A 100,989-nucleotide genomic window follows, 5' to 3' on the forward strand; every position below is an offset into this window, starting at 1 on the left:
CTCTCTCTCTCCCTCCTTCTTTCCCCCCCTCCCCTCCTGACAGGTACTTCAAGGTTGTGAGTTTCTGCAGACATCAGCTGAGGTGTCGACGGCAACTGAAGTCGCCGTCATTCGCGGACTGAAACTTTGCAGTAACCAGTGCAACGCGCCGACACGAGGGTACGACAGTCGGCGCTCTGACCGGGGGCTCCCGGCTCAGACAATCTATCCTCAGCCGGTGGTGTCCACACTGCATGCAGCAGTCCGCTGCACCGCATCTGTGTTTTTGTCGCTCTGCAACTTTCGCAAGGTAAGACATATCTTTCATCTTCAATGATTTTGGTTTATGAACATTTGCTGGTGAAAGAAACGCAGCAGCGTTTCAAAACATTGGAGATGCAGCCTGCCTTGCACCTGGCAGGACGCACGTTTGTACGATGCACTTGACTTGCAACTTGAATATAATTTGGTGCAGTTCCAATCAGGCAAAGATTCAAAGAAGAAACAGCGAGGGAAACTAAATAAAAGCAGTTTTGCAAGAGTATTGGTCTGAGCGGGGGACCCCTTATACCACGTTAGACCTCCTCCATAGCTCCTTCAGATAAACAGATGCTGAGCTGTTTGTGCAGAAGCCAGGCAGTTAGTTCCCTGAAGGAATGCCCTTACCTCAGAGCTGAGTCATGCAAATTATACCTCCCATCTCTCAGCTGTTACCACCAGGCCACCATCATTTCATCTCCAACACAATTTACATTTCATAAAAAAGTGAGTTCTTTTCCAGCATAGATTCTTAAAATGCAACAGGAGTAGAGGAAATAACCAAACTCATTAAATATTTCATTAAACTTCCAAAGAAAGATGGATTTTCATCCCACTGGTAAGATTTTACCAATTTTTGAAGACGCATAAAGTAAAAGAGATTCCATACGAGTGATGACGAGTTGCAACTGTTTCTCTGCATATCCAACGTGTTATGTTTTATAGGCCAATAAACAGTGATGTAGAAACATGTTGGCTCACAGCCCCCAAGATATTTTGGAGATCCAAGCAGCGCGCTAAGCCACTTTTTAGGATTAAATACATCTTTTCTTTATTGATGCACAAACTCAATTATACTAATTAGTGTCTGACTAGTGATTTAAATAATATGAGGGTTTATTCCCTCAAGGACACAGTGCAGGAGAAGAATGTTGACTAGAACATTTATTTTATGGGGCCACTGCCAAAGTATTTCCCTGTTACCCTCGGGGCTTGTAAAAGAAATACAGAGACACTTGTATTTAAATACCCAATAAAGGAAGGAAAAGTAGCCTCTGAGAGAACATTTGAATCAGTTTTTGGATCAGAGAAAAACTTTAAATGAAATGCAAACCAGAGGCACAAACCCAAACCAAGTAAAAACTGCCGGTATCGTGGTGCAGTGTGATAATAGCCCCTCTGCTGTAGCACATGCACAGTGAAAGTCATCTAGCATTTCACACAAATAAGATGTTTGCTGCTGTGTTGCTACTTAGCTGCAAGCACAGCCGTGTGTGTGTGTGTGTGTGTGTGTGTGTGTGTGTGTGTGTGTGTGTGTGTGTGTGTGTGTGTGTGTGTGTGTGTGTGTGTGTGTGTGTGTGTGTGTGTGTGTGTGTGTGTGTGTGTGTGTGTGTGTGTGTGTGTGTGTGTGTGTGTGTGTGTGTGTGTGTGTGTGTGTGTGTGTGGGGCTCTTTATTAGACTCTCTGAGAAGACATTGCAGAGGAAATGGATAGACATACAAAGGGAAGATAGAAGTAAGGACAAAAAGAGACAAAGGATGCATGCAAGCGCAGAAATGAAGGAGAGAAGTAAGGAGGTGACAGCACATGGAGTAGTAAGGTGGTGAAAGGTCAGCAGAGGAGGAGAAGATTGAAACCATAAAAGAAAAGAGAGGAAAAAAAGTTTAGAAGAGAACATGCGAAGAAACAAAAAAGACAAGTTTTGAGGATTTGAGGAGAGAAAAGAAAAGGGGTGATGTTTTTAATCAGCGCTAAGATTACTGCCTCCTACTTATTCAGTGTCTCGCCTGATCCTGACATATGATTCTCTGTCATATTCCAGCTGCTTCTATTGCTGCTGAAACCTACAGGTAAACATATTCAGACAGCTTCAGACATGTTCTCAAGGCAAGAACACAACCACAGGAGAATTAAATGATATTCCACCTCTGTCGAATGTTTATATTCACACTTCAGAAGTAGTTCAGGGAAGGTCATGGAGCATCTCATAACCAGAACACAGAATAATACTGAACAACAACAATAGGTGTTGTTGGATTTTACACGTTAGTTTGGTGTGATAATATACCTTAATGCCGGGCTAAGCTGTTAAAAAGTACACACTGACGTCTGGGCAACGAGTCAATATTATAAAGTAATTTATCAACTTTTGGAGGTGTCTTGGTGATATGGTAACTTCTTTTTTTCTTATACAAAAGTTGTTATGAATTCATGCAACATGATTAAAAACTAAGGACTTGTCTTTTTGTTTGTTTTTTTCTGTTAAAGGTGCAGTGCATACTTTCTGACATAGTTCATGTTGTGAAATTCTAGTTTGATTGTTTTATGGGATTTTTGAACAGCCACATATCATATTCTGAAAAATGTGAACATAATGATATTGAGCTCAAAACTGTCCTGCTCTAATATTGTGCTATTGTGGTGGTGGAATCATTGGTGGTGGAATCATTGCGAGCTAGTAACAGGTTGTGCTTTGCTTCTTTAATTGTGTACGTATGGCAGGTATTGAACGAGAAATATGAACTGAACTTTGTTTGTTGCACTGACGTCGGTTGTATTGTCATGTGTCCTTTTTAGTCATTGGACAAATGGGAAGCCAACTTACTGTACCTGCAGCCTAGATTATTAGCACAGTGGCCTGGAACTGGAACTCAGTGACAAAGTCTCATCTTCTCTGCGTGGTGTCCTTCATTTGAAATAATCAAACATTGTGCTCCCCGACTCAATAACAGGAGCCTTGAATTGCCTTGGCGGTGATGCTGATGTTATTTTTGCAGCTTAATTCGATTGGTTGGATTGTGTCGGTCTAATGTGATTGGCAAAACGCATGCCCTTGGACTATAGAAGGCAGCCAATACGGACATTGGAGAGTGACTCTCCTCTAATGCTGTCATGGCTGCTCCGGACGTTGAGTTTGATATTTGCTATAGTTGCTTTGGTGTATGTTGAGTGTTTGTCAAATAGCCAGGCCTGTTTAGATCATTCAGTGAGTAGGATGCTGGGATAGGTCAATTTATTTATATTCTATAGTACAATGGGCACTGTGACCGTGCTCCAGAGAAATGTGGTCATGGGAAAAAGCTGAGGTCAAACTAACAGGCAGAGGATGTTGGATTGGACCGGAAGAAGAACCCCCGAGGGACGAGTGTACGGGTTCAGTTTTCTGTATGGGGGAACTTGTTCGCTGGATCAACTGGGAATACTTTTCCTCAGTGCTCACGTCTTTTCTACTCATCAGTAGAACGAACCTCTTCTCTTCTCCCTTGCCCTGTCAGCACTATTGGGAATGTGTACGAGCATGTCCTTCCATTGTAAACAAAAAAGAAAAAAATGGCAGAACTGTAAAAATGAGATCGGCATGAGTTACACATGATGAAACCTTCCGCTTTGGCCAGTTGGTGGCATCCCTACTGAGTAGCCTGTCTTATGAGGACAACCAGTGTTTGTTTTTAATCACAAAAAGGAACCCTGATCTCCCCAAAGGACATGCAAGAAATGTAAAGTTTTCCTTTTTTTTTTTTTTCAAGCAAGTCATTACTAACTCCTTTAAACTGCTTTCCCTCCACCAAGTCTTCAAATGTATTTGTTTGTCTGGAAAAGGTTCTGTGATCTTTCAACTGGAAGTTTTACAAGATAAACCGCTCACAAAATCAGGAGAAAGCCTCGACACTCTAAAATGACATGCAGCTGTTCAACAGACTGTAATAGCCTACTGAGTAGCTACATGGATCATCTGGCTGAAAGATGCCGTGGAAGGCCCTGATATCGGTGTGCAGTAGACTGGGCCAGAGCCGTAGACAGACGGGGTGTGGCCAACGCAGGTTTCATTGGCACCTCTTGCTGCACAAGCTTCTCAATGAACCCAGTTGTTCAGACTGTAAAACTTGATGGCACATTTATACGGTAATCATATGGAGAGCACCGTTTTTAGACCCTTTTCCCCTCTGTGATATCCCTTTTAATTAAGTAAAAGTGAAACTAAGCAATGTGGCAGCAGTTAGAGATGACTAAATGTACTTTATTTTAAACTACACACATGGCACACATTCACTGGTTTGTGAAGTTGAGGGGGTAAAAGAGGCAGAAAGGCCTGACGTCAATGTACTCGTGATTCCCCTGAATGAAGCTCAGGAGCTGCTATCTGTGTCGTAAAAATGTCATTACAGATATTCACAATAGGCATTATGACTCAGATATCTTTTATTCGTTGTAGAATTATGACTAGAAGCAACGCAATTGCAGATACATCTAAAAAGATAATAATATTACAAAATGGCTCACTTCAATAATGACTATAGTAAGAATGGATTGTCGATATCCGAAATGGGAGTTTCTCCTCTGACTTATATTGCAGATATCCAGAATGTTCATTCTAGAAAAGAGTCTGTAAAGAGGGCACTTCTACTAAGAAAAGTCACTATTTGTTCATTTAAATCTTGTCTTCTGACAGGGGCCACGCCAACATCAGATGAGCAATGCAACAGATGTATTGTTTATATGGTGTCTGTGGTTATCCACCTAGAGTAGCTTTTAGTTTTGTTACTCTGCATCAACTATAAAGGGTCTTGACTAATTTGACAGACAAATCATTTGTAAGTTTCTTTGATTACTAATTAAACTATTTATCATTGTAAGTATGGTGCAACATTAGTTTATAGCATTGTATGTTACAGTAGCAATCCATCAAAATGACCTCCAGTAGCTTTTAGGAGGAAGATTTCAGTTGATGAACTGGGCATTAAATGATGAAGAGGAGGTTTGCCAGTGTGCATATTTGCAACATCAGCTTAACGTGTATCTGACAGTATAATGAAAGAGCCAATAATGCCGATGACTCATGCATATGTATAAGTGTTTGCAGAAATGTGTGTATGAACTAGTGTGTTACTGTATACAGTAACATACTGTGTGTTACTGTACTGTACTGTATACAGTATGTTACTGTGAATAAGCTCATTGCTAATGGGACATAGAGGTCATTCATTCTCCTGAACGACCTCCATCTCTCCATTAGGTTAAACTGGAAATAGTGCTCGACACTGACAGGAGTGTATGAACGACTCCTCTTCTCTAATCTATATGATGACACACTCATAGATTAGATTGATATGATTGAAAGAGGGGGCGTGTGTGTGTGTGTCTGTCTGTCTGTCTGTCTGAAGATGGATCCTAGAGTCTAACAATCTTTGGTGGCAGTCAGTGAAATCACGTATATCTCTGTGACATCACTTAATCTGATTTGGGGGGGGGGGGGGGGGGGTTACTGCACGTGCTCAGTGAACGCCTCTTTGCCTGACAAGGTTTTTGTTGTTCTATCTTTACCAAGGCGTGTCATCACACACACGGATACAAACACACACATGCATAACACGTAATGACGGCACAATCCCCTTACATGCATGTGTGCTCTGCCACTCGCTTAACCCATAACACAAAGGACACAATGACAACACACACAAACAATGAAGCTAGCACACAAGTACTCAAATACAGCAGAGAAAGTCATTATGGTTTTCATCAATAGAAATCTGTTTTCTATTGATCCGGAACAATGTTATTAACATATATTTCACATCTTTTCCATTCTGGAGGGTTGCAGATTATGAAACTGTCGAGCGTTTCAGAAGAATATCAAAAATCCATAGTGCAAATTTTCTAAATCGGTAATCTTAGCTGCTCTTCACTTCTTTGTGTTGTAGCGACTATTTTTCTGTCTTTCAAAACAGAATTGCAAGGTGTTGTTTTACCGCGTTGTTATTGCATGTAAATGGCTTGTAACAGTTGGAAGAGTGGTGTGCATGAATTAAAAAGAGATTTGATGGATCGGCGATATGAAGACGTACCTTCAGATAATATGAATTTGTGTACTTTTTGCCGTTAAGTATTGTGGCAGTCTTCCCTTTAATACTTCTAGTTGTACGAGCCCATCGTGAGCAATGTTTAAAATCAATGAGCAGAAGTGATTTGTGGCAATATTGGATTTTATATGACTTCTGCTTCGGTGTGATGAAGCACGTTAATTTATCCGGTATTTAATTTGCTGAATTAGAGAACAACAGACACAAACATTGTTTTATTTAAATCCATTAAACGTTTCTGAATTAATTTATTAGAAAATTGATTATTTCCCATGTCCCCCCCAATGTCTTGATAAAAAAATTGCACATGCACTTTGCCTAGTTTAGGTCAGAGAGAAACCTACTATCGTCAGATTCCCAATATTGAAGGACTGGGGTCAGGAACGGGACAAAAAAATCTTGTTCAGGGCATTGTTTGTTCTGTTTGTTTCTGTCCTCTTCTCATCTCCGTCTCTACCTTAAAACATATCTTAATCTTGCCTGCCAATTTAAGACACTAATAGGATTTTTTTCTAAATGGAGCCAGTTTAAACTCAGCAGATTTTCATTCATTATTATTATCTCATCACTTTGTGTTCACGTATGTTGCTGTAGTTACAGCACAGTGCTTCTTGGTAAAAAATATTTGCGGTAGTAGTCAGCAGAGGTGTTGGGCTGATAGCAGCTCTTATTTCCAGAATCCAATTCCTGTGTTGTTGCTGTACATTCTGTTTAATGTTTTGTGGCTGCATCTTGATTGGCAGACAGTTTGATTCACAGCCTCAGTACCAGCCTTCTGTTGATACTGAGACATCATCACCCTTGGGTGTTGTCTGTAGCGTTTCTGCTAATCGGCCATTAGACTGATAAAGAACAAGACTTGGCTACAGAGCTGCCTCGCAGTGAAAAATAAATGTCACAGAAAACTATGGGTAGAAGTGGTACAAAAATGTTTGTTTTTACATAGGCACAAGTCTTTTCCCTGTAAAAATTCAGAGCAAAAGTGTGAAAAAATAGACCCCCAAACTCACATTTTAGAATTGAATCAACAAATACTTTATCTTTTACAGATATTTTCTGCAGTCTAGTACTGTAGGAGGGGAGTGCAGTTCGTGAACAGCCTTGAAAAGTATCAATTAATGTCTTTAACTGACTGTAATAGCTTGGATATCTTCAGCGAAACCTCCCACATCTTGTCTGCTCTTGCAGTTCCAAGTTCCTTCTCCTAGACCCCCCTAAAAGGTTGTGAATATGTATCATTCATGTCTTGTTGTAAAAGCCAACTAGAAGTAAACTGGCAGATTCCAGAGCCATGAAGAAGAAGATGAGTAATTGCATTTTATTTGGCTCTCATTGTTCTTACATGCACTAATTACACAAACCATTGAATCTACCATTGTGTGAGATTAAATAACGAATGTTTCACAATTTGTCGCTTTGGCATCAATTTCTAATTATGTTTACTTGTTTGGATTTGATGACAATCGGACATCTAAATTAAATTGCTCTTCTCTTCCTTCTGTGTTTCAGGTTCCATCTGAAAGTGTGTGAGTGGCAGACTGTGTGTGCGTCTCTGTACATGCCTGTGTGCGCGTACGTGTGTCACAATGAAGCACCAGTCTATCTCTCGATGGCTGAGCCAGCTGGGACTGCCACAATACTGCCCAGCGCTGGAGCAGGAATACGATGGTGTCGAGGTAATACATGAACACACGCCAACAAAACCCACAAAACCTAAAGAGACATTTACAGAGGTAGTTATTCATTATAACTATTTAGTAAATAATGGCTGAAAGCAGGCTGGCCTGTTTCTCTGGTTTTGAATTCAGAATCTGATTCATTTTTATTAGCCATGTATGTGTGCACATAGAATGAATTTGACTGGTTTCTGCATTGCTCTCAATGTTTTTGCACAAAAAAGACATAACGGCGAAGATCAAGGACAACATAGCTCGACAAATAGAGGTCTTAATACACTTCAATGCATCCAACCACCAGCCCAGACCTCATCCCTGAAAAGGTTTGCAATGGTGCACTTCCACCATTGCTTCTTAGACACATTGGCCATTTTTTGCATGGCCACAAGTGTTTTCTTGTCAGGAAAATGTCAGGATTGGTTGTTTTTAGGTGTTTTACCATAAACAAAAACAGTTCTGTCCTTTTTCTGACAGTCTCCAACTGTTTGTCACACAGCTACAGAATAACCAGTTGTTAATTATCTATCCTCACACATAACTACTTGAACAAGTCATTGTAGATCTAAAATCAAGCACAATTCAGAATTTGCCTGAAACATGTTTCATTATCTTTTTTTCGGAAACCGATTTTGCTGGGTGAACTATGATGTTTCCAGAACAGCTGCCGTGTTTTCCGATCAGGAAACCTTAAAAACCCAAACTCATCACAATGATTGTTCACGGTGCATTCATAGTGATTCAAGTAGGGGTCAAGGGAGCACCAGTAGAAACATACTTTTTTGCAAAATTGTTGTAGGATACCACTTGTGTAAAAGAGGCAAACGATTAGTCCCTACCGGAGTCACAGCTGTTTACAATGACAGTTAATTACGCAATTTTAAGAAACCACCGACTGATCTGGTAAAGAGCAGATCTACATTTTTACAAGCTGCCGCAGTAAGACTTGAGGCACAGCAGGAAGAATGAGGAAACCGTGAGATCCGGACATTGCCTAACGATACGTGTGCAGTGAGCATTAGCTTGCTCACACATTGCTAACATTTGTTTGCTAACAGCTAACTTGTTGATCATCATTTTAGTTATCAACTGCATCCCAGGGTCTTTCTATATCTGTCTCTATTTTGGCTGTTAATCAATTGTAATGCTAGTTTTCCTATCACCCTGTAGAAACTTGCAACACCATTTCATGCAGGATACATCATTCCAATAAAACATGTTTTTTCTCTCGGCTATGTGTGTGAGAAGGAAGCAGAGAGGGGTGATACATCTTTATTTACAAAACAATGTGGTTATTAGAATTGGAATTATTTTGGTTATCTTGTGTCGATTATTTATTTGTTGCCTCAAATTAATGATGTTACCTAAATGATTTGTGTTGTTTCAGGCTCCAAAAGTAGCGATATTATATGCATTTTGTTAGCATTTCAGCTCTTTGTTGCATATTGTGGCGCTGATAGTTTTCCCGGAGCTACTTTTTAACAAACAAATGGCTCTTATTTGAGATTCAGCACATAAAGCTGTCACTATCTGACTGTAACCATGTCTGTTTAAAGGGGGGGGGGGTTCAGTAAATGTTGTATAGGAATGCCAACTGTTGTTGTTAAGAGTGTTTCCCACAGCAGCTTAATAGAGCAGCCTAATACAACTTCATCACAGGCCTATTAGACTGGATGCACAGTGATGTGGGGGCTGTTTTAACATCCAACCATAAGCCAACTTCAATCTGAACATTACACAGCCATTGGCTAGGAGATTAGATTGATTTGTCAATAAGACATGAATTATTCCATTACCTCCTGCTAATGTATACCCAGAATGCATTGGTGTAATTAGTGAAGGCATAATGGGAAAAGCTTAGGAAGGTGAAAGGGGCAAGGAGGGAGATACAGAGAAAACAAGGGGAGACGAGGACAACAAAGTGTTGTTTTAGTCTTGTTGAACCATAATGGAGTTTAGATTGAAGCTTCTGTGTGAAATATTCTCTCAAAGTTAGATGACTTTCTGAGCTTAAATCTACTAATTCAATCAGTAAATGTCACTGTGCACCGAGAGAAATTAGTTTAGTTGAAAGGAAAGTCTCTATAACTCATCCAAGGGCATAGGTTTGCATATGGACGGTAGGAACATGTCCCTGCCAACATTTTGGGAGGACAGAATTGTCCCTGCCAATAGACTGACAGCCATCAACTTGACAGCTGTCTGGTGAGGTGAGGGGACCGGAGAAGGCAGAGAGTGTGGCGCACTGCGGCGTCTCCATTGCGCTCCGTGCCCCTGACAGCACATCCACGGTCACTGCAACGATTCTACACACAAAAACGACGTGAAAACTAAAATCGTACATTATGTGGCATTATTGATATTTTACCTGGCAGGATTTGCATCCTCCTGTTATTTCAGCTAAGATTAATGTTGCATGTAGAGGTTTACAAATGCATTTAATTTGTTATTGAGGTGAATAGGTGCCACGTTGCACATTTAAAAAGGTTAAAGAGACAAAAGAGGAGGGAAGAGTAAATCACGCCTTCATGTTTGTTGACTCAGGAGAGATGACATTAAATGAGAAAAGTTGATCTACAGGAGAATACATATTTGAAAGCGATACAGAAATGACTTAGAGCCTATTGCATTATGTTCCATTATATTTTGAATTGTCACCCGGCACCTGAATTCAGTGTTTTTCTTAACATAAATAAAGACTTATCCACCATAAATTGATGCGGAAAAATTCACCAGTTTATGTGAATGATGCCCCGTGAACCCGTCTACAATATATGCATCAAGCTGATGACTGGAGCTACTGGTGCTTCTCTAACTCTCAACCGTCTCTATGCAGAGTAATTGCAATTATAGGCAGCATAAGGACTAAGATTCATACTCTAACCCCCGCTTGACCATCGACCATGCATATTGAGCTCGGCTCAGCGTCGCTAACCGATCTCAAAATGATATAACAACAATATCCAGCTCAGTGCTTCCTAGACATCCAGGCTGATAGCTATCACAACAAACCGGTAAAACCAAACTCAATGTTTGGTCAATGACAGTGTGAACAAAGACGATCATATTAAATCAGTATTAAGAACAAGAACAATGACTTAAAAGAGCCTTTGAAAGCTCTGCAGAGCTGCAGAACCAAATGTACAGGCCGATTGATTTTAAGATCAGAAATGTTAATGTTGAGGTCTTTATTGGCCAGTGCTGTCTGAACGACACCGCTCTGCCATTTCGCTCACAAGCACCTTTATCGTTGCTACAACATTCACGAGGGCAAAGCCAACATACACAGCTGCTATACCAACTCTCTATGAGGACTGGTATGAGAGATCATGTTGTTGTTCTGGAGAAGAAAGAAAAAAGAAAACCTGTCAAGTTGCTGTTGCACACAGAGGGAGACGAGAACGACAGAGGGAGGGGGAGATGGATTCTGAGATAGATTAGGCTTGTGATATGCCAGCCATGTCTCACGCACACGTACTAACACACACACACACACACACACTGTCAGCATCATGGTGTGTGTGTTACTCGTGTTAAAATCAGCAGAACTAATGTAGTGTCTTCTTCTTTAGGCTACTAACATGTAATTCCTGAGCTGTCTCGGCACGTTGACCGCATTGACCGGCTGTGTGTGTGTGAGTGGGTGACTTTGAGCGTGTTTGTGGGCATGTGCGTGTGTGCTACTGGCTACCTTTGTATGCAGGTATGTGCCCATGGTCGTGGATGCGTGTAAAACCTCTAACTTACCATTTGTGACTAAGAGTGACTGTGCACTGTTTCTGTGAGAGCTTGCCGTGTGTGTGTGTTTATATTCATGGGTTTGCCCTGTGTAGTCTAAATAGAGCTATTGTTTGTGATGAACTCAGAGACTGGTCATATTGTTGAGAAACCAAAACAACAAGGGTTTGAGCTGGGAGAGTCCTGTCGTGTGTGTGTGTGTGTGTGTGTGTGTGTGTGTGTGTGTGTGTGTGTGTGTGTGTGTGTGTGTGTGTGTGTGTGTGTGTGTGTGTGTGTGTGTGTGTGTGTGTGTGTGTGTGTGTGTGTGTGTGTGTGTGTGTGTGTGTGTGTGTGTGTGTGTGGTTCCATTACCGTACAAGGTTGAGTTCTGGTTCAAAGACTTTGTGGCTATTTGAGGGGTCGTTTGCGTTAATACCATAGTGAGGGTTGAAGTGAGGCGGGGTGTGTGTGTGTGTTTATGACAATGCTATAATGACAGGAGCGGGATGAGGGGAGGAGATGACACACTTTTGGAAGACAGGAGGTCACCGGTGGTCTCAGCTATTTTTCTTTTGCTCCTCTGGAGCCACCAACCTGTCTAGACAAACTGTGTGTTACTTATCTTCTATCAAGCACAACAGTGGTATCTTCCCTGTATGGAACTCAAAGTCAGTTGTTAGTGTTTATGTTCTGAATGTTACCCCATCATTTCTACCTCATGAATCTATTTTCATATTCGCTGTGTGTTAAAGGTTTCAACATCACTGCTCGTTTGTGATTGGCTGGCTAGTGTCTTTTAAGTGGTGTATTGAGACACCTCACACATAGCCGTAGTAAACAGTTTAACCTCTAACACAGGCGTGTCAAACATGCGGCCGAGGGCCAGCCCACCAACGAGTCCAAGTTGGCCCACTGGAAGACTTTGCCAAGTAGGAAAATTGCAGAGAAGTCATTAATTCATTTATTTCAAATGCTATTCCTATTTGTCCACTGGGGGTTGTGCTGTCCTACTAAGAGTACCAGGCCCTATGCTGGATATACAGCTATTATAGATCCCACGTGCTTACATACAGGCCACGTGACACAACACTGTCAAGCCTAGGCTTGTTTTCATGCAGAAGCTGCCGGTAGGAAATGTCTTTGTCAAAAAGGGGAGAAGTGGATACAGTGTTGAGTTTTCCGAGTAAATATGGACCAGTTCCTATTGCTCCACAGAGGTAAACGGGAAGCCAGTATGCTTGTTGTGTTCACTGCACCTTTCAGTGCTCAAGGAGTATAATATTCAACGCCACTATAAGACTCACCATGACGAGAAATACAAGTGAGAACAGACATGAATGAATTGAAGGAAAAAGCAGTCTGTTTTTAGTCCTGCTAAGACCTGAGTATTGCGTTTTCTGTCAAAAATGAAACCTCTTCTTGACACGTGTCAATTTCCGTACGTAACAAGCGGAAATTGACACGTGTTGCTGGACATTCATACATACAGTCTTTTCAAAATAAACTTCAGTCTCTGATAAAAACAGCTGGGTCAGGCTAAGGCAACAAAACTACTTAGTCATCAGTAAAACAATTATTAGATTCAATGTTAGAAGTACACCGCAATTATCAGAACAAAACGAACATTTAGGCTCCCTCATGTGGCTCAAAGGTGTACTGCACATAAACATGTTAAATAAATTCAGCAAATTGATGTGGTGACCTAAATAAAACCTCCTGTGACCCTCCTGTGGGTCTCGACCCAGGCTTTGAGAATGACTCTAGAGTACCGTCACTTTATGTTAACTGTTAAGTTTCTGTTTTTGTGTTTTTTCAGGACCTGCTCCACCTCTCAGAGTACGACCTCTTGGAGCTCGGAGTCCACAACCACCTCCACCGCCTGCACCTTCTCACTTCTCTGCGCCTCCTCCAGGAGCGAGAGAGGAGGAGAGGTAGTCACACACACACACACATAGTTGACCAAACAGTATCTTTCCTTATCTGTTCCATCATGTTGTTGATTCTGGCTCCGTGTTTAAGTCTTCAGGGAGACTCAAAGTCTTTCTGTCCACACAGCCTTAGTACATAGGGCCCCTCTCTGCCAGGTGAGCTACAGGGATTTTCTCTTTGTATCGCCCATTTCTAAACTACACTGAAAGTTCTTTTCAACCAAACAAAATCCAGCAAAAAATGAATAAATCAATTAATGCAATAATATATATATATATATATATATTGATTGATTTATGTTATATATATATATATATATATATATATATATATATATATATATATGCTATACCAAACCATGATTTAGGGCAGCAGTTGGATTAGTAAACATTACATGTAATTTGCAACAACTGCTATTAGTTTTAACGGATTAAAATGCAGTGTGACCAGCTAGATGGAATGCAGCGAGGGTCACCCGTAGTGCGCGACGAAACGGATTGAGAGCAGCTTTGCCAGGGTCCGTTCTTGCACACTTGCCCAAATCCCTAGACAGGAAACTTTGGGGATCGACTGCGACTCAAGTCGTTCACCTTTTGAAGGGGTTAGAGAGGTCCGCAGCATTCCATCTAAGGGAGCCTGGTAGGTCCAGCTCATTAGATACTTTTTTTTCACTCCTATTTATAAACTTTATCATCTGAGCTGATGACATCATGATGCCACAGAAAAGACCGATCAAGAAACGGTGGCATCATCTGAGGGATCACAGAACATAAGGTGAGGGGAGGAGCTTAATTTAACATCTGAACTGTGACATCATAACTGAGAAGAAAAAAAGTTTCAAAAAGGACTTTGGACTTTGTTGCCTTTACTCAAGCACAGCCGGAGGTAGACAGGGAAAGGAGAGAGAGAGGGGACAACAGGCAGCAAAGGTCCTGTCTTTTGTCTTCTCTCTGGGTACACAGGGAGAGAGACGGAGACAGATAGCATTAGTGTCATGTAAAGACATGCTTATGCCTGGGGGGTCCGGTGGTGGGGAGGGGGATAGTCTGGTGGAGGCCAATGCTTTGTCGCACACACAGCCAAATGTGAACACTTCCAAAGCTGTCAGTAAATAAGGAGAAGAGTGCTGAGGCCTGCAGTCCCGCTGGGTTTAATCACTTCTACAAGTGTGTGTGTGTGTGGACGCATGGAGATGTGTGTCGGTCTGTGCGGGACTGCCTGCTTTGTTTGCCCAGTTTCCCATGCATTATACTGTGAAATCTAACTGTTGTCCTGGTGACTGTCTGAGTCCTGCACAAGTCCAGTTTATACCAAGCGGAGAAATTATTTTAGTGAATCTCCTGAAGCGAATATGTAGCATTTGACTTCTTGACTCCTGCAGCTGTTCTCGCATCATATTACAGGCATAAATATACCAGGAACAAAATCAAAAGAGGTGTGTTTGCAAGGGCAAAATATGCCGTTTGCGACCAAAACAATGCATCACGTTTGCCTCAATCCGCAGTGTGGAGTTTGCTAGCCCATCTGGAATGGAGTGTCTTCTAAAAAAAAAAAAAATAGTTGCTTGTCATTTCCTTCGTAGGACTATAAGAGTGTTAAGAGGCAATAAAAGTGCTGGAAGTCTCTGACATCAGAAACGAAGAGATGAAATGGTGGAAGAAACAGTTTGAAGAATGGCTTCTATAAACGTGCAACATGTAAGAGAGATGCAAAGCCTGTAGGCTGTGAAACAAACACTATGGCATGTTTTACTGTTGTGGTTGATTTACTAAAGAAACGGATCATGGCGACCTAAACCTAAAACCTATCTCATATATAAACCAGTTCCAGCATTCTGCCAGGCTCCAGAAGAACAGAAGCCAAAGGTGTTCTGATGCGATATACTTTCAAACAAGCCATAATTGTATATTTAATTAAACGGCCCGTATGAACTTATAATAAGAAATAATGTATGAATAGAATGGGCTTGAAGGGAAAGTGTCATGTTTTACTTTATATTAACATTGGCATTTCATCTACAAGTCTTTCTTCTTTTTAAAAAATGTTCTATTACTTTATATTTTTTTATTCTTGAAAGTGAGTTTGTGACCTTAGAGTCGAGGTTTAGCTCATCTGAGTACTGATGGCTCGCTTTCCTTGTGTGGTGTCTAGATGTCTGTGGACTTTAGATGTAAAAAAAAAAAAGACAATAAAATGAATACTTATATTTCAAAACGCATACTGTTTGTGGTGCTAGATGACTCAGGGGGATCACAAGTCATTAGGATATGTCCTCTGACAACCGTTAATGTATGTACTAAACTTCCAGACGGCCCATCTGATAGTTGTCAAGCTGTTGAAGTCTGTATATTTAACAAACATACCTTGCAATGGACTGACATTCAAAGAGTCACATAGTTTTGCAGCTAAGACGTTAAGACATAAAGAGAAGAAGGCGTGATGAATTACCTTGAGCATTGAAAGTTAAAAAAAAACAGAAAAGAAATGAGAAATCACATTGATCTGTGAGTGACAAGTACAGTAAGCCATGTCCACCAAAGACATAAAATACATGAGATGAGGACTTGTACAGAAAAGCGTACATGGTCACATTCCTGAGATCTCTGTTGGACCGCTAGTGTCGCCCCAACCTGCAGGTTGAGCTCCGTCGCTGAGGTGCAACAGCCTCTAGTTGAAATCACTCAGTCACCAAGTACTGTGGTATTATGTCTGCCTGGCAGCCTGCCACCCCTATCATTACCACAAAGGCCAGATTTGTTCAGCTAATGGTCTCCTTCACACACACACACGCATGCAGCATCCTCCAAAAATGCCAACTCAACATTTGACCCAGATAAGAGCATTCCAGTGAGAGCACCTTCAAAATAAAACACGTGCATACACAGCGTCCAGGCACATATTAGTTTCATCATATTTATGTTCGTTGGCTACAGTATGTGATTACGTGGCTAGAATACGAATCCGTGTGTGTGTGTGTGTGTTTGTGCCAGGTACTTTCCTCGTTGGCAGGACTTAAAATGCAGCAGAGAAGAAGAGATGCTCCAATTAGAACAATTAGATGGTAAAATGGGAGGCATCAGTAAAACACACACGTGCACTTTCATATTTCACATATTTGAGGCCTTTTAGTTTCAGGTTACAGTGTGTTTAGTTACAGTTGTTGCTGTCGGGCTGAAGCTGTTCTGTGGATACTAATTAACTCCATAGCTGTGTTCTTGTTTGTGATTCTATGTTGACAATAGGGCAAGAATTTCAGGTTATTACCACTTTTATTAGCATTGATGCTAAGCATTGAAGCATGATTAAAATGAAAAAAAGGAAATTCTTTAATCTCGCCAGCGGCGCACATAGACAGATGGAACCAATATTGTTTAATATCACTTGAGTATATTAATGGGTGATTCTTACCAGCACTGTCATTTACAACCGCTAGGTTTATTAGATTGCTGTCGTCATCTGGAAGCAGCAGTGATTTTAAAAGCCATGCAGAAACACACACACACACACACACACACACACACACACACACACACATGGATCTAGCATGGATGGTTTTATCTAATCAGGCGCCTGGTTCTGGAACAAATTAGTTTATCTTTTTCTGCACAACAAACAGATCAGATTATAGAAAAAGCATGGATTTCACTCAGTCTGATTGATGTGGTGACAACAAGTGTACCTTTTGTTCAGACTCCTCCCTCACAAGATTTCCTATAATAATAATATTTCCTATTATTTACTAAAATCACAAAAAGAGAGGTTATTAGTCTCTTTTTAGAGTATGTAATGAAGTTTATTTGCTGTTGTGCTGCTGTGTTTTTCACTGTTATTGTACTATTATTTGACTAAAATCGTGGTTGCAGTTTGACATTTAATAAAAGGAATTGTTATTTATTCCTAGATTTATTTAGTTACGTTATTTTTCCGACTGACTGTCAAACTAGATAATAAAAGAAAGTTCTATGGCGTTCATTCGCTGTATGTTTTACAAAGGGTTTAACCTGAGCCAGGCCATACAACAATGATAGCAAACACATCACATCCACACAGGATTAGTAGTATGCAGCTGTATATGAAATAATAATTTGATATAAATTAGTTTTTTTGCAAGTTCAGGTATCAGAATTGGTATGGGGAGGGAATGAAATGTTATCGGATCCTCTCTGCTTATGAATACTTCCATCTTTGCGTTCATTCGTGCCCTCGCTGAGCTATACCAGCTGTTTTGTCCAAGCGTCAGATCTGTTGTGTCCCTTCCTGAACTATATGAGCCGAGGAAGTGAGTACAGACGACACACTGCTGTGTGTGTGTGTGTGTGTGTGTGTGTGTGTGTGTGTGTGTGTGTGTGTGTGTGTGTGTGTGTGTGTGTGTGTGTGTGTGTGTGTGTGTGTGTGTGTGTGTGTGTGTGTGTGTGTGTGTGTGTGTGTGTGTGTGTGTGTGTGTGAGAGAGAGAGAAAGAGAGACAGCAGGTGTTCATGCAGACAGTTTGTTTGTTTGTTTGTTTGTTTCCCTGGTGGACGGTGTTGTTGCCATGGTGGCAGAATACTTGACATCAGTCAGTTCACACTTACACACATGCATAGCTGTCGGCTTACTTAGAGTTCAGTGGTTTTCTCACATCATAAGTTGCTCAACACACTTTCAGCCAGTTCAAATTACAGATTTGAACCTGTTCTTTTCTTTGACAAATGACCTGCAGCAGCTCTGTGCGAATGGATCACTATTCACATCACACTGACAATATCCATAAAAACACAACACACTTCAATAGAGAATGCAGAGATGTTTAAGTCCACAACCTTTGCATATTGGATAATGTATGTTACATCCTACCACGGAGCACAGGCTGCACCAGGATAACCTCTCTTGTGAAGGTGATAAAGTCATCAACATGACCTGGAGTTAATACTGAGTGTACTATAAACATGTTCCTCTGTCTGTCTGCGTGTGTCAGTAACACCAACGCTTATCTCTCGTATGTCAAAACAGGGAAGATCCAGTTCCCAGAACTAGGCTGGGAGGCATCCAAAAAACAGAAATACTTTAGGAAAAGTAAAGCTGGGGCATTGGTTGCTAGTTTCTTTCTTACAAAGTCTTTATACATTTGGCTAAAATGTGGTTAATAGCAACAGACTCATCAAATCCTCTAATCTCTGCATTTGACTGTGTTTTTGCTCTGTATCTGTCCCTGGTATGTCATGTTTATGAAATAATAAACAGAATTGGTTTGTGCAGTGAGAGGTGTCTTGATATTATTACACTCAGTTGGCAGTTTATCAGCTACACCTAGCTTAAACCAATGCTGTGCAATACAACGGTCCTGCAACTAGTCTTAACTTCGTGAAGGTTTTAATGTTCGGTTGTTGTTGAAACTGTTTTAGAGAGGTGTTGATTCAACTGTATGATCGTTTTAGAGGGTCGTCATGTGGTGCTGTTTATGTGTATCGAGTTATACAGTGAGGTGTTTCTGTTATTTAGTCCACCTTCACTAAAGAAATGGGGTTAGACTGCATCAGGTTTAGCTGCATCTAATAAACTGGCCACTTTGATATGCAGGCAATCAAAAAAAAAAAAAGATTCAGTAACTTCCAGTCAGTCGTGCAGGCCTGTTATGTTCCTTCCTTGTTCTTATTTTAGAAAATGTTGCAATGAGACAGAAACAGTCAGTAAAGTAATGTTCAACACAATGTTTCTGCTCCTCCAAAAAAAGCAATCGTTCAAACTAAATGACAAAACAGATTGTTAGTCAGTGCGATCAAGAAGGACCCACTGCCCTCCAAAATGCACATGACTGTTACAGAAGTTATTCATTTCTGATATGCTGTAGACTGTTGGTATCAAACAAGATGTGAACAGCGGTCACCATGCCAATGTCCCACGTTTTGTACGTCCAACCACCTCCCCAACAGGTTTAGTATTGCTAGAGCAGCATAACATTACCTCTGCCATTGCTTCTGTCTCTTCTTACAGGTTTTCTTGGATATGTTGTTTCAGTTGAACAAATGGCCGATGCCGTCCTTTCTCTGGTGAGGACAGTCTCACACAAGGGAAAAAACTTGCTCAGTTATTTTGGTACAATACATCATAAATGCATAAATCGAGGCCGCTGCATGTTGCAACCTTTACAGATTCATACTACGTAGAAGTTGCTATGACTCATGAGTGTTGCTCCTTGTGTCAAGTCCCATTGATCAACTGTCGACTCTGGGTTTCTGTAGAAACCATGAGTCAGAAAAATTTGCAAAGATTTCATTCCACCTGAACAGATCCGGGCCAATCACTTTTTATCGTAAGCCCCTGAGGCTGCAACCACAGGAATGAGGAGTGGCCGAAACATTTAACAGTTTACACTTTTCTGATCAGAAACACTCGCATGGAAACAGGAGCATGTGTGTGTATACAGATCTATAAAGGAAAAAGGGAGTGAAGGGGGGGGGGGGATGGAATGAGGGGGACAGAATAGGGAGAAAGGAGGATGAAATCGGGAGGAGAATGTCCGTTCCACAGTTCATATCTTCATACAGGAATACTACAAATCTATACACGGAAAGGAACCAGAATGAAAGAAAAACCAAGAGGTTGCTAATACCACAAGTTCTAATAAACCGTTTTACTCTAATCCAATTATGTGCAGGTGAGAAAGCCAAACCCATCTATTTAATGGTTTGGGAAACACTGATGCCCTGAGGTGGAGTGGTGGTCAGTGTTTGGAAATGAGTGACTCAGCGAGGCGTTGTGCCAACACGATGTGCTGCCTGAGTGCCAATGTGCACGAAGCAGGGCTCGGCCTGAGGACTCACATTAGCAGGAAGTGCAGGAAATGGCTTTAATGATTCCCCAAACTCCTTTTTTTTTTTTTCTTTAAATAGTAAAATAAACAATTTCATCTGTCGACTTTTCTGAAGTTGGAGATCGAGCCTCGATATTGTACGCTTCCTGTGCAGTACAATTAATTTGTACACAGCATAAAACATCTAAAAATACTGTGTTAAGTGGAGGAAATGACAGTGTTCGTCACAATGGCACTTCCTGCTCTGCCCTTTCATGTATAATCACATATGTCTAATGGCTATAGCATGATCCCACAGCAAAATAACCCGGACCAAACAAACATCAGATTATGAGCACAACCAGAACAATGTGCCTCGTCCAAAGAGCATTACAGTCTATGGTGTGAAGCTACTTGAATCAGATTATTTTAAAGTGAGGATGAGCCTGCTTTCATAAAAGGTTTGTTATTCGGCAAACAACTTGATAAGATCTTTCATCACAAGGACACATATCAAGGATGTCAAGGATTATCGTTCCGCTCAGCCGCCCCCATCATTACCGCCCCTCATGCCCCCATTTTTAGGGACGTTTAGGTGATTCAGGAGATGATTACAGATTACCCCTCCTTGGCTCACTGTACACCTTCCTGGAAATGCCACCCTCACACACATAAAGATGCTAAGAATTTTCACAAGCCTGTGTGAAATAGTACTGAGATTTACTCAGGGGGGGGGGGGGGGGGGAAATGAAATTCAACAGTCCCTCTATCTGTACCGGAGTCCAGGAGCAACTTCTGAGCTTGGCTTTGACATTCAGGCTGTGCTCCAGTGTAATTTCCCTCTCAAAATGTCATTGCTGTATTACACAAAAAAAACTGATAAAAGGATATCAAAATAATACACATTATTTCGGTGGCATGATTTTGTTTTTATTATTTGCAACCCTTGAGATTCTTTCATGACCCCTTGGTGTCCTGGCATCCTATCATGGGAACCACTGGCATAAGCAATTTGGTGAAAATGATTAGCTTTAACACCACGTGTACGACTTTTGATCATTTTTGTGGCTTATGACATTCATGACTTGGCAAGTTATCTGCTGCGATCGGTGACAGTGAGGCAGGAAGAAGGAGTGGCCTGACAACTACACAGATGGTGAACCGTATTACTAAAACGCATTCATTTAGAAGATAAACCAAAAGTAGGCCCACCTGAAATGACAACTTAATGGGCACTCACAACTGCAGCAAGTCAAAAACCAAAATCTTCCTTTATCACCATGAGGACAGTTTGGGCCCTCATGCACTTCACCAGCTTGCTCAATCTCTACTAATGTAGTGTGAATAGCTCCAAGATCAAAAGACCTACATGTTTGTGGCAGCATGTGTGTGTGTGTGTGTGTGTGTGTGTGCGTGTGTGTGTGTGTGTGTGTGTGTGCGTGCGTGTGCGTGTGCGCGTGTCTGTCCGATGCAGGCCATCTGATCATCTCGGCTTTCATAGCGGCAGGATGGGCTCCTTGTATTGTCAGAAAGGAAACACAAAAACGTGCACACACATGCACGTGTCTGGGTGTTATCAACTCTAGACAATACAGAGGAACAGGAGGACAAAGACAGGAGAGAGTGTTGTCTTGAAGTCCAGTCAACACACACTCAACATGACCTCATACCTGATGTAGAGCTCTTTTATGTTTCATCTACTTTACCAGATGAAATGTGATCTGCCAGCGTCCCCTCCATATTTGAAAGTCATAAGATCACTCAAAGTAGATTTTAAACTGCAATGCTCTTCTGATTTATGTTTCACTCAACTCTGAGTCAAGCAGTTAAACTCCACGAGTCTCGAGTGCACCTCAAGTTGCTTAAACATGTCACAACCATGCAAAAGATACGTTTTCTTTTGTTTTTTCTTTTCACCCCCTCTCTGCATTTAGCTGCATTCGGTCACATCTAAATCTTCTCAAAGCACCAGAGCAGTTGGTGGTGTTGGTGGAAGAGGTCCCAAACAAAAAGACTTGTAGCATGAAATATGAGGCTGTGCAGGGTACACAGAGGAGAGGGAGGAGGAGGTCTGAGGGGGGAGAGGAGGGCAGCGAGAGTTTTGTTCAGGAGTTGGGGGGGTAGTTGGGGGGGGGGGGGGGGCAAGAGACAACTCAGCTAAAACAGAAAGAAAGAAAACTCCTCCCAAACACTGTGGGGAAAGAGGAGGGGCTGGGTGCTCGCAAATCACGAGAGAGAGAGAGAGAGAGAGAGAGAGAGAGAGAGAGAGAGAGAGAGAGAGAGAGAGAGAGAGAGAGAGAGAGAGAGAGAGAGAGAGAGAGAGAGAGAGAGAGAGAGAGAGAGAGAGAGAGAGAGAGAGAGAGAGGGGGGGCAGGGCTTCTGGTTGTGCAGCGCTACTTGTTGTTGCCTGTCTGAAGGAGCGCGAGTGTGTCGTCTTCCAGTCGGTCAGCTAGTCAGCAACTCAAGTCATTCAAACAAACTATGACATGGAATCATTCTGATAGAAGTATATAAATCTAAAAGACAAAGAAGAGCGAAGATCGGGAACAGGAGGTCACACTGACAGGTAAGGAATACAAATCTGTGTTTATGTGAGTGTGCATCAATATGCAGAAGATGTGTGTAGGAATGTGTGGAGACAGTTATCTTGATGGACATCTTTTCCCTCTGGAAGCATTTTCATTCGCCTCAGTTCTTCTGACTTCTCATCATCTCAACTACAAGTTAAAAATAGAAAATGCTACTTTCTTTCTGCGGCGGATGCATGTTTCACCACACTGCCTCCTCTTCGTCTCTCAGCGGTCCTTCTCTCCATCCCCTTTGGTTGAATTGTTTACAGCTTGCAAGTGAGTTATATTTGCTCGGGGACTTTTTTGAGCAATGCGTTGCTTTCCCAAGACACTGGGTGTGACTGTGGTTGCTGGGATTGGTGGTGCTAACTGTGGAAACCCCAGCAGGAAATAATTACATGAAATATGACGGATAAGATCAAGGTTTTTTTCTTGTTTATTTGTTTTCGAGTAAGTTTGGGATTGAGCCTTTAAGGTTTAGGTTAAGGTCACAGCTTAAACATTTCAGAGAAGTTTATTCCTCTCAGTCAAACATTGATATGATAAATTATAGGTTTTGATACCACTGCAAAGTCATCAATATGTATTGTAGTATAGGACCTAAAACAGTCTTTGCTTAAGAAACACTTTGACAGGTTGAATGACTGCTGCTCAGATTGAAACTGTGACCTTTCAGTGATGAGAACACATCTTTAAACAGCAAGCCACCCACGGGATGATGACAGAGGCAGACGTGTGTGTGTGTGTGTGAAGTGTTGATGTCTTGTGCAGATAAACACACACATGCGGCAGGTTGTTGCAGACATTAGTCAGTGTTGGGTCTGAATCCCATAGTGTCAAGAATCAAGCCAATGAGATTCAACCTTTAATTAACACTGAAACGTGTCTGTGTCAGATTCACAGATGGTTAACTTTGAGATGGTTGCGTACTTTCAGTGTGTGTGTGTAGGTGTGTGTGTGTGTGTGTGTGGTGTTGTGTTACTTGCCTCAGTGGGATGAGGTGGTTGGTCCAGCCAGCTAATCAACACTATGTGACTTGTAGTCTTCACAAAGTCTGACCGACTGCAGAGGTTGAAAGTAAAAAAACTAATATATTTATCAAGACGATTACTTGAGTATCATTTTGCTGTATTAACTTTAGCAGTACAACTATGTGCTTCAAACTTTACTGCATTTCAGAGGAGAATGTTGTACTTGTAGGCAAATATTCAACATATACAAAGTATATGATAAGCACGTAGAATAAGAACCAGATAAAACCATCCAGCAGTATACCGAATGAATAACATCAGTAATGGTGTTATAAGAAAGCTGAAAGGGGTATTTGTACATTTGGTACCAGAAACTGAAATCTGGAACTTGTTTTTTGTTCAAGGAAATGTGCTCATGTGCTTTGTTGTCAATGCAGATAGATACAAGAGCCAGGAGACGGTGTCGTAGCTTAGAATAAAGACTGGAAACACGTGGAAACTGATTTACCAGCACCTCTAAAGACCATATATCACGTCTAATCCATAAACCAAAATGTCAACATGACAAGTTCTGGTTTCACAGGGAGTTAAGTGCTGGAACTATTTCTTGGCCAGGCCATTGACTTCCTGGAGTCCTGTCATCACCTGCTGGTCCGAGCTTCATATTTAGCATACAGGCAAAAGACTGGTGTTGATCTTCTCATCTAACCGTCTAAAAGAAAGCAAATGCGCATCTAGAAGTCATCGATTAAAGACATTTAGGAAATTAGGTGTGAAATGTCTTGACTTCTAACGGATGACTTCTACATGGTACTATTGTTGTTTTAACTTAATTATGGAACTCAATACTTCTTCCACCACTGACTGACTCAGCCGACTGCTTCTTCTTCTGTGTGACTGACTTGTCTCACAGTGTGATGAGCAGTGACTGTACAAAGACACAGTCACTCTGTCACTGTAGACAAATGAAATAAACACACACTGAGGGTAGGTGGCGTGTGTTTGTATGTGTGAGAGAGAGATTCAGAAGGAACCAATGGCAGCTACTGCTGTGGGATTTAATAAAAGCCTCATTAATATGTTGCACACATACTTCACACACACACACACACTGGTGGGCCCACGCACAGAAGAGCGCAGTAGGACACCTCTCTCTCTTTCTAACAAAGGCCGGCTCTAAACAGCGGTCATGTGACAGTTGTTCCCATTGTTCACTTCTGGCCAGGGGTGGTTTTGCTAATGCACTGGTGTGTGTGTGCATGTGCCATAGCAGGAAGACACTTTAAGTCCGCTAGAGGAAACCACTTATTCCCAAACATGTTGGTGTTGTCCTCCCTATACTGTGTGTAATGCAACATGTGACACTTGCTGTTTTAACTCCATTTCATTTATAAATCATATTATTGTTTAGAGTGTGTTTTGTAATATGTAAACCAGAGGACTTTTAAAATTCCTTCAGTCAAACCTAAATCCTCAACATGCACAGTAGTCCATGGGGCCAGTTTTTAAAACCGCTACTTCAGTGGATTAACCACAAAGCCTACTTACTGCTGACTCATGTGTATAGCTAGCTAGAGAGAAAGGGAGAGAGTTTACCTTCAAAACATTAAATTACATTAAACTGAATTTGTTAGGAAAGTGTGTGTCCTCCAACATTGTGAGACATAATTCTAGGTATAATTAGGTTCATAGTGAAAAGGAGGAAGGGAAGCAAGAGAGATATTTGTTTTATTGGCAGTAATCCTTTATAATGAGCTGGCTGCTGTCTAAATGTTTATACTGCCACTTCCTCTTCCTGTTAATCTGCGCTTGTTTCCCACCCAAGGCCTTGTGTATCTTTGTGTGAGTGTGTGCTGGTGTTCCCAACCCAAGGTCTTCACCGCTGTGGGTGACACAGCAAACCTCTCTTCACAATATTTTGTCTTCCGTACCATGGTCAAGGAAAATACGTCCGATTGGTTGCCAGGTGTCTATATCAGCGGGGAAGCCGCTGGTTCTTGGGAGTATTTTGCCAATGTAAATTCCCCCAATTTTCTTTTAATGCTTTTCTCAATGAAGCCTGGTTGAAGACCTCTGAGTTGCTGACCACTAGAGCCTGATAAACCAAATATTAGCTCATTAGAGATCTATCGTATTGCAGTATATGTAATGCTTATGTCAGTAAATGACAAGAAGTTGAAAATCCTGTACCCGTCGGGCTATAGTCCACATCTTTTCATGTGCTACAGATTGAAACATGGCTACAAAAATGACATCAAAGCAGCTACAAAGGGTTTTTGTAGGTTGATTTACAAATATAACTCAAAAATTGTCAAGTTTGTGTGATCATTATGACAAACGTTAAGTTAACCGTTCCTTGCAGCCGCTACTTCTGTGCTTCCGATTTGACTGAAGATGACATTGGCGCAGCGTCAGTCACTACTCACGAGTTGGGGCAAGAAACAATCCGGCCCAACAGAAACCAACTGAAACACAATGTCCGCCTGATTATCAGGTCATCCTCCGTCTCCCCCAGCATAGAATCAAGGTAGTCTGTGGAATAATGCAAGAATATCTTTTAATTATCTGCCGTTTGTTTCTGAAGATTTCGTGTCTGTAGCAAATTTAAAATGCTTCGTCATTGTAAGTGTTAACAAAACCAACTGTATTCGCTGAATTCATCGAACATTGACACAGAGAATTGGAAAGTAAAAGACTGCTGACTGTGTTATTAGTTCAGCTCACCATTAATGAGGCCAGCAACAGATTTGGAAACACTTTGATTGGTTGTGTCTTAACTACATTTGTTTTACTTTTCTCCTGTTTTACCACACAGGCTTGTACCTTTGACTTTTTAAGAGAGTTCCATGCCGATCCAAATCTTGAAAGTGCTTCAAATAACACGTCTCACATGGTCTAAGGAGGCAGCGGGAGTTTTGCTTCCCTAATCCTGGATGCCAAAATAACTCTGCAACGCTATATCAGTACTTTTCAAACATAGTTCCAGACAACACTGCTATCCTAAATCCTTACGGAAGGTTGTTTACATTAAACTGTATGTAACCATAGCAAAAATAGTCACGCTTCACGCCAGATTACCAGTTAACCCACTGTAGGAACTAACCCAAACAAACTAACTTACAAATGAAAATAGCTTTTTATTCCTTTGTTTATAGACTTGGTGAATGCCAGAGCTCCTTCTTTCTCTTGTGTGTGTGTGTGTGTGTGTGTGTGTGTGTGTGTGTGTGTGTGTGTGTGTGTGTGTGTGTGTGTGTGTGTGTGTGTGTGTGTGTGATGGAGGGCGCTGTAGCCACTGAACAGGCTGAACAGCTGTAGGGAGGAGAGGATGATGCAGGGACAGAGAAAGAGGAGAATAAAAAGAGCAAAGTCTATTATTACGAGAGGTGGAAGGACAAAGGATAGAATGAAGGTGACAAAGTGAGGAGGCAAAAGAAGAGCTGACATCATGATGGACAGAGGGAGGGAGGGATGTATGTGGAGGGGGGGGTGTAAAGATTGAGAAAGAAAGGGAAAGATGGATAAAAGGGAAATAGTGTGGAGGGAGTAGATGGGTAAGATGGAGAGAGGCGAGGTTAAAGGAGAACAGTGAGTAAGATTTTCACACCTTCCCTCGAAGTGGAAATGACTTCCTCTAGCTCTTAGCATGAATAATTTATTCATAAGATTAATTGACAAAGTATTCATGTGCATAAGTGCTGTCTGTCTGTGTTTTCACTCAGTGAGGGACAGTCCTTTCTCCTCGGTAGATGAGGGTGTGTGTCTGGCAGATGGTCAGGGCCACACACACACACACATACACATCAACACACACAGACACACACACACACACAGACAGAGCTGACCATCCCTGAGGGTCTTATAATAGGTCCTCCTCCTCCTAGAGTCGTTCTGCCCCTCAGAGGAATCCACACTCTGACCCAACATGCCTTAGCAGGACTTTTACAGTGTGTGTGTGTGTGTGTGTGTGTGTGTGTGTGTGTGTGTGTGTGTGTGTGTGTGTGTGTGTGTGTGTGTGTGTGTGTGTGTGTGTGTGTGTGTGTGTGTGTGTGTGTGTGTGTGTATTACCTTTACTCATCACGCTGAAGAGTCTTGAGCTGGACAGCTGTTCCTTTCCCTAAACCTCTATTTGCATTTTAATTGACATTCATCATCACAAGCTGGTGACTCTGTGACCTCCTGCTGAAGTTGGGTTTAGTTCCACTTTATATTCCAGGTTTTCTGTATTCACTAAGCTCCAAAGCTTATGGATCTTTTGTTAAATATTTGATTTCTCCTTGATGTTTTTTATTTGACAAACAGAGCCTTGTATGAAGCATTGAGGTAGCAGAGCTCTGCATTTAATCTGCTGCTTTGGCCAGTTGAAATGACTACCATTACCAGCAGCTGTCGCTAATCAATATACAGATTGTAAGTAACATGCCAAAGTAAAACTTGAGTGGTTAATGTGCTGTCCGTGTCTCGGAAAAAGGTCGCTTGTAAGAGAAAGAAACGCACTCTCAAATCACAAATGGACAGACCAGAGTTATGGTGCTTTTATTGTGAAACAATATCTATCAATAGACTTTTATAAAACGATTTAGTTAACTGGTTTGATGAAATGCTATCAAACCCCAACCACATCACAGAGGATATCAACATGCATCTTATCATGATTATGTTCTGATTATCATATGATATATGTTTATGATTTTCTATTATCCACTTATACAGTACAGGTACCGAGTCCCCTTTGTACAGCAGCAGAAGTGTCTACAAGTTATTCAGAAAAGCAGTTCACTCTCACTCCACAACATGTCCCTGTAGGAAATACTCCCAACATATCAGGGAATGTTTTCTTTCTAACAGGGAGTTAGATGAAAAGATCAATATCATCCCTGTGCATGTAGTGCAGAGCTACCTTCATGACATATTTACTTTAGTTTAGCACAATGGAAGCAGGGGAAACAACAAGCCTGGCTTCATGAAAAGGTGACGTCTTAATGCTAAGTGGTCCTAGTTACACATCGCATGTTTGTAATGGACAGGCCAAAACAGGGAACAAAAAGACTTTGATCAACTAGCTTGCTAACGAACTACAATATACATGTAAACAGGACCACTTCAGAACCATTGAATGGCGTATTTTTCCTCTTTTGGTAAAAGCTAGCCGTGTCCCTGAGATCCCAGTCTTTGTGCTAAGCTAGACTCAACAGGTCCTGGACAACCTGCTATCTATTTAGATGAAGTCGATCTTCTCATCTGACTTTAAGCAAGAAGGCGGACAAGCGTAGTAAAACCAACATGTCATGAGTATTCCTTTCAACCCGGAAACTCAAGTTCACCCGTGGTTTCTTATATAAGTGGAAGTCATGTTTCTCTCCGTCCTCACGTAAACATCTGGTTACAGTCCTATACCACTACGCTGAGCCCATTTACAGAATGGCTTGTCCCACTTCTTTGGCCTTACTTAAACCCGCTTTATCATATTGCTACAGGACTCATCACTGCACATTGTTCAATCTGGTCGGATGGTCCTTATTTGCTGTGCCCAGGATGCAGCATTGGTATATTTTAATGTACAAGACCATTCTAGTCAGGTTACCCATGTACATATACGCTAGGTTTGTACTTGTACAAAATACCTACAACCGTAGGTCCAATAATTGTCTAGGCCAGTCTGGAAAAAGGAGTGTATTTTATTATGGCCCTTGGTCTTGAATGATCTGAAGGTTAGACTAGTCTAGAGTCCCTCATCTCGCTAGTCAGTTTTAAACAAAGGTTATCAACCACGAACTGTTCTTACAACGTGTAACTGTCAACTGTATGTATCACACACACTTTCTTGGCCTGATTGCCAACACAAAAGCAGTTTTATCTCAATGGATTTTATCTGGTTAAATGCCACTAATGACGTTTAACTTCATCAAATAAGGAAATAATTGATTTACATTCAATGAACCTGGTGAAACTAATTCACAGCTTTGACAACAGCTCATCTGCCTTTGAAACGATTTTTCACCAGGAGCCGTGTCGATCGCCTCGGTTCAAAAATTGCCTCTTCTTCGGGGCGGACAGCATCCGACTACTACACAGCCAAGCCCCCACCGCTTCCTCTGCTGCCTACTTTCTCTGATCGTAATCAGGTTGTCCAAATAGAGACACAATAACAAACACCGGCGTGGTTGTTCATGTCAGATTCTTAGCTAAGATTAGAAACAGGGAGGGTTTGTGGAATCTCGTACCATCCAGTCTACTGACGTGCCTGTCAGCTGATGGTATTTTAGTTTGTACAGTATGACTAACTGCTGCATGGTGAGGGATTCAGAGCAGAAGATAGCGTGCTGTCCAGTCATCATCACAGGGGAATATATCAAGAACCTGTCCACTGTTTTCATCACTGCCAGTGCCAACCTATCTGTCCGGTTCATCACTATGCACAGTCATTATATCCGTCTGTCTGTCTGACAAGATCAAGCCCATGAGCAAAGACAGAAGAAGCTGGTTTTCAGTGCCATGCTGGTATATAAAGAACGTTCAGCATTCCCTGATGGTGTGACATTCAGAGTCTGTTGAAACTGATGCGGAAGGTCACATCGTCTGGTGAAATTCTTATTGGCTTTGAGCCCAGCATCATGTAAAAACCTGTTGTACTGGATCATGTATTATAATAATACTGAGTACGTCAGTGTGTGCTTGTGTGTTTCAGATCATATGTCTTCACAGAAATGCATTACATAACGGTTGAATAACTGCGTTCCTCCAGGTTAATATTGTACTGTATGTGAGGTTATGTCACACTCTGTGAGGATAATTCTCTTACTTTTCTTTATCTATTTATCACCTTAATAAAGTCCTTTTTCAGTGGAAGGACTGAGATCAACTCTTCAAATCCAAAGCTTTGAGGTGCTGGTTGATAGGACTCAAGTCCAATAAGTCTGACTTTGCATTTCTATATGCGTTTCTTTCCAGAGTTGAGGATGATGGCAGAGGGGCGTTTTGCCAGTCTGCCCAGGTCCCTCCATGCACACCACTCCCTGGGAGGAGGCACTGCACGCCCTGGAGTCCCCTCCAACTCGCTCGGTGTCCCCAGCAGCAACACCTGCTCCTCCAGGGGGCTCCAGGCCTCCCTCGCCTCCTCCATGGACCTCCTCAGCTCCAGACCTGGGTGAGTTGGCTGACCGACACACAATCAAAACGGGTCTTCAAAGACTCTGAGCAGAATTCACGGTCTGACTGAGTTAAACAAGCGTATAGTCTCTTCTGTTGGGCAATTCAGGTTTTAGGATATTTGAGATAGTGGTTTAATCAAATACAAATATGTCAGGCTGAATTAGAGGAAAATATTTATAAGAGAATACACAAGACATCCAATACTTCCATTTGATGTTAAGGAGACGTGAACATAGCTTAACATGTTAGTCTGTGTACAGTAAGCAGCATCAAAAGGCTTCAATGAAGTGTTTGACAGCATCACATTTATACCCTGTGTCGACTTGTTTAAAGCTTTAAAAAGGATAAAATCACATCTGGAAGTTTTTTTTTCTCAAAGTATAGTCTTCAGGGTGTTTTACTGTATTTACTTCTATGCTTTAGACTTATTCTTCTCTTTCCCCCCGTGTCGTTTTCCCTTCCCCAGTTTCCCTCCAGGGCAGGGCAGCGGCCTATCAGAGCAGTCCACTTCTTCCTACCAGCCAGTCTCCATTCACGGAACTCTGCCTCGTCGCAAGAGAGGTGGGGCCAACCTCACCCACGGGAACTACACGTGGGACCCCAGAGCCAATCACACGCAACAGATACCTTGGGGGAAGGCGTCACTGGTCCCTGGACCCGCCCATCAACCCATGACCTCTCCGCTGGTCCAAAATATCATCGATGACTCTCATGGTTATAGGTAAACACATGTATAAACACACATAAACATGCTAATGCTGTTGTCTCTATTGATGAACAGAACAGAAAGGAAATTCTTAGTCGACTAACAGATGAGTTCTCCACAAAGAATCACTTCAAAGCTTGTTTTTACCAAAAATGTGCTCATAAGATTCTGGTACATAAGTCATTCAGTATGAAATCCTAGTCGACTAAGACCAAAACGACCCATTAGACTGAAAAGATGTGACAGCTTGCTTCTTCAGACAGACGGAGAGTTTGGAGTCGCATGGAGAAAGGCGAGTCCGTAAAGAGCCCTGAGGGGGTGTAGCAGTTAGCTCAACTTCAGAGGGAACATGCACACCTCATTCTTCATCATGTCCTCCCATCTCTCCATCTTTAGTGTAGAGTTACGACAGACAGTATCTGATGTAGCCAGCTGTGTGTGTGTGTGTGTGTGTGTGTAGCCCCCAGTAGTTGGGTTACCTTTGTAGGTCAGGGTGTGGCAGGACAGATCACAGATTACTGTGAGCTCTTTGTCTACCCTCTCCATATTTCTGCCTCCATGCTGGATACATTTCATACACTGCTGACATACAGCAGGACAATTTGTCCAGGTCAAATTCAACCTGCGCAGGTGGCGAAATAATGAACAGCATCTCACTGTTGCTGTTTTGAAGCTACACACAGTTCACAGTTGAGTTTTCTCAGTGTGTGTCTCTAAGGTATGCAACCACTGGTCAGTCGGTCTTGACTTTCCATTGCTCATGCTGTCAGCTGACCTATGACCCCCCGACCTTATGTTGCACTAGCCTCCGATTGGTCAGTTTGTCTCTCTGTTGACCTCCGTGGGCAGCTCAGCAGACCACCAGGAGAGGAGAAGGAGGGGGAGGAGGAAAAAACGAGAGAGCAGAGAGGAAGAGTGGAAAGGAGTAGAGCAAAGAGGAATGAGAGGGGAAGAGATCGACAGATTCATTTCCTCAACATAAGATGTGAAAAACGGACACATTTATCTGTTGATTGTGTTTGGATTAACTTCTTCCTTTTATATCAAATCAGACCGATAGCTTAAATGTATTTCTTAGCAGTTGTTACAGCCGTTGTTTACACTATATTCTCTTTCAAATTGCAAAAGATGTATATGTTAATTATAACTAAAAGTTAAAACGTGTTCACATCTGATGATTTATTGCCCTAGTGACACCCCTGATAGAAAAAACAGCAGGTTGCTTTAGTGCTGCAAATAAAAGGAGGGTGTGAGATGAAGAGGCATGGGGTCAGCAGAGACTCAGCTCCAGATATAAACATTTAAAGGTGCCATGTTTAGGATTTGGAGGCATCTATTGCAACCAACTGAAACGTGTCCCGTGCAGGAGAACTATGGTGGCCGACACCAAAACGCGAATGGCCCCATCTAGAGCCAGTGTTTGGTTTGTCCCTTCTGGACTACCGTAGCAACATGGCGGCCGGCTCCGTAAAGAGGACCAGCTTCGTATGTAGAACTAAACGGCCCATTCTAAGGTAACAAAAACACAAACAATCCTATTGTCAGGTTATTATACTTTAAAGGAAACATACTTATTCATATTATATTCAATTTCTGCCATTCCTGGTTCCCAATGTCAAGCTACATACTAACATTACAGTATGTACTGTATGGTAATCTTTATAGTTTACAGGTTTTCAGTACAGAGGTTCATAGTGTGGATTGGACACAGCTATTAAGAGCAGATCCTAACTTTGCACTCAGTCTGTGGTTCTTCATTATGAAAACACACTGACCTCTGCAGGCCGCCTGCAGACCCTGCATGTTGCTCATCACTCTCTCTCTCCCTCTCTCTCACTCTCTCCCACACACACAAATATGGTGCAGTCACTCGCTAAAGCCAGCTGTGGTCGTGCTGAGTATTGTGTGGTGAAGCGCAAAGAACAACAGTAGCCAGAAAAAGACTGTGGCGAGTGCTGCCGGCTTCTGCCCTCCCTACTTGCGTTATTGTTTTTCCCTCCCCTTCTCACTCGCTTCCACTACTTCTGTCCTCAGAGCTCTGTCTCCGTCTGTGTTGCAGGTCAGTTTTGTGGTCGTAGAAGCAGAAAAATCCGGCCTCTGATGCTGTTTCAGCAATATGGGCAGAAAAAAGGCGAAGTTAGCTGTGGTCAGCTTGTGTATCTCACTCTCACTATACGTTGTTGCAGTTATTTTAGGGCTGCAGTGAGGCTTACTAACCATTATCAGGAAGAATACAGATTCATCAAGATGCAGAGCGGAGACGACGTCATCCTTCACTCGACGTCCTGGCTTTAAACTCGATGAATCTCCATCAGCTCCAGGGCTGCTGCTCTGTTTGTGAGCCTGACCTTTGACCTCCCTGAGGAGAAGAGGGAATTTCCCTCAGTCGTAGCACATTCAGCGACAGCAGCGTTCACATGGGTGTTGTCTGGTATGTGGTGATTCTCATCTCGCCCACCTCAGACGGGGTTACGAGGGGCAGGTGGTGGTTGGGGTGGTGAAGGTTTTGGGGCCAATCAAGAGGTCCAGCTCACCGCGGAGTCCAACAAAGCAACCCATGCAACTACAGTAAGTGTGGTCAATGTCAAACTGAATGTCCGGTTGAGACCACAGAAACGTCCTGCGCTCTTCCGCCTCTTCATCGTCCGTCTCCTTCATCCTCGGCAGTGGTGAAAATGAAGAACTATGAGCTCCTTTCACTCATCACTATAACCACGAATGAAAGATATTTTCTGATGCACCAATCAATTGCTGTTTAGACCTGGAACAGGATCGGTTGCCATTCACTGAGCTTCCTCAGCTCTGCAGAGTGAACTCTGCTGTAGACTCTGAGGTTGATGGAGAGGCCTGAGCACTCCACCGTCTATGAATAATGACGATACCTTGTTGTGAATGGAGCCTTCTGTTTAGTTACATAACTTAATCCCACTCATTATTTGGGGCCACGTTAAAACTGAGAGGGCTGAGAGCTAAACATATTTGGTTTGGCAAGTAATGGACTGTGCTAATATTCCCGTGGGAACACCAGTGTAGGCTTAAGGGATTTAAACTACCAACCTTGGTAACGTAGTCAGGGATTTGAGCTAATTACCTCTTTCCCTGAGCCCCTGGCTGTAAGCCTCCTGTAGAGAGAGACTCAGAGCTACATGTATACACTCAAGTACCAAATATTCAAGGCAAAGATGGAGAGCAATGGGAATACATACAGACACAATGTGGGGACCTTATACTGCTCAGATCAGACAAAATACAGGGCCTGAACATGTATTCTGTGTATTCTGACATTTAAACAAAAGTGTCCAAGAAAAGCCAACGAGACTGGAGCGAGCGGTTGTTAAGGGAACAGATTCCAAACTGCTGTCTGATGTGGTTGTTTTTGGATTATTGAAGGAATCAAAGAAATTGCAAAAATATATTTATTTATGTCAAAGGAGAAAATGCTGCTGTTTTTATGTGTGTGCTCTAACCTCTCTGTGAAATTGTCAGTGGACTCTGAAGGCCAGGCGTGTGGCTGCGATGTGTGTTACGGTGGGGGAGGAGAGAGCGAGAGAGAGCGAGAGAGAGAGGCCAAGTCAAGCAGGCAGTGAGTGAACATGTTTACCACTGACTGAGAGAAAGAAAGAGTGAGAGACAGACTGCGGATGGGACACAGAAAGAGAGGGACTCTGATTTAAAGCAGTTCAGTGTGAGGTTTGGTTCCACTCGACTTCAGTCTTTCAGAAAACAACTGAAGTCAGGACAGCACTGCCATTACAGTCAACTGTACGCCAGCTTTACAGTACAGCTGTGCCTTCTTGGTCTAGCATCTGTCTAACATGGACACGTGTTATGACCAGTGACATCCATTTGGACCTTTCAAAACAAAGCGGCACACCTCCACCGAAACATCTCCTAAAGAGCTCTAAAGAAGCAGCATCAGCACCAGCTATAGGGACCCACCTGGACGTAACACAGCCAGCTCAGCAGTTTGTTTGCAGCAGGAACCAAAGATCAACAGCGAGCAGTTTGGGTCCAGTAGCAAGATGTGTTCACTAAACAGGACCATGTCTTTGTCTTTGTTCCCCAGGGAGCCTGCTGCCGGCCTGGACGCCACGGTGGACTATGTGAAGGTAGGAACGACAAATGTGCTTGTTTGTTATTTACAGAATGCAGACAAAGACTGCCACATATGCTGTTTCTACTATTGCTACTGGAACCACAAACAAGGCTGGATTGTGCTGGTTTTAAACTCCTGCAGACGCTTTTGTGGACATTTTGCTGGTGGGACATGTGTACAGACAGACAGTTTTTCTTATCACACAACACGTTACGTTGAGTCGTCTAGTTGTTGCACACATTTATTGGGCTTTTACAGTATCTCTGGGACCGGTTGAACCGTAAAAAGATATAAGATGCACACAAGCAACCTTTTATGTGCAACACAGCCACAAGTTTAGATTTGATTCAGTCAATTGTCATTGTCGTAGTCTGCTCGTTATGTAGTAGGAAGGAGTATTGGTGGTACTGGCATGCAGTACCAATAGCTGTGGTATAAGTAATACTACTAGTATTTTTTCTTAATCCACTCTGTTGTGAGAATACTTTGTACTTCAAGGCAGCCTTTGCTTGGTTAAATGAAGTTCAAGACGTTTAGCAAAAATCTGAGAAAAGTGATTGAATCCATCGAAACTAAATGGACTGAAACTGGACGTGAAATGATATTCAGCGGTTTTCTGCAGGCTTCAATGTAAACATCACTCACAGGAGACGTTCATCCAATCCCCCCGGGGCTATAGGAGGATAATTCACCTGTTAAATCATAGGTCTGCCACTGTGCTTAGGCTGTCACACTGTTGTAAATCATAATCACCCACACACACACACAGCACCTGAGCCCCCCTCTAAGAGAGGTGATTACAGAGAAGTCATCCTTCACTTATCACAATATCATCTAGCTGACATACAATATGTTATATTGTCTATATTTCTATCACTCTGTTTATGTCTTTGCGTTTCTTCTTGTACTCACTCTGCACAGCTTCTGCTTCATTATTAGGGCAAATATATTGATTTCGTTATTTCACCAAAATTGAATCGGAGGGCAAGACCAGAAATGAAAAAAGCAACGTGTAGAGAAACACATTTATTCAGTTAATGTATTTATGCAGAGATTCAGTTTTCGGTTTAGCGCTGTAACTGAAAATGTTACCGAGCTTCATACTCTTTCTCCCCATGTGAGGATAAATGGAATGCAAACTAAAGAAAACTTCTTCACGGACCTCTTATTAACAAAGTGAAGCTAAACTATGATCTTGTGTCTCTCGCATGATCTTATTTGACCTGAAAACCATTGTTTAAACAGTGTTCACTACACCTATCAGTGCAAAGTAGTCCGCACTACACACACGTACTTAGATGAGGCTTCCCCATTTCTTCTCTCTTGATCTCCTCTCTTCTCCATCCTCCCCTACCTTCCATCCCTCTTTCCCATCCATCGCTCCTTTCCATCTATGAGCTCATACGTTTGGATGCTGACACCTCAGTCTGAAAAGCAAACTCAGTCCTTCTCACGAGAACATGTAGGAGCTAACCACACACACACACACACATTCAACTCTGCACACACACGTGGACAAACAGTACTTGTGTGTATTTCTTTGGTCAAATTAGGGTTGTGTGCAAGTGTCAACAGAGTGTGTGTGTGTGCGTGTGTGTGTGTGTGTGTGTGTGTGTTGACCGCAAATAGGGCTACTGTATTCCAGGTATTATATAACATGTGTGAAAGTGTTGCTGTCAGCTGTGGTACTCCAGGTGTGTTTGCATTTCCACTGTGGATGAAAACACACACAGATGTCCATGCACGCACACGCACACACACACACACACGCAAGCAGTACAATCTGTGTCATATCCTGTGGAAAGGTTAAAAGTGCGGGAACTGCAGTGAGCCTTGCATTGTTTGGTGCGATCAGGCCATCGATTATGTAGTAGAAATGTGTAGGATGGATGTCTGCAGGGAAGGAAGTATCTGTGGAGAACAATCGTGTAAAGATATCCCTCTCTTGTCTGACTGGAAGCCAGTTTCTCTCCTCGTGGACAGTCTCATTTCCAGAGCTGTTTGATGTCTTTCTGTTTATTGTGTGATTAGTTTCCCCTCCCTGAAAGGAAATAGAAACAACATTCAAAATCACAATTTAGCCCCTTTTTTATGTCACAAGAGAGCGGGTTGAATGTAAAAGCTGTTCTATGAATACACGCATGTATCTAGCAGTTTATACCATACATATAATGCAGAAAAAAGTAGCATAGAAACTGATGTGTCACCAGATACTAGGTTGTATTAGAACAAATGTACTAGTCAGTGGGGCTCATGTAGCTAAACTTGCTACACTTGTTGGGGAATAAACAGGAGGGGAATAAACAGGAGTGAAGTCTGTGAGGGGATTTAGGAACTATTGGTACAAAGTTCCCACCGGATAAGTCAGAGACATGTTACAAAGAGGAGCTTGTTGCATGCTGCAGCAGTAAATTCAGCACAAAGTCTTAAGAGTAAGTCTTAATGGTGCAGAAACTTATTTTATGAGTCAGCTTCTTACTCAGAGCGATGAGATGCATGAATACAAACAAAATCAGCAAGTTTGAACATTTCTGTTTATTTCCCATCAGAAATGAAGTTATTTGTGTTTTTCTCTTTTCCCACTGGTTTATGCACCAGTTAGAGTTCAACCAGTTGTGGGGTTGTTGGTTTATCAAATCTGATCAAACGATGCTCAGAGAGTCCTGACTAAACAGAACAGCTGAAAGTCTTGATGAATGATGCCAAAGGATGTTATTATGAGTAGAAAGGGGGAAGGAAATTTGCCCAAATGTATATTTTAGACAGCCATCAATGGACTCAAAATTGTCTTTCTATTATAACGAACACAATACTTTCTGGTACAATAGGTGGGAGTATAATACTCCATATTTACCATATTCTTTGATAACAAACTGGCTGATTGGGAAAAGAGACAGAAAAAAAGAAAGAGAGTGCAGCTGTTGATCCTCTGTAGTTCAGGATGAAAACAACTCTTCTTCTTCTCTAAAAGAATCGCCCTCTTTTGCTCATTCTCTTTCATTCCCACTCTGTCTTTGACTTGAAACCATCAAGTTGCTCTTCTCTCATGAGAGCGCTTTAAGACACAATAATGCTCTGTGTCTATGTGCGTGTGGTCGGATGTTGCAAAAGCTTTCAACTCTCAAAGTGATGACATTTAACAGCTTACGGTGCACGCACACACGCACGCACACACACATTCATAGCTAAGTGATCAAAACATCTATTCAAGCGTTTACCTACTTCAATTAACTCGTGAAATGAATTCATCTTGATGTGCTTGAGGGTAGAGATGAGCTCTGGTACACTCTAGTGGTCAGATTGAGGTACTACACTATTAGACAAACCCCCACAGCTGTAAATGGACCGGGAGTCATTCAGCCAGTTAGAAGTCCAAACAGCAGTGTGACATTCATCAGGATCATCACACCAGTCTGTCAGCAAGCCAGCAGGACTTCAAATAGCAACCAGCTGGTCACGCTGCCAGCCAACCATTCAGCTCCACTAACCGGCCCGCGGGCGCGTCAGTCAGCCAGTCAATGAGCCGCACAGCCAATCAATCCTCCAGTTTGTCAGCCTATAAGCAGAGCAGGCAGCTGGCCAGCAAGCCAACGGCTCGCTGCAGTAAATGAACAATGAGCCACTGAACTGAATTTTGGGGGGAATTTAAGAAGATTGCTTCAGCGTCATATATAATGCACACGGTGCAAAATATAAGAACGTTTCCTTAATTAGAAATCAGCGTTATCCTCCTGAACTTAGAAGTTGAATCAACTTGTTTGAAAGAAACCATGAACTTCCACTTTAAGAGTCTTTCACTTTATTTATTTATTATTATTAATAATAATAATATTGTTGTATAATCCGTTTCATGCGTCAGACTCCATAGATTAAGAATCACAATGTAAACCATGTTTCTCGAGTTATTATCTAAACACAGATGCTTCATACATCATGATGTTGTTTAAAGTGTTGCTTTGGTGAAACCTGCCTTCTACAGTGCATCTATCAGTTTTAGGATTTCTTTCTCATGGCTGCAAAATAGGTCAAAGTATTAAACTATCATCAAAACCTAAACAAATGTGCATTCTCTCAACATGCTTTAGGGATTTTCCAAGTCCTAGTTCGAGTGTAAACTAATATTATCTTGCTAATAAAAGGTATAAAGAGTTTTTTTCGAGCAAGTTTGGCTTGAAGCGGAAGTACAGAAGGGATTAGTTTCAGCATCTGAGTCTAACCTACGAGTGTAAACCACACATAGAATTCACTGTGTGGAAACAAAGACAGTTTGAACGTATTCTGACAAAATGTTTATTCCACTTTCCGTAAATGTTCCCCATGATGAAATATAGGAAATCTGTGATACAAAATTCAATTCTAGAAACCATTTTCAGATGCATTGTATCTATGTACTCCATAGCATCCCCTTCAGTACTCCACTGTAACTTCGAAGCAGAATACCAAAAAAAAACTTGTGGATTTTTTGCTTTCTCTTTTCACCGACCAACGGCGCACATTTCTATCGACGTGTTGAGGGCTCACACAGTGGAGGCGTCACGTTGCACAAATCAATATGTCTGTCACCAAGATCACAGTCCATTACTGATCGATGACCCATCTCAAACACTCACACGACTCAGACCACCCAGGGGGCTGAACAGCAGTGTCACGGACATTCATTCTCTATTCAAACTGCCTCACTGGTACAGAAGGACACTGATGCAGACACTGATATGAAACCATTGATTGACTATAAAGTGTGTCAGTAAATCAGAGGATGTATTCAACGCGCCAACATTTGCTTGATTTGTATAACGTAGCATGAAGACTGTTGGAAAGTTGTGAAAAGTTGACAGGATGAAAGATTCTGCAGCATGTTTTGCTCTTTTAATAGTTGTCACCAGACACAATTTGATAGAAATGTGTAAGAATGTTTTTTTATTACAAAACACCAGCGGGGGGGGGAGTAGGCTAGTAGCATGTTGTACTTAAGTAAGTTATGTTCCCAAAAATACAATTTAATCATGTAAAAGTAAGTAAAAAATGTACTAAAAAAAAAGTTAGTTCAGTTAAAATGTACTCTGAGTAAACATTTCTGCATTACATTTTAAAAAAAAGGTGGAGAAGGGGTATGATGATACAATAGCATAAACTATACAACCATGCTAATTAAAAACAACACGCCATATGGATAGTTGTGCTGTAAGTGCTTGCCCAGGCCTGTAAACTTTTCGTTTTTTTCCCTGGTCCGTGAACTCAAACATTTATAACGTGACATTTCCGGAGTGCAGCGTCTTTCCTCTCTGGAGCTCCGCCCTCCTGCGGCCGCAGACACACCTGCAACTTCTTCTTTACTCAAAAAAAGTATACAACTACTTTACTACAGTAACAAGACTAAATGTAGCCTCGTTCCTTACCCCCGATGTTGCAAAAACACAAACTCATTTTGCTTTGTTCTTTTTATTTATTTTCTACCATGTAGGCTACTTTAAATAGAGTGAAATAAGTATTTCTGATCAGACTATGATGGTTGGTCCACACTGAAATATCTCAGCAACTATAGGATGGATTACATTTAGTACAGACATCAATGGTCCCTAGAGGATATGATATGATGATGAATGATAATGTGGCTCAATAACTGCTGATTGTGTAAATAATCAGGTGATGTGATGTTAATGTTCACAACTTGTTCCCTAAATGGCCAAATCATCAGTTACTGCAGGTTGTAAGGTGGAGAAACCATGTAGAACATATTTACTGTGGCTCACCATTTCTCTCATATACCAGCTCCACTATACAATAAAGTACCTATCACAAACAAACCTACACATTTAATACTATTTTATAATACAAAAACATCATTTACCCTCCCATGTCATGTAACTTGCTGAGGTCGCTGAAACAGCTCGGCTGTCTTTAGTTCATTTGAAAGAAACAGCAAACAGATAGAAATAGAAAACATAGAACCTCAGCCCGCCGATTTCTGTCCCTCGTTGTTTTTCCAGAGCATTCCTGGAGCGACGGATATGTGTATTTTAAGGTGGACATTTAGCCTAGCTGGTGATTTGGGGCTGCTGTGGTTGGCAGAAGTGTGTGTGTGCATGTGTGTGTATGTGTGCGTGTGTGTGTGTGTGTGTGTTGCCCCAGGGAATCTTCTACATGTATTTCCTCCGTGGATCCTCAGAGAGTTCACACTGTAATTATAGTGGCTCCATTTCCTGCGACAGAATATTCCTTAAACTGGTTGCTGCTGGGGTGTCACCCTCAGTGTGTGTGTGTGTGTGTGTGTGTGTGTATGTGTGTGTCCTTGTTGATGTTACTGGCTGTTTGTGTGTCCACATGCTTGTTTTTGTTATTTTCTATGTACTGGGTGCCCATCTGAGTGTATAATGTGTGTGTGTGTGTGTGTGTGTGTGTGTGTGTGTGTGTGTGTGTGTGTGTGTGTGTGTGTGTGTGTGTGTGTGTGTGTGTGTGTGTGTGTGTGTGTGTGTGTGTGTGTGTGAAAGCTCTGGAACTTAACTAGTGTGTGGGTGTAATTGCTCAGTAGTCATTAAGTAACACAAAACGGCCAGCTATTTATCAGCATCACTCTGTAGGACACACACACACGCACACACATACACACACACACACACACACACACACACACACATCAACAACTACTTTCTTTTTAGTACAGTGACTGAACTTACAGCCACTTGCCATTAAAGGTTTTCACGTGGTTGTTGCCAGCGTCTGGTCGTTATTTTCTGGAGGAAAATCTTGCCAACACAGGGAGTGAGGTATTTTCTGTTTTCAGTTTATCTTTTATTAACTAGAAGAAGAGCGAGGTAGTTTGGGAGAGCAGTGAAAGAACCATGACTGTACACAGTGTGTGAAAAGTCGGTGGTCCCGTCCCTCTGGCTGTGTCATTTATCTCTTTCACTCTATTCATATCAGTGAATACATGTTTTGCAGTTTGCGTAATGAAAACTGCTGGGCATTATAAGCTTTTGAAAGATATTTTAGTGACAATTGCGAACGACAAATAATTGTCTTGTGGTTTTAGAGAATTTTGTAATTGAGGCTATCAGGGGTCAAGTGTCAATCAAGGGTTCTTGGACCCCCGGAGATCCACTATATTTCGCACACCGACTGTATGTCAAATAAAAGACCTAAACGCCCTGAAGTTGAGGTCCATTTTGAATATATGAACTTGTGATGGGAAGTTTAAACTATTTTCTGACATTTTATAGACGAGACAACCAATCAATGAATCAACAACATGATAGTCAGATTCATGAATAGAGAAAATAATCATTAGTTTAAGCCCTAGAGGCAAATTGTCTTGAGCCCAAGTGAATCAAAAGTAACAGAGAGTGATATTTAGTCCGGGCGAGGTATTATAAGATCCTCGTGGTTTATGCAAAAATATGCACTATTATCTATGTGCCTGTGTTTATATTCCTCCATCCGTCATCCATATGTTTTCAAGAGCAAGAGAGAGATTCTGGGCCACTCCCAGTTCGTCCACACCCCATTGGCTCACACCAGATCACATGGGTCTTTCTCTCACCCATATATGGAGCTTGTGGGGGCGGGGCAAAGGAGGGAGGGGAGGGGGGGATGTGTGAGAAAGGATCTCCAGAGCTGAGGGAGCAGTGGAGGGTTTCACTCTGCGGGGGGACTGTGGAGGAGGGTGATAGATACGGTAGTCCTCCTGATGGGGATGTCGGGACCTGAGGTCGACAGGCTGTTCCTCCTGCAGATTCTGACTTCTTGTAGTTTATTTACATCACATCGGACCACACCGCAGGTTGTTTAGCTCACTTTAGCTCGTGTGACTCTGTGATGGAAGTTTTCCCTGGAAGAGGCAAATGGGATTCGTGAATGGACTTGACAGTTTTTGGACGTGTAGTCAATGTGAGCTTATGTTTCCTGCTGAAGTGAGCTGGCTGCAGGCAGCAGTGTGTTACCCCAGTTAGGCCAGGCAGTCAAGAAAAGTTAACAAGAATGTCGGAGGGGTGCAACCTCAAGACCCTGACGGCCGCTCTGTGCTGCTTCTACCACAAGAACTCTGTCATCACTGCAAAGGTGAGAGGAAGGGGAGAGTGTGTGTGTGTGTGTGTGTGTGTGTGTGTGTGTGTGTGTGTGTGTGTGTGTGTGTGTGTGTGTGTGTGTGTGTGTGTGTGTGTGTGTGTGTGTGTGTGTGTGTGTGTGTGTGTGTGCGCGCGTGTGTGTGTGAACATGTGTGCAGGTACTGGCAGTCCCTGTTGTGTGTCAGTGTCTTCATGTCAGTGTTTGTGTTTGTACATGTGTGTTAAATCCTGCAAAGTGCTCATGTGCAGGTTTGTATGCTACAGTCTTTGCTCATGCCTTTATTTCTGCCTTAACCTGTTTAGGTTTCTGCGTGTGTGTGTGTGCGTGTGTGTGTGTGTGAGTGTGTGGGGGGGGGTGTGGTTTCAGTGCATGAATAACGTAACAGTTCATGCAAGCACACTTTTTCGGGGCTCCCATTGTCTATTGTTGTCGTTTAAAGGAGACCACAGGAAGCTGTGCAGTCCACAGTGAGACAATAGAAAAAGACTTTATTAAAAAGACACAGGCTCCACATTGCAGGGTAGGAAACAATCTAAAAAGTGTACGGTAACACTTCCAGTCTAATCACACTGAATAGTCCTCCTCTTTCCCTCACTCTCTCTGTGAGTTGAACACTGGGCTTTTATTACTCGGACCAGACGCTCTCATAAATGACCGACTGTGTGACTGTCTGACTGTGTGTGTGTGTGTGTGTGTGTGTGTGTGTGTGTGTGTGTGTGTGTGAGTGTGTGAGATATATGGCCGGCATCATCCATAACTGGAGTCGGCAGACAGACAGATAGGGCAGTGTGTGAAGGCAAGGGTGAGACACAGACAGTTATAGACGCAGAGGTACCGGGACGAGGGTGATGGTCCTCATGAGGATGATAAATGACTAACTTGGGGTAGTTTGTCCTCTTTATGACGTCAGCGAAGTGCACGAGTGCCATTAAGTTGATTGGATGGGGCAAGCAGCGGTGCAGCTAGCTGTAGTGACGGGCTTTGTCCCGCTGTCGCTGAGCACATTTACATCAGCTGTTGCGATGCAGTCTGAGCCCGAATAAAGGAAAATGCATGATAACAGTAATAAAGGAAATGGAAACTAAACTAAACTTAAGGCCAACATGGGCGATAAGTCCTGGAAGTGTTCAGAAAAATGGACATTTGAACATCTGCTCCATGAAAAGTTTGTTATCCTAAATTACAGTGGGAATTTAATACTTTCCTCTGAGATTGTAACATTCAAATATGTTGTCCAAGGAAACTTTGACTCACGATCAATGCCTGAACTCCTTTCTTCCTCTTACCTCAAACAACTCACTCACATGACCAAAGAAAGTCCTCAAAATTCAACTCGCTGTCAGTGGAACAGTCAGTGTGCTGCTTTGAATTCAAACCTTTGAGTCGTCAATAACGTTCTGTGTCAGAGAAACTAACAGACCGATGCTGAAATGAGTGCTAATTGGACAACTGTCTAGTGCAGGAAACGTGTAGTTTATACTGATATTGATCTTCAAAGTATTGTCTCAGTTTCTTTACACAGAGAGAGAGTCAATCTGTTAATCCGGGTGTCTTCTTTGACGGGACTTGAACCTGTCATCTGCGTGTGTTATGTGTCGTTGTCTTATCGGATCCTCTCTGGCTCTACATTGTCCCTCTAGCGCTGCCTCTTCCTCCATCTTTCTAACACACTCATTTCTCTGTTGTTCCTTTATCTCTCTATCTGTGTCTTCCTCATGTCTTTACTTCTGATTCCAAAGAGCCCGGGGTTTTATTCCATTCTCGTTTCCCTCACTCCCCTCTTTATTTTCTCCTCCCATCTGCCTCTTTGGGAGGTTGCCATTTAATCGCAGAGAGCACGCTTCTTGTTTCTGTGTATCAAAACTAACTTGTACTTCAATCACGAGAGACCCCATTGACCCATTTGAATCCCTAACCGTAGTATGGGACAGCAACGGAGGCAGCGATTGAGCAGATTATCTTATTTGGTGTGCAGTATGTGCTTAGCAGCACAGTAAGTAATTGTACACAACAGACTACACGTGTGCCCAATGGGACAAAACCTGTTTCTGGAATGAAAAGAAATTCAGAAAATTAAAAACAATCAGGACAGGAAACCTGTCCTCAATGTAGTACATTTAAATAAATACTGAATACAATATCAAATCCTAGATGTGTTGCAGAGACTGACACACAGACACACATACATATGAATCCTAGAGATGTTTCTGATGATGATCCCTCTGTAGCTTTCCCAGACACACAGGAAGAAGCGTCCATCTAGTCGTGAGTAAACAGGAAAGGTGGGGACCTTGTGATCATGGGGCCAAGATGTCGAGATCCTGAAATCCGAAGATTCAGACTCATTAGCTTTCATGAACCTTGCAGAGCCTTGAGAATGTCCACACAGTCAAATGTACAGTAAGAGACAGAAACTGTGCGTCCTGTCCTTAGTTATTATCTGACTGTGAAATAGAATAAATACGTCATAGAACTTCCTCAGTATTGCAAAACATTTCATTCTTGGCTAAAGGTGGAGAGATGGAGGTTTTTGCTGAATAATCAAAAGTTTTCCATTATTTTCCTCCTAGATGTACTTTCTAGCTGCACTTCTGACAGCATTTAAAACTTCACGTGGAGTTAATATGACAGCTGGATGGATTCACACAGCACAGAAGCTAGAAAGAGCAAGAAACTATAGAGTGCCACAATGAGGGGGAGGGACAGAAACTGAAAGGGAGGAGAGAAAGATAACGAGAAGAGGAAATACCAGATAAACAGCAGACCAAACTTGTTATTTTAATGGGGATGATGAGGATGATGACCACCACCTGTCCTCTCAATGGCAAGACTGGGAAAAAGAAATTCAAACCTGCAGTAACATACTTTTGATCCACTTGGTTTTCCGTTAACGTGATTTCAATTGAGCTTGTTCTTGTAGCCCGTCACAGCATTTTTAGCTTTTGTTATTTATCATCCTGCACATCAGATTACACACTAACTTCGAACTGTAGGTTAATGGTGTCATCCAAGAACCTTCGATTCGGTGCTTTCTGTCATCGTACTGCAGTACACGAAGGATTTGAGCGAGAACAGGGATTATATCGTCCAGTAGTGTGTGTGTGTGTGTGTGTGTGTGTGTGTGTGTGTGTGTGTGTGTGTGTGTGTGTGTGTGTGTGTGTGAGATGATGAGGAATCAGAATTATAATGCTAAAAGGTTATTTGTCCTCACCTCACTCAACTCAAGAGGACAAGCAGCTTACAGAGCTGCCCGCTGCTTCTGATTGGTCCGCGCCAGCTCAGACTGCACTATCACAGCAAACAAGAAGACCTGGTTTTGAACCCGAGCATCGACAACAGATACACACGGAAACCTTTCAAGAGTTTTAAGGAAAACACGTTGTATTCATGTAAAAAAAATCCAAAAGGATTTCAACAGTGATTGGATTTTCTTTCAACAATGACAGTGTTTTTAGACATTGGAGAGAAAGGTGAATGTGAGAGTGGATTACATGGCCAATGGTCCTGTGCTAATCTTTGCATTTATTGCATTCATCCTCGCATGAACATATATATTTATACTGTTGCATGGGGACCAATTAGTGCACTGTTTCAATACTACTGAATGTCTTATAGACCAGATACAGCTACAACTTGAGGATTTTGTATTCATTAGTATCGGTATATTATATTGAATGCTTCTCTACAGTATGAATCAGTTCTGTATGTTTACATTTATTCATTTTGATTTTATCCAAAGCGGCATACAGATTAGGGGCAATTCAAGCCACATCAGTGACAGAGTTGTCATCAAGCTACACAAGGCTGTTTTCCAAACTTCCACATTTTGGATTAAGTGATTTTCTTTTCCCGGGTAAAGTAAATTGTATGAGCATATCTAGCGCTCAATGTAAAAACCGACATAAAGCAACTGCAGCCGATAAATGTAGTAAGTGTGAATACTGAGAGAAGAAGAGGAGGAGGAGTGAGAGAGGAGAGGAAATAAGCATGTTGGAAAGACATGCGGGTCAGTACAGTCCACTGTACTGTACTGCCATGTTGTGGTCCATATGCACAGGGTGGTACAGCATAAATGCAGCTGCTCCCGGAGGATGACATCATATTGCAGGGTCTTATTAAAGGCCAGCCTGTAAAAAACACTCCCATCCACCATTTCCATCTCTCCTCCTCTCCCTCACTACTTCCAGTCCTCCCCCCTTCACTCTCTCCATCTGTCTTCACTCATCTATTTCTTTCTGAGTTCTTCTTCTGTTCTTCCTTCCTCAGCTACATAATCCATTCCCTCCCTCCCTTTACATCTCCAGTCCTCCCTCCTTCCATACATCCTTGTCTCCTTCCTGCCATTCATCCTCGTTGGATGGCCGCCAGCTGCAGGTGTAAAAGCATTTTAATGTTGTAATGAATGTAATCACAGATGTGACTATAATCCATAACAAAAAGCAGACGTGTCATTTATTAGAGCTCCAACACGAGCCAAGTAATCTGAAGCCAGCTCTTGTGCTTTCAGTTGATGTGTTGTGTAATGCCGGTACAACAGGAAAAGCATGCTGCCCAGACGTACTGCTTTTAACTGACGCGTAACTGAGAACCAAAACAAAAAATAACAGAAATCAAAGTTGATGCAACCTCTAAATCTTAGGTATTGTACATCTCTTTGTTGCTCCTTTCGGCCTCCCTTAGCCTTAAACAGTATCACCATGAGGGGGGGGGCACGGCCACTCTGGTACAACAGCTGGAGAAATTCTGTCTGGCCCTAAAATGATCAATAATTGATAATGACGTGGGCAACACACTGATCTCCAAATTGCTGCTGATGGTCAGGCCAGAGCCTCAGTTCCATTTGGTAGTAGAAGTTATACTCCAATGCAATATGTACACACAGTTGTTGTTTAGGTAATAGTTTATCTCCTTGATTCAAGTGGGTAAAGTCAAGCGGTAAAAAGCAGAATAATATCAGAAAAATGTACAATAAAAGGCCAGGTATCAAATGTCAATTCTAAGTTTTTTTTTTATATATAATTAATAATTATATATATATATATACAAATACAGTTCTACATAAAACACCCATATATTATAAAATGTGGATTTTACATACGTCCCCATGCACAGAAAAACACAAATTACATTTATCATTTTCAATTTTTGATACCTACACAATTTATCATGTACTTTATCCTCCACTCTCCAGACTGAATGAACAGATGATACTAAAACCAAAAGGTTACTGAAAAGTCAGACTCCGTTGAATAAATTGGTAAAATAAAAGTAAAGAATAAGAAACAATGTTAAACTACAGCATGTTTCTCCTGCTAATGATAATCAAATTCACATTTTCTTTATTCATTCAGTTTAAATTCTTTTTTTTTTAAACACAGTTTGCACTTGACTAAACTACTTTGCTATTATATTGCACACAGGATCTGATTCCATAGAGCGAAATCAATGCAGCCACAGGACTGCATGATGGCTCTGTTGTACAGCCTCTAGTACCACTGCTGCACCGACGGACACACAGTCACACAAGTCAGGCTGCACTGACATGTTGCCTTTGTTTCAGACGACAAACAAACAAAATCAGTGCACGAGCATTATGACGCAGAGCCTGGTGTGCTCCAGTCAACTGTTTTCTGTGTAGAAGCTGTAAAAGGATACGCTGATTTCCTGTCACACATGGAGATGTGGCAACTGAAGGCAGAGGGGGTCTATTGTAATGACTTTAGAGAGAGAGACAGAAATTATGAAAGAGAGAGAGAACAAGCGGTAATAGAGATGAAAGGATGCACAAGGTTTCAGTTTCATGGGGACATTATAGACATATTTCCAATTTCATGTACATGGTTCAATAATTCCCTTTTTGTGTGTGTGTGTGTGTGTGTGTGTGTGTGTGTGTGTGTGTGTGTGTGTGTGTGTGTGTGTGTGTGTGTGTGTGTGTGTGTGTGTGTGTGTGTGTGTGTGTGTGTTAATGTCGGCACTCTTCTAGCTCACTGTAAGATCATTGTGCCTTGAACCTCTTCATCCATGCAGGTTTGGATCAATCAAAGTCTTCTTCAGAGAGTCTTCGAGGCTTTAAGATTCAGTTTCCTTTCAGGCACTTTTTTAAAGGTCGCTACAGTTAAGTTGCAAATATACAATATAGCGTTATAGTATCATAGAACTGTGGACCTGCACTAGAACTAGAACCATCCTCCGGTTTTACTTGGAGCTCAGCAGCTTGAGCACAACTAACTAGTTTCACCTGTCAACTCGAAGGGAAAGTTCAGGGAAGTGTTTGCGTCACTGGAGTGTGTGTGTGTGTGTGTGTGTGTGTGTGTGTGTGTGTGTGTGTGTGTGTGTGTGTGTGTGTGTGTGTGTGTGTGTGTGTGTGTGTGTGTGTGTGTGTGTGTGTGTGTGTGTGTGTTTACGCACGTCAGGTGAGGGTGTGTATGGAGGCAGGTCTGGGCAGTTGGGTGGGGTCAGGATGGAAAGCCAAGAGAGGAAAATCACAGAGGACAGAGAGAGAGAGAGATCAAGAGTGCGTGAGAGCATGTTGCCTGAAAAAAGGACTTGTGTGTGTGTTTAATTGTTGTATGTGTTTGATATGAAGTGTGTATTTGATTGAGGGAGAAAGAGGGAGCAATGCAGAGACCCAGCAGCTGTCATGTAAGTGTATGTGTGTGTTGTATGGTGCGTGGTGGTTGTGCTGACTCTGCATCCTGTCAGTTACCGGATCGTTCTGTCCTTCACTTTTCAGCTTTGCAAACTTTCTGGGCTCGCTGTCTGGATTTTACTGCCTGATCAATCACTCAATCATCTGTCATGTGTCTGAAGAAGACATTCAACTAGTCATTCTCCTGTGTTTTGGGTTATTTTCAATCAGTTTGGTTTTAAGTGTATATTGTGTGTTGTTGATTGCACAGATTGTTCCTTTGAGGCAAATTATTAATTTTGGGCGGTAAGGTAAAACCTTTAAAAGAAAAGGTCTGATGGCTTCTTCATGTCATGTTATATAAGCTGAGTTGGGCCTCATCACATATTTTTAAACTGCTGCTATGATTTGATACTGTTTACTTTTGCTTTTGAATTGTAGCACATTGGCTTTTCTCTTCTACTTTAATTTGTGTTTAAAATTAAACTTTTATTATTATTATTACTGGAAGTAGTAGTAGTTGTAGTGGCAGCAAAAGTATCAATACCAATAAATACATTTACATAGGTTATAGTGCTAAAAGAAAATACAGAAAATAATTAGCTTTAGCTTTGGCTTTAGCTTTAGCTTTGTGACTGAGGTCTGAGTGAAGAGTTGTTTAGTTTAGTTGTTGCTGCTAGACCAGAGATTCTTAACCTGGAGGTTGTAAATAGTAAGCGTATCGGAAACTTTCAGCATTAGCTATCATCAAAGCTGTGGATGGATGAATGAAGACACTGACATCTGTTTCTGTGTGTTTGTAGAAGTCAGACCCTTTTATTCGGCTCTGTTTTTGTATATTCTTTTATCGCAGTTCTCCAGAGATCAGTTCATCGTGGACTGCCCCTCAGAGAAACTCCGCAGGGAGCTGGAGGAAGAACTAAAGCTGAACTGTGAGGAGCCGAGAAGCCACGCGTGGTACCACGGAGCGATTCCCAGACAGGTAACACACACACACACACACACACACACACACACACACACACACACACACACACACACACACACACACACATAAATCTGAGTCATGAGTCCCTCCCTTCAAAAGCCGCGTTAAAAACTTGTTGAACCAGATCACCTATTATTAGGCTGCCGCACTGCACACACAGTGCTTACAGAAAGATTATAACTTAAATAGTGGCCTCGGCAGCGGGGCCTGGGTTATAACATAAGGTCAGTGCATAGAAAGCTCTCTTTCTCTATTGTGTGTGTGTGTGTGTGTGTGTGTGTGTGTGTGTGTGTGTGTGTGTGTGTGTGTGTGTGTGTGTGTGTGTGTTCCCTCTGAAAGCTACTCTGAGATGTAATCATTTTTAATAAGCTGCTTCCTTTGGCTAAACTAAACTACCATTATATTCTATACAAACACTTGCTTAATTAAAGTCTGTAACTGTGTGTGCGTGTGTGCGTGTGTGTGTGTGTGTGTGTGTGCATGAGTGAGAAAGAGAGAGAGAAACAGGAGAGGAAGTAAATAAAAAACAAAAACATTTACAGTTTATTAGTCACCTGTCAAACAAATACTTTGATAAAAAAGAAAAGTCTAAACTAATTAATTAATCTGAGGGCTGAAACTACTGTACATCCATGGGCTTAAAATGGGTCAAAGAGCACATTTCCCATATGAGCTTTAAGTTATGAAACATAAATGTAAAAATCTGATTATTTTCAAAATTCTGTAAGAGGTTGAGTCTTTAAATATCTTCTTGTCTTATGTAACCACTGAAAACCAGCCGGCACTGAGCTCATAAAGAACAGTATAACAGCCGACCATTATTCGATTTAATTAAATGTTTGCACTATAAACACACACGGTGTCCCTGCGTGTGTTTGTGTGTGTGTGTGTGTGTGTGTGTGTGTGTGTGTGTGTGTGTGTGTGTGTGTGTGTGTGTGTGTGTGTGTGTGTGTGTGTGTGTGTGTGTGTGTGCGTGCGTGCGTGCGTGCGTGCGTGCGTGCGTGCGTGCGTGCGTGCGTGCGTGCGTGCGTGCGTGCGTGCGTGCGTGCGTGTGTGTACCCATATGTAATCTTCTGTGTTGCTCCAGGTTGCAGAAAACTTGGTACAGCGTGACGGAGATTTCCTGATCCGTGATTCGCTGTCCAGTCCAGGAAGTTATGTTCTGACCTGCCAGTGGCGAAATGCTGCCCAGCACTTTAAAATCAACAAGAAGGTAAAACTACATGTACTGTTAAAGGTGTGTATTGTAATACTTTGGTACGGTGGTGAATGGTTTATGAGACCAAGTGTTTGTTTGTCTTGGCTTCACTGAAGACAGCAAACATGTTACAATGCTCTACATTCCCTCCATCATAAAGATTTCCTGCCAAGTCTGATTTGGGGATCTTCTCAGTGATAGTTTCAACTGTTCATATTATTTTAATAATAGTCATAAAATCAAAGCAAGAAGCTGAAAGCTCCAGACTGAAAACAGTGTATTAGGTTTAGATTCTGTTCTAGTATTTGCAGTTTCCTGCGGAATCATTTCACATTTAAAGTTATTTAAAGAAAAATTGAAAGTAACAGTTATGAATAACTTCATTTGTTTTAAACATTTCTCCTTCAGGTCGTGACGCTGAACGAAGCCTACTCCAGAGTCGAGTACCGGCTGGAGAGGGAAGGGTTTGACAACGTCCCTGCACTTATACGATACTATGTCGGCAACAGAAAGTCTGTCTCCCAGGTGGGTTTGGTCAAATATTTTACACATGAACTGTTTTAATAGGCTCTTTGACGCGGTTCATTTGTTGGTGGTCAGTTAGTTAGTGTGTTTTACTAATTGGAGACACATAAAGAAAGCTTTGTGTGCACTACCTTCCTCTGCTGACATTAACTAGATAACAAATGCCATCCAAAGAATTATTTGTGATTGGTAGTAATATTCCACTGTCGAAGAGAGAACGTTTGATGCAGAAAACACGTCGAGTTTACTGTAGTTTGTCTTTTTCTCTCCGTGCATTTAAGGTGGTGGGAGCCATCGTCTTCCAGCCAATCAACAGAGGGCTGCCGCTACGCTGCTTGGAGGAAAAGTACGGCCTGTCCAGCCATCACCGAGAGGCGCTCATGACGCAGGAGCGGCAGAGTCGGAAGCGCCTCAGCCTCAACATTACCAACGGACACACACAGGACAACACGCACACCGTGCAACACAGCACACACTGCCGGGACAACGGCATGAGCCGAGGCAGCCAGCTCAGGTTGGTGCTCTCCCAGAAACCCACACTGATTAACGCCGATAAGGTTCAGTCGTGTTTGTTGTTTCTAGACAATCACATATTGAGCATGTGTAATTTGTTAGACTTTACAAATACCACGTTAAAGACTGTTTCAGCTCCAAGCGACACAAGCCTGTTACTGAAAGTGGGTAGTGGGCTACAGACCAAATAACATGCTGTCTGCTACATTTGAATAATGGAGACCAACCTTTACTCAGTCACTCTCTCTCTCTATGTTTCTCTTTCTCTCACACGTTGTGAAAGACTTAAATCATTCCTTTAAATCCCTTCCTGCTTTTAACACGTAGCCTCAAGATGTTTACATTCAGCACCCAGGCAGGCGGCTGTATATATACGACATGTTCCATATGTATCTAAAGCCCTCTATAAATACAGACATGGTGTATGTTTGACTTTTCAGCCAGAAAGGAACAAGCGGTGTGTAATCTCACGAGTGCATAGAGCTTAATGTACGGAGTCCATATCTGTCTGAGTAAAGAGACAAAGAGGGAGCGAGGAAAAGACGAATATGTGGTCCAGAGTAGAACGGAACATAGAGACGGAGAATAAAGGAGGAGTATAGGGAAGGAGAAAGAAAAACAAGGGAAAGGAGGTCTACAAACTCAGAAAAACAGTGTTGTCTTTGTTTCTTCCTCATTAATACGTTACTTGTTATTCTCACCGTGTCAACGTTTTGATTCATATTTGAAATAGGTTTGATTTATTTCTCCTTTACTTGTGTTTATGTTTCAAAATGTTTATTGATATCCGTTACCCCACGTCCCCCTTTCACTCAGGTTGAAGGATCGCTGTGGCAGCCAACCAGCAAGTCTCAATCAGGTCCCAGAGAAGCGAGGCCCGCTCAAGGCGCACCAATCGGAAAGCTACCTGCCTCTCGGTGAGTGAGAGCGAGACTCTGAAGGCCTTAGTATGCTTCACATAAAGTCCCTGTCAGATTGACCGACGGCGTCGGAAAACCCTTCTCTGACGAAGGAGACCATCCATCCAAAACCATCTGACAACCTCACCCCACTTCATGCAGCGATTGGCTTCAACTAAATTTAGTTTTTTCTGTGCACAACCAAGTGAAGAGACGGATCAAAGATGTGTGCTGCTTTGAGTTATTGCAGGCAGACGTCAGTCTTTTTTTACACGCTTTTATAAGTGATTCAAAAAAGGTTTTTCCTTTCGACAGGAGCGTTTGTTAGAAAACATGCTGGAGCCGTTATTCACTTTTTGTTGTGCAAATTGTCATGAATAATTAATTTTGAGGATAAAAAGTGGTCTGTGAGATAGAATCAACTAATTTGTATCGCTCTTCTCGGTTCCACTCATCCTTTTTTCTTTCATATATTCTCATGGTTTACGCACCTTTCCCCCTTTATTCTACTCTCCTCTTTCTGTAACATCCTCTTCTTGTCCTCTCCTGTCGGCTCCTCGTCTCCTCAGGATCCAAACCGCAGCCCCAGCGGTCTCCTGATCCTCTCCTCCCGAGCCCGAACCCCAAGTCTCCGGTCTTTCGGACGGGCAGTGAGCCGGCGCTGAGCCCCTCTGTGCCACGGAGGTCTGCAGAGCTTCTGGCAGGTCAGTGGATCTGGAAGCTATAAAATCCAGCGTTACGCAAATCTGCTTGATGACAAAGCCTCTCTGCAACAGAAAGCTCAGAAATACTGCACAACCTGAAGATCACCTGTGAACCTGAATGCTGCTCAGTAACCATACCATCCACTGTAATGATAATAAAACAATAATAATAATACATTAGTGTCAGGAAGGAAAGAAGAACAGCTTTGTGGCCTCTGTTTTAAAAATGCCTGAAGCAACAGTACAACAGTCTTATCTGTAAAATCAAAAACACACACACACACACCTGTAGGTTTAGGCACTCTCCTTTGTTTCGCCCCTGCTATTGTTTGCGTGCGAATCGGAAATTAAATTGAAAGTAAATAAAAGACAGACTGTGGTGTTATATGGTTCACTGCCACAGAAAGGAGATAAGATATGTCTTTAATACAGACACAAAGGGAATCATGACATTTACTGATTCAATTTGGTTCCAAGAATAAACAGTCGGGTCTGATAAAACACATTGTTTATGTGTTTACAGGCCAGGCCATCCGGGGCTCTGACAGCCAGCTGTGTCCCAAACCGCCTCCCAAACCCAGCAAGGTGCCGACATGGAGGAGTGAAGGTAACGTTTGAAATGCATCCACATGAACATGAAATGTGAATACATTTTGACAAACAGATATTAAGATTGTGCACAAATTAATATCGATAGGGAAGTTACGCAGATATGATAGAAATCAGGAAGCATCCTCTGAACTTAAAGTCTAAATGTGAAGAAACCGTAGCACAGAGCCTCTGAGACAGTAACTGCTGCTCGTTAATGAAGGCGTTTCAATTAATGAAACATTGCTATACTAATTTTTAAAACCAGCTTATTAATTGTACTGTATCCTTCAGCCTTAAGTTATTGACTAACATTAACTTCTGAATTGCTGTGGGCGCAATTATTTAATGTATGGACTATCTAATAGATAGTAGATCTACCATATATTAATGTTCTGTCTGTTATTCCACAGCCACCAGAGGCCCTTCTGTACCTCCAGTCAAACCCCCGAAGTTCCTCCATCAGCGCCGCCTTGCAGACTCTCCCGGGTCCTCCGCTGAACTTCTTCAGGGTTCACATCCAGAAGCAGACACAGGACGAACTGATCGGCTGCAGCCGAGCCCTGCGGACCTGAGGTCTTGCAGCCCGCTGGAGTGGCAGGAGTCGAATCCCCTTAACCCCATCACAGACCTCCAAATTCAGCCTCCGCTCTGCAGCTACGTGGAGAGACTGAGGAGAGAGGGGGAGGGATGGAGAGAGGAGGAGGACGGGGAGGAGGAGGAGGAGGCGGGAGGGAGGAAAGGACTGGACAGAAGCTCCTACCATCACGCCATCGCCGCCTTAGAAAACACCAGCGAGGACGAGGAGGACGACGCAGGGAGGGAGGAGGAGGAGGAGGAGAAAGACAAGAGGAGCAGTTTTCATTGGCCGGTCGAAGAGACCGAGTCGACGTTTCAGCCGGCAGAGTTCGGATCTCGACTTCTGCCGCCGGAGAACAAACCGCTGGAGATGGTGGTTCTGAAGAGAGCGAAGGAGCTGCTGCTCAGCCACGATGACCACAGTATCGCCAGACACCTGCTGATGGCCGACTGCCAGGTACACACGCACGCATGCACACGCACACACGCACACACGCACACACACACACACACACACACACACACAGTTCAACAATTTAATTCAGAGTAATTATCGAATGGCATTTTTATCTTCTCTATAAAAGCACTGTTGCTTTTCAAGTTGAAGAACATTTTCCAGTTGAAGAATAAAGCTGCCAGTGCTCTCTAAGGGACAGACTCTATAATAATCACAGAATTAATAATTGATTAATGCTATAGATCTTATCTATTGTATTTGGTAATAATGCAGTTTATAAAGGCTGATAATCATTAATTATTGATACATTTCTTTCTAATAAACCATGAGTGTGGTGAGATGAACGGTAAACGTTGGTCTTATTAATGGATTATTGCTATCAATAAATAAACGATGAACCATTAATAAAGGCCTTTAGTCATAACATAAAAGAGTGCCTCATTAAAACCTGTTTTAGAGCAGACAGACGGAACAATTTGAAGTTGTTTACTGGTGCTGTTCCACACAGAATTAGATTTCTATCCTGCAGCTGATGCAATAAAATGATCCTCGTGTCTCAGAAAGAAAACAGCCCTGAGCCGAACATTACACCTGATCAACACACACACACACACACACACACACAGCAGATAGAAGAGAGGAAAATAAAACAACTAAATGTAATCGGTGGCCTCTTTTTGACCTTTTTCATCCTCCAGGTTGCGAGGATAGTCGGAGTGACTCCAGAGGTTAAAGGTCAGATGGGCGTGTCATCTGGTCTGGAGCTGGTGACGCTTCCCCACGGTCGACAGCTGAGGCTGGACCTGATGGAAAGGTACACAAACACACACATTTATGCTAAATATGAGGCTACAGACAGCAGGCTCTTAGCTTAGCATAAAGACTGGGAGCAAGGGGGGCTCTGTCTAATGGTTACGAGACAGAAAGACAACTGGTTTAACTGAACCAATGTGCACAAACATTGACATTTGAGGTGACAGCGATAGTGTTTCATACCTGCTCACAGTACAGACAGCCACTGAAAGATCAGATTATAGAAACCGACTGAAACAAAAACAGACATTTCATTTCTGTCAGCTGGTGTTGATAGTCCTCCGTCTCCTCCGTCTCCAAGGCACCACACCATGGCGATAGGCGTTGCCGTGGATATTCTGGGATGCACGGGCAGCGTCGACGAGCGGGCGTTGACCGTAAATCGCATCATTCTGGTGGCGCTGGAGCTGAAGGACACGGTGGGCGACCTGTTCGCTTTCACAGCCCTGATGAAAGCTCTGGACCTGCCACAGGTAACACACACACACACACACACACACACACACACACACACACACACAAAACAAACTTGATATCAAACACAGAAATATACACTTGTTTGAACCACGAATCATGAATTATCAGCATTTTAATTGTAATGTGTTCATGCAAACAGAGAGACACATGCTTGTGTCTTTCTGTTTGACGGTAGTTTGAGACACTTACAGTTGGTGTGTGTTGTTGTTCTCTGCAGATCAGCCGCTTGGAGGAAACATGGACGACTCTACGAAGGAACTACACACAGACCGCCATCGGCTACGAGAAAACTCTCAAACCTTTCTACAAGAATCTGTATGAGGGCACAGGTACTGAACACAAACATGTCTTGAGTTTCTAAAACTATCAGCATAAAGTACAAACACAGTTTATGAGTTTACTTCCCAACCAGAGAGTTAATGAACGGTGTGGAAGCAATCACTCAATCATAGATATGCTCTGACTTCTGACGTCCCTCCTCGTCCTCCTGCTGCAGCTTGCTCCCCTCCGGTGGTCTGCGTCCCCCTCCTGCTGCCCCTCCTCACTTTGATGGAGCGTCCATCAACCACACCTGAGGGGGCGGAGCTCTGGGAGACCAGCGACCAGGGCTGCGACATCATGCTGCGCCACCTGGAGGCCGCACGCGACATCGCGCACAACGCACACAGCTACACGACCAACACACAGAAGATCTTACAAGGTAAAAAAACAGAAAACGCACAAAGTTATACGCAAAGACACGCATGCGTGTAATTGTCGTTTAATAAACAGAAGATACAACATGATAGTTGTGTTCCTTCTGTCCTCAGGGTTCTCGTGCGATGAAGACCTGCTGGAGGTGTTTAAAACAGACTTTCAGCTGCGGCTGCTGTGGGGAAGCCGTGGAGCTTCGGTCAACCAATCGGATCGCTTCAACAAATTCAACCTCATCCTCACTGCGTTGTCACGGAAACTGGAGCCCCCGGCCAAAACACAGACCTTAATCTGACTTCAGTAGAACATCAGGTGGATCGGTAACGATCCGCGACGAAGGAAAGACAAAGAAACTGTAATGAGGTGGAAGGTTTATAGCGACAGAAATCAAACTTCACAGTAATCAGCTGCTCACAATCGTCCTATTTCTCCAGATTAATGCCGGTTTGGTTCCAGACTTTTTAAACCATTTAATATTTCATATATATTTTATTTCTTAAGAATAGGCATCAATGTCCATCCAGTAAAACTTGAAGTTAAAAACAATAAAAGTTTATTTAGAATGCACATTACTCACAGAGTCTCTGCACAATTCACAGATTATTACATAACATCAGACTCACAACTACGAGGCTTCACGTGTGAAAGTACACACACACACATACAGGCAGAATCTAAAACAAACAGAATGTTTATGAAAGAAGGTTGAGATGATTGTTAGGTTGTACTCCCTTATTTCCATTGCTGGGATCAGGAGATGCAGTATCTACAGGTTACTAAATTCGTCCATGTTTTGGTGACAGAAATCCTCCAAATAAATGGTGAAAAGTACCGTTCGGTCACAGCTAAACTTTAACAATGACCGTTTAAAGGGGAGTGACTGTTAGTGTGAGCACAGAGCAGACAAGAGAGGCTCGAAGGGAGACGTTGGTCATGAAATTGTGCTTTTTCCTGAACAGGCACGTGTTTTATTTTGACTCTGACATTCCAGTTAATGGAGAACAAAGTTCTACGTTGAGACTAAAAGAGAAAATCAAATTAGCTGTACATCTTGTGACGAGAACATTACAAATAAAATGTAAGGATGTACCCTTAAAGGCGTGAATGTACTATGTATTTAATCCTGGTAATTCAGCGTTCTAATACAAACCACAGCAATAGTTTTATAAACTAAGGAAGGAAATTTACCTTCAAAGTCGACGTCTCTGTTTATTATCTGGATATGTATATATATATATATATATATATATATAGTGTATTTAAGAGTTCAAATTAGATTGCTGGCTGCATTTATCTCTTTCTGACCTTTGATACAAAAGAAATAGTTTATATATATATATATATATATATATATATATACAGTGACATATATTATTTTAATATTAATAGCAAGGTTTTTTCCCCCCAAATCATCAGATCACAAAGACACACTCCAGTAAACAGTATTTACAGACAGTAGGAGCAGAACGTCTGATTTGTAGCAGCAGAGCTTCCTGTACGTGTGTAAATGTAGCTCCAGGATATTTTTGTTTCTGCATAAACGTGAATGAAATGACAAGTTGGTTAACACGTGAGACTAAAGTTGTACATATTTGAAACATTAGCATGTTAATAATAGACTGTACATATTTTCTGTAGATGACTGACTGAAAAAAAATAGAAGTTGATGATTCTAATGTTTTTATTATTCTGAACTACTGTGGTGAGAATTAATAAATACGGTGTACGATGTGCCGAGCTCTAATGGCTTTAAATGATTTCACATCTTAGTTTGACGACATGTTTGAAGGCTTTGTGTTTATTAATAACTAATGCAGTAGACATAGTATTTTATTTCTGCCAGATGTTGACCGTATTTTTAAGTTATGTTATCCTTGATTTCACATAAAGTATTAAAGTAAAGGTCTCTAACAGGTCCCATCTGGCAGTCAGGAGTAACATCTGCTTCCTGCACCGATCAAATGTCACAGAAAACAAATCCACTTTTCAATGCCGTTTATTATTATTAGACAATATCGTGGAAGAAGAGAGAAAAAAAAACACCTTTTGCTCACAAAGTGTCTGACATTTAAAGTAAAAAAAAAAAGAAAGATGTGCACAATATGGAAAGAGAAGTACTGCCATTGGTTATTACAACATATACAACATGGTAAAAACACATTTACATGGATGTCAATATCCTGCAGAATCACCTTGTACCTGCCGCTGTTTTCATTCACTGTGATTGGATGTCGATGCCGAGTTGAACAGTACGTAACCCGTGCGTTTCCACAGGACACACATGAGGAGTTTAAAAACAAGAGGAATGTAGCAGAAGACGTCAGGGGTTGTTTTCTGGGTGGTGAGCGGCACCACGCTCACAGTAGCTTGGTGGGTTTCAGTAAAGAACCGTTACAATTGTACAAGAACCTCATCTTCAACATCTCGAAGCTGCTTTAGTATTGTGTTTTTGCATAATATTTAGAAATACAGCACAGGGGCTATTATAATACTTAGCCAACAGTTTTTATATGTATATTAATGGTAAAAAGTAGAACTGTTCATGGGACTGTTGGCGAATTTGGTCATTGTAAAGCTGCTGCTTACTCCTGACATTATGTATTCTTTGATTAAAGGGATAGTACACTCCAAACGTGTCTCATGAGCCAACCTAAAGAAGGACACCTGGGAAAATAATTACACATTTGGAGTGTACGGTCTGTTTAAGAGTTGCAAGAATCTTCACAGCAACATCAACACTAATTCAGCAGGACAGAGGTCCCTGTCTTCACATCAGAGGATCCTCATCTCCACCACGGACACGTGTTGTATGTCTGAGTGCACATTTAGAACTACAAGCAAGGTTCTGGTTTTAGTGCTGGAACTGGTGCCATTTGCTTTTCTTTTTTCTATTAGTCATCTAGCAAAAACAATCTCAACAATCTCAAATAAGCTGCCTTTATCCGTTTTATAACAATATGAATTGAATATGTTTTGGACTTTATGTTGAACAAAACCAACACTGGAAGACATCGCCTTGGGCTGTTAAAATCTTTGATAGGCATCATCTGCTATTTCATTTTACATTGTATAGACCAAACAATTAAAAATAACAAGACAAGAATGAAAAACAATTAGTTGCAGCCCTAATTGCTTTAAAAACACAAACTGGACTGAACAGTTTGATTGTATTAACACTCGAACAAAAAAATCTAATCTAACACTTAACTGCACACATCTCAGTTTAGTTCTCAAAAAAATCATGTTTTAATTAGATTTTAGGAATCACAAGCAGGCTAGCAGCTGCAGCTAACCATGCAACCAGATGTGTAGAAAAGACAGAAGGCAGCAACACCACTCTGTCTGTACTGTACCGGTTAGCTTAGCTTAGCATAACAACTGGAAACAGGCTCCTTTGTTTAATCCGTACAACATGTGAAAAAAGGCAAATTTCTCACAATGTTTAATTATTTGTCCGATGCAAAACGATCACAGGTCGGAGAGCAAAATGTGGAGACGCGTGACCATAGTTCAAGTAACAACACCGACGGAATCATTCTGTACATTTCACAGCTTCATCGAAGAAACACAGACTACAAGTGTTTAGATCTACGAGCAGCGAATCATTGGTGGCATTCTTGTCTTAAATAGCATCAAAAGGAAGTCAAACTTTACTTCAGGTGTGCAGTTTTGTTAGTCTCTTGAAAAAAAAAATACAGTGAAGGGTTAAAAAAAAAAAAAAAAAGACGACCACCAAGAGAGACCAATGTTCAAAGAATCTAGAAAAATCATGCATAACAGAAGTTGGTCATTGCTCGCCAAGAGTTACAAAAGGAGTATAAAAACCATCAGGGAGAGAAAGAGTTCTCGCTGCTACACAGTGGTCATTCATAAAGTTCACACCTCAACACTGAGCCTCATTCATCTGTTCACTCTCTAACGCGCTCATTTCATCAGATTCAAACGCTGTGGTACTTTCAGGACAAAGTGCATCAGTTCAGTTCAAACCGTGTTGTCTCTCGTGAAGAGTGTCAATCAAACAAACCTAAAAACAATCAGCATGGAAACACATTCAGCATGACATTAAAAGATGTTAATATGTACAAATCATTCAACGGTAGAAACCAACGTCACGCATGTACACACGTTTACATATTAGTGGGTATGGAGAGCCAAACAGGCCCGTTTTGACTTCCGTAAACATGCATACATGTTGATGATACACGTGTGTCGTCACATTCACAAAAAACTAATTGAAGAAAAAAAACGGGGTTTTTTTTAAATGGAGATGCACTTGAGAGTCCCCAAGGAGGAGAGGCTGAGCCCAGGTGGCTGATGGGAGATGTAGTCAGGCAGAAGGGCAGACATCCTGTGTGGAATAATCCCTCCACAGTAAAACAACAAGGGGTTTTAAGGCAGAGTCTGACTCCAAAGACACCGGAGCTCCTCCTCGTGTTTTGGTGTGATTTAAAAGCGGCGCAGTCCGGCTCGAGCGGAGCTGTGCTTTGGTGAGGGAAGGCTCCCACCTGCTGGTCAACTGGTGGTGTTACAACTCGGGTAGAAAAGAGAGGAAATGTGGGTAAAAAAGAAAGAAAGAGAGGGGTAGAGGGGTCCTGTATTCACCTGATAGTCCTTCTGTCTGTCTCATGAGTAACTCTTGAGTAACAATAAACGCACAAACATAAATCATACTCATGCTTCCATTAAAATACGAGGATGACGCAGCATTCAACACACGACCCAGCCAATGCGCACGCACACACACACACACACACGTAAAGTTGCAGTTAAAGGCACAGATAAAAACGCCCGATCATGTTTGGGACACATGCGACTGTATGAGGGTGAAGGCAGGCATGAGGAGCAGAGTGGCTCAGGCAGGCAGGCAGACATCACCAACAGAGCACAGATGATGATGATGATGACATTAATGAGTGCAGCACTGACATCGTTAGTGGCAGCAAATAATAATGTAAGGCAAAAAAATCAATTGAGAATATTGAAACGTTCTATCTTGAGTTTGAGGGTTCATTCTTAATGTTGGAAATAGCTGTTTGACTTTAAAAAAAATAGCTCATCACAAAAGTGACCTACTTTGGTGTTTCCAAAGCTTTTAGATACATCTCATAGTCTTCCTCGGCAGATGGGTAAGCTCAGTTGCAATGTCATCTTTTGTGATGAGAAGTTTTTTGGGGGGTCAAAATGCTAATTTATGGTTTGTGGAGTCTATTGATTTGAGAGAAAAATGACAAACATGCTAGCAAAAGAAGCTTTCCCTCCAAAACTTTGACAGCTTCTACAGAAGAGACTCATTTCATTTATGAAAAAGGAAAGCTATCCTGATAAAGCACGAAGCAGACAATGAATGTGTGAGGCGGGAAGATGCTTCTGTTCTTATTTAAACGATAAATCCACAGAGGACAAGTACCATTAGCCACGCCCCAATTAGTGAGGTCACAGCAGGTGCTGTCATAAGTAAAAACAAGGCAATACATACGTTAATGTTTGAGCCCACACAGAGCAGAACACCAGCAGCCCGTCCCCCTGATGTGAATGGATTTGCCCCCAAACGTGTGTAGCCGTCACAGAAGCTCCATCGTTTAAGACCCTTAAAGACCAGGAAGCAGCACGTTGCAGCATGTGTTGTATTTCAACTAAATGTCAAGCTTTTACAGCTTGAAGAAAAAGTTTAGAAACTCTTGCAGGTCAGGGAGGGACTTCTCTAATGGAAACGATACTAGCGCCTCTTCTTTGGATTAATCTACTCTTCTACTTACGACCCTCCCTTCTTCCTCTATTAACACAGAAAGCTTTGCCGATTATTGACATGTGAGCATGCAGACATGCAAACCTGCCTCCACTTTATCTCTCTTTCCCTCACTGCCTCTCTCTCTTGCCCCTCATTACTCTCTACCACCACCACCACTAATCAGCAATCAGCGCGAGCCCTCCACCAGCCAATCAAATCGCCCGGCCACCCTGCAGCCCTCAGGAACCTGCAGTCACATGGAGGAGAGAGGGAGTTACTACGAGACACACACGGTGCTGCAGTCATCTCTCTCACACAGACACACACACACATAAGTGAGCTTTAAGGAGGAGGTTTGAGTGTTTTAACAGAATAAACTTGAACAAAACCGTTTATTTGGGGAGACTGTCAATGTCCTGTTTTGTTTTTAAAGGGTAGTCTTCTGATTTCCCGTCAGAGTCGGGTCAATTCATAGGAAACTGAATAAAAAGATAGACGAGAGGAAGAGGAGAAGATGAGGTAATACATGGATAGAAGGAGGGAGGTGAGGGGATAGAAGGAAAGGAAAGAAGGAAATGACTGAAAAGGAAGGTCAGGGAGGAAGACGGGAAGGATCGATGAACTATTTGGCAGCCTCCCCTTTAAACACATTTGACCAGTTATTGTGTAAGAAGTGATTATGTGATGACATGATGAGAAGTTGGGTGCCAGGATTCTGCACCCTTGTTTGTCCTACAAGGTGTTGGCTGCAATAATAACCCTTTAAAACAGGACTATGTTGAGCTGAGGATTACACCATCATGGATACTAATGAGTAACGGTCAGAGTGGTTTTTAATCAGCGACTCAAACAATGACCAAGAACAGGCGGCTTATGAGCGCACGATAACATGAAATACATGATCTGTAAGAGACAATTATAAGAGTTATTGTTACAGCTTCTTATAACTGAAGTGGAACCATTGTCTCACTGCACACTTCCTTACTTTAATCTCTTAGCTGGAGGTTTCTAAATGTCTGAAATATATTCGGATTGTTTACCATAAAAAACAAAACCAACAATGAATTGATCCTACTAACGAGTATTATCTGTGTATATCTGTGTGGGAGCCTGAGGGGATCACCAGATAACTAAAGGGATAAGAAAGGAAACTTATTCAGGCTTTACTGGACACTTCTCTTCCTCCTCAGGCATCTAATGCCTTCAATAAAACAGTCTCATCGTGTCCACGCAAAGGACATAACCTGCCTAACAACATGAAACAAACAGATTAGCTCTTCAGCGGTTTAAATGTCTATCAATTATCTTGTAATGTGATTTCTCTTCTATTTGTACCTATTGTATACTGATGACTTTCTCCACAGTGAGAAAACACACATTCATATGATAGCAAAATCAATTTAAAAACTTTTATTTCCATATTTTGCCATTGCAATATACAGTAAAGAGTTCAGCAGTCGTTAGAGAAGTTTTCTGCTGTAGTGAGTGTTGAGACATTTTTAAAAATGAAACTATTTGTGAATAAATAAAGATTTGCGTCTGCAGTAGGAACCAATGGGCTTGGGGCTGAGAGCCGCAGACGGGGTAGGAAACGTAACACATTGCTGGTTTTGGTCTTTAAGTGGGATTTGTTGGCAATAATTAAAAAGAAAGAATAACGGCAGCCTCGTCCGTTAAAACTTCCAGTTCTGCTCTGACAGGACACACAACATCATGAAGACTAAATCAGCCAAACAAACGGCATGATACAACAACACCGAGGCTGATACCAGACAAACCTCTGTCACTATAATTCACCCTTTAGTGTGATGTCACAGGTAACACACACACACACACACGCACACACAGCAATCAGACCGAAATAAAAACAGATACAATCAGAGCATGAATCTTAAAATCCGTTTTAAATCTCTCCAGTTTAAAAAAAGAAACATAGAAAATAATTAAAAATAAATTGTTTCTAATATATTACATAAAACTTAAACACTTTGATCGATAAGAAGTAGTGTAGCCTCGACAAGAGGCTCAAAACAGCAGTGTGGACATCTTTAACACACACACACACACACACACACACAGAGAAATGCCTCATGTACAACTTACAAATCCCTCAAAACACCATCAAATAATGTTTGTCTCTGTGCTCAGACACTCACCTCTGGAACATCAGTGCAACAGATATGAAGAGGACGAATGATTACAGGGTTAGAGGGATATAGAGAGACGGGATGGAAATCAGAAAACAGATGAATGTCCATGCAGGTGTCGAGATGCTGTTGGTTTTTTTTTTTTCCTTTTGTAGTGTTATTTGGAGGAAGAGAAAGCAGGGAGGATGGCGAGGACGACAGACAGGATGAGAGGACAGACCACAGTGTTAGCTTCAGATGTAGGTGACGGCACCTTTGCTGTTTCTCTCCATGGTGATCTCTACGTAGGAAGTGGGCACGTAGCCCTCCTCTCCGCCCTGCTTCCTCGCCCTCGTCCAGCCGTCCCCTTTGTCCTCCTCGATGATGTACAACACCTGCAGTGGAAGATGAACAGGTTGTTTTTAAGTGAACGTAATGAGTGTCTGGATAACTGGTTATTAAAAAGGTACCAAACGAGCGTTACCTCGTCTTCTGCCATCACCAGCGTGCCCTCGTTCTGACCTGAGAGTCAAACAAACCATAGTGCCATTAAACACACACCAGGGTTAGCTTTGGATCCCTCAAACTACTTTTTATGAATTTAGGTTTTATGCTGGCACACACATAAGCATTATATCTTGCACACATCTGAAGTTTCACAGCTGCTAACATTTGGAAGCTAGTAGCCACAAGTAGCAACATGTTTACGTTCATACTGGGCCACCTGGCTAGTTAGCACTTTCAGCCATTTGTCCTCACCATCGAAGGAGTAGAGCGCTTTGCAGTGTCCGATGACGGGCAGCGGGTCGTCGTCGTCGAATTCGTCATCGAACTCGTGCAGGTCGGGGTTCGGTTGTCCGGGCTTCGGAGGACTGGTGCGCTGCTGTTGAGGCGCATGATGCTCCTGACTGGTGTCGTCTGTATAACTGCCCTCAGGACTGACGGGGAAACAGGCAGCAGGGCTGAGCTTGGTGTTTGCATGATTAACAAAGATCCCTTCTTCATATTCCCATGACGAAAAATGTGTGTTAGCGGGAGCTAACTTTCTGAGAATAAATCCTGAGTAAACTGCACCACTGGATTACTAGATGAAAAAGTGAAGATGGTAGCTTTCATATGGTGTATGTAAATGTATTTTACCTCCATTCAATGAGGAATTCCAACATTCAACAATGACATACAACATTGCTAGCAATGCTTTATTTTAATGGGTCTGTAATTCAAATTTGTATATGTTTAGCAGACCTGCTGTGCACTGATGAAAATACTTTATTTTAATTACTTAAATGGAAGAATACCAATTGAACTCTGCCTTAATTTTCTCTTATAATGAGTACCAAATTACACCGCTCTTTATTGGAAGCTTCTTAGAAAAATATAACAAAATGAAGGACCCCAAAAGTCAAGAATTATTATTTGAATTATTTGTTCAATGGTGCCATAAACAAACACAGAAGAAGAAGACGAAGCATAATCTAAAGCCAGCGAGTGTGATTTTGTGTTTTTAAATAAACATTGTAACAGTTTGTAGAGACATAACTTCATGGTAAATACTACTTACTGAATAGATTCACTGATTTTGAAAGCTAAGATTACTCTGATTCTTAGGATGTCATTCATAAATACCTAATGCTTAGTAATTTTACCTCTCTCTGCCTTGAGGAGTGTGATGGTGGTTGTCGGCGCTGTGTCTTCGGTCTCCTCTGGAGCTCTGCTTTCCCTCCACCTCAGACAACCAAGTCTGTCACCAAAGAGTAAGAGAGGAGGCTTCTGTTAATACCACAAGTAGTATATTGTGATCGACTCCGCCATCATCCACACAGAGCATCTCTTTACGTAGGTGACCCACTATCTAAAACCTGAGACCAAACTAACCTGAAACTTTTTCACCTCTTAAGCATCCTTTCTTCTCGTACCCTCCACCTCTTTCTGGGGTTTTACAGTCAGGTAATGTTGGCTCTATTTACGTCTAAACCTTCTTCCTTTCTCACCTCGTTTTTGTGGATTTCCGAGCGCAGCTTCTCCATGTTGCATATGGTCTCTGATATCTTGGGCTGCAGGCTAGTGGGATCTCCCATCTGTGGATTCTTCTCGTACACATCCTTCATCTTGTTCAGGGCATCTCTGAACGACACAGAACAAACATGCACTGGGGCTGATGGGATGGACTAATGATAATAAGCAGTTCATGGGTCAGAGTGAGGAACAACATAAGCACATCCACGGTGGGTTTATTATTCTGGATATGTGTTGATGGGTGAGAATAAAGGGTGAGGCCCAACCTTTGATCTATCTCTTTCTGGAGCTCTTTGCTGAGTTCGTCGATCCTCTGCTGCAGCCTCTTCCTCCTCTGCTCGGGGGGCAAGTGGCTGAAATCCTCCAGAGATGGGGCCTGGTAGTTTAAAAAAGAAAAAGACAAATAAACATCTTAAACTACATAGCAACTCATAATGAAGTCAGTAATGTGGAGGAATGATCCTGGGCACAACAGAGGGAATAAAGATGAATCTATAGGTTTCTCTGCACTTCTGTTGAGCCCAGCTGCCTCCACTAAACACACTTTACACAGAACAAGACGGGACAATCAGCAGCCTGAAGCTGTTGCACTCAAAATGAACTGAAATTAAGGAATAGTTAATAAAAGGCAGATAATCGCCCCCATTATCGAAAATCAACTGCAAAATCTAAATCTTAAAATGTCAGAGAGTAAAACTGACTGATGCACCAAACCTCTCAAGACATGGTGGAGTTGAAAGTTAATTTGTGACCTCGGAGAGACAATTAATTTACAATCAATAATCTGGGCTGAATAATAATTCACAATTGGGATATTCAGATACTTGTTTGCCAGGTTGTTAAACAAGACAAATATTTATTTTGTTGTTCTTTGTTGCCTTCAAATTACAATATTTTGCTTCTGAAGTTACCCGAGTTGCCTTCTGGGTAAACTGTACAGTAAGTGACATTAAATAGAGAACAATGGACTAAAACTGAGGAACTCTAATTGGATTTATGTGGGTGTAATGTTATATAAGGCAGGACATCTGTTTTAACTAGGGAAGGAGACGTTACTATCACTAAAGGGTTTGTATATATTGGACACTATGGGAAGCGAGGACACATGCACGACCACCTACACTGCTGGGCCTTCTCATAACTACTCTACACACACACACTTACACACACACTTACCATCTTGACTGACCACTGACGCATTAACCGTTACAATAGAAAGAGACAAACAACACGGGATGCTGGTTAGATGTCAGTATGTCACACAGCCACCAACAAGCCAGCTGGTCAGCATGAAAACCAGTCACATCGATACGAGTTTCCAGAAGTGCATCATTGCACACCAGAGGGTAGTATCATTGTTATCAATAGTTTATCTTTACAAAATAACAATTGAATGCATATGAACTGTTGAATATTACTACTGGTGTGCAATGATTCATTGACAGAGCTGTCGGGAGCAACAACCACTCAAGCGTGGGCTTGGCACTGAAGCCAGGCGTTATTCTCAAGTTTGTTAAAACAGTCTGAAAGCAGAAAGTTCTGCTTCAGAACATACGGACACTGTGAGCAGAACCGCTCCAACACACAGACACACACAGATCACTGCAAACACGGGCCCACAGCAGAGCAACACACCTGATGTTAGAAACACACTTTTTCAGTCCCCCAGTTTCCCCACACAACACTGCAACCACAGCGTTAAAAACAACCCTGCAAATACCTTAAAACACCCACACACACACGCGCACACACACACACACACACACACACACACACACCAACGATCACCAAGGATCCTCCGTCTTGTGATTGAAGCAAAAATCTGTTCATGAATGAAAGGAGAGAGCAGCACACAAAAGAAATAGAGGGAATAAACAACCCAAGAGAGAAAATATATGAGTGAGAGAAACAACATGGTGTCTGCAAGTTTCACTGACTGAAAATTAAAAGTTATATTTTAAAAATATGAATCAAATCAGACTTATGGGAGCAGAAAAACAGCTCCCGAAGAAAACACATTGATGAAATCTAAAAACTGGCTTTGAGATTAAAAATAATACATTTAAAGTCAACATGTTTTCTTGCAGACACCCTGTAGAACAAAACAAAAACAAAAATCATATCAACCTGTCAATCAAACACACTGGAACACTACTTCCTGTCTCACCCCTCTCGTCGGGCCCCTCGAATTCTGGGGGGTTCTGGGTACTGTAGTCTTTTTCTCAGACAGATAGTGGCCGACTAAGTCAGTTCTGAACCGGGATGGAGGAAAAATGTGGGCGCCCGACCGGGGCCGGGAGGAGGAGGATGAGGATGAGGATGAGGAGGATGGTGAGGATGAGGATGATGGTGGAGAAGGAGGAAGGGAGGAAGGGGACTGGTGGGGGGGAGCAGGAAGAGAGGACAAAGCCAGAGGTCAGGACGACACATTGTTCATCATCAAAGCATTCAGGTTCACGTGGAGATTATTCACAGGATTCCCACCGAGTCATGAGAGTCAGAAGCATGACTCGTGTGTGACTTTTCATTCGTTTGATTTATGTGTGTGTAGCTGACAGGAAGTCAGCCACTGAGAATTCATTAAAAATCTACATACCAATCAGGATTGAGCAATATTTGAATCAATAACAATACATAGTTCATGAGTAAAAAGTGAATATATATATTTTAACTTTAATGGTACCTTATTTAGTCATGAATATTTCATTTTACAGAGAAAAACCCACTTGTTGAAAATTTAAACTGACCCAAACACACAAACACACACCCTATCCATCACACAAGTCTCCTGATACCACGAGGCTGCTGATGACGGCGACATGAACCAACAGCGGAGACAATGATTAACCAACACGGTCTTTATGGAGAGGGGCAAGGTCCAAGAAGTGTATCGGGGGAACAGATTTGAGAGTATCGCTGCAAACGCTGGAAAGGTGACAAAAACCTTCAACTCAGGACAAGATGAGTGAACAACTGAGGAGCAGAGAGAGAGAGTCATAAAACATGAGAGCTCAGCATGTGACCTGCAGTGCAACGCTCATATTCAGCTCTCACTTGCTTCCAAAGGAATTTGACCCGTTTCCTTATCTCTTCTTGAAAACAGTAATTAGAAACAAAATGGAATCTGGCAAAAGTATGTCACTAGTATGAAGGGATGAAGCTCAATTTGACAAATCTAACCACTCCAATTGTTCCTAATCATTCCTTCATCTTCTCAGCTAGAACATAATGCTGTTGGTCGAGATGACGAAGCGTTCGCGTCGACTATCAAGTCAAAGTTGTATTTTCTGCCACTTCATTAGATCAAAATGCAACAACAACCCAAACACGACGAGCACCCTTCAATCCTCGTACCTTAGGTTTCTTCCCAAACAGCCACAGCTTGTTCTTGGTTCTGCTCATTGGGTGTTTTGGGTCGGGTCGTGACCCGGGGGCCGCATCTCTGTCTCTGTCTCTGTCACGGTCTCCTTTGGGTGTGTTGCTGATTGTCCCATCGGATCCGGTTCTGCTCAGATTCTGACTGAAGTCCTCAAAGGGGAAGTCGGCTGGAGGTTCGAAGCCCGACTTAAACGACTCCACGACAATGACTGAATCCTGGGAGGTAGGGATGAGAGAAACAGATGAGCGGTGGGAGACAAAGAGAGAGATTTTCCTCTCGCCTTTCTTTCATCCGTCCTCCACTGCACTACACACCCTTCGCATATCGACAGCTTTGGCAGCAGAAACCATTCCTTCTAGACATTTGGAGACGATAGGAATGACTCTCCGCTCTGCCTCAGCGAAGCTCCGGTACGTCTCCCCGAGCTTCACCGTTCGACGTTCGTCCATGTCCTGCAAATTCTGTAACGGGGAGCAGAGGAATTGGAATAAACACTTTTAACAAAGTGCTCGTACCGACACTTCCACAAAGCAGTTAACGGCCAGTCAGAGTAAGCAGATCCTTTCCCTGGGCAGCACTGATACCAAGTCAGTTTATTAGTAATGGTTTACATGAGACAAGCTGCTAAATTAAACAGTTAACGGGGCACTTAAGCAGCGATAGTTTGTGTGTTAGTGACAAGCTGATTTCAAACATTAAAAATAGGTAAAATGTGAGTGTTTCTGTGCTGCTGGTGTTCTTTAGATATCCAAGAAAATATGCAACAAAGGCCAACAAACTGTTTATTTAAAAAGGTAGTTCTGTGGTCTATTATTCGGGTTGTGTAAGAAAAAGATTGTGCTTTACCTTGAAGATGTGCGGTATGGCGTTGTTGAAATGCTTCCACTGCTCTGCGTTGAAGTTCTGCAGCTGAGCGGCGTACTCGTTCTTGCTCTCATCAGCCATGTGAGTGCGCAGGTAGAACTGGGCTTTGGCCTGAACGATCACAGAAAACACAAACAACAGAAGCGTCGGCTGAAGCCTCAACAACCTCTCGTGTGTCCAACACGACCGCGCGAGGAAAGTGCACGGATAATGGTACTTAGAGACATTCTGAACCCAACCGTACGAATAAATGCATTTCGTTTCTGTTTGTCAGCAGGATTACGGAAAAACTACTGGTCGGATTGTCATGAAACTCGGTGGCATTGTGGGCAAAGGAAAGACCCATTTCATTTTGGAGCATATCCTAATCACAGGGCGAACACACATATTATCTTTCACTTTTGTTAACATTGGGCTCCGAGTGCCCTTCTAGTTTCCATAGTTTGCAGTTAAGAAGAGTTTTTAGACAGTACCTCATCTCAAAACAAGGCTTAGTGGGCAGTGCTTTACCCTCTATTTGGAAAGGTTTATTTTCCTTCCAGTTTGAACTTAATCCACCTAGTCTAATTATACAGTAAGGGTGGAGGGAAAAGGGAGCTACAGTATAATTTCATAGGCATCAATTATACACTACTAACTTTAGGGAAAACTAAATATGAGACAAAGTTATTCGGTTATTTAATCGCTGAAATGTCAAAAGATGAGAGAAGTGCGTTTAATCCCTGTTAAGAAGTTAGCTGCGGCTCATCCTATAATTTGGGTCATGTGCTCGCTGTAGACTGAAAGTAAACACGCTGGTATTTTCACTGACGGGAAAAGAAAGGAGAAGCTGGCTCAAAGACAAACTACTTATTTATTGCAGTAATGTGGAAGGTGGGAACTTCCTACCTTCTCCACCTCTGATTTGGTGGCGTTGATGTCATTATCTAACCGGTCGTAGGTAATCTGGGATTTCTCTGCTTCTTTACACTCTCTCTCAAACTTCCTTTTACTCTGAAAAAAAAAAAAAAGACACAGAGACAGAAAAAGAAAGGTGGCATAATGTTAGACATATCAAGAAACACAAAGAATACACGGTACAACCCCTTCATTACAATGCACCGTCTCTCTTTGTAGTCACTCGTCCCTCGGGGAATGAAACTAAAAGAAATGTGAATGAGAGCTTTGAACGCTGGAGAGAGGGAGATGAATCAGGCAGAGAGAGATAGTTTACTTCCTGCCAGCCCATCTGGGTCACATTAGTAGTGAAGGAAACACAGCGAATAGCTGAGACATTACAGTCCCGTCACCAAGTAGTCACTATTAGTCATGCGGACCACACAATGAAACACTCTCCATCACATGTGCCGGAGCAAAGGGAACTCAACTCATGGGCTACAGGCCAGGAGGGGGGAGGGGGGTCCCCATTTGTCCTACAGTTACCTTTGTTAGCATTTCTTGCATTCTTTGTGCAAACAAGTATGAGAGATGAGTACAGCTGGCTGTCCCCAAAAAAAAGGAGAATATTTACACTAAACACGCTCCCTCCTCACTTACGTTGTCCATCAGTTTCCAGCAATGATCCAAATGCTGCTGGGCCTTCCTGCCCTCCTGTAGGTGCTGCTCATATACACACACACACACACACACACACACACACACACACACACACACACAGAAATAAAGTATATAAAAACACATTCATATACACGAAATGACTGGACTAAAATACTTTGTGTCAGTTACGTAGACAGTAACAATCCACTGGAAACAGAAGTGCTGAGACCACAGACACAGATTTACAAGAGTCCAGTGACTAAAGCAGTAAATAAAATGACAAATTTAGACGTAACTGCACTGAACACTAGTTATTCATTACATCATTAGGAAACTTCTGCAATCATAGTACTTATTAGCTTTTTACAGAGCTCCAAAAATAAAGCTGGTAAGTAGACCTTCAGTCGGGGCTGTTTGGACCAAATCCCTTTTCCGAGGTCAAGAATGAACTTGTATGCTTAAAAAAAAACATATTTGTTCAATTTGTTGCTGCGGTTAAGACAATAATACCCCCTTGTTTTTCAAAATACAAACAAAAATCTTTATAGTTTTAAGACTGAAAACAACAGCCTGTACATCGGGTCCCTGAGTGAAATTGAACGGGCCGTTTGATGCTTTACAGGAAGAGGGCGCTGTTCTTCTGAAGCACACTGATCTCAAATGTTCAGAGCTTATGGCATCAGCAGATGGTGGAAGTGAAAAACAGATGGTTGACATCCCATCCAACAATATTTATCCTCTTGAGCGAAGCCAAACTGAAAATAAATGCACATGAGGCGACACACAGGATACAAGAGGCCAAACAGCGACATCCGCTTCATGACAGGAAGCGACAGGTTCTCCGGGAGACGTGGTCGAAATTATCAATAGACGCGCTTTGAAAAACACCGAAAGCGAGCCTCGCGTGTCACTTTATGTTTATTTAATAACACGCAGAGGGCAGTTGCAGTAGGAAGCTCGTTAGTGTACTCACGTGCTTCCTCTCAGCTTTCAGGTCCTGGCTGTACTTCATCAGCTCTCCATACACCTTGTGAGCCATCTCCTCCGCCACCACCTCCCTCTGACCGGCGTAGTCGTTGAGCTCGTTCATTACGGAGTAGAAGGACAGACATGTTGTGAACCTACACAAAACACACACACACACACACGTGATTAAAGATATATGATTCATAAATGAGTAGAAATTTGTATAGACCCTAAATTTCTGTGTAGAATCAGTGATAATTGTGACGTAAAATGAATAATTACAAACAGGGATTACTTAGATTCACTGTGATGCAAACTCAGTTGTTTTACTTTCTATCTTTACAATGTGTTTGTAGTGAGACTTGAGGAAACATTTGAGTGTTTTGTGCAGCGCATGAAGTGTCAAAGATTCAACAGTCACATGGCACAGCTGTTTCAGTGAGGATGGAGGGCGAGTGGGTGTACCAGGTTTTATTATGTAGTGCTCTGATGTGAAATGACTGTTTGGGAATTTTGCAGTCAAGACTAAACGAATGGAAGCGCTTCCAGTCTGCAGGCCGCCACAGAGTGAGTAAAAGCAGAAAGACTGGAAAATAGAAACAATCATCCAATTTCACTCACCTCGGCTCCTCCTCTTTAGAGCGTTTTGGACAGTATTTCTTCACCAAGGTCCTGATGGGAGAGAGAGAGAGAAGCAGACACAGAGGTTCAAAATACTGTCTGATATTTTAAGCCTGCTGGTAAGTCAGGCACGCACGCGCGCGCACGCACGCACACACGCACGCGCGCACGCACACACGATCTCGGTGTTTTATTAAAGATGAATCAAAGATTTAAACATCAAAGCTTCTGCCTGTTTGTTCCCTCAGGCTCTCACAACACAGACTACAGTACAGCAGCGAGTTCATGATTTAACTAGAGAACAGAGGCTTTTATGAGTGTGTGTGTGTGTGTGTGTTAGATATTCTGAAGGGATTTCCCCTCTTTGAAATCCACCACTGGGACTCTACTGGTTTTTAATGAGGATTATTGTGTTGCAGCGTTGGATTTAAAACCAGTAAATAAAATATATCACCACTGGTGATTCACAGCGCGACTGCCTTCATTTCAACATTGTCAATGGTTTGCACTACTAAGCGCTGGTATTGTCCAATATGTGTTTGAACCTTAGTACCATGTGCATGCTGGAGATGAAGACAGGCCGCCCAAATAAAGTCCAAACCTTCTCAACCGCTGTGCTGAGATCAGACTAAAGACGTGTGTGTGGCGTCTGAAAAGACAGCAAACGCTCGAGCCAACAACACGGAGAACATGTCAAGTTCCAACATGTCGTGTGCCATGTTGATTTCTGACTGTATAATCGCCTAATCTGATGCAGTCGAAAGAAGCCAAAAACATTGTGAGGTCTGATCCTGGCATCTTTCAAGGTCACTGTATTAAAAAAATATATAGAAATGATGTTTTAAAAGGCTGGTTTTCATGCAGAGCCATTCTGTCATTTAATTTGGTGTATTCACTGAATGACATCACAGACATACATGTCTGTGATGTATTAGGCAGGACAATTAAATATTAGTTCAGGACAGAGTGTCTCCATAGCTGCTATAAAGCCTGGGTGTGTGTGTGTGTCAGCATATCTGCCCATGTATGCATGTGTGTATAAATGTGTGTGTGCGTACCGTAGCTGCTTGGCGTAGGTTTGCTCTATGTCCAGCCTCTCCTTGACGAACTTTGAGTATCGCTCGAGAAAATCGATCCCCCACTGAGTGTGTTTGTCCAGATTATCAAACTGGTCCTGAAGAAGAGAGAGAGGAGAGAAAAGAACAGAAGATTCAAAAAAAGGAATGAATAAAAAGTCAGATGGAAAAAAACTCTCTTTATCTTTCCAACATGACTCAGGAGTGTGTGTGCCTGTTTTTATTGACACAAATAAAACACACGTGTCCTCCTGTCAATGACTCAGCGGTAGGAGTGTTTCATTTCTGCCGTGTGCACATATCATACACACACGAGACGTAGAGCACAACAAATGATGAAAAATACATCTGCAGATTCAATTCATGCACAGCCGGCATTACAAGGAGCCACAATGATGATCAATATGAGGATGTACCGCTAAGATCGAGAATCAGCTTCCATGATGCAGACAAGTTATACATGAAAGCCAGAAGATAAAGAAAAACCCAAGAAAAGAAAATTCTCTGGACACTATTTTCAACTATTAATTTCATTCTAGCGATAACATCATGACATGTGTAACATAAGATCCCATCACAATGCAGTGAATCAGCTGTGATGTCAACCAGACGTCTCTCTCCTGTGTGTGTGTTTGTGTGCGTCTTCAGGATAGATGGACTGGCAACAATGGCTCTGCTCAACTGGAAAAAGACAATCATTTACAGTAGAAATGACGTCAAAGACGCTGTCCATTCGCAGCTTTTATAAATGAAAACACGTTTATCTCAATCTAAGTCGGCATTGTGACACACATATTGTACACTTTATGGAAGCTTAAATACAGGAACTTCTCAGTTACAGAACAGTCTAGAGGTGGAGATAAGCCATTCCCTTAGTACTCATAACCGTGGCGCTTCCACTCTCTGTGCCTCTCTGTTTGTGTGTCAACACACACCAGGGCCTGGACCGGAGATAAATAGGGGTCACCAAGAGAAATACGAGACAGCTGACCTCCCTGTTTGTTGAGTTATCATCTCCTTCCATTACGACAGACAGCACGAAGGCTTTTAAACAGCCACGCTGAGCTTTAGTGTACGAGGAGAGTGTGTGTCGACAAAAACAAATGTGCAATTCAGTTTGATTATCCGTCTGATATTTTCCTGTTTGTGCAGCCGCCGTACATTGAGGTCCACCATAAGAGATGAAGCTCGTGACTCGGGGCTCTTATTTCCCCTGTGATCTCTGGAGGAGAACATTTGACTTAACAAGAGAACGCCTGCAGTCAGAAGCAAGCCGACAAGATAACCACTGAGACAAAACAAAGGACCCCAGCACGTTAAAGCGAACCGGTGACGCGGTAAAACGTGGACTGGCAGAGTAAACGGCATCCAATGGTGCCAATTTCATCCTACTGTGTAGTTCAATCTCAAAGATTTAGCCATAACGCAGCCACGATGTGACAAAGATAAGCAGGATGCTACACAGGAACATATCAGGATGTCTGTTTTTGGGGTTTTGTTGTCTCGTCATTATCATCTGCATACTGCCCGTCTGGTTGCCTCTGCTAAATGCCCACAAGCATGCGAACACGCCTGTCCACCTCCTGTTAGCCGCCAGTGTGTGTGTGTGTGCGTGTGCGTGTGTGACGGTGTCTATGAATAAGTAATAGAGTCTGAGCTCATCCTGGAGTTTGTGGCAAGCTGAGCGCAGACTGGCTCACTGGGGAAATGACAACATCTCTGTGCTCCGGGTCTTTCTGCTCGCAGGAGGAGGAGGAGGATGAAGAGGATGATGAAGATGATGAGGACGGTTTTAAGCAGAGCGGACTGAATCTGGGATTTACAGTCTGGCCTGCACTCAGTAGCCCACGCTGCTGCAGCAGCTGCACTGCACAGGAACTGATCCAGCAGGCCGTGCACTCTTGTGTATTAGCGTGAGACCAGCAGGCGCTAACGTGCTGATGGTACCATCGCTGTCCAGTGTATTCCTGTCGCGTTGCTACGTTAGTGAGGTTTCAAATGCTGAATAATAGGTTCACTATTTCCAGCATAGTTTCTCATAATTTCTCTAAATTATTACAAAGTAATACAAATATGTCCTCAAAGCAGGAACCATGGACATTCTTTGCCACACAGGAAAAACAGCAGAGACATTTAATGCAACATGGTTTGGACAGGACAGGAGATGTTAAAGCTGTTTCATGCACCCTTTTTATAAAACGTTGTAGTAATGAATTCCAAACGGGGGCAAGTATTTACTTAATAAAAAGGGCTCCATACCAAAAAAATTATTCATAATTACACTGTACAATTTGTATGTGGGCACATGCCTAATTGGACACATGCCACTATGATTGGACAATAATAATTTTTGTTTCCTTCCCAGATTCAAACCCCAAAAATAGGTCACAGCTCTACTTGTGCTGCGTTCCTCGCTGACAAAGCCCCGGCTCTGCGTTAATGAGCTCTGATCTCAGGGCGGGAGAATAAATTAGTCATTTAGCTCCCAGAGGAGCTTAAGACGCCCTAGTGTGTAGATCCCACACGGTCCATGTACACCCTGACAACCAATCAGGAGGCTAGACGGGCCCTCCCCCAGCCAATCAGAGAGCCAGGCGGCCTGTGTGCATTCCATGGGAGAAGGCAGGTTAATTAGCATAGAAAACGCTGCTAGGACAAAAGACTAATTACACACGGTGGCATTCCAGAGCAGACACACACACACACACACACACACACACATACACACACACACACACACACACACACACACTCTCTCACACTCACACATGGCAGAGACTGGGTGGGAAATGTCAACTTGTCTGAAACACTGGCATCACTGACGACCCCCGGGGCTCTGTCTGAACTTTGTGTGTGTGTGTGTGTGTGTGTTTACATTGACTGTGTTTATCTGCGTTCATCTTCCTCAAAAACAAGCAGAAAAAGAAAGAAGGGCTCTTCCAGGAATGAGATGGGGGGAGGAGACTGTGTGTGTGTGTGTGTGTGTGTGTGCGTGCGTGCGTGCGTGTGTGTGTGAGGGAGGAGCAGAGTGGCATTATGAAAGAGGAGGTAGGAAAAACAAAGAGGAGAGCAGGAAGAAAACTGGAACAGCACAACAGAACCGCATCTGTGTGTGATGAACACTTAAATCTGATTAAATACAAACCCTAAAGTATTACAATGTACAAAGTAAACCTGATTTCAATGGATCACAAACTATAAACTCACTAACTTTTAACGTTATTTGTAGTGCTACACCGCCGTGTTACATGGATGCAAAACAGGAATTTCAAGCAGATGCAGTCGATATGTTTTGTTGAGGTGAGCTGATATTAAGCCGAGGTGAGTGATACGAGTAAACAGCTACGTCACGCACGTCCATCTAAATCTCAATATCGGATGAATATGAATCAAAGTGATGAATTAAGAAATTGTTAACGATATAATTACATGACAGGAATGTTTGGTTTTTTTGCTTGTCCTGCAATGCAAATACATAAAGTACTGTTTGGACAAAACAAGAGTCGACCTGCAACTAACTGAACTGTGAGCAGAGGCCAAAGCACCGGGAGGTAAACACACACAGTTCATACCTCTGTGTGTGTTATCTGGAGTGAGCTTGATGCTAATATAAATATATGTTTATGGTTGCATCATCTAGTGTGCAAACCTTTTCCGTCTTTTCCGTATTCGTCGTCTGGACGTCTCAGTTTTGTAAATATGTTTGACACGCATGCTTTGCTGTTTCATTGCTGAGATCACCTGGCTTTCAATAGACTTGGATTTGCTGCTAAAAAAAGGTTGTTGTGCTGAAAAGTCTCCAATTTCCATCTACGGGCAAAACAGCCGGGAGCACTGGCAGCACCGCCCTCATGAGGAACAGCCAGCTCTACAAACTCTGTGCTGAAGGTTCGCTGGTTCTAGCCTGGAGATCGCTGTGTGTTTGATCACCGATTCCCCAGAAAGCCCTTCTATCCGTTAGCTCGATTCTGTGTGTTGGATGTTTGATAAATGCTTAAACTGAACGAGCACGGGCAGCTGTTCGCCGTCCTTCACTGCTGTTCCCGGGTGGAAAACCAACAAAACAGCAGTTCAAATGTACAAATACAGCTTCAGACTTCTACTTCCAACCATCTGCTATCCCTCTACGTCTCATGTGGCTGGTTCAAAAATAAAAGCCATGAACCGTTCTATTTGCTGGAAGGCTTTTGCTGTGAAAAGCACCGGCAGGAAGTGTTGCGCTTGCAGTGTTTTTGACCACCCAAAAATGTTGTAATTGCAATTTTTTGGACTGACATTGCAATCGCGATATGATTTGTCACTTTACTTTGTCTCAATCGCCTCCTTATTATTGTGATTTCAATAAAATTCTGATTAATTGCGTAAACCCTTCCTGCAATCCAGCCACAGACTATTTAATGTATCAGAAGCTTTGTTAATTGTCTCATGTTGCTTTGAAAAGGCTCTTAAGTGCTGATAGCCTATTCTATAAATGTTACTAGAACTCAACATGACCCGTCTTTGTAGCAGTGTTGGTATCTGAATTACTTCAGTTTTAAAAGATCCACACACACACTTCACTATTTGTTCTGCCTTGCAGAGTCTATGTTCATGTTTTTTTTTCCGTTCTACTACACGTCTGCAGCACGCCACAAACACAGACCAAACCGGCCATACAAGCCATAGAGGAGATATCTGATTCATAGTTGCCGTTATTAAAATAATCCAGAGAGTGAGTCGCATGAATCACAGTCGGCTCTGAGTCAGTGACGTGCTTCACTCTGTGACTCCATGTATGGCTCCGTTGACATGGATCAGTGCAGTAAAACTGAACCGTACTTGTTTTGGTTGTGTGTGCATCCCAAAGCACAGCAGTGGAGTCAAAGAGGTTCCCTCTACATTTGTTTACATCAGTTTAAATGGTTCAGTTCAGGTGATTAAATGGGCGTTTCTTCCTCTTATGTAGTAGCTGGAGCTTTTGTTTCCCAGTCTGTGTATGGTTGAGTGCACTGATTTACACCTCGCTAACAGCTGTGCAGATGTTTAAGAGGAAACTCGGGTCACGGTCAGATTTGCTTTTCATCGGGACAAATGCAAAGCTAAGGAACTCGATCAGAAGTGAACATCTTGCGTAATCTCTCTGGAAAGACGAGCGCTTTCAGTTTCTGAAGTGGCCGGATGAGTCAAACACCCGGGGGGCGATCAAACAGGAATCTGTGTTCATTGTGTGCAAGCAAACGCAGCGCAGGGGGAAACATTGAGAAAGAGCAACTCTTTCTAAAAACCCACGAGGAACGCAGAAGGAAAAGGCATTGCAAGTGCTAATAAATACCTGAAACACGGACTTCTCAACACTAAAACCAGATGTTGGCTGAAAATGTCAACAATGGTCCGCTCCATGTTTCCCCTTCGGTAACTGGACTAAAGCAGAGAGCAACAGAGAAGGAGGTCCATCTCCTGCTCTGTATCTTTAACAGTAAAAATGGATGCCACTCTGGTCAAGACCTTTAATGATTTAATGGTCCACTAATTAATTAGTTGATTAATCAGAAGGCGAGACGGGCCCTTGATTTAAAGTTTTAAAGTCTTTATCAAGCAAAAAGGGCAAACATTTCCCCTTCGTTCAGGATTTCAGGATTTGTCTCTTTTTTCTGACTTTATAAATGAGCTTTAGGAAATTGCGATGGCCGTTATCTCCGTTTATCGACAATTTACAGACCAAACCATTACTTCCATTTTTCTCTGACTGATCACCGTTTAGACTAATTGTTATACGAGTTTCACCAAAATATTTCTGGCTGTGGTTCAATATTTCTCCAGCTCATGGGTGATCTCTGAATGGACACAGACTAAAGCCATCAGGAGATGTCACTACGGCGTTGGTTCACAGTTCAAGTCGTACATGCAGGTATAGGAGGTGGAATATGTCACTTTAAAAGGAGTTGCTCTCTACAATCCGACCATAAATCAGTGACGGTCACACTTAAACCAGTCACAAGTCAGTCAATGCATAACGAGCTTTTTTGCCGACTGTGGAGAGAATGGCCCCTTGTTAACAGGAAGAGAAGGAAGGGCATGAGAGAGACACAGTGCACGTGTGTGTGTGTGTGTGTGTGTGCCATGTGTTGATAATAAACATGGATGACACCAACTCAATCATCTGACCTCCTTTACCACAATACTCTGTTGCTGCAGCAGAGACACACACACTCTCTCTCTCTATTTCATACAAACAGAACTATCAACAATGTTTTAATATTTAAGCCAATGTGATTCATAACGTTCATAGACAACAATACTCAATGACCATTCATTTTCTGCGTCAGCTTCAATCCACCCTTTAACCTGCTCTATAATCTTTTTATGTGTCAGTAAAAATCGGATACCTAAATACCTGCTTAAAGAAATATTGGCATAAGTAATTATAATTATGTATTATAAGCTAATTAGAGATAGTTTTAGGATTTTTTGTATTAAAACATGTCATAATTCCCTCAACAACAAAAAAAAAATCATCCAGCTTATATTGGACTTGCAGTTGTGGCAAGTTGCATGTTTGTTTTTTATATCATCTGTCGCACTTCCATATGGACGTACATGTCACGTAAAATTGTAAAAATTGCCTGTAAAGTGCACTTGACATGTCCTATGCCTATAGTTTGCATTGTATAGTTGCTCAGCAGTGAACAGCTTCCTCATTGGTCCACCAGTATAACCTGTCTATTGGGCTGTAATTTAGCAATTCAAAAAAGAAAGAAATTCATGTTAACGTGCACCATCATAACATTCAAGACTGGATCAAGCATCACGTGCATCTCTGCAGGACATAATCTCCTCTTCACATTTGTTCCAGCGGAGCTGAACTGAAAGGAGCAGACTTCCTCTGCATCGTGTCCCATGAGGAAACATTTACCCACGCTAGAGACATTACGGCCTTTAGTCACGGCGATTAGGCACGCATATTACGTTAAGTCCTTCTACACATAAATAACTGCTGAGGCAATCCTAATCCACTGACACCCATTCCCAAAACCAAGGGTTTGAATTAAGGCCATTCCCACTACACTGTATTTAATAGCTGTCTGTTACACACACACACTCACACACACACACACACCTGGGCACTCCCGTTTGTGGCTAGCGAGTCAGGTTTCATAGCAACCTGATCACCTCTATTGTCTGCTCTGCTTCACAAACACACACCTTGACAGACTGGTTAGGCAAGAGAGAGAGAGAGAGAGAGAGAGAGAGAGAGAGAGAGAGAGAGAGAGAGAGAGAGGCACGATTGGCTAATAGACAGAAATCAATCTAATCCAGATATGATCCAACCAAGCACTGGATACAACCCGTGTGTAACACTGACCCATGTTACCAACACATGACTGTTTAAACACAACACGTCTTCTGTTAACATGGTGGCGTCAAAGTCGTATTAGCTGTTCAGAGACAATAAGTCAGGCCGTTTACCACGTCCGCCGTACGAAAGAACCACTACTTGGTAATCCACCAACTCAAATGCAAACAGCCGTCCAGACAACCAACTTAGTCTCACCTTGATTTGCATGTCGGTGAAATCTGAGAGCCCTCTCAAGTTTTAGCCAGTTTTTAGCCGTCAACATATCTTAATACCGTGTTGTTTATGGTAGACAAGTCAGCTACATGTGAAAGTTCACAGGGTTAACAGGGGAAACAGTGACCAAGAGGGAGCCGCCCAAATGTATAACCGTCAATAAACATAATACAAATAGTTAACTTAGTTAAGAGTAGTTGGATGAAGCGTCATACTGTTGTCTAGTCATGCCTAAACAGAGAGAAAATAATATTTTTTCTTCAATTAATTAATCAATAAATCAATAAGTAAACCTTTATTATTCTGTTTTTAATACAGATCCTGCTAATTCTGTGTGTTAGCTTCACTTCAAACAGCAGAAATGTCTCAAACGTTAGCGGTTGACATGATCGGTAAAGACCGTCAGTAATGTGTTTCAAACTGCAGTTATCTAAACATTGTACTCGTGCACATTGTGTTCTCTGCTTTACTCGTAGACGTCGGTGACTTTGATCAGAATCCATCAGTTAAGAGTCTGAGCCTCCTCGTTTCAGCCCCTGGTCTTTAACACTGAAGGTCCACTAAGAGGATCTCCTCGGTCACCATCTGATCCAAAACGGGGAAGCAGAGGAAACGCTGTTCTTTTAACAAAGATGATGTTATGTTTCAGGATGACATCATCAGTCATTTATCATGCGCCGGGCTGGCTTCAGTGTATTGAGCGGATTGACTCCGTTGTAATCCTGTTACGTTGTTCATTCTGTACACATGACATCATTTGAACTTCTGGCCATGCTGGGAGCGGGATCCCTCCTCTGAAGTCTGCCTCCAACTCGTACACAAGTAAAAAGGCTGCAGTTAAAATACCTGTATATATTTCAAAATTAATAACCAATCGTGAGACGACCATTTCAACAGCCTGCCTGCGGCTTCCTGTTTATAAAAAAACAAACACAGGGCACTGCTAAAACGCTGAGGCCAGTGATGGGTGTTTTATGGTAGCTTCAGGTTAGCTCAGATCATCAGAGAAAAGCTTTAGCCAAACAACAACAACACACATCCATCAACACAATAGTTTGTCTGAAGCATTTCCTGTTTCGGAAAAGTTTATTTCAGTTTGAACTGATAAGAGTATTGACAAAGTACCGGACCAATCAAGAGTATCGAGAAATTAAGTACCATCTATAAAATCCTGTCGATATCCATCCTACCATCTTTTGTTGAATGTTGCTGGGATGGAGCAATGACTGCGTGGCCGTGCACACACACACACACACACACACACAGCTCATTCATCTCAGAGAAAAAGCCACAGGACCCTTGATTTATCTTACCGCTGAGTCAAGTGCCCTAATCAGAGCCAGGGTTTGGCATGAGGCTCCCTGCTATGTGTGTGTGTGTTGACCCTGGCACCTTCTCCTCACAGTTGTCATGCTGGTTAGTGCGGTTGACTGTAGGCCATGACACTTGGTTTGGTTGCTGACAGCCGGCACTATTTTTAGGTAATGAACGCGTCACTTTTAGTCCATTCAGCACCGACAATCACAAAAGTATAGTTTATGCGACCAAAGAATCCTGTCCTGGCATCCTTATTTGTGACTAACCGCCAACGGCGAGGGTTAGGTAGAGTCACTGTGTGTACTCAGTACACGAGGCCCAAGCCAGGCGGAGATGTGCTGGTTAAAAAGGAACCGTTTGACATTTTGTTAAACACGGTTCTTCCCTTTCTTGCAAAGAGTTAGAAAAGAGTAGCAGTCTGTTAGCTTAGCATGGAGACTGGAAACAGGAGGGAACTGCTACACACAAAAACTGTAAAAATGACAAGTTGAATAAATTAAGTAGGTATAATGCATTAAAGGACAGAGTCAGAGCAGCTGCTTCTGAACTTATACGACAGGGGTATCAATCGTTGAACTGTTAATTTAACATTATAATGAATAGACCTTAAGATACACTAGGTTTTCCATAGATGGCAGCTTAAAAATGGTGATATTCCATATAAAATGAGTGAAAATATTTCTGTATATTGGAAAAGAAATACATGAGAATTGTCTCTTTATCCCCGTGGATGTAGCACCGCGGACATTCCTATTTAACAGCTTGCATTAACTCATTCATTGGAGACATCTCCTCAGATAAGTCTCTACCGCGGTACAAATAAACATGCAGTCACAGAAAGGCCCGTTTACTTCCTGCAGGGAGTGACTGAACACGGGCGACCTCATCACGTGACATGCTGACGGGGAATGTTCTGCAGTCTGCACGCACCATTTCATTTGTTCCTCTGCTGTCTGCGTGTTTAAAAAGCAAACGGGCCAGCACGGTGTACTTCGCTGTTAATGTGTATCGCGTGGGTTAACCATTAACTCCATATCATGTGACTAATATACACTCGGCAGTCACAACCTCGGTGTTGTACAACTACTACTGTAGTCTTATGCAGCATTTCCACCGCACGGTACAGCACGGCTCTACTCCACTCGTTCTTTGTTTTCATTAACAATAATTGTCGATTGTACCCGAGAGGGCTGAGACATATTAAAATTCCCCTACTGACCATAATGCATTAAGAAAAAACAAAGCAATTAAAAAAATGAAGAGAGAAGCCCATAGATACATATACGGACTGGACATATATGGTGCCATAGTGGCCTCAATGTTTCGGCAGTAGGTGCCATTTACACAAAGGCATGCTGAGATCAATACATCAGATGAATGAACAGGTAGCAACTGCTCTCGTACAGTCTTGCCACCATTGGACCGACTGCCTACTCCGGGAGGAGATTTTGGTTTCGGCTGCTCTTTGTGTAATTTGTAATTATTAGGAGGGTTTAAATGTGCAATGGCAAGTCTAGACTAGACTGCAGTAGTGTTTGTTAAAGACTGTGAAAGAAGAAGCGAGTTCACAAAGTAGGTTTTCAGCAAACAGACGCCGAGTATTTTCCCACCGATACGGATAACAGATCCTCTACGCTTCCTTCTCTATCATTTAAAAAGTGTTTGTGATAAACAAACTCAGCGGCCGGCCTGCTGCTCGGTGCGGTAACATCCTTTGTTCTGCACTCTGACTACCTGACATATTATGGGCCGGGGTACCCGTGGAAACCAGTGGGTACAGTGTGTACTTCATGGAGAGGTTACCTAGGAAACCAGGAACCTATCACGCGGAGCAGCTAGTGTGTGTGTGTGTGTGTGTCTGTGTGAGCAGTTTTATTGGGCTCTGAAACTTCAACGGCCACATAAACAGCCTGGGAAAGCTCATCTGGTGCTAGAATGAACATTGTTTCCTCGTATGCAAACAGGCTGCATGTCAGACAGACAGGCAGACGGAGAGGAGAAGGGGCGGGGTCGTCCTACTTACCCTTATCCCATGTGTCTACATCCTTGGTACGGTATGTGCGTTGTGGTGAATTACTGCCAAAGCCAGTGTTTTCCCATAAACACACGACTTATGAACCACAACAGCAGAGAAATGCTCCACAAATAGATTGTGCTGGCTGATAAGGCAGCGTCGTAAAACTGCTTTTGTACACAATGCCGACTGCTACGTCGGCACAAAGGGGGGAGGAGACCTACAAAGGACCCTTGAGATGGCTCCTGGAAGTCCCTGAGGTTACGGCCCCGTGTGGGGTTGATCTACTGCTGCTGCTGCTGCTGCTGCAGTCGCTGGAGACTTTTAGGAATTATAGTTTTCATTTAGAGGTTTTTTTAATGAAGAAGTGAGTTCAGGGTAAAACTGAGCTAGTGCTGAAAACTAACTAAAACAGATACTGGATGGACTTTGTTGATTTAATATCTTTTAATTTTGGTCTCGAGTTAGAATTATGTCTTCAAAATTACAATTTCCAAGATGAATAATTAACTTTAACCCTAATTAAAGCAAGGTTGAAATTCACGAGATCAAAATGGTTCATTTAGTCCATGTTTTTAAAAATAATTTACAAAAGTACCGCTTGCTTGATTTGACCGGAGAGCTTCACCACTCTCTTAACTGCTGGGGTCAGAGGTAAGACAGCAGGAAGAAATAATCATCATTTAGCCATTTAATTGGGCTAAAACATGGAGGTTTCATTAACATACTCAAATGATCATATTTATTTTCACTGTGGCCACTATGATATCCCGCTTAACCCATACGTGGCCCCTGGGAGAATCGCATCACTTCAGACTATTTAAGGGTCTGTGGCATTACAACATTTTAAAACACTTCCTGTATCTTTGGCCTGTGGGAAAACCTTGTATAAAAGTCCGATCCTGAGGGAGAAGAGGCGGGGTTTGTTGAGGGGGTTGATGAGGAGGAGGAGGATGAAGAGTGTTGGCGTAAGGATGGAGGGAGAGGTGCAGTTATCAAGTCTAAAAAGGGATAAGGAAGAGCTAATGGTTTATTGTCACATGGCAAACACACACAGAAAGGGAACAAAAAGTTGCTTGATTCATTCCTGCTTGATTGATCGCCGTGCACCAACATTGGTAGCTAAGGGAAGTAACGTTCCTGTAGAGACTGAGGACCAGATCACTGAACATGGAAGTGAACCAACTATCAGAGGGCACTGTGCTGCAGACTCTTCATGGTCTCTCTGTGCAGGTGTGTTAGTCTGAGAGCCGAGATGTCACCGAGTCATTCGGTATTGTGTCCGTAGAGTTGCTATCCTATCAAACTGACTCCAGATCAGCACTGCACACGTGGACATGGGACACGTCACACGCCTGTACGCGCACACACAAGGCTACACCGCCTCCTAATCTCAGGGAGAAACATTGCGCCCGGTAAGAAGGCAAAGTATGGGAAGAAATACAAAAGCATGGGAGAGTAGCGTGTAGGAAGTAAAAACAGAACATGCATGTCGTCCACGCAGGAATGAAAGCAAAAGCAAAATGTGTGCGTCACTGAATTGGTCCACACCTTCAGATAGTACAAAACATTTGGCAATGACAGCATTGCTGTTGGACTTTAAAAGCAGCGTACATGGTTTGGTTCCGGTATTGGGTTTTTTGGGCTGCTTTTTTGGCCGTTGGGCTGGTTTGTCGTGCTGGTTTTGTCACACAGACCTGGCAACCCTGCTTACGTCCACCCACAGAGCAGATAGCATCAGTGCAGCTGATGTGTTTAGTACACAGCAGGACCCAAAGGACAGCTGGAGGACGTCTCGCCTCTACGTCACCAACGTAACAAGTTATCGCAGGTTTGCCGCGGCGTCCACAGCCGCGACAAAAACATGTGTCTCACATAAATATAGATACCATAGTATAACCAGTATGGCAATAATCAATATAATGGCTACTGCCCAACCCTCTTCCTAGTTCCCCTGTACATTATTTCAAATATCTTTCCATCTACCGGGTGTCACAGTGAATAAACAGGGCTGACAAAAGGGAATGCCGTCAGTACAAAGTCTGTATCACATGTAGCACAAGCAGACCATAGACTGACAGCAGAGGCTTAGTGTAATGACTGGGTTGGAAATGTAGGGAAAGTTCACCAGAAAAAATTCCCGCCATCTTCCAATTTTCCCCCTCGTGTCCAAAAGCCTGCATTTTTATCCGCTGGCTAATAAAGTGAGTGACTAATAAACAGTTGACAGGCGGACCGACTCCTAACAGTGAGCGCAGATGCAACGCTCACCAAAGCCCTGCGTCCAGACGGCTCGTCAATCTGAGACCGTTTCTGTCTCTGGTGAGTCAGTTTTGACTTCCTGGAAAGGGATGATGATAAATATTGATGTTGCAACAAAAATTAAACATTGGAAACAATGATAATAATTTATCTTTATGACAGAAAAGTGTACGTAACACATATATACCAAGTCAAATATCTAAGAATGGACCCGACTTCATTCACTACCATTTCTCTAGACTAGAGGAAAGAAAACACTTTGGGAGGTTTTCTTGACAAGTAGCCATGCAGGTACAAAACTAAGGCCACGGGGGGGAGGTTACCAAGCCAGGTCACATAACAAGTGTTAAACTATTTACACCGACAGAAAACAGGTTTACCCAGGGTCACTGCATCGGCCTGACAGGCGCACAGATGTGATGCTGCCTGAATCTGAGAGGAGCTCGAGTGCCAAAAAACTGGCTGGGTGGATATACAGATGTGACTGCATGCAGAGGGAGGACAGGGAGCAGAGGAGCAAAGGGGGGACAGATTCTGAAATAGAAGCGGAAGGAGGCAGCCATGTTTGTGAGTGTGTGTGTTAGCATCACGTCCCACAGAATTAAATCGTAGATTCTTAAGAGTATCCGTAAGAGCTCATTTCTTACTTTTAGTCGTTAATTGCTTCGTTTGTCACCGCCTTCCTTTGGAAAGTTAGCATGGCTGTATAGTATCTGGATCTGTTTACAGTCTAAACTCATTCTGCTCTACTGCTCATTCTCGATGTCTCCCGTTACTGCTGCAGCAGCCAGTTCTCCACAGAGTTCATTAATGTTTTATTAAATCCATCGTGTCTGTCAACTTATCTCCCAGTGCATGGACCTTCATCTATCCGCCTCCTCCCACGTATGAAAATATCTCTCTTCTCTCCCATCATTAAGCGTCCTCCTTCATTCCTCGCCTCCTCCTCCCCTCTCTCTCTCTCTCTCTCTCTCTCTCTCTCTCTCTCACACCTCCTTCCTCCCGCTCCATCCTCACCTTCCTCCCCGTCTCCAGGAGACGTGCGTTTGCACAATTTTGTTAATTAAGAAAGACATCCGCCCTCACACGCAGGGCGTATCCAAAGTATTGTGGGCATCAGCGATCATTGTCACACTTTCAACAACATGTCCTCTTACCCTCACCTACAAACCCCCCCCCAAATGATTCCCACACAACCCCGGTACCCCACACTCCAATAAGACCTCCCACAGGACACCTGAGGGAACACAGTAACGAGGCTTTACAAAATCCACAAGAAGGAAAGAAAAGCAAACACTTGTGACCCGTTAATCTCCAAGAGGGTTGGCGACCCTGCTCACTGAGTTTCCACAATTGGTCTAAAGTCTCCTCTGCTTTTAACAGCTGACAGCCTTCAAAGTAAAAGCAAGAGTCCAGTCAGCCGTTTACAGCCCGTCCTCTGTCCTCCACCTCGCGGTCCTTTATCCCCCGGTCCTCGTCTTTCAGTTTCGCCGATCGGCAGAGACGACTGCCCGTCGGCCTCTTGTGCTTCAGTCAGACTTGGCCGCTCCAATCCGCCGGCCTCCGGCTCACCTCAACCAGACAGACCGGAGCACAGCGTGGCAGCATCCTGGCAGGCGCACACACAGAGCTTTAATTCAGACCAACACTTCCTACTTTGTGTGTGTGTGCGTCTCGGAGGGCAGGAAGCCAGCGCGGTAATAGGATGTTCCTCGCTTGCTTTGTGGCGTCTCATAAGACCTGGGTTAGAGCCAAAAACGCAGGGCGAAAAGCATGAACATACTAATGCTGCCTTGAGAGTTGCTTTTTATTCATATGATGCCGTTAATAAAAAATACTTTGAATGATTAGTACATTGGTTTACAGCCTCGGAGCTCACAAGATGATCAAAATGACAGAAAATAAGGAAAAAAAACAACATATAAGCTACATAAAAGTTATCTCCTTAAAAGGCACCTACTATCTTTATGAAATGAGACGGTAGAATATGTATGATGTCTGACATTAGACAGTCAGTCATCTGTAAAACACAACAGCCAATCAACAGCTTTACATCCCACCAGGCGGACAATAATCCGTAATCTCACATCAAGCAGCCAATCATGTGTAATCTGACATCAGACAGCCAACACATTAATCTCATCAGTGGATTATGACGGCCCGTCAGCGAGCATCCCCACTCAGCGCTCTGCGGCGCTGACGAAGAGACGACGCAGAGCCGCACTGGAACAGGTTGATAGAGTAAAGATGTATCTTAACACTTTGAGTTTTAGATACTTTTATTAAAATCATGTCTTGGATATATTTCGTTGGGGCTTCTGGTGGTGGATTTTCTATGCTAGTTTTTTTATGTTGAATTTGAATTGATTCTCATCAAATTGTATTCCTATTTTGTATTTATAACAGTTTTTACTTTTTTGTTATTTTCTTCTAATCTGGAATTGTCTCTGGCTGGATTTATGTAAATACCAACCTTTGAAAAAAATTTAAAAAAATTAAAAATAATGAAAAGATCAGATATTTTTAAACATTTCTGCGCACACTAATGCTGAAAACGAAGAATCGATTAATTGATTTGTTGATCAACAAAACATGGATCGTTTTTTTTACAGTTTTTGGAAATTGTAAAGATGTTTGTGATTGATTACTGGGTAAAAAAAAAAAACACAAACAGGTGAATTAACAATGAAAATAAAGAAAGTTGCAGCTCTACTGAGGACGAGTTGTCATGTTTTCTTGGTATGACCAGTCTTACATGTTCACGCCACTGAAACATAAAACTTTTATCTTATCTTTTTCTGATAAAGAAATAGGCTGAAACCACATTCACGCCTTTACAAACAGACTAAAACAAATACAGATCCTTGCAGTCTTTAAACCCTTGTTCACACCAGTTCTCTCAGAATAAGTGAATGGAAAACATGAATGTGAGATCCACCGACATCCTGACAAATCACACGTGTTCATGAGCACGAGATCTTCCAATCCTTTTGAATCACAGACCTCGTCTGTATAGCAGTGTGGTGGCGTTACAAGCAACAAATTAGCTGATATTAAACTGCTGATAATAAACCACTGAGGTCAGCTGGAGGAGTATCATCTCAAGGAGGGTTAAGTTCCCCCTCCTTCACACACACAGAGGATGCTGCTGGTTGCCTCTCTGGTTACAGCAGCCAGTGATGGCCAACACCCCATAAAATACAGTATGTCATGACTCTTGTTCAAACAAATATTTAAAGAACAATTAACTCCATGCTTATACAATTAAACCACGTGATAATATCTAATTTGAGACAGACGAGGGAGAGATGCGAAAGGACTTGTTCACTCACTGATATGTGACAAAGAGCAGCAGTAGTGATTTAAGTAACTCAGTCTAATATGACTGACTTGTATGGAGCCACTCGTTGACTTCTACTAGCTTGAAAGACGATGAGAGGTGTATCATGTGTTCCTTCTAATCAGGTAGAAGTTGAGACAAAAGACTGGATATCTGGCCACAAAGAGACATGCAATGCGCAGTCAGTCAGAGAAACCCACAGCTCTGAAGTTAAGGTTAATTTTAAGTAAACCGAGCCGGACCGTGGTCTCTACCCGGGGTCTCCACCCTGCTACCGGGAGTCCCTGCCCCGGGCTTCTCCTTTCAAAAACAGGGTGCGACACTCCACAAAAAAAAGAAACCTCAACATACAACTTCGTAACTTGCCAGTCTAACAAAAAAACACCAGTTCGGGAGCTCAGATATGATTTAAGTTGGCGAGTAACCAGGCCGAGAAGGCAGCGGGACCCCCGCCCCTGCTGTCGAGCCCGTCTGTCTGCAGTCTTGCCCATTGTTCCGCCCGCTGTCACCGCCGCTTAAGGTGCACCGCGGATTAGCTTTTAGCTTTAGCCTCCGCCGGCTAACAGCGCAGAGCTAGCGCTCACTAGCCGCTCGCCTCCTCAACACAAAGCTAAAAGGTAACACGGCACCTTCCCTCCCACTCGGTTTCCCGACAGTCGGTGTGTGTTGACCGGGGCCGAAACACAACGCGCACAAGTCAAACCGGTCGTCACAAACACAGTTTAAAGACTTTAAACATACCCAGAGCTCCGTTCCCCAACTCATGGCGGATTCCCCCTTGACTTCTCCCGTATTGGACGCAGATTTCCCCGCTCAGACGCTCCCAAACTGCCGCTGGTACTCCGGTCCTTCTGACTGACTATCTGCCGACAAACACTCACTCCTCCTCCTCCCCCTTCTCCTTCTCCTCCTGCTCTCTATCCGCCTGAATCAGCAGGGCCGCCCTAACCAGGGGCCCTGTGGTTATTCGTCAGGCCGGCCAAGTGTTTAAAATAATCAAATACCAACAAATAAATACAAGTTAAAATACAGGAAAAGCTGCCGTCTTCCTTTAAATAGTTATGTGATTTTAGACTACTGGGAAAACAACAGAAATATCAAAGAGTCTAGTAGGCCTCATATAACAAACAAGACAATTAATTACATGTGATTTATTATTAATAATCTAAGAAGGCCTTTTCTTAATTCAGTTATAACATAAATGCAAATTAACCAGAGAAGTGCCAACCAGGTTATTATCATGACTGATTTTCTCTATTTTCATCAAGTTAAATCAAGTTGATTTGAGTTTTAATGAGTTTTATTCTATTTTGTCACTGTGCTTTCTGGTAGCCCAATTTCAAGGCAATTTAAAGTTTACCTTTCTTCGTGCTATAGTGGGAAATCATTCAGTTTAAGTATTGATGATATTAGAGAACAATCAGGGGAAAAGTAAAGCTACCCAGCTATAATTATTACATAAATGTGATCCATGAAGTGAGATAGATATTTGAGATGGATACTATATTGAGATACAGCTGTTAGATATTTGAAATGAAACAGTACAAATTCACAGTCGAGGCTAAAGAAAGAAAAATGTGTATTAATACATTTAAAGAACAGCTTGTCTGCGATCTATGGTATCTTTAGAGTATTTACACATTATAAGGGCCTTAGGCTTCTCTGCCTTTCAGTAATGATTCAAGATTCATTACTTTTCATCATTCAAATATTTAATTAGTTAGTTAGTTTTGTCATTGAATTAGTTGATCACCGGCTTTTCACCACTCCAAGAATAACCAGAGGCGGACACAACGTCTAATCTTACTTTAGGTCAGTACAGAAAGTGTCCTATCTCCTTCTGATGCAAATACATTAATTTAAAAACGTCTGGTGTTTCTTAAAATCAAATTCCCCACATGAAAAAAACACTATAGCTTAGATGGACATTGATGGGAAGGGATATCATTTTGAGAAAATCTGCTTTATTTCAGATAGTGATCCTTAGTTAATGTTAATGAAGAGACTCTCTTGGTAGCATCACTGCCATAGCCTGCAGCATATTATTTCACTGGGATGTGGGGCAGCTTTGTTTTCATGCTGTAAATGTTTTAAATTCTGACTGTGACAATAAGCAATCTTAGGACAGAACCCCTACTTATTAATTGATGAACAGTTCCCTCTAGTGGCCAGGATATATCATTACAGCGGAAGTCACAGGATCAGGTTTATTCCCAAAATAGATTCACACAAAGACAAAGGCCACATTTGGTGCATCGGCTACAATAGACACGTTAAGAGGATGTAAAAATATAAGCAAAGTACTGCAAAAAGTCAAGAAAAATCACAATATAAAGATGAAAAATACCATTGTAAGTATTTACAATATAACAATTTTGTGCAGGATGTGCAAAGGTTAGAATAGATAGAATAAGGGAGGTGGTGAGGCCAGCTGCGGCTATGAAGAAACAGTTTTTGTGGCAGGAGATTTTGATACTGATGAACCGCAGCCTCTTGCCAGAGGGGAGTGACTCAAAAAGATTGTGTGAAGGGTGTGAGGGGTCGGTCACAAGCTTTGCTGCCTGCCTCGGGGTCCTCAAGGCGTACAGGTCCTGGAGGGATGGCAGATTGCAGCAGATCTCCCTCTCGGCAGAGCGAATAATACGCTGCAGTCTGTCCTTGTCCTTGGCAGAGGCAGCAGCGGATATCTAAGTGCTGTGGACACATGCTATGCAGCCATACTACTACATATACTGTACATGGGATTTAGACAACTGAATCTACATTGTGCAACACATCACACACTCTCGGACTGTATTCATGGATAACAAACATGCACACTCACCTGAACTCTGAACATGCACCTGCACAGGAGAGCCGTCTGAACCCCCTAATTGCTCCATCGAGGACAGCAGAACGATTGACGTTGAACTTGCACGTTATCAATTTTGTCACTGAGCTCTCTCCGGATTTGAGTAACGGGTAATGTGTTCTCTTGGTTGCCTAAAAATCTGAATGACAGACCTATCAGATCATAATTTCATTTTGATATTGTGCAATGACTCAAATTTGTCAAAGGTACCTCACAATACTCTTTTACCAAGAGTACTGTTGCCAAGTAAAAACACAAATGTACCTTGAAGTTATTGTCGATGTAGTTCCTTATTTTGTTATCATCTGTGCCTCTCCATTGTTGGTAAATTATATATGATCATTTTGAAAAAACTACAGCAGTGTTATAAAAAATGATAATAATGATCATAATTAATTAGGTTCTCACATTGTTTGTGGGCCGTAATCTAAAGCTTTCTCCATTTTATTTATATCAACATGTAATATTATATTTATCAATACTCAACAGTACTAACAGTAATGCCTTTGAGTCAAATGAAAATCAAAAAGATATTAAATTATCACTTGCACAATATTTATATTAATTGTCATACATTGTCAGATTTTTGAATTATATCAGAAATATTATGATATTGTTTCTAATATAAAGATGCATTTAGAAAGTTTGTCATACATTGATTTTTATTGTGCTACTCAGTAAGTAAACAGTATACATACAGTACATACAGTTTACATGAACAGACTGTGTTCTATGTGACAAATGAAATAGCTTAAAGCTTTTAGAATTATTATTTCTCGTTCAGCCTGAACCGTCTGTCTCCTTCTTGGTTTGTGAGCAGATGCAAAGAGCTGCTGACTGCTTCCTGTGTGTGTGTGTGTGAGGAGCTTCCCAAACCCACCAGCACAGAAGAAGCAGGCGGAGACAAACTACGTCCTCTGTGCCGGTGGGGACGGGACGCTCCTCGTCCTCTCGGCTGGTGGGTGGAGCGGGTGGAGCGGGTGGTGACGGGGTGGCGGGGCAGGGAGGACGTCACCGTACTCACTGGGTCTCGGACTCACTGGGGTGCTGAGAGTGGTTCAGTGGTTGTTTGACGTCCACTCTCGGATGCCCCAGGAGTGAAACAAAAGCACAGAGGAGTCCTTCCCTGTGAGACACAAACACTAGACATGAATACTTTAAACTTAACTATACGACCTTTACACTGTTGTGTTGAATCTGGCCTCCAATGATGGAATCTTATTACTGATACTTCTGTAGTCTTAGTGAGGGATTACTTACTCAGCCCACTGAAAGAAAGGAGACCGCCGCTCTCCATCTGGTCCTGTAGTCCTCCATCCTTCTCATCTGGTCCTGTGGTCCTCCATCCTTCGCATCTGGTCCTGTGGTCCTCCATCCTTCTCATCTGGTCCTGTGGTCCTCCATCCTTCTCATCTGGTCCAGAGTGAACACATCTTCTCTGTTGCCTGGATGTTACTTCCTGTGTTACAGCCATCGATACCTGAGTAAAAGAGACTTGGAAACCTTTTCTTAACGTTAGTAATTTTTACCATACCTCTGTCTGGTACAGCGACCTTCACCTAACTATAAAGAATAGATAGAGAGTGATTAAAATGAACAATCTTTGAATAACTGTTAAGTGAGACTTTGAGGCAACATGTGTTAATGTTGTTATAAAGTGTTGACTTACCTTTGTCTGCTAAAGACATCTAGACTTTAAAAAGAAAAAAACACAACAGAATAACAACCATTCACTGTTAACTTACCTCTGGTTTCTGCATCTAGCATCAACTATTACTCAAAAGGAAAATCAACAAAGAAGCGAAATTTAAAAGCTCTGCTGCAGGATGCTACCTATCGCCAACCCCGCCAGACACGAGGGAAGGCTGTCTGGTGCTTTATCAGTCCTGCCAGACGCAAAGGTTTAACAATCCTGCAGCAAACAGGCTGTCGGTCTCAATCAGAGTCGCTGTCTTCAGCCGACTGCCAGTGTCTTCTGTGTGTGGGGAAGCTGAGGCCTGAAGTGGAGGGTGGAGACCATCTATAGTCCTCTACCCGGCTCTTCTTTGAGGAGGATCCGAGGCCTGATGTGGAGGGCGCTGACTCCCTGTAGTCCTCTTCTCTGGTCCTCTTCGTGGAGAATCCGAGGCCTGAAGTGGAGGGTGGAGACCATTCACTGTTAACTTACCTCTGGTTTCTGCATCTAGCATCCATCCATCCATTTTCCTCCACTTATCCGGGCTCCTTACCCTATCTCTAAAACCTATCGCCAACCCCACCAGACGCGAGGGAAGGCTGTCTGGTGCTTTATCAGTCCTGCCAGACGCAAAGGTTTAACAATCCTGCAGCAAACAGGCTGTCGGTCTCAATCCGAGTAGCTGTCTTCAGCCGACTGCCAGTATCTTCTGTGTGTGGGGGAGCTGAGGCCTGAAGTGGAGGATGGAGACCATCTGTAGTCATCTGCCCGGCTCTTCTTTGAGGAGGGACCGAGGCCTGAAGTGGAGGGCGCTGACTCCCTGTCGTCCTCTTCTCTGGTCCTCTTCGTGGAGGATCCGAGGCCTGAAGTGGAGGGCGCTGACTCCCTGTAGTCCTCTTCTCTGGTCCGCTTCGTGGAGGATCCGAGACCTGAAGTGGAGGGCGCTGACTCCCTGTAGTCCTCTTCTCTGGTCCGCTTCGTGGAGGATCCGAGGCCTGAAGTGGAGGGCGCTGACTCCCTGCAGTCCTCTTCTCTGGTCCTCTTCGTGGAGGATCCGAGGCCTGAAGTGGAGGGCGCTGACTCCCTGTAGTCCTCTTCTCTGGTCCTCTTCGTGGAGGGCGCTGCGTCCTCGTGGTCGTCCTCACCGTTCCTCTGCCTCTTCATACTACCTGCTCCGTGCGGTTCTCTACCCTGCTCCTCATCTTCATCATCTTCTTCCTCCTTCCTTCCATCTTCTTCCTCCTCTTCATGGTCTCTACCCTGCTCCTCCTCTTCATGGTCTCTACCCTGCTCCTCATCATCTTCCTCGAGCATGGACTCGTACCCGGAATCTAAGCTCACCCAGTCCAGCCCGAAGTCTCCCACCTCCTCCTCGTCCCAGTCACCTCTGGGCCAAGGCCAATCACCTGCAGGGAAGACCTCATCTTCAGGCACATCAACCTCAAACTCACCTTCCTCTCCCTTGTAGATCGGGAGGTTCCAGAAGATCCCGTCTAGTGCAGGAAGTTCCATGTTGTAGTTCACACCAGCTGAGAGGGAAAAATTTAAACTGTAAGGATTTCTCATAACATGAGATATTTCTGGATTACATTGAGCAATAATCAAAGATTAAATTAGAAAAAACAACAGCATACCCATAAAACTAACGACCGCACTACACGTGTCACCAAGTCACCAACACACAAGAGGCTGTGCCTTTTAATATTTTAACAATAATATCAATAGTGCAGCTCTGCCTCTGTTAGTTTGAACAAATGAGGGAATGAGAATCAATTATTGCTGCCTTCATGGGACACTTAATGATTAACATTATTATTATTATTATTATTTCTTAATGTTGGGGGATTTTATTTTACAAAGAAGGATATTTTGATGATGTATATCATAAGTATATTGAACCCGTTTTCAACCAGAAATCAACCCGGATTTCAACGTTGATTTCTGGTTGAAAACGCGTTGATTTCCAATATTGCAAACCGAAATATCATTACCATACCACTGGGTGCGGGCGAGGCTGCTAGCTTGTAGTGTTAGCATGTAGCGTTAGCATGTTAGGAACAGTAAATGTAGACATAGTATGAACGGTTCGCCTTTAAACTCAAAAAGTTTCACTGATGTCGAAACTGAGAACACTTTTAAGGATTTAAGGGGATGTATCAAACAGAAAAACGCTAACATAAACGTAAAAGTTGTCTTACCTGCACGGTTATCGTCCAACTCACAGCCCACTCCCCTCAGCAGGTGCTGCTCCTCGAGGGTCTTTTCCAGGCTCTCCTGTTGTCCGCGATAGTAGTGATCCAGTAGTTTAGTTCTCCAAAAGATTCGTATCAAGTAGCTTTTCTCCAGAAGTTGAAAACTCAAAGAGTTGGCTCTCTACGGTTTGGCTTTACAAGAGGTGTTCCGCTCGTGTTCAGGTCCAAGTGCAGAGTGAGCGATCAGAATGTTCTGAGGCCTCATGTAACCTCTGTTGGGTCTGTTTCCATGGCATTTAGGGACGCGCATGTGTGTGAGCGCGTGCGTGTGATTGTGCAAGACAGAGAGAGAAATAATAATAATTTTCTTATATTCGTAAAATATATTTTTTATTTGATTTATACTAGTTATTTTTATTTTATCTTTCAGTGATCTACATTCAGTACAGCTATGAGTTGTAAACATTACACACAAGAGAGAGAGAGAGAGAGAGAGAGAGAGAGAGAGAGAACGTAAACTATACAGTACATTTATACATACATATAGGCTATACATGTATTGCTTCACACCTTCATGGACCTGCAACAAAGCCGGGTGCTGAACATACACACACACACACACACACACGCACACACACACACACACGCGTACACACTGCTTCACACATTCATGGACTG

The 100,989-nt window shown here is 42.5% G+C and overlaps 2 protein-coding genes across 2 annotated transcripts; one reads left to right on the forward strand and one right to left on the reverse strand.

Moving 5' to 3' along the window:
* Nucleotides 1-7,681: 7,681 nt before the first annotated feature.
* Nucleotides 7,682-59,992, forward strand: bcar3 (BCAR3 adaptor protein, NSP family member). Its single transcript, XM_076087956.1, has 18 exons — nt 7,682-7,771; nt 13,302-13,416; nt 30,674-30,869; nt 31,341-31,595; nt 35,647-35,689; nt 51,219-51,347; nt 52,441-52,566; nt 52,960-53,076; nt 53,358-53,590; nt 54,406-54,506; nt 55,058-55,192; nt 55,716-55,799; nt 56,194-56,816; nt 57,515-57,630; nt 57,931-58,102; nt 58,324-58,435; nt 58,603-58,806; nt 58,916-59,992. Exons 1-18 carry the CDS (start codon nt 7,682-7,684, stop codon nt 59,092-59,094), a joined length of 3,030 nt encoding a protein of 1,009 aa, XP_075944071.1. The 3' UTR covers nt 59,095-59,992.
* A 787-nt stretch (nt 59,993-60,779) lies between these two features.
* fnbp1l (formin binding protein 1-like) lies at nt 60,780-94,465 on the reverse strand. Its single transcript, XM_076088447.1, has 15 exons — nt 94,335-94,465; nt 77,094-77,209; nt 76,036-76,086; nt 75,422-75,569; nt 74,449-74,511; nt 73,801-73,905; nt 72,895-73,023; nt 72,363-72,509; nt 72,024-72,263; nt 68,936-69,045; nt 68,645-68,777; nt 68,300-68,394; nt 67,413-67,591; nt 67,138-67,175; nt 60,780-67,048 (listed from the first exon to the last, which is right to left on the reverse strand). The coding sequence occupies exons 1-15, from the start codon at nt 94,356-94,358 to the stop codon at nt 66,908-66,910; spliced, it is 1,719 nt and encodes a 572-aa protein (XP_075944562.1). The 5' UTR covers nt 94,359-94,465; the 3' UTR covers nt 60,780-66,907.
* Between the last annotated feature and the right edge of the window lie 6,524 nt (nt 94,466-100,989).

This window comes from Anarhichas minor, unplaced genomic scaffold, assembly GCF_050575085.1.
Source record: "Anarhichas minor isolate MPS153535 unplaced genomic scaffold, ASM5057508v1 ptg000010l, whole genome shotgun sequence".
NCBI classification, from domain to species: domain Eukaryota; kingdom Metazoa; phylum Chordata; class Actinopteri; order Perciformes; family Anarhichadidae; genus Anarhichas; species Anarhichas minor.

Bases quoted from the DNA above. Each gene is read 5' to 3' on its own strand.
- bcar3 (XM_076087956.1), top strand. From the start codon at position 7,682: ATGAAGCACCAGTCTATCTCTCGATGGCTGAGCCAGCTGGGACTGCCA. The intron at 54,507-55,057 runs GTGAGTGAGAGC...TCGTCTCCTCAG, and splicing joins GGAAAGCTACCTGCCTCTCG to GATCCAAACCGCAGCCCCAG. The intron at 55,193-55,715 runs GTCAGTGGATCT...ATGTGTTTACAG, and splicing joins GTCTGCAGAGCTTCTGGCAG to GCCAGGCCATCCGGGGCTCT.
- fnbp1l (XM_076088447.1), bottom strand. From the start codon at position 94,358: ATGAGTTGGGGAACGGAGCTCTGG. The intron at 77,210-94,334 runs GTATGTTTAAAG...TCTCTTCTTCAG, and splicing joins GTTGGGGAACGGAGCTCTGG to GACCAGTTTGATAATCTGGA. The intron at 72,264-72,362 runs GTGTGTAGTGCA...CCTACCTCCCAG, and splicing joins AAGCTGTCGATATGCGAAGG to GATTCAGTCATTGTCGTGGA.